The sequence below is a fragment of the Geotrypetes seraphini genome, chromosome 12 (assembly GCF_902459505.1).
Source record: "Geotrypetes seraphini chromosome 12, aGeoSer1.1, whole genome shotgun sequence".
In the NCBI taxonomy this organism is placed as follows: Eukaryota; Metazoa; Chordata; class Amphibia; order Gymnophiona; family Dermophiidae; genus Geotrypetes; species Geotrypetes seraphini.
The window spans coordinates 81,862,958-82,007,136 of record NC_047095.1 but is presented as its reverse complement, the minus strand read 5'-3'; the positions used below and the strand labels follow the sequence as shown (position 1 = coordinate 82,007,136).

The window sequence follows — 144,179 nt, the reverse complement described above, 5'->3', positions numbered from 1 at the left end:
GAAATACTTCCTGGTGTCGCCGTGAAATTTTCCGCCCCTGAGTTTGAGCGGGTGCCCTCTTGTGGTTGAGGGGCCTCTAAGAAGGAAGATGTCATCTTCCACTTCTATACGTCCGGTGACGTATTTAAACGTCTCAATCATGTCTCCCCTCTCCCTGCGCTCCTCTAGAGTGTAGAGCTGCAAATTGTCTAGTCTTGCTTCGTACGGGAGACCTTTAAGCCCTGAGACCATTCTGGTGGCCATTCTTTGGACCGACTCGACCCTCTGCACGTCTTTGCGGTAGTGTGGCTTCCAGAATTGCACGCAATATTCCAGATGAGGTCTCACCATGGCCCTGTACAATGGCATAATGACAGCAGGCTTTCTGCTGACAAAACTTCTACGGATGCAACCCAGAATCTGCCTTGCCTTTGAGGAAGCCTTCTCCACCTGATTGGCAGATTTCATGTCTGCACTAATGATTACTCCCAAATCTCGTTCCGCTGAAGTCCTGGTCAAGGTCTCCCCGTTCAAGGTATAAGTTCTGCACGGGTTTCTGTTACCTAGGTGCATGACCTTACATTTTCCAGCATTGAAGCCCAGCTGCCAGGTTGAGGACCAGCATTCCAATGTGCGCAGGTCCTGCGCCATACTATCTTGTAAATTGTCCTCGCTTACCATATTACATAGTTTGGCGTCGTCGGCGAATAATGTTACTTTACCTTGAAGCCCTTGAGTCAGATCTCCTATGAATATGTTGAAGAGGAGCGGACCCAAGACCGAGCCCTGAGGCACCCCGCTGGTCACCTCCGATGTCCCAGAGAAAGTACCGTTAACCATCACCCTTTGATGTCTGCCACTCAGCCAATCTCTGACCCATGCCGTCAGAGTCTCTCCCAACCCCATTGATTTCATCTTGTTTAACAGTCTGCGGTGTGGGACGCTGTCAAAAGCTTTACTGAAGTCCAGGTACACTATGTCCAGTGAATCTCCTTCATCCAGTCTTTTTGTTACCCAGTCAAAGAAGCTGATGAGGTTTGATTGGCAGGACCTACCCTTGGTGAATCCATGTTGATTGGGGTCCCGTAGATTCCCTTCGTTCAAGACCGTGTCCAACTGGCGTTTGATCAGTGTTTCCATGATTTTGCATATATATATATATATATATATATATATATTTTCCCCCTATATCCCATTTAAGAGATCAATCTACCTGCTTTAAATATCAGCAGCAGTAGAAAAACAACTGCTTTTACATACAAGCAGCAGCGAGACCTACCGCAACCACCAAGAGCCCACAGACCCGATCCTGCCAGGAGTGTGAACTCCTCCCCCTGCAGTCCATTGGAGAGATCAATCTGCCTGCTTTTAAATATCAGCAGCAGTGGAGATCAACTGCTTTTACACCTAAGCAGCAACGAGACCAGCCACAACCACCGAGAGCACACAGACCCGATCCTACCAAGAGTGTGAACTCTTCCCCCCATGCAATCCGCTAAGAAGATCGACTGTCGGCTCCGGGTGGCTTTCCCGCAGAGGAGAGAATCCTGCATTCACCGTGGGCCTCATCTGGGGCAGCCTCCTTGGAGCAGCTGGGGCACGGGCAGTGTGTTTGGGAGGGAATGCATGGATGGGAGAACATCGCAGGGGAGGAGACATAGGCATCCTGGGACTGTCTGCCAAGTCTCTTCCCTGAAGAAGCCCTTTCTGGAAACGTCAATCGCTCCTCCTAAACTTACTTTCTCCACTTCATCACTGACGCTGAAACCGTGGATTGAAGACAAAGTTTTATTTTATTTTTCTTTCCAGCTTATGATTTATCTTTAATCTTATCTATTGTTTTGCCTTTTGTCATTGTTTTGTTCTATTTCTATCATTTAAATTTCTCCAGAATTCTACTGTTCAACGGCTCCCCCTTCTGCTTCTATTCCTTTCTCTCCTCTCTTCTACCTTCCAAAGTATTTAGATCAATGCTGTCTTGTTAAAATGTTTATTTTATTTTTATTTTTCCTCTAACTCTACTTTTCACTTCTCTATTACCCTCCAGGTACTTTAGTTAGATTGTGAGCCTTCGGGACAGTAAGGGAATTTTTCAAGTACCTTTCTTATTTCTAATCTTAATGTATATTTTCTGTAAACCGCTTAGAACCTAACGGATGTAGCAGTATATAAGAAATAAATTACATAAATTACATTACATATTGATGTCAGACTCACTGGTCTGTAATTTGCAGCCTCTGTCTTGCAACCCTTTTTGTGTAGAGGAACGACGTTAGCTGTTTTCCAGTCCAAGGGGACTGTCCCTGTACTCAGTGAGAGATTGAATAGTACGGCTAACGGTTCTGCCAGGACATCACCTAACTCCCTAAGCACTCTGGGGTGCAGATTGTCCGGTCCCATGGCTTTGTCCACCTTGAGTTTTGTTAGCTCAAAGTAAACCTCGCTGGGTGTGAATTTAAAATTCCGAAACGGGTCTTTTGTGTTTGACTGTGGTTTCAATTGAGGGCCGGACCCTGGCGCCTCGCAGGTGAAGACCGAGCTGAAGTATTTATTTAGTATTTCTGCTTTTTCGGGATCTGATTCTGCGTAATTCCCGTCTGTTTTTTTCAGGCGTACTATCCCGTCTGTGTTTTTTTTCCTGTCACTGATATACCGGAAGAAGGATTTGTCCCCTTTCTTAATGTTGTTTGCTAGAGTTTCTTCCACTCGAAGTTTGGCCTCCCTGACTGCCGTTTTGACCTCTGTGGACTTGATCCTGTGTAGCAGTTGATCTTCGCTTTTCCCGGTGCGTTTGAAGGAAGCAAATGCGTTTTTCTTCTCCTTAACGAGACGTGAGATCTCTGCGGTGAACCACTGGGGTTTGTCCTTTCTTCGCTGTTTATGTGATGATTTTATGTAACGGCAGGTTGCCTTGTGTATGACAAATTTCAGGGATGACCACATATCCTCCACATTCTCTGTCTCCGTTTGGTCCTGGAGTGCCTGATGGACGAAAACTCCCATACGTGCAAAGTCTGTTCCTCGGAAGTTGAGTACCTTTGTTTTAGTGTTTGATCTATGGAAACCTTTCCTCAGATGGAACCATATCATGTTGTGATCGCTGGAGGCTAGCTTATCTCCCACGAAGATTTCTGAGACGCTTTCTCCATTGGTGAGTACTAGGTCAAGGATCGTTTGGGCCCTAGTGGGTTCCATTACCATTTGATTGAGGCGTGCTCCTCTTATGGAGGCTAATAGCCTCTTGCTTCCGCTGGTTGTTGCTGAAGGTGTGCTCCAGTCTACATCCGGCATATTGAAGTCTCCCATTAGTACAACGTCCCCCCTTAGCGCGATATTTTCTGTCTTCGATTAGTTCCGTGTCCTTGTCTTCCGGTTGTCTCAGAGGTCTATATACCACACCAAGATACAGGCATTTTTCTCTCCCTCTGGCCAGGTTCACCCAGAGGGATTCCCCGCTGTACTTGACTTCCGAGATTCTGGTGGTTTTGATTCCTTCTTTAATGTATAGCACTACCCCTCCGCCTAATCTGCCCTCTCTGTCTCGACGAAGTAAACTGTAACCCGGTATAGCCATATCCCACCCATGAGAGTCCGTGAACCAGGTCTCGGATATTGCCACCACATCTAGGTTGGCATTCACTATCTCGGTTTCCAATTGCAGAATTTTATTGCCTAAACTGTGTGCATTGACATACATGGCCCTCCATCCCTTGTGTTTGTTAGAGCTGTCATGCGTGCTATGGGTGCTTACCTTGGGCTCAAAAGGGCGGTTGTGTCTCGCCTCCACTGGATGATTCCTTACTGCTGTGGAATGTGAGTGGATACCCTCCCCCAACTTACCTAGTTTAAAGCCCTGCGAAGTAGGCGGGCTAGACGGTGTCCTGCTCTGCACCCAGCTCCCTTCCCTCCATCACTCCCCTGTCAGGCACTGCACCTAGAACCCTTCCTTCCTCCCCTCCCCTCTCCAGTCAGGCTCTGCACCCAGCCCCTTCCATCCTCCCCTCCCCTGTTAGGCTCTGCACCCTTCCTTCCTTCCCCTATCAGACTCTGCCCCCTCCCTCCCAGGCTCTGCCCTCTGTCGTCGTCCCCCTGACCTATCTTCATACCTCTGCCGATCTGGTGGAGGCGTAGCAGGTCCTCTGCTGATCGCTGGTGGAGGTGCAGTGAGCAGGAGCAAGCTTTCCAAACTCCTGAATTTGCGGAAGCCAGTAAGGAAGCTGCTCAGCCCCAAATCGTGCTGCTGCTTGTGCAGCTAAGATGGTGAAATTGGATCGCACAGCCGGTTAGCAGCGGGCAAGAGCAAGTTTAGAAAGCTTGCTCCTGCCCGCTGCACCTCCACCAGCGATCAGCAGAGGTATGAAGGTAGAGCAGGGAGGAGGAGGGGGGCAGAGCCTGGTGGAGGCCTTACAAATTCAGGGAGGGGACATTGACCCAAATATAAACTGGGACCCCATTCTTGGGTCAATTTTTGGGCCCAAAAATTCTGGTTTATGTTCGAGTATATATGGTATACATATTTTGGGGTTTTTGATTACAGCAAACCTTGATTTGCGAGTAACGCAAACTTTGACTCGCAAACCGAGTGTTGACTAGATATGTGAGCCCCCCCCCTCTCCCTCTCCGTGGCCCAAACCCTTACTTCAAGCAGACAGAACCCAGCACGGACCACCAACCCACAGGATGTGCTGATGCCAAAAGAACCTGCTGGGCTGCTGTGGGGCCTTGAGCATCTGCGCATGCTCAAGGCCTTCTGTTTCCACTTTCTCTGAGATTCTCGATTTCTCTGAGAATCTTATGAGAATCTGGGAGAGAGTGGGAGCCAGGCCTTCAGCATGCACAGATGCTCAAGGCCCCACAGCAGCCCAGCAGAGATCAGCAGCAGGCTCTTTCAGTACCGGCACATCCTGTGGGTTGGTGCTGCATGCCACTGTCCTATCCGCTCACGGTAAGGGTTTGGGCTGCGGGGGGGGGGGGGGAGCCGGATCCTGACATGTGAGATTATACCTTGTATGAGAGCAAATAGGAAGCTGTAAAGGTACTGGAGCAGGGTGGGGTGGATTTTAATTCATAACCTTTGGAAGATGGAAGTAGTGCCTTTAACCACTGAGCTAGAGGACCTTTTGTTCAAGCAGAGTTTCCCATTATTTTGTAGTGACATTCTGCCATCTAGGTAAATGTTGATGATGTCACAATAATATCAAGATTGGGCAAAAGACATCCACTAGCTCTGAATTACTGCAGACCTTGTGTGAGTAGTGTATTTCCTTTTTATGTTCTTAACCTTTTGGAAATGAGGTTTAGTATGCAATATATATATATATATATTTTTTTTTTCATGTGCTTTGCTTGAGCAATGCATTATTAAACATATTTTGAGCTTAATATTAACCTGGAGTCCTCTATATCCCAAAAATAAAAGCTCCGTTCACCTATAAACGGATGCCTATGGCACACCTAACTCACGTCCACCTAGCACCCAGCTGAAGCTCAAAAGTAGACCTGGTTTTGCAACACCTATATTTTAGGCTATAGGTAGATGCATTCGGGTGCTGAGCAGCATGTGATTCTGTAACTGGATGTTCAAATCAAAGCCACACCCATGCCTATTTTTATAGGCGTGACTTTTTCCACTAGGTGTCTATGAAATTGTGGATATTTGTAGAATTGCATCCAGCATTTAGATGTCTAAGTTCCAATTAATGCTTGTTAAAGTCATTATTGGACTTTTTTATTTGGACGCCTAAGTCGATGGTACGTCCACATTGTGGATGCCTAAAGTTAAACGTCCTTTACAGAATCTGGCCCTTTGTTTTTCCATCATTTTGGTCCCAGTTTCTCTTTCTGCTTTTTGTCTATCTTCTGCTAATTCTCTTTCCAGCATCTGCTGTTCATTTTTTTCTCTTCTCTCTTATTCCATTCCCTTCTTATGCCTGTCTCCAACATATTGATTTTTCCCTTTCAGCTTTCCTACTTCTGTCCACTCAAATCTTGCCCTCTTTCTCACCCTTCTTCTTTTTAAATTTTTAGCTACCTCTCAATTTTCCATCTCCTCCTTTCCCAGCCTCCGATTTCCTTCTATCTATTCCACATTACCACATTCCTACCACTGTACTCACTGTTTTCTCACTCATCTTGTCATCTCCCTTTTGACCTCATCCAAATGCCGCCCCCCCCCCTCCACTGGTCAGGCTATATCTTCCTGTCCTTTTCTCTCCATCCCCTAGCATCTTCTTATCCCAGCTCTCTTCTCTCCTGCCCTTCCCTGGGTTCATCTCTCCTCCTCTCTCCCCTGTGGTTCAACAATTTGCTCCCTCTGTTTTCTGTTGTTCTTCTTCCCTTCCCCCTTGATGCTAAACAATGAGATGGAAGGGAAAAAAAAAAGAGATGCTGCATCTCTCCCTCCCACCCCCAGGCCTAACATTTCTCCCTCCCTCCAGCCCTAGGTCCAACTTCTCTCCCTTTCTCTTCCCTTCAAGCATCTCTTTCCCTAGGTCTAACTTCAGACCACTGCCCACCATCTCTCTCTCTCCTCTGTTTCCAGCCCCTTAAGCTCTCCCCCCATACTCAGGCTGGAACTTCTTTTAGTACCCTCCCCCTTTGTACTCGCTGAAAAATCTGCCAGCCTCGGCAGAGATTCAGAAACATTGCCTGCAGCTCTCCTCCCTTCTTTCCAATTGTCGCAGTCAGTTTCCCAATGACGCAACTTCCTGTTTTGGCCTGGGTGGACCACAGTAGACAGGCCGTGGGCAATGTTTCTGAATTGCTGCCGAGGCCAGCTGATTTTTCAATGAGACTGAAGGTGAGGGCAACATCGGATAAGCACGGAGAGAAGGGGGAAGACATTCTGGTCCATGGGGGGCCCAGGGCAGCTGCCCTGTTTGTTCCTCCCTAACAGCAGCCCAGGCTATAGTTTTTTTACAATGGTGACTTTGTGTCACATTTAGAGTGACAGCTGATGTCATATTTCCATAGAGAGGCTAATTTCTAAGGAGCTTACCCAAACTCTACAAACTTAAATTCCTGCTAAACTTTTATATTAAAAGCACTTATTTGGAGCACTCCATCATCTAAATTCCTATGCAAGAGTCCTGCATAACCTGCATTACATGAAGAAAGAATATAAAGAGTAGCTCTCTCCCCATGCCCACTACCTTACATCACTAGACCACAAGGAATTGTCCTTAAGGCAGGAATGATACCCAGGCATTCTTGCCCATGTCAGCTCTACTATAAAAATAGCAGTCTTGATCTCTTGCAGCAGTATCATGAGATTGCCACTAGAGGTCATAGTAGTCATCTGTCCTGTCCCCTGCTCTAGAACAGGGGTGGGCAACTTCGGTCCTCAAGGGCCGGAATCCAGTCGGGTTTTCAGGATTTCCCCAATGAATATGCATGAGATCTATTTACATACACTACTTTCAATGCATATTCATTGGGGAAATTGTAGGGATAGAACACAGCGAACACACACACAGGATACGAGTCGGGAAGGAGGCATTGCCAGTGGCTAGCTCCGAACCCCTTTTATTAAGCTTCTATGCTATTGACATCATAGTAACTCCCTCGATTACATGTCTAATGATTGGTGGAAACAAGCCTGATTAACACGTTGACAAGCCCTGAGTCTCTGCACGTATCCAAGGCCTGTCAGCTGATGTCCTTTCCAAATAAGGACTAGTTAAATTAAGATAAGGGTTAATTTGTGGCAGGTAAAGGGGGGGAGAGGGAATGATTCAGCATTTCTTTCACAGGGACCAGGAAATCAGTGTGCTGATCTCGCCCTGTTTCATGTGTCATGTGACAGCATGAGTTATTCAGATAGCATCCATGACAGTTCTCTAATTTGTGACACTGTTCCGAGCTTGGCTGCTCTGAAATGTTTAGGGAATAGCAAAGGAGCAGCTATGCAAATCATTAGCTACATCAACCTGAAAATGATATACAGTATTATATTAGATCAGAGGTGTCTACACTTTTTGGGCTTGTGAGCTACTTTTAAAATGACCAAGTCAAAATGATCTACCAACAATAAAAAAATTTTTAAAAACCCCACAAAGCACACTGAAAGGCAGAGAAAATGTTAATTATCATTCATATTACGGGTTTTTTTTTTTCAAAGAGGTCAAAGCAGATGACTCTATGCAATGTCTCCTCAGTAAAAACCATACAAAAATAGACAAATATACCCCCTCCGTTTTTATTAAACCGCGATAGCAGTTTTTGGCGCAGGGAGTACGCTGAATGCTCTTTGCTGCTCTCAACGCTCATAGGCTCCCTACGCTAAAAACCGCTATTGCGGTTTAGTAAAAGGGAGCCATAGTGCAAAATATAGACAGCAGATGTAAATTCTCAAAACGGGCACATTTTGTTCACTAAATTGAAAATAAAATTATTTTTCCTACTTTTGTTGTCTGGTAATTTCATGAGTCTCTGGTTGCACTTTCTTCTTCCGACTGTGCATCCAATATTTCTTCCCTTCTTTCAGCCTCCTGTAAGCTTCCTTTCCTCCAGACCTCATTTTCTCTCCCAACTTTTTCTTTCTTTCTCCCTGCCCCTTCTTTCTTTATGTCTCCCAGTTCCCCCTTTCTTTCTGTTTCCCTTCTTTCTTTGTCTCCTTGCCCCCCCCCCCTTCTTTCTGTCTCCCTGCCCTCCCCCAAGCCACTAGGTTTGCTGCCGACACCATTGGGGAACAGGCCCCCAAGCCATTAGGTTTGCCGCAGCCATCGAGGAACAGGCCACCAAGCCACCGCTGCTCCAAGCTCTCCCTGTAGAAGTGTCACGCTGACCAGCATTCCGCTCCCTGACATCAATTTTGACGTCGGAGAGGAAGTTCCGGGCCAGCCAGGCAGCAATTGGCTGGCCCAGAACTTCCTCTCCGACTTTAGAATTGACGTTGGGGAGAGGAAGGCTGATCGGCCCGGTAGATTGGGATGGGCTCTGCGATTGACTCGTGTTGCATTCCCGATCTACCGGGATATAGATGTTTATGTGGTAAATATTCACTTTTGTGGATACATTTTATTTTATATAAAGTGCTGAGGTTAGATGTTAGGTAGTCTTATTTAGAAAAATAAAACTTTGTAGAACCTGAATAAAAAATATATCTTTTTAAATCTATTATTTATTTCCTCTAGAATTTCTCAAGTTTATTTATTTTCAAATTTATTTTAATTTGATAAATCGCTTATTTAGATTTACTAAGCGAGATACAACATTAATAAAAAATATAAATATATATTTAGACATACCATTTAAAATTTAAAAATGATGGGTTAGACCAACAGACTTACAGACTAATCAAAACACAAGGTAAGAACTACAATTCAATGCTTTAAAGTACAGTGGAGAACCATAGATGGAAAGAACATTAGGGAGGGAGAAGTAGAAACCTAGGACACTAATATAAAATTTGAACATAATCTAAAAATTAAAAACATCTTTAAAAAGGAAACTCTTTAAGTTACTTTTAAAACGACTCAGATCATTTTCCTCTCTTACATGCTGGGGTAAAGTGTTCCAGAGTTGCGGAGCCATCACTGAAAAAATATCATGTCATCAAGTTCCGATAACTTTCAAAGAGGGGACTACTATGAGCTTTTGATTAGTGGAACGGAGAGAACGCGATGTACTATAAGGGATAAGTAATTTATTAATAAATTGAGGTTCATTTGTGGAAAGGGTTTTAAATACTAACATTAAAATTTTAAAAGTAATATGGTGGTTAATTGGGAGCCAGTGAGATTTAATCGGAAAAGGAGTGACATGATCATATTTTTTTCTGTTATGATTGAGTTTAACAGCAGTATTCTGGATTATCTGAAAGCGCTTCTTTTCTTTTTGTGTGATATTTATTAATAAAGAATTACAGTAATCAAGTTTAGCAATAATTAAAGAGTGAATTAATATATTCAGCGATTTTGGCTCCAGAAACTTAAAAATCGAGCGAATCATTCGTAGCCCACAAAAACAAGATTTAACGATATTGCTTATATGTTCGTGATAAGAAAATTTATCATCGATGATGACACCCAGTATTTTTAAAGATGTTACTAAATCCAGGTGAATGTTATCAAGGGTGAAAGGAGCACTCAAGCTTATTCCTTTTTTCCATGGGAAAAGTAAAGCTTTTGTTTTCTGTATGTTTAGAGCTAACCTATTGAAATTAAGCCATTGTTTAATCATCTCAAGCTTTTTGTTAATCTCAAGTATTTCCTCTTTATTTTCTGGATTTAGAGGGTAAGAAAGTTGAATATCATCGGCGTATGTAAAGGTGGTGAAGCCTATAGACTGACTTAGACTTAGTAGAGGTGACAGAAAAATATTGAACAATAATAGAGATAGGATGGATCCTTGAGGAATACTATAATTAAGAGTATAAGGTTTTGAGACAGTGTCCTTAAAGGTAACTATGGATGATCGATTAGAAAAAAAAAAAAAAGAATTGATCCAATCAAGTATTTGGTCACAGATGCCTATAGATTTCAGTTTGTCAAGAAGTAAGACATGATCAATAGTGTCAAATGCTGCTGACAAATCTAAGGAAAAGAAAATGCCAGAGTTATGGTGGTCTAGGTCAGGGTCTCAAAGTCCCTCCTTGAGGGCCGCAATCCAGTTGGGTTTTCAGAATTTCCCCAATGAATATGCATGAGATCTATGTGCATGCACTGCTTTCAATGCATAGTCATTGGGGAAATCCTGAAAACCCGACTGGATTGCAGCCTTCAAGGAGGGACTTTGAGATCCCTGGTCTAGGTGATAAAGTATATTTGTCGTCAGACCGATCAGCGAGTACTCTGTAGAGTGGTTTTTCCTAAACCCTGTCTGATTTGGATGTAAAGCATTAGTTGATTCAACAAAGTCTGATAATTGATCAAATACTATTCTTTCTGTTAGTTTAGCTAAAAACAGAATATTAGCAATGGGGCGATAATTTGAGACATCCTCAAGGCTAGATTTATAATCCTTTATTATTGGGAAAATTGTGACAGTTTTCCATGATAATGGTAATGAACCGGAGTTAAGGCTATTTAGAATAAGAGAATGTATAAATGGACCGAAACAAGAATTTTTTTTTTTTAAGATGGATGGAGGAATGATCTCTGATCAAGAGCCCTTTAAACTGACTCTTTGAAAAAGACGTTCAATGTCAGCTAATGAAGGAAGATTAAAAATGGAACATTTAGCGAGAGGTAAGTGGCAGTCATTTGGATTATTAGTGGGATCGCTAGATGAAGTACGGTCAAATTTTTTCCATATATCACAAATCTTTTTGCAAAAATAGTCAGCAAGATCTTGGGCTGTTAGGCCGGTCTTAGGGCTAATGTCTTGTTTCTGAGAGATAGGGGCAATAGATTTCAAAATAGAATAGAGAATGGAAGGATTTTTTGCTTTTAAGATTTTAGTAGAATAGTAATTTCTTTTAGCACAATTAATTTTCATCTTGTAGCAGGAAGCGTGTTCTTTATACAATTTTAAATTTGTAAGTGATTTATTTTGATACCATTTCCTCTCAAGAGATCTCAATTGTCTTTTGAGCAAGAAAAGCTCCTCTGAAAACCAGGGATTTTGTATTTTACGTGAAGCAATAGTTTTGGTGATTATAGGTTCTTCTTTATCTAATAGAGATTGGATTGCTGAGTTCCAGATGATGAGCTAGTCCTCTAATGTGTCAGCATTTAAGTTTAGTATTTTGGGGTTGAATGAAGAAAGGATATTTGATAATTCTAATTTTGCATAGTCACGATATGAAATATTTTTGGGCTGTGGATCTTTTATTTTTTGCTTAGAGTGGATCTTGATTGAAATAAAGTGATGATCTGACCAGGGAACTGGTGTAACATGAATATCAGAGTAAATAATGGTTTGTGATTTTGGAATTAAAATCATGTCTAGGGTATGTCCTGCAGAGTGTGTTAGGCCTTGAACTAATGATTGAAGATTAAGAGTATTGGTATGTGTTAATATTTCATTGGTGATAGGATTAGTTAGTTCATCGAAATAGATATTAAAGTCGCCAAGAATCCAAGGATGATTTGAGGAAGAACAGAAATCGAAAATTAAGTTTTGAAGGAGAGTTAGGTTATTTTGGCCAATAGGTTTAATATTGAGCCTAACTTGGAGGAATTCAATGGCCACATTCCCAGAAGAGTAGTCTATGGTGCTAACTAAATTATTACGATAGATGATGGCTAAACCACCATCTTTACGTTTGTGACGATGATTAAATAAATAAGAGTAACCTGGAGGACAACAGAAAGAGAGATAAGCTTCTTCACCCTCTGTTAGCCAGGATTCAGTAATACAAAGGAGTTGTAAATCCTGAGAGTGAATGGCTTCTTTTATGAGATGGTATTTACCTTTAAGGGACCTTACATTAATGAGACCTAATTTTATGGATGTATTATTTGAGGTATGGTTAGAAAGAGAATAAGAAACGACAGGAACTTCGGTAATTACAGGTTGACGAGAAGCGGATGTTCTTTGACTAATGGGGCGGTGGCTCCAAAGAACCGGGATGTTAGAGGACTGAGAAGACATGATATGGGTTTTTAGGAGATTGACTGGAGATCGAGAGACTATTGTAACAGAGTACACGAAACTAAATAATAGTAAAAAAGCAAAAAGTAGGCTTCTAAAGGTTTGTTGCTTGCCAACTTTACAGATGGGATCAAAATCAGTGTACTGGGTGAAGTCGCCCTCAGTCCACGCACGAAGTACTGCAGCAGCCATTGAGTGTTATGCTATAAGAGAAAAATGATCTTTATATTTTCTTCACATTTTAAGGAAAAGTTAGACTCACAAACATATTTGGTTGTTGATCAATTAGGAATAAGAATGTCTCTAAATCTGTGTTAGAAGTTGCCTCATACTTTAAGTTATTGAGCAATAATTTCAGCAACACTAACCCCTGGATTCTATATATGATGCCCAAATTGGGCGCACTGCTGGGATATGTGCAACTTTAATTGCTTGAAAAGTGAGTACGGTAACTCAATAATTGGATACTAACAACCAATTGACATTAATTAGCACCTATAATTTGCAGACGTATCTGGCTTAGCACTATTCTAAATCATAGCACACAGCTCAAAAAGGGGTGTGGCTATGAAAGGGGCATGGGTGTTCCAAACAGCTGCATGCAGTATTATAGAATAATGGGTATCCGTGTCCAACATCAGTGCCAAAATTTACACGAGGTTTCAACAGGCATAAGTCTGGTGCCCAGAGATTGGTGTACAAACTGGTACTAAGTATTATTCTATGAAGATTTGCACTTAAGTGCCAATCTTTTCCGGTACTTATTTTAAGGCACAATTTATACATTTCCTCCTCAAATGCTTTTTAGCACCAAGCATTACACAGGTGACACACAAAAAAGATACTACTCTAAAAATCTCTTATATTTTAGTTACTTTTTAAAAATTATTATTTACCTTTTTTTTATTAGCTACACCTCTATAATAACACTGTTCCATTGCAAAAATCCATGGGATACCTCTAAGGCAGGGTGTGTCCAACTTTGACCTTGCCATATTGGGTTTTCAGGATTTGCCAAATGAATATGCATGAGATCTATTTGCATACAATGAAAGCAGTGCATTCAAACAGATCTCATGCAAATTCATTGGGGAAATCCTGAAAACCCAACTAGATTGCGACCCTCGAGGACTGACAGTGGACAACCCTGCTCTATGGGAAGATTAGGTTCTTACTTTGATAACCTTTCTAGTAGAAAGGCATATGAGTCTTGAACCTGTGAGTTATTCATTTCTCCTTAAGAGTTGTATAGAAGGCATAATTCACATTCTTTTCGGCTCTGCTTTCTATATCAGAGGGCTGTACTCACTTCATACCAAAACACTAAAAGAGGAGAAATAAAAAAGGAGGAGCACAGGGAACTCCCCAACAAAGCTAAATCTGCTTTGCTCTTGAACAACAATTAAAGAAACATCAAACAAGGTGGACCCAAACAAGCCACCTATATGAGTGCAATCGGCACCAACACTTATTTAGTTCTCATATATGATTCTTTGCAAAAGCAAGAATCTCTTCACTCTTCAAATCTATGTGACAGGAAAAAGACAAGTATTTGGAAATACATACTTGTCTGAGACAGCAAGCAGCCTAATCTGACAGGACAGGCCATCAAAACTCATATGCTTTTCTACTAGAAAGAAGATTATCAAGGTAAGAACCTAATCTTCCCTTTAAATGCAAAAGGCATACGAATCTTGAACCAGTGGGACATACTAAAACAGTCCCCTGTGTCTAAGATAGAGCAGATGAGCCTACTGTTAGTACTGAGGACACAAAAGTGGTGTCCAGTCATGCCATTACATTCACTCTGTAAAATTCTGTAAAAGTATGAAGGGTGGACCATGTATGCCACCCTACAAATCTCCTCAGGTGGAACTGCCCGGGACACTGCCCATGAAGAAGCCACACTCCTCAGAATGTGCTCTCAAAGAAATCTGTGTGTTTGTATTTATTTATTTACTAGTTTTTTAGCCAGTTACATTAACGGGTGCTAGCAGCCCTTCTCCCTTACTTTTACCTCCCCCCTGTCCAGCAGCACCCCTTCCCTTTTCCCCCACTCCCCCCGTCTAACAGTAGCCCTTCTCCCTTCCTTTTACCTCCCCTCTGTCCAGCAGCACCCCTTCCCTGCTCCCCCCATCCAGCAGCACCCCTTCCCTGCTCCCCTTTTACTTCTCCCTGCCCAGTAGTACCCCTTCTCCCTTAACTGCTCCCCCTGTCCAGCATCCACTAGCCCAGGCAGCCTCGGGGCTTTTGCTAGGCCGGTCCGCCTCACATTATTGAAGTGGGCCGGCCTAGCAAATGGCCCGCGGCTGCTTGTGCTGCTGGTCTGGCCTCGGGCTGGGGAAATGCCACTAGTCCCTGTCTGTGCGCCATTCATCGAGGCGCAGGCTGGCTGGGGTGTGGGAGGGGGGAAGCCATAGGTATGTATCTACATGAGAATGGAGGCCTATAGAGAAACCGCCACAGGGTCCTAATGCGCATGTGGCACCATGGAAGCATGGATCATAGAGGCAAGGATCACAGCATTTGAAGTGCGCATGTGCTTTTAGGGTTTTATTATGACAGATACCCCGCCTTTCCCAAGGCGGGTCACAACAGAGTATATACACAAACAGAATCACATACAGTGCAACAAATCAAACATGGTTAAGGGCTGGAGAAGTTGCCGTACAGCGAAAGAGTAGAGAAACTGGGCCTCTTCTCCCTCAAACAGAGGAGACTGAGATTGAGAGGGGACATGATCGAAACATTCAAGGTACTGACTTAGTAGATAAGGACAGGTTATTCACCCTTTCCAAGGTTAGATAAATGAGAGGGCACTCTCTAAAATTGAAAGGGAATAGATTCCGTACGAACATAAGGAAGTTCTTCTTCACCCAGAGAGTGGTAGAAAACTGGAACGCTCTTCCGGAGTCTATCATAGGGGAAAACACCCTCCGGGGATTCAAGACAAAGTTAGACAAGTTCCTGCTGAACTGGAATGTGCGCAGGTAGGGCTAGTCTCAGTTGGGGCGCTGGTCTTTGACCAGAGGGCTGCCACGTGAGCGGACTGCTGGGCACGATGGACCACTGGTCTGACGCAGCAGCGGCAATTCTTATGTTCTAAAACATAATAGTGATAATGTAAAGCCTCCTAAAATTACAAAGAAGCTATCACATCAAAAAAACTATAAATCAAGTCCTATATTTCATCTTTCAGCAGAGGTATTTATTTCTTCAACATTTTCTTAAAACTACTCAAACTTGTTTGCTGTCATAAATATCTTGGAAGCTTATTCCACTCCTGAGGATCCACACACAAAAATATGCTAGCTCTAGACACAGCTAGCCACAGTTGTTTCACTGTCGAAATATGTAGGTCATCGTGAGTCACCGAGTGCAACATGAGCTGTGGTTCATATGGCAGAATGATATCCATCAAATGTTTCGGTGCCTTATTGTGTATATAAAGATGCACTATGACCAGTAATTTTTTTTTTTTTTCATTAAATCTTTATTGATTTTCAATTTAAATCCAAGTATTAACTTTTACAGAAAGCAATAATAGTGAAAGTATTAAATACTTTAAAGTTATAATTCAAAATCATAATTAAAAAATAACAATATTTAACTATTTATGCTCAAGTCCTCATCTTTAGATCCAAGATTACTAAAAATATAGCAAAACATAAAAGAAAATGATAATATTTAACAAGATGCTGAAAGCTATAGCACTGAGACAAGGTCCCCCTAATTGAACAAATTATAGGCTCAATGGTCTCTTACATCCAGACGAGACATTGCCACAAAGGTTGTCAATTGAAATGGTTCAAAGAACACATATTTAACAGTACGATAACACACAATACATTTACACGGGTGTCTCAAATAGAAAGTCGCCCCCAAAGATATAACCCCAGGTTTCAAAAGAAGAAATTCACGATGGCGCTTCTGCGTCTCTTGTGAAAGATCTGGGAACATTTGTATTTTATTTCCAAGAAAAATGTTTTGTCTATTTTTAAAGTAAAGTTTTAACAACCATGTTTTATCAATTGGTAATGCTAGAGTTATAATCAAAGTGGCTGAGAATGCTAAATCCTTATCAGATGTCTCTAATATTTCTGAAATATTTAAAGGTTCTTGATCTAAGGACTTTTCTTTTTGTTGTTGATTATGTCCTTTATCTGGAAGATAATAGACCCGTGAAAATGGTGGTAACATCTCTTCAGATATCTCTAAAATTTCTGTCAAGTATCTCTTAAGCATATCTCTAGGTGTTACCATTTCAAGCCTAGGAAAATTAATTAACTTTCAATTATTACTACGCGAGTTATTCTCATGAGTTTCAATTTTTCTCCTTAAATTAATGTTATCTTTAATTAAGGACTCTTAAAGTTGTTTAGATGAAATAATTTATTTTTCAATTTTCTGTATAGATGTATTTGAAGCGGTCATTTCCTTTTTCAAGTCCAGCAATTCTTTATTGTGTTCCTTAATTTTCCCCTCAATTTGTTGAAAGGTGGGAGTAATAATCTTTACAAAGTCAGCCATTAAGTCCCATAGTGAATCCAAAGTCACTTCAGCGGGATTAGTTAATATTGGAATTTGTATCAATGTAGAGTGCTCACCATTCTGTAGATTTTCTTCGGAGCATGTCTTCTGAGTTCCACCCTCCTGCAGAGATGATTCTGCCCCAGGGATCTCCATTGGGGCCCTTTGAGATCGAGCCCCAACTTCCAAGCTCTCCTGCAGGTCCAAACTTGCCTCTGGATTCGATGTTCTAATTTTAACCAATACAAAGATATATAGCATATATATGCTTACCATACCCAATATGTTTGAAGAATTAGTCATGCAAATCCATCTTTAAATGGGAGCATTAGAAGCCGGTTTCCTCAGTCACCTAGGACTTGTTAGTACAAAGAGATGATCTGAGAGACGAAATCATTTGTAACCTCGAGGTAACAGAGAAGAACTCTCCTGACGTCCAGCAATGCCAAAAACTTGTTCTCTCTTTTTAAACCTGTAGTATGGAACACAGGTAGCCAGACTTCCTGATTTATGTGGAAGGGCTAAACCACCTTTGGCAGAAAGGAAGGAACCGTGCACAGCGAGACCCCAGCCTCTGTAAGTTTCAGGAAAGGTTCTGTACGACAGTCTGCAGCTCCAAGATCTTTCTCATTGAGGCGATAGCTACTAGGAAAACTGTCTTAATGGTAAGATCACTTGTAAGGCCACTTGTAAGGCCCTCTTATTTAGGGAAAGCAAAACAATGTTAAGATTCCATGTCAGGAATGAATGTCGCACAGGAGAATGCAGGGACAACTCTCCCTTCAAAAAACCATAAAGCAAGAAAAGCCTGTCACCTGCACTTGAGGGATTCAACCTCCAGGCCCTTCTCGAGTCCATCTTGAGAAATGCCAGAATTACTGACATCAGAGCCTTAAAAGGCTCCACTTTCAGCTTAGCACACCAGTGCTGAAATATTTTTCAAGTCTTAGCAAAGGCTACGACAGTCGCTGGTTTCTTAGGAGAGCAATTATGACCACCTCCAATAGCACTTCCGCCATGCCATAAGCCCAAAGCATTACAGAGATTCTTCAGGGCAATAGACCCTGCAAGAGAAGATTCGGATAAAGTGGTAGTTTGAAACACCTGCCCCTCTGTAACTGAACCAGATAAATGTACTACAACCAATCCAGACCAACCAGGATTACCAACTCCAGGTGGGTCGCTATTTTGTGAATGACCTGGCCTATCATGGAAACATGTACAACAGCCCTTCCTCTGTCTAAGGTTGTACTAAAGCATCCATGCTGGCACTTCTAGGCTTGAATCTTTGGCTGAAAAACTGAGAGCCCTTCTTTTGTTATTGGCTGCCAATGCCATTAGATCAATTGGACGATGCCTCCAATGACTTACAATGATGTTAAAGGCTTTTCAGGACCAAGACCAATCCCCTGGGTCCAAGGTCTGCTGGCTGAGAGAGTCGGCCTGCACACTGTCCACATCTTCTACCTGTGCTGCTTATACAGCCTGCAGGTGGACTTCTGTCCAGCAAAACAGCACTCTTGGTGTCTCCTTATCTGCTGGTATTCTCAGTGAAAACCCTGACTGTTTTGCCTTCCGGGGTGTTCTCCAAAGTCTCCAGCACTAGACTAACAGCTCGCAGTTCCAATCTGTTGGTGGACTATTTTCTCTGAGAGGGTAACTATCAGTCCTGAACTGGATGACCTTTGCAATGACCTCTCCCCACCAACTGTAGACTGGTATCTGTTGTCAGGATCATCCAAGAGGATATGTGGACAATGACTTCGGCTAGAGTCAACAATAGAAATTTTGATGTGCCTCTGCCTTCCAGGCCAGTGGCATCTGAAGAGAATCAGTCTGCAGAGACCAGCGGGACAATAGCGTGTCCTGGAGAGGCAGGTGATCAGATGAGCTTTCGCCCATGGAGCAACCACTATGGTCACTACAGTCTATCCCAGCACCTGTAAATAGTGCCAAGCCATAGGAGCAGGCGTTGCCTGGATCTCCAAACTCAGGCATCTTAACTTCAGTTTGCGTGGCTCTGGAAGAAAAACATGGCCTTCTACTATGTTGAAGTGGATCCCCAAGTACTCAAGGGATTGTGTCGGTTCCAGGTGAATCTTCTAAAAATGATGATTTAAACCAGGTCCTGCAAGTTAGACAACTTGCATCACTGCTGTTCCGTTGCTGGCCTTGGCAAGGGCTCAAATCAGCCAATTGGCCAACTATGGATGTGTCTGAATCTCTAACTTGCACAGATGTGCTGCTGCAATGACCATCACCTTGAAAACAAATTAGTTCCTTATTCCGCAGGACATCACATGAAAGCAAACACCACTCCTCCCCCCCCACACACACACATACACACAGCATGCACCCCTAACTATCCTTCCCCCTCCCCCCCCTGAGATGCAACAATGAGCAGTAATCACCTAACCAAAACCTAAAGCCAAGCTATGGGCTTTGGGAGGCAAAGAATGCTCATATGTACTTAAGAAACTTCTCTCACCGAACAGGAGCACCACAAAATGGAAATGTCTCTCCAACACATGGAACCTCAGAAACTTCCTGCGAACTGGAAATATGGAAATATGCAAGTAAGCCTCTGTCAAAACCCAGCCAGGCTTAAAGTCCTCCTGGCACCACTGAGGTGGTCTCCGCCCAGGTGGAGCACTTTCAGTGCAGCATTGACCAACTTCAGATCCAGGACTGGCCTTCAATTGTTTGAATCTTTCTTGGTACAATAAAGTATATACAGTATCTGCCCCAAACCTGATTCTTTGGGCGATACAGGTTCTACAGCTTGAATATCCATGAGTCGTTTTACGGTTGCTCAGACCTTGATTGCTTTCTTGGCCATCCGGCCAGAGTCCACTAAGAGGTCCAAGTAGAGGATGAAAGAATTTTGAACTTGTAGGTTTCTTGAATCATGTCCAGTAGGGAATGACATGGGGTCAAATTTTTCCCTGTCCCCGCGAGAATTCATTTTCCCATCCCAGCAAGATCTTTATCTGTCCCTGCCCCTTTCCTGAAAGCTCTGTCCTCATCTGCACAAGGCTCAAACACTTTAAAATCATAAGTGTTCGAGGCTTATGCAGTTAAGGCAGAGCTTACAAGAATGGGGCAAGGAAGGGGAAATTGAGTTCCTGCGGGGATGGGGAAAAATTTGTACCAGTGTCATTCTCTAATATCCAGTACCTAGTGGTCCAAGCAAATCCTCACCCAGGCCTTCCAGTACACTGACAACAATCGGTAACTGGCCTGACTTTATAGGGACTTTCTGGAGGCAGCTTCAGGTTGAGAACATGAGGGTTGAGCTCGCCTGGATCCTCCAAACTGCAGCCAAGAGTCATAAGATGATTTCTGAGCAAAGAACCCCACAACAGCTGACAAAATCATCAAGAACCATAAAAAGTACCATGACCCCTCTCCTCCCCCCCCCCTCCGAGGTATGGGTCCACTGTCTGGCAAAGACCTAGGGCAATGAACCGCCACACTGGCCATAAGATCATCCAACCCCTTGCCAAAGAGCATTTGGCCCTTGAAAGGTAGCCTGGGAAAAAGACTCTCCCACCCATTGCCTATACCAGCGATGGCGAACCTATGGCACGCGTGCCAACTGTGGCACGCGAAGGCCTTGCAGCTGGCACGCGCAGGGCCGCCATCAGGGCAGTACTACCAGGGGGTGCACAGGAGAGAGAGCTGAACGGGGACGATGGGGGACCCGCGGGGTTAAATATAACTCGAGCCGCGAGGCTCGTCTTCTATTCCGACTGCCCTGCCGGCACACATAGCCGATCGGAAATCTTCCCCGACTTCAGCGCTGACGTCGGAGGGCGGGCTTTGCTTAAGCCCTCCCTCCGACGTCAGCGCCGACGTCAGGGAAGATTTCCGATCGACTGTGTGAGCTGCAGGGCAGTCGGAGTAGAAGACGAGCCTCGTGGCTCGAGTTATATTTAACCCCGCTGGTCCCCCATCGTCCCCGTTCAGCTTTCTCTCCTGTGCACCCCCTGGTAGTACTGCCCTGATGGCGGCCCTGCGCGTGCCAGCTGCAAGGCCTTCCTAAGGCAAGAAATAGAAGACAAGCCTACGCGGCTCAACCACAAGGGGGCACCCGCTCAAACTCAAGGGCGGAAAATTTCACGGCGACACCAGGAAGTATTTCTTCACGGAGCGAGTGATTGATCAATGGAACAAGCTTCCAGTACAGGTAATCGAGGCCAGCAGCGTGCCAGATTTTAAGAATAAATGAGACGCCCATGTGGGATCCCTAAGTGGGTCAGGGTAAAACATTGTATAGTATTAAGGGGAGGGTCTATAGAGTGGGCAGACTTGATGGGCCTTGGCCCTTTTCTGCCGTCATCTTTCTATGTTTCTACATTTTGCTGAGAAAGTTGCTAAGATGGGCTGGGAGACAAACGGGGAACACAAAAGGGGGAGGGAGTGCGTTTTTGGACACAGAAGGCATGAACTTGGGAGAGAGGAAGGGAGGGAAATAGATGCTGAGGTGGGGGAGGGAATGGGTTTTTGGACACAAGGCATGAACTTGGGAGAGAGGAAGGGAGGGAAAGAGATGCTGAGGTGGGGGAGGGAATGGGTTTTTGGACACAAGGCATGGACTTGGGAGAGAGGAAGGGAGGGAAATAGATGCTGAGGTGGGGGAGGGAATGTGTTTTTGGACACAAGGCATGGACTTGGGAGAGAGGAAGGGAGGGAAATAGATGCTGAGGTGGGGGAGGGAATGTGTTTTTGGACACAGAAGGCATGGACTTGGGAGAGAGGAAGGGAGGGAAATAGATGCTGAGGTGGGGGAGGGAATGTGTTTTTGGACACAGAAGGCATGGACTTGGGAGAGAGAAAGGGAGGGAAAGAGATGCTGAGGTGGGGGAGGGAATGTGTTTTTGGACACAGAAGGCAAGGACTTGGGAGAGAGGAAGGGAGGGAAAGAGATGGTTGTGTACACGGGGAATAGAAGAAAGGAGAATTTTTGGTCATAGGGAGGGAGTGAGGTACAGACAGTGGCATATCAAGGTGGGGGTGGGGGCGGTCTGCCCCGGTTTTATGCCCCAAGGGGGTGCACAGCTGGCCACCCTCCAGTGTTCTCCCTAGGCTGGCAAACTGCGTCTCTTTAGGCACTTGAGTGCCACCGCCGCCATTGGGAACAGGCCGGTTCCAAGTTCTTCCTGCTTTTCCCTGTGGGGCCGACCAACTCTCGCCACCCGCGTCAATTCTGATGTCTGAGAGGACGTTCTGGGCCAGCCAATCGCTGCCTGGCTGGCCCAGAACGTCCTCTCCGATGTTAGAATTGACGTCAAGTGGCGAGAGTTGGTCGGCCCCGTGGGGAAGAGAAGCAGGGCGAACTCGGCGCTGGCCTGTTCCCGATAGCGGCAGTGGCAGCCTATTCCCCAGTGGCGGTGGCAGCATTTTCCCAATGGTGGTGGCATAGGGGAGGGCAAGGAGAAAGAAAGAAAGGGGGGACAGGGAGCCAAAAAAAAAAAAAGAAAGAGGGCTGGGTGAAACAAAGAAAAATGGGGCACGGAGAGAGAGAGAAAGACAGACATACAGAATGAAAGGGGGTATGGAGAGAGAGAAAAAGAAAGAAGGGGGCAGGGTGAAACAAAGAAAAAGTTTGGGGAGGGAATCAGGTCTGGAGGAGAGAAAGCATACAGGAGGCTGAAAAAAGGGAAGAAATATTGGATGCACAGTCAGAAGAATAAAGTGCAACCAGAGACTGATGAAATTACCAAAGGTAGGAAAATGATTTTATTTTCAATTTAGTGATCAAAATGTGTCCGTTTTGAGAATTTATATATGCTGTCTATATTTTGCACTATGGCCCCCTTTTACTAAACCGCAATAGCGTTTTTTAGCGCAGGAAGCCTATGAGCTTCAAGAGCAGCGTGGGGCATTCAGCGCAGGTCCCTGCGCTAAAAACCGCTATCGCGGTTTAGTAAAAAGGGAGGGGGAATATTTGTCTATTTTTGTATAGTTGTTACTGAGGTGACATTGCATAAAGTCATCTGCCTTGACCTCTTTGAAAACCCGCGGAATATAAATGATAATTAACATTTTCTCTGCGTACAGCGTGCTTTGTGTTTTTAAAATTTTATTGTTGGTAGATCATTTTGACTTGGCCACAAAGGTAAGGGGGAGGGAGGGGAGCTGCTGAAAGAGTCTACCTTGACGTGGTTGCAGGCTTACAAATCTTTTGGTCAAAGAGTGCGGCGACAGAGAAAAGTATGTGTGTATTCGGCCCATGAATGAAATCATTAAAACATTATAAATTGCCAATAAATTGAAATGAAAACCAAAGGATTGTGAATCAAATTGATTCTCTATCAATACAAAGATTCCAATCTTTAAAAATGATGTTACATAGTTCAGGCAACTTTATAAAGAGTTTTTAGATACTAAAATCTTGTTATTAAGGTTTAATTGACGTGCTGGCACTTTGAGGAAATTCTTTGGTTTTGTGCGGCAGTTTGGGCACTCGGGCTCAAAAAGGTTAGCCATCACTGGCCTATACCATAGCATTCTACAGGCAGAGCTAGAATAAGCAGACACTGCTCATGATCCTGAACACATCATATAGCGCATCTGCCACATAATTCACCCCAAAATTAACAATTGGGGGAAAGCGTGCCACTACCTCCATCTTCAGTCCCAAAGTCAAGGCCTCAAACTGTCTTTTGAGGACTAAATCCACCCTGCAGCCTTGCACATCCTTCAAAAACCCTCCACCTTCGCTAGGCAGAGAAGTTTGCTTGGTAACCTGAGCTCCAAGTGAATCCACTTTAGGTGGGACAAAGCTGTTGAAAATCCAGAACCAGGGGATACAGCTTTGTCAAAGTCCTGGCAACCCACAAGGGACTCTGGAGCCTCCCAATGTTCCGTTAACATCATTGTAATGTCAGGATGCAAAGGGAAAAAGGTGATTTCTGTCATGAGGTGCTCATAACAGAATGCTGAACAGCAGAACTCTGGAGGGTTTCAAATTTCAATACCTGCAAAAATTCTGTGATGACTTCCAACAAAGCTGACGGCTTAAAAAGGAAGCATACCGTTGGGTCATCTCCTTGGTCCAGGGCTGTCACAGACTCCTGTTAGCCCCAGCCTGAGGGAGTAAAGGAATTGATTCTGATCCCCAGTCATCCCAGTCTTTCTCCAACTGGACCTCCGGTTCCTACAGGTGAACTTTCAGAGGTGGCAAGCGCTCCGAGAGGGAAAAATCCTCTAGGCAACAGCTGGCAGGATCCCAGACAGTGCAGAACAACCCCAATAAGCCAAATATGCTTCAAAAGACAGACAAAAAAAATGGGAATAAGGCCCTGACCAGTATGCTCTAAATGACATCTGCAAGAACTCTTCTTGCCTCTTCAGGGACCCAGAGGCGTCTGTGCTTTGCTGCATCGCTATCCAGGGGCTTTGGAAGGAATTTTTGCCCCAAACAAGCTACCTGCGACTACCCTGCCCTAGAGGAGCCAGATGGGGCTAAGCCCAGCACTCCCGACCCCTCACATGCCCCGTGAAACATGGACATTCCTCAGCCAGCCAGCCAGTGCAAATCTGGCAGAATCAGGGGTAAAACAACCTGAGCAGTCCATCTCTAATGATTTTAAACAAAATCAAGGTGTTTTTGAGGCAGGTAGAGGCTTTTACAATCAGATTGAGAAATCCAAGATGGCCATCATAGTAGCATTTTGGAGCCAAAAAACATCCTGGGAGAGCTAAACAAAGTTTTAAAAATTCAGCCCAAATCCTAGCCACAGAAACCTCCAAAACTGCAATTAAAGAATCCTCTCCCCCTGATGTCTCCCATAGACTACAATGGACTGTACTCACATTTCAGTTAGTGCTGTGCCTGCTTTAGCTTAAACAGCAGCTGGAAAGTGGAAATTACTGCCTCAGACAAGAATATAAAGAAGATCCAAATGCTTGTTTCTTTGGGCTGCCAATCAGATCATCAAATTGATGAGACCCAAGACCCCCCAACAGCTCTAGTAACATAGTCGGAGAGGGTAACACAACCGGTACCCGATAAAATCCTCAGGACAAACACAGGGCAATAGAACCTGTACTCAAGCTCCGGTAATAACCAGGAAAGAGCCTTGCTACTAGGGGAGCAGTCCCCAAGTCTTCCAAAAGTGTCAATGCTAGCTAGCTAGGTAGGTGCCCTGTAAAAGGGTGGCCCTCTCAGCTATAGACTTCCGACAGCACAGTCTGTGTCTTTTCCTAGGCAGAGCTACCCCAGTAAAACTGGGGACCTCTGAAGCACCAAGAAGCCTCAAATTCAGGATAAAAACTTTAAAATAATAAAATGAAATCAGAGCAGATCAGACACCTTCAACTCACATGTATAAAGTAAAACTGAGGAGCTGTAGCACAGCGCATTGATACAGGAGAGATTCAAAAAAGAACGTGAACAATGCCTTCTACACAACTTGCGAGTCGAGGCGAATAACCCACTGATTCAAGACTCGTATGCCTTTTGCACTAGAATAGTAAGAAGTGAAGATCCAGATTTGCAAACCTTTAAAACTGCTCATTTTACTGAGGACCATTCCCATCCATGACCAGATGAAAGAGGATCACTAAGAATAGAATTATAGAATTACATATGCTGGTACCAAATCTCTTCTGCATAATGAAACTTCCTCTATAGGGAAGTGACTAGCAAAGTATTAAGCTACAGATACTGGAGTAAATCAAGTAAACATATGAAGGACGTTTCAAGTCTACTCCAATGTATGTTGTCAATTACTACAACTCCGGTGAATACATCTGAAGGTCCTTAAAGAAGGCCAAGGCTCTTCATTAGTACTATAATCTGAGTTAAATACTCATTGGAGGTCTCTTGTAGAGGTAAACGTGGTGGACCCATTGGGATATTCGAGGCAACAGACATGATGGCTTTGGTCTCACCTACCATGAAACCTAGAGAAAAGAAAAAAAATAGTTAATATACTGCCACTTTTTTTGTTGTTGTTGTTAGGACAGTGGTACTAGTCTTGAAAAGATTCAAGTTACACTCTTAGGAAGGACTGTAATCCGAGACTTCTTTGAACAAAACTGGAAAGCTTCACAAATATATTCCTTATTGTATAGATTGATGCCTCAACTCTTCCCATTCCTTAAAAGCCTGGTTTTAGATTCTGTCCCTGCAACTTGTACTTATTTAGAAAATAAGGCAGAATAAATTCACCACAGGTTTATACAAAATGCACGTGTTTACAGCTGATCCCAAGTTATCTGTGGCTATTTTGATTCTAGTGCAAAATGTTTCCTGCCCATCAAGCTTTGTCAGTCATTCTGCACACACTGATGGATTGAATCACTCTTTTCTTTCAATGAAAAGGCTAATAAATCTTCCCAACACATTAAGTTTAACAGTTTTTATGATGACATCACAACAACCCAACTAAGAAAATACAATATTACAGCAATTGTCACACAATTTTATATAATTACCACCCTCCCCTCTCCCCCTATAGAAGTTATAGTAAAAAAAGCAAAATAAAAGTTCCAAAAGACCATACAATCTCCACCATACACCTTTGACTCTACAAATGGAGCTCACTAAGACTTCATATTATACCCCACCCCTAACCCCCATTCCAATGAAAATGAATTGGTTCCTTATTCCGCAGGACATCACATGAAAGCAAACACCACTCCCCCCCTCCACACACACACCCATACACACAGCATCCCCCCCTAACTATCCTCCCCCCTCCCCCCCTGAGATTCAACAATGAGCAGTAATCACCTAACCAAAACCTAAGGCCAAGCTATGGGCTTTGGGAGGCAAAGAATGCTCATATGTACTTAAGAAACTTCTCTCTGGCCTTCAATTTGTTTGGTCTAGAGCAGGGGTAGGGAACTCCGGTCCTCGAGAGCTGTATTCCAGTCGGGTTTTCAGGATTTCCCCAATGAATATGCATGAGATCTATTTGCATGCACAACTTTCAATGCATATTCATTGGGGAAATCCTGAAAACTCGACTGGAATACAGCTCTCGAGGACCGGAGTTCCCTACCCCTGGTCTAGAGAATTGCAATGTACTGTTTCATCTGAAAGCTGGAATAAGATATGGTCTGAAAGGATACCATGTATGGCTTCAGCATCTCTGCTACAAACTATTTTGTGCTTCACAAAACACCATGGGTGTTCCCGCTAAGCTGCGCTGGCGTGCGCTTGCGCACAAAATATTAGGTCGCAGCGCACAAGTTTCTCGTCACAGCGCAGGACCGGCAAGATTGACTCATTTGAACTTCTGCAAGATCAGCATCGGAAGCGTGCGCTGGGCCGGAGAGATCTTGGGGAGCCTCCGACAGTGGCTTTCTCCCCTCTCTGCAGCTCTCCTTTACTTCCCAGCGCAGCGATTCACGAAGGCAGCCTCGGGGCTTTTGCTGAGTCGCGGCTGCCTCTGATGATGCAACTTCCTCTTTCCTCAGAGGCGGCGCGACACAACAAAGGACCCGAGGCTGCCTTCGTGAATCGCTGCGCTGGGAAGTAAGAAGAGCTGCTGGGAGGGGAGAAAACCACTATCAGTCTGGGAAGCTGCTGGGCAGGGGAAAAAAGGGACAGCTGCTACTGGAAAGGGAGAAGGAGAGATGCTTCTGGGAGGGGAGGAGGGAAAGGAATCTGGGAAGCTGCTGGGCCAGGAAAAAAAAGGACAGCTGCTACTGGAGAGGGAGAAGAAGGAGAGATGCTTCTGGGAGGGGAGGAGGGAAAGGAATCTGGGAAGCTGCTGGGCAAGGAAAAAAAGGGACAGCTGCTACTGGATAAGGAGAAGAAGGAGAGATGCTTCTGGGAGGGGAGGAGGGAAAGGAATCTGGGAAGCTGCTGGGCCAGGAAAAAAAAGGACAGCTGCTACTGGAGAGGGAGAAGGAGAAGGAGAGATGCATCTGGGAGGGGAGGAGGGAAAGGAATCTGGGAAGCTGCTGGGCTAGGAAAAAAAGGGACAGCTGCTACTGGAGAGGGAGAAGGAGACGGAGAGATGCTTCTGGGAGGGGAGGAGGGAAAGGAATCTGGGAAGCTGCTGGGCAAGGAAAAAAAAGGGACAGCTGCTACTGGAGAGGGAGACGGAGAGATGCTGCTGGGAGGGGAGGAAGGGAAGAGAGTTACTGCTGGACAGGAGGCTGGGAGAAAGAAAGAAAGGGGGCAGGCAGGGAAACAGAAGGAAAGAAGAGAAACAGAAAAAAAGAAAGAAAGGTCAGGGAGAGAGGAAGAAAAAGTTGGGGGAGGGAATGAGGTGTGGAGGAGAGAAAGCATACAGGCTGATAGAAGGGAAGAAAGATTGGATGCACAGTCAGAAGAAGAAAGTGCAACCAGAAATCACCAGACAAGGTAGGAAAAATGATTTTATTTTAAATTTAGCAAAGTGGAGGCAGTATTACCACAGTTTTCAAAGGAATTTGCCCAAATAACTTAATAGTTAACTGGGTAAATTCCCAGAGATGAAAACTTCCCTTCACTTACTATGCACAGTTCTGAATTTATATCTGCTGTCTATATTTTACAATATGGTCCCCTTTTACTAAACCGCAATAGTGGTTTTTAGCGCAGGGAGCCTATGAGCGTCAAGAGCAGTGCTGGGCATTCAGCGCAGCTCCCTGCGCTAAAAACTGCTATTGTGGTTTAATAAAAAGGATGGAGGGTATATTTGTCTATTTTTGTATGCTATAAAAACCAAATACAGAGAGAGACTGAGAGCTGTTGACGAAGAGCTACGTGTGTGTCTTTCTTCCATTCCAGCCAGAATATCAGCTTTGTGTTCAGCCAAACAGGCCCAGGTTTCGCACTGAATAAAGTATTTTATAATTTTTATAATTTTTATTTCATAATAAAGTAATTATAAAATACTTTCTTTGTGTTTATTTGATTCCTATTCAAGAGAATTACTTTATATATAGTCAATATAGGCAGAGAGTTAAATTTTTTAACATTTTCTAATGGTGGTGTGCCTCGTGATTTTTTTCATGAAACAAGTGTGCCTTTGCCCAAAAAAGGTTGAAAAACACTGGTCTAGAAATTGAAAGCATCAAACGTATTGTCTTCTGGACTGTTTTTAATTTACAGTTTACACATATGGATGTAACAGACATAACTACATTTGTTGTAAAACATTTATTAAGATATCATTTCATCCCTACAATTTCTGTGTTCTTAAAAATATTATTTAACGTTATTTAATTTAGCGTGTAGGCCTAAAATTCCTTTGAATACCTCGTCCTCATGTATCAGCAACTTTGACAACATATTTATTTGGCTCATAACTTGCTGGCGCCCGATATTTTTAGCTCACAGTGAAAAAAGTTTGCTCACAACACCTGCCCGCTTAGAGGGAACACTGATGGACACCAGTCAAATCAGGGGTCTCAAAGTCCCTCCTTGAGGGCCGCAATCCAGTTGGGTTTTCAGGATTTCCTTGATGAATATATATGAGATCTATGTGCATGCACTGCTTTCAATGCATATTCATTGGGGAAATCCTAAAAACCCGACTGGATTGCGGCCCTCAAGGTGGGACTTTGAGATCCCCAAGTTAAATTACAAAAATTGGATGCTACCAAATCTAATGCATGTTGGATTTGTAAGGAGGTGGGTACACTGGACCATTTTTTTGTTTTATTGCCTGCTAGTTCAAACATTTTGGCAAGAAAGTATATTGGAGGTTTGTATACCTTTCTCATATGGCATGGTGATGTATAGAACACACGTTGCTTCAGTAACCTTATTGATGGGAAACCCCCCCCCCCCCCCCCCAACTATTCCTGATATTGTCAGGAGTGGTGTTACAGTTAGTCAAAAACTGGAAAGATTTCACTCTTTTGAACTTTCATTTTTGGTGGAAAGCAGTATGCCTTTATTATCGATATGAAGCTAGTTTAACTGAAAGATCTGAGGATATGGCCCCCTTTGTAAAAGTATGGGGCCCTTTAGAGGGTTTTGTTAAGCAATGTGTGTGACTGTATAAATGACCTACCAGACAAATGGGAGGGAGAGATGGGTAGTGGGAGAGTGTGGCGCAGTGGTTAAAGCTATAGCCTCCGCACCCTGGGGCACGCTGCTCCTTGTGACTCTGGGCAAGTTACTTAGGGCTAGAATTACTAAGCCCACTGATCGTGTTTCACTAACCTCTGTGCTGATCATCCTCTGTGCTGAAATATAGCTCCCACCTGTGTAGGTTGTGTTTCAGAAGGAGGTACCGCAACAAGAAGGAAATTAGGTTTAGGCCTAAACATCCTTCTCGAGTATTGGTTTGACCTGTGTGTTCTTGCAGTGGATCTATTGCTAAATTCAGTAATTTTAATTGATTGGACATCTCTTTTTTGGTCATAGTCAAATAGTGTGGTGTATAGGTGCATCCAAGGTGTGTCATTAGCTGTAACAGGTTGGTTCCAGCAGTTATGTGTAGGTATAATTTCAAAAGACCACCCTGTAATTCTGTATTGATCCATGTAAAGTATTGGGTGGACCCTCCCAGGGTCCCGTAAGGGGACACGACATCTTCAGGGGTATGTAAATTTTGGTAAAAGGAGGGAAAGTCTGTTAAATTTTAAAAGATGCATTCCTAGAGCTCACCTTGAGAAAGCCATGGGTTCCGATCAGCAGAATAAGAAGTATTGCAGCAAAACCGGCACCTTTTTAGAGTCAGGAAGTATATCCAATCAGGGACAAAGATCAGAGCTGCAGCAAGCAGTTGACCTACTCCAGGAGACATCCGGGGATCTTCTGGCTGTTGCTAAACAACATCCAGGTGTATTTATAAGGTATGGGAGGGGCTTGAGGGATTATAACTATATACGTAGGCTTTGTAAGTCACGTGACTGGAAGACCACGGTAATAGTGATAGTGGGATTTGCAGGATGTGGCAAGTCTAGACTTGCAAAGGAGACAGCTGACAAATTGGGGGTGGTGTTTATTATAAACCTAGGGGGGAGTGGTGGGATGAGGGGAAACAGCATGCAAAGTAGGAAGGACGCGATTCACTAAACTAAAGAAGGTACACCAACTGGGCTGGCCGATCCAAAAACAAGCGACTGGTGACGACCAGTCACCTGAGCAAAAACCTTGCTCCCTGCCCCAACTCTTATGCTGGCCTCCCGCTCTCTGCCCAATGCTTGCCGCACTGCTCTCTGCCCCACTCTCTGCCGACTTCAGTAAAACATCTCCTGCTCTCTGCTGCGATTCTCCTGCCCTGATTTTCCTGCTTGCCGCCTCGCTTACTGCAGCACGAGCCCATGGTTTAACCCGCTTTAAACCCGTGGGCTAAAACCACAGGCTTGCGAGTAAAAAAGTACAAAAAAAAAAAAAGAAAAGAGCACGGACAGCAAACACATGCGCAGACCATCTCCAGCGATCCGTGTTGTCGGTGAGGGGCGTGCCTCTGATTGCCCCCATTTACATGAGGTTGCGTTGTGGCTCAGTCGGCCTGCCTCGGATCTCCTCAGGTAGATCGGTGGGCTTAGTGAATCTAGTCACCCCCCATTAACCCAAGTACATTAGATAGATTGTGAGCCCATCGGGACAGGGAAAAATGCTTGAGTACCTGGGAAAACGGTATAGAAAATTGAATAAATAAATAAAGCTGTTGATGGGGCGTGGCTTGGACACGCATTCCGATGGTCGGGTAAACGAATAGCTCCATGCTCAAAAGCTATAATTTTGAAATTACTACAAAAAAAAAATCAAATTTCAAAAGAAAAATATCTAAATATTGAAAGACAATGACGTCTAGCAAACAGAACAAAAGCGATTTAGGAGCAGGAGGATCCGGTACAGGAAGTAATAAACGATCAAAACCGGAGCCAAGCATCACTCCTTCAAAAGCTCCACTGCCATCAGATGACAACCTCGATGTAATGGAAGAATTAAGACAAATTAAAGAAATTGTTCTGGACAGCAACAAAAAACTACAAAAAGATATTGAAGATGCAGCAGCAGCAGTGGAAGTGACGGAAAACAGAATAAACCTAATAGAGGATAACTTTGAACAACTTAATCTGAACGCAAGACAAAACAAAATCATATGGAAAGAGGTAGAAGAAATTAAAAAAGACCTTGAAGACAGCCGGAACCGTGAAAGAAGAAATAATTTAAGAATAATAGGAATACCGGAAGGGGTAGAAAAAAATAATCCTATTACTTTTTTGGAACACTTTCTACCTAAAGTGCTACCATTAAAATTTAAAACACCACTGGAAATCGAAAGGGCACACCGGATACCAACACAAAGGAAAACTTCACAAACTGGACCAAGGATATTAATATTCAAACTACTGAGACATCAACAAGCGCTGGAAATTTGTCAATTAGCTAAAGAAAATAAAAATCTCAAATGTCAAGATTCAAAAATACATATTGTCCCTGATTTTGCGAGGGAAACCGCATTAAAAAGGAAAAAATTTTTAGATATGAGACCACAACTGAAATCTTTAGGGGCTAGATATGGGCTCCTTTATCCAGCAATAATGAAGATCACTATTGCAAATAAAACTCAGAATTTTACAGATCCAACAAAACTACAAGAATTTCTGGACCAATATGAACAACCCATGACATCCTAAACATCTTAATGGAAAACCTAATGAGGAAAATGAGTATGTATAGATCTGTTAATACTTTACTAAAATATTCACCATATAAGAATTGATTTTATTAATAATATGACTTACAGTTAAAATTTAGAACTACATGTGCTACAGCACACACATGGAATTATACAAAACCAACATTCTATGAAGGAAATAAAAGAAACAAAACAAACTTTATAAAAGTACATAAACTTATACTTTTTAAAGGAAAGTTTTATAAACATTTTGAAGAAAATGTACTTACAGAAGAAAACGTGGATTAAATGGAGATCCGAATGAAAAATTTACAGAGAAGTAAATATGGTAACTAAATATGGGAGTGGTTATATACAAACAGGAAATGTGGTTGATGGACAGGAAAAATCTCCAATCACGCTGCTGGGGAGTTACAAAATACAAAACAAAAAGAGATTGGTCGACAGAGAGAATATCCTGTAAAAGGAAGTGCTTCCGTTTTGATTCTATCTCTTAAAAATCTCTCTGCTGATTGTATTTCAAACTTTAATTAATTCCTACACCCCACCTCCTCCTTATATGTAAGAAACAGTGAATTATATATATCGAGTGATGCTTACTATTGAGGCAGACCGCTTACTCTCTTTAGATAGATTTGGAGAACATAGAGGTGGCAGGGGACATTGTACTTCTGTAAATTAAAAGAGTCCCAGGGAGAAAGCGTCGCCTTCCACGAACAACCTTTTCACGACGAGCTAAATATGTAATGATAGGAGTTCATGAAAACTAATTAATAACTCCTCTCCAATTCTAAAAGGTTGCTAAGTTTGTTATGAAAGAGAGGAGATTCAGTCTGGAATAACACAGAATAAATCCAAAAAGACTGTGCTGTATGTAAGGTGTAACTGATTTTCTCCTTCTCGAATACTGAACTAGCTTCGAAGTTATTCAGCGCTTTTATTTCTCTGGCACTTTGACTGACGGGCTGTCCTCGATACAGACAAAAATAAAATCAAGTCCCTAGTCAGGAAACATCTTCATTACTTGCTCTCTTAAGGGAATGATGAATGTCTTGGACTATTTAGCAGAAACAATGAGAGAGGAATACTGAATCCTACAAAGTTGAATTGAATAGGCAACACAAAAACGTTTTTGGAGACAGAAATTGGGGGAAAGAAAAGAATCTAGGAGTCTTACAACTGGGAATTTTACCTAAATCTCTTCCTCACAACACAAATTGGAGTAAAGGTTGAAAAATAGACTGATTGCAACAAACATACCTATATAAAGACATTTTAAGACACACAGACTCCACTTCATGATCCACATAGTACTATTAAAATAATAATAATATTAGATATCAGTATAATAAATGTAAAGTTGATTCTTGATAAATATATCCAAGATTGTAAATCTCATTGATTATTCTTATATAGATTTATCAAAAGATAAGATAATATTTTCTTATATGGATTTAAATACATTAACTTTTTATATAAAATTCAAATAAGAAAAATATTTATTTGCTAGATATATAGGAAATATTAGATAAAGGGAGATAAATTATTAGTAGTAAATAAAGAATATTTTAATTTAGCTTGGGGGAGTTATTTTAACCTAACCTCATCTTGCGTACCCAAGTAATCGTATTTAATAAGAGGGGAGGGGGGAGGGAGGGAAATAAGGATACGGGAAGGAATGGGAAAGAAAGATATAAAGGAGATATAGAAATAATAAAAGGAAACTATAATTTATTAAGTATATTGGGAAAACATATTAATAAAAAACATTATATATCATTATATAGAAAATATATTATAAAAATTATAATTATAAATGTCTCTTAAAATAATATCTTTGAATGTTAATGGTCTAAATCATGTTATAAAAAGGAAAAAAGCATTACTGTTCTTAAAAAGGCAAAATGCAGATATATGTTGCATACAAGAGACCCACCTTTCAAACATTGAATCTAACAAGTTGACAGGTGGTTGGATAAAGCATTGTTTTTATTCACCAGCCATAGGGAAAAAAGCAGGTGTTGCTATTCTAGTGAATAAAAAATGCTCAGCTTTATTTAAATTAAAAGAATCAGATGTTCATGGCAGATGGGTAAAAGTGGAAATATGCATGGGAAATACAACCATGACGTTGTTTAATATATATGCCCCTAATTCAAAACAAAATGAATTTTTTAAGACTCTTCAACAACTGATCTTACCACTGGCTACTTCAAATCTAATAGTAGCTGGGGATTTTAATGCTGTTATGGATCCTTTATTAGACAAAAACCCAAGTAGATATATGAAATCAATGGGACTAGATAATTTGGTACAAACTTGTAATTTGACAGATATTTGGCGAATACTTCATTTTAATGGACGGGAATTTTCTTTCTGTTCTCATGTTCATAATTCTTTTTCAAGAATAGATTATATATTTATATCAAAACACCTAGCACATCAAGTAACACAAGCTGCCATTGATCCAATCATATTATCTGATCATGGTGGAGTGTGGATTGAAATTAAAATCACAGATAAAAATACAAATAGACCATATGGAAATTTGATAATACATTGCTTGCTGACCCAATATTCTGTGAGAATTTTCAAACAAAAATGAAAGAGTATTTTCAAATAAATGATAAAGATGAAATCTCTAGGGAAATATTATGGGATGCTTTTAAGGTATCAATAAGAGGACAAATTATTTCTTATTCGGCTTATCTTAATAAACAAAATAGAAAACAATTTTCTAATTTGGAAACAGAAATAAAAATTTTAGAATCAATATTAATAGAAAAATGGGAATATTCTATACAACAAGAATTATTAAAACTTAAAGTAAAATACAATGAATTCTCATCAAAGATGATAAGAAAAGATTTATTCTCCCAGCAGGCATTGTATTATGGAAACTCAAATAAGTAGGGAAGAATATTGGCAAATTATCTCAAAGCGAAAAAAAAGAAATCAAAAATAGTTGCTATAAAAGATGAAAAAGGTGACACATTAACACAAATTGAACCTATCTTAAAACAATTTCTAAAATTTTATAAATCTCTTTATACTTCCGAGACTTATTTAAATAAAGAAAAAGATGGTTTAGAATTTCTGAAAATGTTAGAGGGTCCAAAAGTTCCTGAACATATAAAACGAAGTTTGGAAAAGCCAATATCATTAAAAGAATTAGAAACAGTTTTGAAATCCCTTAGAGTTGGATCCGCTCCAGGTGGTGATGGATATACAGTGGAATTTTATAAAACATTTCAAAATTTATTATTACCCTATTTATTAAATCTTTTTCAATATCAACTTAATAAAGGAAGTATAAATGGCACTATAGCAGAATCTTTAATTATTGTTTTACCAAAGCCAAATAAAGATTCCACATTGGTTTCAAACTATAGGCCAATATCTTTAATAAATGTAGATGGAAAAATATTAACAAAAATACTTGCATTAAGATTGGCTAATGCTCTTCCCCATATTATAGGTATGCCTCAAACAGGATTCGTTGCTCAAAGACATTCATCTCATAATACCAGATTAGCATTCCATATGTTATACTTAACAAAGAAAATGAATGAGCCTACTTTTGCTGTTTCTTTAGATGCAGAAAAGGCTTTTGATAGAATAGAATGGACATTTATGTATCAGGCTATGGAATGGTTTGGTATAAGTCCTGGATTCATACAAATGATACAAACATTATATAGCTCCCCCTCTGCTAGATTATATATAAATAATACATTTTCAGAAAAATTTAATCTACAGAGAGGAGTTAGACAAGGATGTCCCTTGTCTCCTTTACTGTTTGATATAGTTTTAGAACCCTTAATATTAGCAATCCAACAAGTAAAGGAAATACAAGGTATACCTCATTCAGATAGAGAATACAAAATATCAGCTTATGCTGATGATTTATTATTATATTTGAGGAATCCAGAATCCACCATTCCACAATTGCTTGAACTAATTGATAAATTCGGAAAGTTTTCAGGATATAAGATAAATTGGAATAAATCAGAAATACTTCCATTAAATGTACACTGTACAAAAGGTTTATTTAATACATTCTCTTTTGTTTGGAAGGAGGATACTATTAAATATCTTGGAATTTGGATTTCAAAAGATTTAGAAGACACAATGAAAATTAATGAAAAATGTTTATTACAAAAAGTGACAGAGATGTGTGAACAATGGAATCCTTTACATTTATCTTGGTGGGGAAGAGTACAAACAGTTAAAATGATGATCTTACCTGTAGTTTGTTACCAAATGGGAATGATACCAGTTTTCTTTCAAGATTCTTTTTATACAAAGTTAAATAAGGTATTGACAAAATTTATTTGGCTTGGGAAAAATCCCAGAATTGCTTTAGTGACATTACAAAGACCAATTGCGGAGGGAGGGGTAAATTTTGCCAACTTCTATAGGTATCATCAAGCCTATATTTTACGTCAAGGTATGTATTGGATCCTCCCAGAGCCCACTGATAATATTCCAGATTGGTTCTGGCTTGAATGGAGACTCATGTTTCCTTTACGTCTCAGTCATGTAGTTAGTATCAAAATGCCAAGGCTATACAAAGAACATAAAATATTCATGGATACATGGAAAACTTTAAGATATATAAGTAATCTAACTCCTATTCCAATTAGTAAATCAACAACTCAAACGATTTGGTTAAACCCCAAGATCAAAATAGGCGGTTTCAAAATAATCTGGAAAAACTGGATGACAGCAGGTATCCGTATTTTAGATGATATAATAAAAAATGGAAAGTTGCTGGAGTTTTCACAATTGCAACATAAATTTGATCTTAAAAAAACACAATATTTTAAATGGTTGCAATTGAAGCAATCCATTCAGGTAGGGTTCCCTGAATGGAAAAATCTTACTAATTATCACAGTTTGGAATTCCTGTGTTTCCAGATTAATTCAACAGGTCATGAAGCTGCACAGTTGTATAAATTAATATCCGAATATATAAATAAAAAACCAAAAAATGGTCTTAGAGACATTTGGAGCATTGAGATAAAGCACCAAATTAGTGCATCTCAATGGCCACGACTTTGGTCTTGGAGGATAAAATGTACGGTATCAGCATCTATGAGACAAACTTGGTTTTTTCTTTTACATAGAGCTTTCTGGACCCCTGTTCGATTACAAAAAATAGATAGCTCTAGGTCAAATAGATGTTGGCACTGTCATGTTGAAATTGGGACATTAGATCATCTTTTATTCTATTGTCCATTCATCTTAACATTCTGGAAATCAATCTGGCCCCAAATAAATAGGATGTTAGAAAATCCGGTAGCCTTGACATATGATACCATATTATTTGGAACAACTATGAGAGCAAGAAGTCAAATATCATCAAGTAATAACAAACTTCTTTTTATTTTAACTGGAATAGCAATACAACAAATCACATTCAATTGGAAAAAACATGACAGATTAAATTATACATTCTGGTGGAATTCTGTATGTCATATATACAAAATGGAGCTCACTATAGCAACACAAAAAGGACATATAGATAAATTTCAAAAAATATGGAGACCATTAACTGAATATTGTAAAGAATGATTAATTTTCCCATGTATAGAATTTGATTAGAAGAAAAAGGGATTATATCTCTAAATATTATATAATATATTAATACTTGATTTATAATATGAAATATGGAAAGAATAGCATTTAAAAATTTTATTCATGTATTACTGAATAGAAGGGAGGGGGGAGGGGATGGGATATTATTATATTAACTAAGAATTATATAAATTTAGTTTTCTGAAATATTAGTATGAATTTATATTGTTGATGTAACATATGAAAATGAATAAAGATTTCTCATTCAGTATTGATAGGGAGGGAGGGAGGGGAGATTATTATATTCAATAATAATTATATTAATTTAAATTTCTTACATAATATTATAACTTTATAAAATATTGATTTTCTAAAGAAATTTTAAATTTGATATTAATCTGTAAGTTAATCAAGTGTGATTATTCAAGTTTATAATGAATTTATTTAAAACACTTGTTGTAACATAAGAAAATGAATAAAGATTTATAAAACAAAAAAAATAAATAAAGCTGTTGATGTTTTTGCTAAGATTCTCTTAATGTATGTATAACACAGTTACTTACCGTAACGAGTGTTATCCAGGGACAGCAGGAGCTATTCTCACATATGGGTGACGTCATCCACGGAGCCCGGATGCGGATAGCTTCGCAAGCAGACTTGCTTGTAGAACTTTAGAAAGTTTGCAACTGCTGCACTGCGCATGCGCAAGTGCCTTCCCGCCCAGCACAGAGCGCATCTCTTCAGTTCAGATAGCTAGCAGGGAAGCCAACCAGGGAAGGTGAGTGGGTTGTGAGAATAGCTGCCTGCTGTCCCTGGATAATACCCATTACGGTAAGTAACTGTGCTTTATCCCAAGACATCTTCCTATATTCCTAATATGTGTAGAGAAAAATCTCACACTTCTTTACAAAAAGTCAAACCAAAACAGTTCAAACAATACAATAGTGCTGGATGTGTCATCAATGTTATTTTTACTCTTTCTCAATCCAATTCACCATAGAGAGTACTTCTTGGGAGTTCAGATTTCCACCCTTATCAAACAGATGCAGGTGGTGGGGTTCTTCATAATTCCCAGTACTTCATATACTATCTACTTATTAATATTTCTTTTTTATATATATTATTTTTTCATTTCCTAATCTTATTGATAAATATATAAATAATATAAATAGTATAACAGCCTTTGTTAAAGGTCCATTCCCCTTCCTGACGCATTTCGCCTAGCTTTCTCAAGGTCGGGGGAACTGAACATTACAGCATAGCTTCTCCATCTGCGGTTATCCCAGGACAAGCAGGCAGCCTATTCTCACATATGGGTGACCTCCATACTAACCAAAATGGGATGGTGGGACAGTTGGCAACTTAAGAGAATAAATTTTGTAAAACTGCCTAGCCGAAATGGCCATCCCGTCTGGAAAAAGTATCCAGACAATAATGAGAAGTGAATGTATGAACCAAGGAGCAAGTGGCAGCTTTGCAGATTTCCTCAATAGTAGTAGATCTAAGTAAAGTCACTGATGCCGCCATGGCTCTGACTTTGTTGGCTGTAAGTCGACTCTGTAGATGCAATCCAGCTTGAGCATAGCAGAAAGAGATGCAAGCAGTTAACAAGTTGGAGATGGTGCGCTTGGAAATCTGATGTCCCAACTTGTTTGGATTGAAGGATACAAAAAGTTGAGGTGCAGATCTATATGGTTGAGTGTATTGCATGTAGAAAACCAAAGCACACTTACAATCCAGGGTATGAAGAGCTGTTTCTCCAGGATGAGAATAAGGCTTTGGAAAAAACACTGGAAGTACAATGGATTGATTGAGATGAAATTCTGAAACCACTTTAGGTAAGAATTTAGGATGAGTACGGAGGACACCTTGTCATGATGGAATACTGTGAAAGGTGGGTCTGCAACTAAACCTTGTAGCTTGCTGATCCTGCGAGCTGAAGTGAGAGCAATGAGAAAAACCACTTTCCAAGTGAGATATTTAAGATGAGCCGAATCCACTGGTTCGAAAGGAGGCTTCATCAATTGAGCAAGAACAACATTGAGATCCCAAACCACTGGAGGAGGTTTGACATTGAAAAGTCCTTTCATAAATCTGGAAACCACTGGATGAGCAGAAAGGGGTTTCCCTTCGATAGGTTGATGGAAAGCAGCAATTGCACTGAGATGGACTTGAATGGATGTGGATCTGAGGCCTGATTGAGACAAATGGAACAGGTAATCCAAAACTGAAGGTAAGGATGTAGATTGAGGCTCCTTGGGATGAATGGTGCACCAAGCAGAAAATCTAGTCCATTTCTGATTGTAGCACTGTCTAGTGGTAGGCTTCTAGAAGCATCTAAAACATCCTGTACAGATTGAGAAAACTGTAGAGTGGCAGTTAAGTTGAGAGGTACCAAGCTGTCAGATGTAGAGACTGCAGGTTGGGATGAAGTAGAGACCCCTGACTCTGTGTAAGCAGAGAGGGAAAAACTGGTAGAAGCAGTGGCTCCCTGCTGCTGAGTTGAAATAGAAGTGAGTAATAAGGTTGTCTGGGCCACCGAGGAGCTATCAGAATCATGGTGGCATGTTCCTGTTTGAGTTTGACAAGTGTCTTGAGAATGAGAGGGAATGGAGGGAACGCATAGAGAAACTAATTCGTCCATTCCAGTGAGGAAAGTATATCCTGGAGCAGAACTGAGGCAGTTTGTTGTTGTGGGGAGACACAAAGAGATCTATCTGAGGAGTCCCCCACTGAGAAAAAATGTGATGAAGAGGTAAGGAACCAGCAGGAACGCCCATGCACCTAAATGTACCCTAGACCCCCTACCCTGCACGGCAGGAAAATGGCAGTGGCAGAACACCAAGCCCTTAAGAAGTATCAGATCTACCAAGAGCAGTCTATTAGCCCAGGAAAACCCCTCCCTCCACCTCCAGAAACCGTACCCAAAGATCCTCAAACTGTTGCCAACGGCGTGGTAATATAGCAGAAAGTCTAAATTTCTCACACACCCAGCCCAATTTCTCCCGCATCATCACCACTGTGGGACTCTTCAGCACCAACATGGCTGCCGTAAAAGCCAGGCACACTAATCTATCCTGAGTGTCCTCCACACCCCCTGGGATCACCCCCAGTAATGCAGTTTCTGCTCTATGGTCCACCCGGCAGTGAAGAGGTCACCCCACATAGCTAAACAGCTGATTCCAGTACTCCCACCACATATGGAGGAACGTACCCCGATTGTACAGCTCTCTTCACTGTGAACCGCCTAGAAGTCGCAAGATTATGGCGGTATAGAAAAATAAAGTTATTATTATTATTGAAGGCCGCACCCTCTACAACACTCACCTGTACATGAAGTATACATTTTGCTAAGCACTACATGTGTGATATATCAGCGCACTAGGAGCTTAATAGCATTCTCCACCAACTGTGGGGCCACCGCCACCTGGTGGATGCATAGAGCAATCTGTTCCCATTCCACTCCCATATAAATGAGCCCCAAATCCTTCTCCCAAGCCTGCATATAAGAAGTCTTCTGAGTCAGAGCAGAATGCAATAGGTGATATAATATCGATATACACCCCCTGTGCACCAGATCCCCCAACAACGACTTAAACCTCGAGCACTGGACAGCATTAGAGTCCCCCACTTTAGTACGCATAACATAATCTTTCACCTGTAAGTATGGGAATAAATCCCACTGCTCCAATTGAAATTGAGCTTGGACCTCAGGAAACCCCTTAATTCGCTCCCCCTCTAACAGCTGGCCAAAACAATGCAGTCCCCTGCACTCCCAATATCGAAAGATGCCCTCCTCACTACCCGGTTGGAAGTCCTCTGCAAACAGAAGAAGAAAATGAAGCCCCCGCACTTTATCCACAAACTTCCGAAATGTCCCCTTCTACACCCGCATCATCCACCTAAAAGGATTAGAAAGGGCAGTCACCTCCATGTCCTGCAATCCCACCCACAGAAGATATTGTAAAGCTCCAATAATCCTAGGACCCCACATCAAGCCCTGTTCCACCCGAACCCACAATATGACTGGAGTGGCATGCTAGTCAACCACTGCCCTAAGCTGTGCAGCCCGATAATACTGTTCCAAATTGGGTAGCTCCAGTCCCCCCTCCTTAAATTTGAACATAGCATATCTCGTGACTCTGGGGTGCCTCCCCCACACCAAATGAATCCCAAAATGCTCCAATGCCAAAGCATAAAGTATACTCTAGGAATTTCAACACGTAAAACTTGAAATAAACACAGAAATTTAGGGAGTACCATCATTCGCACTACTTCCATTCTACCCATCCAAGAAAGGTACAAGTTATCCCATTTTGCAAGGTCCTGCTGCAGAGCCGCAACCAAGGGTATATAATTAAGTCGGAACAAGGAGGACCAATCAACCTCCAGATGAATCCCCAAATACCTAATGGGACCCTGCACCCAACGAAAGGGAACCCTATGCTTCATCTCCTGGACCTCCAAAGCATTTCACTTTCTGTTGCAATGTTAAGAAGGGAGTTGCTGATATTGTTTACGTTGCAATCTTTACTACCATCACATCTTGCTTTTGCCGGGGGTGGTCTCTATAATTGTCCTTCATATATACACCTTCTAGTTCCAATGCCTAGAAACATATTGTTTAAACTTCTCCGCAAGGATTCTTTTTCCTGCTGTAGTAATATGTAGCCCATCAGTACAATATAGTTTCTTGTCCTTCTATGTATTACCCCATCCTCCTATGTACCTGAAGCCTTCTTGATGACACCAGGCTTTGAGCCATTTATTAAAGTCCCCCTTCTCCCTTCCCTGTTCCCCCTGTCCATCAGTACCCCTTCTCCCCTGTCCAGCATACCTCTCCTCTATATAGGCTAGTGGCAGCTCACTGTGTGGTTTTAACTTTGGCATACAGCTGCCACTAGCAGTAGTTTAGCCACAGTTTCATCAGGCAGCCTTGGGCCCTTTGCTAGGCCAGCCCAATTCAGGCCTAGCAAAGGCCCCGAGGCTGCCTGATGAAACTGTGGCTAAACTACTGCAAGCAGCAGCTATATGCCAAAGTTAAAACCACACAGAGCTGCCACTGCTGGTCCGGGGGTGTGGAGAGAAGTCAAAGGCAGGAGGCAGGAGTCCCGGTAGGCACACATGAGAAGGCAGGAGTCCTGGTAGAAGTCAGCTGACACAGGCACCAAAGCCGCGGCACACTTAAAATCTCAGAAGGCACAGTAGTGTGTCGCGGCACACAGTTTGCGATACGCTGCTCTAAAGAGTCAAGGTGGGTCTCTTGAAGAAATGCAATAGATGCCCTATGGTGCTTCAGAGCCTGGAGAATTTTTGATCTCCTTATAGGAGATGATATCCCTCCCACATTTAAAGAAAATACTGAATTGTACTGAAATTTTGGATAATTAAATATTGTTTAAACATTTTTACATTTGCATAATTTGCAAATTGTGTGTGCAGAATTTGGATTTTTTTTAGCAGAATTTTGCCGGGAGTAAGAAATGGTAAGTAATAGTAGTAGCCCTATATGATATGGGTGAATAAGCAAGATTTAAGTGATGGGTAAAGGACTTAAGACTCAGTCTAATTGCTTCCATATGTTTGACTCTTTAACATGGGGGATGGAAGCAGGAATATATTATGATGACTATCCATAGTAGGTGTTCCATGCTTTGGTTTACCACTACTACTACTACTATTTATTTTTACAGCTCTATCAGACATACGATGCGCTATATGAGGGTGGTTTTTAAAGTTCGGTAAAAAAGCAAGTTAAACAAATATTTTTGAAACTTTGACAAAACCATATTTTTCTGACGGGATGGAAAAACTGGAAACTCACTGGATTGTGTATAGCCCTCGATGAAGACTCTGGCCCTTATTCTGTATAGGATGCCGGGAGGGGTGTCCTATACAGAATCAGGCCTACAGTAACCCCGATTCTGTAAACGGCGTCCATGTCACAGACGCCAGTTAGAGAATTGGGTTAGAGTAGACGCGGTCACTACACTTATCGCGGCAAGGGATCTCCCTGCCGCAATAAGTATAGCGGCTGCCTATCCGATCGCCGGAAGTCTGCCCCCCCCCAACACTCCCGATCGCTGGCAGGAGGGTGCCCAACCCCTCCTACTGGAACGCCGCCCCCCAAAACTCCCAATCAGGCCATAGGCATAGCGGGCTCGCCCATCCCCACTAACCCTAAGGCCTGATTGGCCCAGGCTTCTAGAGCCTGGGCCAATCAGGCCTTAGACTTAGTGGGGATGGGCCTGGAAGGGGCGAGCCTGCCTCATTTCGACTAGGCGGGCCTGCCGGCTGGACGGCAGCAAGACCCGGCTGGCCGGCTAACACTTTAGAGGTGAGTTGTGGGGGAGGTTATTTGTGGGTTGGGCACCCTCCTGCTGTCGATCGGGAGTTTAGGAGAGGCGGCGTTCCGGCATGAAGAGTTGGGCACCCGACTGCCGTCGATCGGGAGTTTTGGGGGGGTAGCCTTCCGGCAGGAGGGGTTGGGCACCTTACTGTCAGCAATTGGGAGTTTCAGGGGGTGTTTTGGCAGGAGGGGTTGGGCACCCTCCTGCTGGCAATCGGGAGTGTCGGGGGGTGGCCTTCTGGCAGGAAGGGTTGGGTACCCTCCTGCCGGTGATCAGGAGTGTCGGGGGGGCGACCTTCCGGCAGGATGGGTTGGGTACCCTACTGCCAGCAATCGGGAGTTTCGGGGGATGTTTTGGCAGGAGGGGTTGGGCACCCTCCTGTTGGCAATCGGGAGTGTCGGGGGGGGGTCGCCTTCCAGCAGGAGGGGTTGGGCACCCTCCTGCCGGTGATCAGGAGTGTCGGGGGGGGGGCAGCCTTCCGGCAGGAGGGGTTGGGCACCCTACTGCCAGCAATCGGGAGTTTCGGGGGGTGTTTTGGCAGGAGGGGTTGGGCACCCTACTGCCGGCAATCGGGAGTGTCGGGGGGGGGGGGGTGGCCTTCCGGCAGGAGGGGTTGGGCACCCTCCTGCTGGTGATCAGGAGAGTCGGGGGGGGCAGCCTTCTGGCAGGAGGGGTTGGTCACCCTCCTGCTGGCAATCAGACAGGTGGCCACTATACTTATTGCGACAGGGAGATCTCTTGCCGCAATAAATATGGCGGCCGCGTCTACTTACAATGTACATTGTAAGCGTCTCTTCCTCTACTAGGGAGATGCGTAGGGCCGCCTATGTTCGCCTAAGGCTCTTAGGCGAGCTTAGGCGTCTTGTAGGCCTCCCTAGTCTCCCAGAGGCACCTTCAATATAGGCAGCCTGCCTGGGGGAGCATTTTTTTTAAAAACATGCATCCCGATTGGCTGATTAGACAGCTGTAGGATGCCTACAGCTGCCTAAAATTGGGACGCACTTTGCAGAATCAGAGTCTCTATGTTGAGAAATAAAAAACTTAAAAAAAAATAATTAACTTGCTTTTTTATCAAACTTTTCAAACCACCATCGTACGTTAAACATGCAAGAGACAGTCCCTGTTCAAAAGAGCTTACAATCTAATTATGACAAAACAGGACAAAAAGGTGAATCTATATATGCTTTTTAGCACAATTAAAGTTATCTTAGAAATATTACACATACCATGACTGATTACATAGCTGAAAAACTCTTGCATCAGACACTAGGGAAGGGGAAAAAAAGGTTAATTAGCATGTTAATGTCCTAACAGAGAATGCATCACATAGAAAAAAAAAAAAAGTCATCCAATCAGTGTTCTGAAATCTGAACCTTCTAAGTTTGTTTAATATAGCTGTAGCAGAATTCAGTTTACCTTCACCCTTTCCCTTTTCTAATACAATTAAGCAAGTTGGTATATTCATAAGTCCTGAGTGCTTAAAACCTTTGTAATTAGTGCTGCTTTCCCTCACATGTGTATTCAGTTGACTTTTAGAAGGACTTAGTTGAGATGAGAGTTATGCCCAGCTTCTCTTGAAGCTATGTGATGTATGAAAGTGTATGGGCTCCTCTTACTAAGGTGCGCTAGCGTTTTTAGCGCACGCACAAAATTACCACGCGCTACGCTTCTAGAATAACACCAGCTCAATGCTGGCATTAAGGTCTAGCGCACATGGCAATTTAGCGCGCACTATTCCGCGCGTTAAGGCCCTAATGCACCTTAGTAAAAGGAGCCTTAATGTTAAGAAATTTGATTATAAAGTTCTTAAAATCAATTAAAATATACAAACTGCCTTGACTGACTTTGGCCTCTAGGATGGTACACAAACGTTCATATATACCAAAATACTTAAGAGATATCCTACAATGATACATGTTACCTTTTCTCATGTTGATGTGTTCTTCAAAGCCGTTATTTTCAAATGTTAGCTACTGTTGAAATGTTTTATACAGTGCATGCAAGAAACAACAACGATGGTGACCTTTGTATTTAATTCTGTATGGCAGTAACGCCAATGATGCAACCGCTAAACTATGAACTTTATAAAAAATCTAGTATAAACGTCATTTTATAATGACATTTACATCTGGACAATATTCGCATAACCAAAACCAACAGAAAATCCTTTCAACTTATTGGTTTAACCCACTATATGGAACGTGTGATAATTGCAAGAAGTGCTTGCTGATATCTGAAAAGCGACCTTTCTACATCATATTAGAATTGTTGAACATGGTTTTTGTTATTTTTTATGATCTTCATGTTTTTATAGCTTACATTGTATGCCAAATGTTTTTACAATCAGCTATATCACATTGGTTTTAATGTTTATTTATTAAATTATGTCTCAGTTTCTCTTGATGGTTTACACCTGCAAGCATGTTGATGCATTCACAATGTTTGTATAATCATGTTATTTCTATACTGCATGTGTTTGTCTAGACTCCTAAGAACCACAATTGTGTTGAGTCTTATTGCACAATAAAGCGATGGAGCACCAAAGGTCATCTTCATTGTTGTTTCTTGCTTTCCAAGAAGGCGGTATCTCCTGTTTCTCTGTGGCTATTCAGTGCATGGTCAAACAATCCTTATCACTGAGCAGTACAAATGGAACACAAAAATGGCATAATCCAATGTTACCTGGATCTTCCGGGCTTTCTCAAAGTCTTTACTTTTAAATGCAGCTAGCATATCATTGGTTGTTTTGCCAATATAGTTGTACGTGCTTTAGAATAGAAAATAAACCCAAAAAGCAAAATAAATGACAGTATCTTTGTAAAAATTCAGTTTTAGGACTTACTAATATGGTACCCCTAGTTGAAAATGAATATTATACATTTGTTTCACTTACCCCCTTTTCTACAAAACCGCGCTAGTGGTTTTTAGCGCAGAGAGCCGCGCTGAATGGCCCACGCTGCTCCCGACGCTCATAGGAACTCAATGAGCATTGGGAGCAGCACAGCTCTCTGCACTAAAAACCGCTAGCGCGGTTTCGTAGAAGTGGGGGTTTGTCTCTTCAGGGAAAGAAAAAAAATTGTTCTTATCTGCTAAAATTTCTTTCCCCCAAGTCTAAACAGACCAGTCCAGAACTGACATATATTCATCAGACAGCATAAGGAGATAAGGGAGACTGAAGATCTGCAAATTCTGTACTTGTATATAAGGTGCTGCAAATGCACAGTTCATCAGCAGTTCTGTTAAAAGCACTATACCCCCTCTTTTACTAAGGTACATTTGCCAATTTAGCACACGCTAAATGCTAACGCGTCCATTATATTCTATGGACATGCTAAATCGGCTAGTGTGCCTTAGTAAAAGGACCCCTATATTAAAAAAAGAACTTCTGTCAAAAATATCATAGGAAATATAGAAAAAAAAATCCCTTTAAAACATTTGCTACTTTATGAACTCTTTAGATTTGGAAGAAAAAATTAATCTTGATTTTAGAGGAAGAAAACTCTAGTCCAGGCTATAGGGACTGGTCTGGATGAACTGAAGGAAAGAAAATTAGCAGGCAAGAACAAATTTTTTCTCATTTTCATTCTACTAGTCCAGTCCAGAATTGATGGGATGAAACAAAGCAATTTTCACATCAGGCGGGATGAAGACCTCTGCCAAACCCCCCCCCTTCCCTGAAAATGATTAAGTAGATAATAAATCCAATTAATGGCTTTAACAAGCATTAATTGGAACTTGGACGTCCAAACACTTGACACGATTCTCAAAATAGACGTCCACAATTTTGTGGACACCTATAGGAAAATGCCACGCCTAGCAGGAAAGGTATGGGCGTGGCTTCAAAATAGATGTCCATTTACAGAATCAAATGCCACTGAGTGTGCTAACGCGTCTACCTAACGTCTAAAATGTAAGCGTTGCAAAATGTTGCAGATCTACTTTTGAGTGTGAGCTGGGCGCTAGGTACACATGAGTTAGGTGGACGTGATTTAGGCGTCAGGCATCCACATATAGATGAATAGGTTTAGTTTTTGGGCAAAAGAGGACTCCATTGCATTGATTAGCGATTCTATTTTATCTACTTTAGTTGTACCATTGTTACAATTACCCATACATAGCTTAAAGAACTTTAAATAACTCTGAAATTTAATTTTTTGTTGGTTTTGCAATTTTATAATTTCAATTAAAATGTGCGGCAAAACACATTTACTCCATTTAGTGTGCCAGAGCTAAAAATGTTTGAGATACACTGCCCTAGATCTTGCTCTTGTGCCCAAGTTTATGCATGGCCTTTTTTGTTCTCTCTTGGTATGTTGGTCCCCTCAACATCAGTCTTACAATGTGCATCCTCCTTAGCAGAAGGACACCATACTATCTACCTTGGTGGAAGAAAACTTAAAATTTAGTTGTAAGAACATTTTGAGGACCCTGGATTAGACAAGTATCACAACAAACGCCATTGTGGATTGAGATTAGTAGCTTAGGTATGTTAAATGTCAATTGAAGCTCAATGATCCATTAGTCTTCTGGTTCTCAGGCAATGACAGTGGCACAGCTGTGCCTTATATCAGCTGATATGGAAAACTATTTTTGTGGGTAAAGCCTCACCTTCATTATCAGCTGCCACATAGCTTAGACCCAAAGGGCCGGATTCTGTAAAGGACGTCTATAAATTAGGCATTGTTTAGATGAACAGCAGCAGAATGCTGAGCATGATTCCATAATACATAGATGCACTATAGAGAATTGCGCTCAGCGGTGCTGAGCAAATCTAAGCGCATCTTTATTGTTAAACGTCTTTTAACAGAATCACCTTTTAGGCATGGCATAGATCAGTGTTTCTCAACTCGGTCCTGGGGTATCCCCTTGCCAATCAGGTTTTCAGGATATCCACGATGAATATGATCAGAAGAAATTTGCATATAATAGAGGCAATGTATGCAAATCAAGTTTATGCATATTCATTGTGGATATCCTGAAAACCTGACTGGCAAGGGGGTACTCCAGGACCGAGTTGAGAAACACTGGCATAGCCGTCATAATAACGACTATAACGTTATTGTGTGTTAGCGTTATGAGATCTTTAGATTGGCGATTTTATGTTGTATTTTTTTACATTAAAATTGTATGCAAAGACTGGCACCACTATTATATTTTATTTATCTTTTAATTATTTATATACCACATATCCTATGTGGTATTTACATTTGGCTCCTTTTATCATATTTCTCTTCTGTTCCAGTTGCCCAGGGTCACAAAGAACAGTGGGGGATTTGAACTAACAACATTAGGATACTAAGGCTGTAGCTCTAACCATTGTACCACAAACACTCAGATAGCAAACTGCTTGTCAATTCCAAAGCCAAGCTTATATTCTCTTGATTTACAAGCAGTCATTTGTCTAGGATAAAAATCAAACATGTATCTTCAACATATGTGCAATTCCTCTTTTGGCCTCTATGTTTCTCAATCAAAGCACATGAAAAAAAAATATTTATATTGCATACTAAATCCTCTATTTTTTTGGTCAAAAGAGGACTCCTTGCAAAAGCAGGTCTACCTTTGACTAGAGCGCATACTGGAGGCTTTCGTATATAGGTGGTCGGGGCTTCTATTTTTTGGAGTATAGAGGACTAGTCTTTGATAATAATGGACAAAGATGTTTAATAAATGCATCACTCAAGCAAAGCACATCAAAAATATATAGCATACTAAACCTCATTCCCAAAATGAGGAGAATCCCTACTCACAATGGCTGTGGTTCAAAGCAAGTGGTCGTGTCTGATGCACAATCTTGACATCATTGTGACATCAATATGCACCTAGATGGCAGAATGTCACTAAAAAATTAGGAATATGTGCTGTGGCACCTAACCCTATTTCAGTTTCCTATGGGTTTAAACCCATGACCTGTGGAAGATGGAAGCAGTGCCTTTAACCACTGAGCCATAGGCGGTTCCTGCCATGCAAGATGATACCTTAGGAAATCATAACCATCTCAGGGTACAAATTAAAAAAAAAGTTTCCCTCTGCATCCTGGAAAGGGCAGAGTGCTAATGTAAATGGCAAAGTCTACAATACATACTCTTTTATGAGACCAAAACGAAGCTGTTAAGGTATTAGGGAAGTTGTGTGGATTTGAACCCATGACCTTTGGAAAATGGAAGCAATGCCTTTAACCACAGAGCCGCTTCATTTTAGGTATGGGCTCCTATTATTTTTTATTGACATTCTGCCATCTAGGTGTATATTGATGATATTACAATGATGTAAAGACTGTGCATCAGACATGACCATTTGCTCTAAAGCACAGCCATTGTGAGTAGTGTATCTCTTTTTATTATTTTTTAAAATTATACTCTTATTATTTTAACCTTTTGAAAATGAGGTTTAGTATGCAATATACATATATTTCATATGCTTCATTTGAGTAATGCATTATTAAATATATTTTTCTATTATTATCAGAGGAGTACTCTATCACAAAAAATAGAATGTTTATAATACAATATATATACTATATATATATATATATATATTTTTTTTTTTTTTCTCATGTGATTTGCTTAAGTAATGCATTATTATTATTATTAAACATCTTTTGACCTTAATATCAAACTGGAATCCTCTATACCCCCAAATAGAAGCCCCATTCACCTATATACGGAAGCCTCAAGCATGCCTAGGTGACACCTATCTTGGAATGGAATGAGGTCTGGAGAAGAGGAAGCAGAAAGAAAGAAATATTGGATGCACAGTCAGAAGGAAGTGCAACCAGAGACTCATGAAATCACCAGATAGCAAAGGTAGGAAAAATAATTTTATTTTCAAATTTAGTGATTGAAATGTGTCAGTTTTGAGAATTTATATCTGCTATCTATATTTTATACTATATTTGTCCATTTTTCAATAGCTGTTACTGAGGTGAGATTGCATATTTTAAAGTCATCTGCCTTGACCTCTTTGGAAAAAAACCCCTGAATATAAATGATATTTTCTCTGCATATAGTGTGCTTTGTGTTTTTTTTAAATTTTGTGGTTGCCATTATGTATTAAGATTATATTGTACATATATGAAAAATGGATGTAAGAAATTGCATTACAATTACTACTATTATGGAGGTGGAGTCTGGGGCAGAGCCTGGGCGAGGGTATTCAGTTGATATTTATTAGATTTAAGGGGTACTTTGTCTAAACAAGGAATTTTTTTTGTCCCTTATGTGTTCAATCCTCATAATACTCCACTGCAATAAACTATGTACCCATTTTTAAAACTCGAAAAGGAAAATAAAGAAATAAAAAAATGTATTCATAGGATCATACTAAGCACAAAGGTGGAACAATGCCAAGCATAGTAGGTTAATCTACTTCAGACTGTGAACACCAAACAAGATTAAGAGAAAAAAAGCCAATGCAAAATGTTTTCTCTGGATTTTCAATATAAAAATAGAAATCTCACCTGCCAATAGCTCCATGTGCACCCATAGCCAGAGCACCCAGCAGTTGCTAATCAAGAGTACAGAAAAAATGAGCATAATTTACTACACATGATCAACAAGTTCTTTGTGTACTTTTTTTTCAATCCATGATCTACAACTTCAGATTTTATCAGGCAATCCAATTAAAGCTACGAGATCCAAGAGGCATGGGACTTTTGAGTGCCCATGACTTGAGCACTACCTTTTTGATACCCAAATGGATAGCATTAAAGAAGTCCTCTTCTCCATCCCTCACATTGACCAAGATCTAAGCCAGAGGTTACCTGTTCAATCCTCTCTCACTGGCACCACCTGGGACAGCTATGATCTCCTTTAGGATCCCAGGACTGTCTCAATTGGCACACTGTGCCTCTGCTGACCCAGACAGCCCCTGACTCAGATCCTGGTCAGTGCAGGGGGTAGAGAAGACTTTTAAAAGCTTCCTACTTGGGTATCCAAAAGTCCAGCACCAATGTGTATAGGCATCCAAAGGCCCTGCTTCGAAATCCAGGAACATGAACATGGCTTGCTAGCAGTACAGAGAATAAAGTATTTTTTAGCTGCGTTTCATATCAGGCAATATCACCTATTATTCAGGGTCAGTCCATATATATTCTGAAGTCTATTTGCATATGCACATACATTTGCCTATACATATGGACACAGGATGAGAATAGGATTCAGTAGTGCCAGCAGCAGAAGGGGCCAGGCTCAACTACAAAAGGTTCGAGGGGAGATCCAGGAAACTACAGACCGGCGAGTCTGACCTCGGTACCGGGAAAGATGGTAGAGGCACTGATAAAGGATCAACTTGACAGACACGGTCTGATGAGAACCAGCCAGCACGGTTTCAGCAAAGGCAGATCTTGTTTGATGAACTTGCTGCACTTCTTTGAGGGAATAAACAGGTAGATAGACAAGGGCAACCCGCTCAACATTGTATATCTGGATTTTCAGAAGGCGTTCGACAAGGTTCAACATGAACAACTACTTCCGAAAATTGCGAGCCACGGAATCGAGGGTGAAATACCCACATGGATTAAAAACTGGCTGGAGCATAGGAAACAGAGAGTGGGGGTAAATGGACAATACTCAGACTGGAAGAGCATCACCAGTGGGGTGCCGCAGGGCTCAGTGCTTGGACTCATGCTCTTCAACATCTTTATAAATGATCTGGACATTGGTACAACGAGTGAGGTGATTAAATTTGCAGAGATACGAAGTTATTCAGAGTAGTAAAGACACAGGGGGATTGCGAAGATCTGCAACATGACATAATCAAGCTTAAGAAATGGGAATCGACATGGCAAATGAGGTTCAACGTGGATAAGTGTAAAGTGATGCACGTCGGTAACAAAAATCTCGTGCACGAATACAGAATGTACGGGGCAGTACTTGGGAGAGACCTCCCAGGAAAGAAACTTGGGAGTTCTGATCGACAATTCAATGAAGTCATCCATGTAATGCGCGGTGGCAGCAAAAAGGGCGAATAGAATGCTAGGAATAATAAAGAAGGGGGATCACGAACAGTTCGGAGAAGGTTATCATGCTGCTGTACCGGGCCATGGTGTGCTCTCACCTGGAGTACTGCGCCCAGCACTGGTCGCCATACATGAAGAAGGACACATTACTACTCGAAAGGGTCCAGAGAAGAGCGACTAAAATGGTTAAGGGGCTGGAGGAGTTGCCGTACAGTGAGAGATTGGAGAAACTGGGCCTCTTCTCCCTTGAAAAGAGGAGATAGAGGGAACATGATCGAAACATTCAAAATACTGAAGGGAATAGAATTAGCAGATAAAAACAGATTGTTCACCCTCTCCAAGGTAGGGAGAACGAGATGGCACGCACTAAAGTTGAAAGGGGATAGGTTCCATACAATCGTAAGGAAGTTCTTCACCTAGAGAGTGGTAGAAAACTGGAACGTTCTTCCGGAGCATGTTATAGGGGAAAACACCCTCCAGGGATTCAAGACAAAGTTGGATAAGTTCCTGCTAAACTGGAACGTATGCAGGTAGGGCTAGTCTCAGTTAGAGTGCTGGTCTTTGACCAGCAGGCCGCCACGTGAGCGGACTACTGGGCACGATGGACCACTGGTCTGACCCAGCAGCGGCAATTCTTATGTTCTTATAAAAATTTTCATATCTTAATATGCTATTTTACACATGTTCAAGGCCTCTTAGAAAAATTAGGTCACACTTGTATTTGAGTGGGCATGTTCAAAGGAGAAGTTTTGTTAGAGTGTGGGCAATCATGAGTTACAAAAAGTATTTTATAAAAATAACATGCTAACCTTAAAGCCTGCTCCTGAATAGGTGTGAATGTCAGCTCTCCCAAAACAGGCCCTATTTCTGCAGGTTATATGCTAGTATAAAGGCACAGACAGCTACGTGTCTTTACAAAATAAACTAAAAGTGTCTTCCTGCCCTATTAATATGGGTGCTTCATTACATCACCCTCAAATACTGCAGCAAAGAGTGGTGTGGCAGATAGGAAACTGGAGCCCCACATGCTGAACAAGAGGAGTGTGGAAGATGCAAGTGGTGTGGTAAGTGAGGAATCGAGCCCCTCTTGCTGAACAATGGAGGAGTTACCAACAGAGAAAAAAGGATAGTGTTTTGGAAAATTCCCCCAAAGAACTCAAACCTTCCCCCCCCAGTCATCTCAACATATGCCTCCATTCAGACACTTACTCTGCAGCGTAGTTTCCCTTGTACCCACTTACCACCCCCTCACCCCCAACAACTGTACGTCTCATCCACTCACTCAGCCACATTACTCAGCTCTCCCACCTCCTCACTCAGCCAAGGGGAGGGGAGAATCAGCTTGGGCCTGATTCTGGAAACGGCACCTGCAGTGGTCCATAGGCATGCCTAAATGCCTCTGTATGCACGCAAAGATGCCTACATTGTAGGCATCATTCGCCACATCAATATTTTTTTAAAAAAACATGTGTTCTGATTGATCCGTAAGATGGCAGTAGGATGCCTACTGCTGCCTACAATCAGGATGCCATTTTGAGAATCTGCCTTAAGCTTGGGATTTGGAAAAGGCAAGTAAATTCAAAACAACATACTGCCAGTAGTAATCCTCTTACTAACCTGCTCAAAGACACATACCTCAATCACATACCCTCATCCAAATACAGCTTTATAAAATGTTTAAAGCAGGGGTGTCCAACCCGCGGCCCCAAGAGGTATTTCATGCAGCCCGCTTAAGGGCGATGCGTTGTTTTACTCTGTTGCCGCTGGGTGTTTACCGTCTTGTCGGCTCCCTCCTCCACCTTGCTGCAGCATTCGCTCAAAGCCGCGGGTAGCAGTGCCTAAGTGCCTCCTGCGGCTGACCCGGAAATGTTCCCTCTGACGTCGTGACGTCAGAGGAACGCTTTCAGATCAGTCGCGGGAGGCGCGTGGAAGCTTCTGCCCGTGGCTTTGAGCGAACACTGCAGCAAGACAGAGGAGGGAGCAGGCAAGAAGGTAAACACCCGCAGCACAGAAGGGAGGGAGGGAGAATGGCGTGTTGGGACTTGAGAGGGAGGGAGCACAAACTTAGGAAAAATGATGGAAGGAAGGATGGTGGGGCATGAACTTAGAACACAGAATGAAGGAAAAGAGGAAAAGAGATGCTGAGGTGAGGGAGATAATAGAAACGGAGAATTGGGTGTCTGAGAGAGGGAAAGAGATGGTGCAATTGGGGAGATAAAGAAAGAGGATAACTGTTGGGCAGAGAGAGGAGGGATGGAGACAGAGAGAGAATTACTGGACATGGTGGTGGGAGAGGAGTGAGGTAGAGATGTATGGGCACAGAGAGAAGGGGGAGAACATTCTGGGACGAGGAAGCATCCTGGACTTTTTTTTTTTGGGGGGGGGGGGAGGGTATTAAAAGAAGAAAATGGAACAACAGAAGAGGAGAAAAAAATGGACAACAGACACTGGAAAGAGAATTAGTTGAAGATAGATAAAATGTTTCCAATACAGCAGGGACAATGTATCAAGGGAGGCAGAAAAGAGGCTTGGCTGTAAATGAGAGACTGACTCAGTGAATTACACCACCCACGAGAGAGACCCACTATACAGTAACTCAGCTCAGAGACATAAAACTCTGAAGAGGGGGAGGTAACCCCCTCTTGGAGCAAGAGTTTACCATCCAATCATAGCTTAATCAATGATAAAAGCAGGTCCATCTCTAAGGTGTAAAATTGGTTTGTAACTGTATGTATATCTTAATTGAAATAAAGTATTCAATAATTTCAAGAAATTTTGCACTCAGGTTGACACTGGAAACTTAAAAAAGCCTCACTTAACTTAATTTCAGGGGAAGCTCATCAGGGTCCCAACACGGCCCCGTTTCGGTGTCTGCTTCAGGAGACCCCGCCAACTAAAGTTCAATTCTGCTTAGGAGTCACACCATGTTTAAGTTCAAAAACAGTGATCGGTCAAAAAGTTGCACGGAACTTTTTCAACTTTTTGACCGATCACTGTTTTTGAACTTAAACATGGTGTGACTCCTTAGCAGAATTGAACTTTAGTTGGCGGGGTCTCCTGAAGCAGACACCGAAACGGGGCCGCGTTGGCATCCTGATGAGCTTCCCCTGAAATTAAGTTAAGTGAGGCTTTTTTAAGTTTCCAGTGTCAACCTGAGTGCAAAATTTCTTGAAATTATTGAATACTTTACTTCAATTAAGATATACATACAGTTACAAACCATTTTACACCTTAGAGTTGGACCTGCTTTTATCATTGATTAAGCTATGATTGGATGGTAAACTCTTGCCCCAAGAAGGGGTTACCTCCCCCTCTTCAGAGTTTTATGTCTCTGAGCTGAGTTACTGTATAGCGGGTCTCTCTCGTGGGTGGTGTAATTCACTGATTCAGTCTCTCATTTACAGAAGATAGATAAAAAGCAGAAAGAGAAACTGGGAACAAGATGATGGAAAAAAAAAATATCCAGACCACAAGGTAGAAAAAGTTGTTTTATTTTTAATTTATTAACTGGAATATGTTAGCTTTGGGTATATGTGCATCACAATTATTTTTGTATTCAGTGGAGTAGTCATATACAGCTGATTTGGGAGGAGGGACTGGCGCCCAAAATTAGTGGATGGGCACCAAAGTTTCTCCCCCGCCTGAGTTGGGGAGTCCCTGGACATCGTGTACCTGGACTTTAGCAAAGCATTCGATAGCGTACCACACCGCAGGTTGCTGAGCAAGATGAGTTCTATAGGATTAGGTGACACATTGACGAAATGGGTTAGGAACTGGCTTGGTGGTAGGCTTCAAATGGTAGTGGTGAACGGCACCCCCTCAGAAATGATGGAGGTGATCAGTGGAGTGCCACAGGGCTCGGTCTTGGGACCGACCCTATTCAACATCTTTATAAGAGACTTGGCAGAAGGGCTTCGAGGTAAAATAGCATTATTCGCCGATGACGCCAAACTAAGTAATGTAGTGGGCAAATGCACAACGGACGAAGATTCAATGCCCGACAACATGATGCACGACCTACTCCTACTGGAGCGCTGGTCTAGGACCTGGCAACTTAGCTTCAATGTCAAAAAATGCAAAGTCATGCACCTAGGCAACCATAATCCATACAAGTCTTATACCCTTAATGGTGAGATCCTAACAAGAACGGTAGCAGAACGGGACTTGGGGGTGATCGTCAGTGAGGACATGAAGGCTGCCAGTCAGGTAGAGCAGGCCTCATCCAAGGCAAGACAGATCCTAGGTTGCATACGCAGGGGTTTCGTCAGCCGGAAGCCGGAAGTCATTGTGCCATTGTATAGATACATGGTGAGGCCCCACCTGGAATACTGTGTGCAATTCTGGAGACCACATTATCGCAAAGATGTGCTGAGATTGGAGTCAGTTCAGAGAATGGCCACCCGGATGGTCTCGGGACTCAAAGATCTCCCGTACGAAGAACGGTTAGACAAACTGGAGCTATACTCGCTCGAGGAGCGCAGAGAGAGGGGGGGACATGATCGAGACGTTCAAGTATCTCACGGGCCACATCGAAGCGGAAGACGATATCTTCTTTTTCAAGGGACCCACGGCAACAAGAGGGCATCCGTGGAAAATCAGAGGCGGGAAACTACGAGGTGACACCAGGAAATTCTTTTTCACTGAAAGGGTGGTTGATCGCTGGAATAGTCTTCCACTTCAGGTTATTGAGGCCAGCAGCGTGCCTGATTTTAAGGCCAAATGGGATCGACACGTGGGTTCTATTCACTAGGCAAAGGTAGGGGAGGGTCATTAGGGTGGGCAGACTAGATGGGCCGTGGCCCTTATCTGCCGTCTATTTCTATGTTTCTATGAGTGCAATTTATAAATACTTGAGCTAATGGGGATTCCCAAACCTTGCCCATGCATGCATGAAAGCCAAGTGGGGGGGGAAGGCAGCCGCTGCAGAACTTGGGAAGTTGGAGCGGGGGGAGATGGTCATCAGTTGGTAAGGCTTGGGGATCCCTACTAGCTATAGCAGGGGAGATATTCATTTTGAGGGAGCCTAAGCTCAAAGTGGGAGGCCCAAAAAAGCAGTAATATTTACCCTGACTGAACGATCCTCCACGTGTGCTGCTGATAGCTGATTCAGCATCCCCGCTCTGATGAGGCTCACTGTAGCTGTAACAGAAGTGAATGGGAGAACCAGGAGCGCGCATCCCTGCTCATCAGAGTGGGGATGCAGAAGCCTGTGGCTGCTCGCACTGTCAGCGGTGTACGTGGAGGATCACTCAGTCAGGGTAAGTATTACTGCTTTTTTGGGTTCCTCTCCACAGTGTCCCTTAAATGAAGGTTTATTATTATAGATACGTACATCTTCTATTTTTGTGATTGCAAATTTGGGACCTACTCAACCTTTTTTTGCTCATCAGCTAGTGTTAGTGTTTGTGCGGCCCCAGAAAAAATTTTTTTTCGGCCAATAGAAACATAGAAATAGACGGCAGATAAGGCCACGGCCCATCTAGTCTGCCCACCCTAATGTCCCTCCCCTACCTTGCCCTGTGAATAGATCCCATGTGCCGATCCCATTTGGCCTTAAAATCAGGCACGCTGCTGGCCTCAATCACCTGTAGTGGAAGACTATTCCAGCGATCAACCACTCTTTCAGTGAAAAAGAATTTCCTGGTGTCACCTCGTAGTTTCCCGCCCCTGATTTTCTACGGATGCCCTCTTGTTGTCGTGGGACCCTTGAAAAAGAAGATATCTTCCTCCGCCTCGATGCGGCCCATAAGATACTTGAACGTCTCGATCATGTCTCCCCTCTCTCTGCGCTCCTCGAGCGAGTAAAGCTGTAATTTGTCAAGCCGTTCTTCGTATGGAAGATCCTTGAGTCCCGAGACCATCCGGGTGGCCATTCTCTGCACCGACTCCAGTCTCAGCACATCCTTGCGATAATGCGGCCTCCAGAATTGCACACAGTATTCCAGGTGGGGCCTCACCATGGATCTATACAATGGCATAATGACTTCCGCCTTATGACTGACGAAACCCCTTCGTATGCAGCCCATGATTTGTCTTGCCTTGGACGAAGCCTGTTCCACTTGATTGGCAGACTTCATGTCCTCACTGACAATTACCCCCAAGTCTCGTTCTGCTACCGTTTTTGCTAGGATCTCGCCATTAAGGGTATAAGACTTGCATGGATTTTGGCTGCCCAGGTGCATAACTTTGCATTTTTTGTCATTGAAGTTGAGTTGCCATGTCCTAGACCATCGCTCCAGTAGGAGTAGGTCGTGCATCATGTTGTCGGGCATTGAATCTTCGTCTGTTGTGCATTTGCCCACTACATTACTTAGTTTGGCGTCATCGGCGAATAATGTTATTTTACCTCAAAGCCCTTCTGCCAAGTCTCTTATAAAGATGTTGAATAGGACTGGGCCCAAGACTGAGCCCTGTGGCACTCCACTGATCACCTCCGTCATTTCGGAGGGGGTGCCGTTCACCACCACCCTTTGAAGCCTACCTCCAAGCCAGTTCCCAACCCATTGCGTCAATGTGTCACCTAATCCTATAGAACTCATCTTGCTCAGCAACCTGCGGTGTGGTAAGCTATCGAATGCTTTGCTAAAGTCCAAGTATACGATGTCCAGGGACTCCCCAATATCCAGCTTCCCCGTCACCCAATCAAAGAAGCTGATCAGGTTGGATTGGCATGATCTCCTCTTAGTAAATCCATGTTGTCGGGGATCCCATAGATTCTCCTCATTCAGGATCTTATCCAATTGGTGTTTGATTAGAGTTTCCATTAGTTTGCTCACTATCGATGTTAGACTCACTGGTCTGTAGTTTGCTGTCTCCATCTTTGAGCCTTTCTTGTGGAGTGGAATGACGTTAGCCGTCCTCCAGTCCAACGGGACGCTGCCTGTACTAAGGGAGAGGTTGAAGAGCACGGACAGTGGCTCCGCCGAGACATCACTCAGCTCCCTAAGCACCCTGGGGTGCAGGTTGTCTGGCCCCATTGCTTTGTTAACCTTGAGCTTTGACCCCTGGTTTAGAGCATGCAATTTATTTTCAACCTATTTTTCCTATGCAATGAAAAATCTTGACAAGTTACAGATAAATTTCAATGGAAGGTTCCTATACATATTTCAGACAATTAACTTCTCAGTCTTTTTATAACAGTGTGCATTTCTAAAAAAAGCCTCTTCCATAGGTCTTTTCAAGTTATGGAAAAATTGCAAGTTTTGTTGTTGCAACAGGAAAGAATACAAATAAGGCAAGGAGAAAGGGAAAAATAATAAAGGGGTTAAGAAGCTGTTGGCAGCACAATCTGTTACGACATGGGATTCTAGGTTTGGGAGTGAAAAGTGAAGAATAAACCATCTTACCTCATCCACCCCATACAGGAAAGTAAACTTTTCACTCTCATATTTGTGCACACACTGTCCAAAATCCAAAAGGTCAGTGTCACTGAACTTCACACCCTGAAATGTTGGAATCTTGCTCTTGATCCCAACCAACAGATCCTCCATGCGAATTGCTAAAGAAGGCAAACAAGCATATTCAATCTTCTAACCTAAGAGTTCATATTTAAGAACCACCCTTATTTTGCCAGTGCTCAGTCCATTACCTAGCCACAAAAGCAGAAATTACAAAGTCACTAGAATGGTCCAACTGGGCTCGGTTTCAGGGCAATATGCCCCTTCATCACAAATTTCAGCTGACAACAGCTGATACTCGCAAAGAACGCTGCCACTAACTGCCGGGATACAGAGAGGGGGAGGAGCCAGAACGGCAGCGTGAATGTTAAGCTCAAGGAGAAATGTAAAATGTGCACGCAGCTGGGGAAACAAATTACAACATTACTAACTCTAGCACTCAAAAAATAAAAAATAATGAAAAAAAGAAACCAAGTCCAGAAAAGGAAGAATGCAAAAATAAACTGTACACTGAAAGGACTGCAAAAATAGCAAATGCAAAATAAAAAATGCAGAAAGAAAAAATAAAATTGAAAAACCAAAACAAGAGGAAGAACCTGGGAGTTCATAGAAGTTCACATCAGTATCACCATACCCAGAGCATGATGAAGCGGTTCCTGATGAAAGAGAGTACTGCTTCAAACTGAACCCGGTTGGACCAGTCTAATGACTTTATAATTTCTGCTTGAGAACTCAGGACAATACTTGAGTGGAATGTCGATTATTCCCGGATTCCACAATTGATTCAGCTAAGTACTTCACCTAGCGATTCTCTCATAGATTTTTTATTTGTCCTTTTGAGATTGCTGCTGTTTGTCTTTCCGTCGGGTCTACAGGTGGGGATAGAAATTTCCTTTTGATATATTGATATTATTATTATCATCATACTATTTTGCTTGATTATATCACTAAATTATTACATGGCAGAGCACACAAGCAGGGCTCCCATGATAGTTTGCAGGCTGAAAACATTGGGTTACAGCCTTTGAGGGGCATAATTAAAAAAAAAAGTTTAAATCCCCTTTTGGCCTAAGGCCTTAAACATTGTAAATAGAAGCAGGGAAAATGTCCATTATCAAAAAAAAAAGTCAAAAAGGAGGTTTTTTTGATAATGGCCTGCCTCTACGTTCAGCTGTTTAACCGCCCAGACCACCACTACGTCTACACTAACACCATATAATCAACCTAAAAAAAGCCTAACTCCAAAACGTCCAAGACAAGAGCTTTTAGGCGAAGGAGGAGCCAGTCCTTCGCCTAAAAGCTGGATTCTGTAACCAGTGTCTGTCAAAAACAACACCGGTTACAGAATCCCCCCTACAACGATCGGGGCAAGAGGGAGCCCAAGCCCTCTTGCCCTGGCAATTCCCCAACCCCCGCCGAAGATAGGGGCAAGAGGGAGCCCAAGCCCTCTTGCCCTGGCGATTTCCCAACCCCCGACGAAGATCGGGGCAGGAGGGAGCCCAAGCCCTCCTGCCCAGGCGAACCTCCCCACCCCCACTAAGATACAGGCAGGAGGGATCCCAGGCCCTCCTGCCCTCGATGCAAGGGCCCCCCCGAATCCCCCCCCGCTGACCCCACCCCCACCCCGTACCTTCAAAATCGTTGGTCGGACGAACGGGTGCCAAGCCCATCCGTCCGACAGGCCAGCCATCCCTTGAATAGCTGGCCTTAGGGCCTGATTGGCCCAGGCGGCTCAAATCCCGCCCACAGGTGGGGCCTGAGACGCCTGGGCCAACCGGAATAGGCCCAGTAGGCTTAGGCTCCTCCTGTGTGCGGGGCCTTAGGCACATGGCCCCAACCCGGCGGGGGGTTCAGGGGGGGCCCTTGCATCGAAGGCAGGAGGGCCTGGGATCTCTTCTGCCCGTATCTTAGTTGGGGTGGGGGGGTTCGCCTGGGCAGGAGGGCTTGGGCTCCCTCCTGCCTGATCATGTCGGGGGTTCGGGGGTGCCACGGGGCAGGAGGGCTTGGGCTCCCTCCTGCCCCAATCGTTGTCGGGGAGAGGGGGAGGGTGGATCGTGGCAGGGGAGATGAGCCATCTCTCCTGCCGCGATCATTGCTGTAGGGTAGGCAGGTTGCTGGGGCCGCTGAGCTGATCGCAGCAGCCACGATCAGCTCAGCGGCCCCTTTTTGGCACTTATACCTGTTTTGACTTGGTCTAAGTCAAAACGTATAAGTGCCGACTAGGAAACCTGCCTAACGTCTTGGTTATACCTGCTGCATGTCTAGGTCTAGGTCGGCCCACCTACCGCCCTTTCCCCTCCTCTAAAAACGCTTCTTTTGGCTCTATGCATTTAGAGGCAGGGGAAAGACCCAAGCTGGTTTTAGATACCGTCTAAAACCAGCTTTGATTATGGGTACTTGGACAATCAGGTTTTTTGATCGTCCCAAGTACCCATTTAGGCCATTTTTATACTTTTTTAAAAAAAATTATTATGAGCACCTTTATGTTTAAGCCTCTGGGCAAGACATTGACTTGCTCCATAAAGCTTATCACCTCACACTGAGGGCCCTGCATTCACCATTTAAATTTCATTTAAATTTTATTTGTATTTAGTTGTGTACTTAATATTGTATTGCTAGGAAATTTTTGCCCCATCCTGTGTTCCTTTATAGTCTTTTGAAGTACCAGTGTGCTATAGCTGGGGTTACTGACTTGTCTAATACCCAGTCTGAACAAGCAGGTCAAAACGGTTTACAAAATAGTAGTATGTGTAAGTTTGAAATCTTTTGGATGTTCTTGTATTCAATGTGCTTCTCATGAAGGATCTGAACTTGGAAATTGCTGAGTGGCTTTGACTCATTCTTAAAATTTTCTCTGACTGGAAATAGTCCGTGCTCCAGTCTAGAGAAAATATATCAAGTAGCAAAACCTAATTATGAATTAAGTTTTAAACTGTGCTGAGAGTTTTTCTAGACTGCAGCACTGACTTATTTAATTATTGGGGTTTAATCTGTGCTGATTTATCTGTTTATCTATAGTTTGGTGTAACTGCTGTTTTTCTAACCTAGACCCCCTGTTCCCCTGGGAAAACAAACTCCTCCCTAAAACCTTTCCCTCCTTTTTTTGCCTAGCTCTTACCCATTTATTAGAGGAGATAGTCTTTTCAAACTGACTCTTGTCCAGGGCGGTACTTGGAGAGACCTCCCAGGAAAGAGACTTGGGAGTTCTGATCGATAAGTCGATCCAATGTGCGGCAGGCGAAAAGGGCGAACAGAATGCTAGGAATGATAAAGAAGGGGGATCACGAAACATCTGTACTTTACAACCAAGAAAAACTTTTTGTCTATTTTTAAAGTAAAGTCTTAATAACCATTTTTTATCTAGCGGAAGCACCACAGTTATAATTTTTCTTGGTTGTAAAGTACAGATGTTTCCTGATCTTACAAGGGAGACACAGAAGCGTCGCCGTGAATTTCTTCTTCTGAAATCTGGGGTTACATCTTTGGGGGCTACCTTTTATTTGAGACATCCATGTAAATGTATAGTGTGTTACCGCTCTGTCAAGTATGTATTCTTTGAACCATCTCAATTGACAACTTTTGTGGCAATGTCTCATCTGGATAGAGGAATATCTTGAACCCTATATATAATTATGAGATCTCATTTTCAGTGTTATAGCTTTTAGCATCTTGCTATAAATTCTATTTTTTCTTTTATTTTTTCGCTATTTCTAAAACTTGGATCTAGAATGAGGACTTGAGCACAAATAGTTAAATAATGTTTTCTTTATTGGATGTAAAATTAATTTTATGATTTTATGTTATTATGACTATTGCTTTCTGTACAAGTGTTATGCTTGAATTTAAATTGAAAATCAATAAAGATTTATTATTAATAAGAAGGGGATCATGAACAGATCGGAGAAGGTTATCATGCTGCTGTACCAGGCCATGGTGCACTCTCACCTGGAGTACTGTGTCCAGCACTGGTCACCGTACATGAAGAAGGACACAGTACTACTCGAAAGGGTCCAGAGAAGAGCGACTAAGATGGTTAAGGGGCTGGAGGAGTTGCCGTATAGCGAAAGATTAGAGAAACTGGGCCTCTTCTCTCTTGAAAAGAGGAGACTGAGAGGGGACATGATCAAAACATTCAAGGTACTGAAGGGAATAGACTTAGTAGATAAAGACAGGTTGTTCACCTTCTCCAAGGTAGCGAGAACTCTCTAAAATTGAAAGGGGATAGATTCCGTACGAACATAAGAAAGTTCTTCTTCACCCAGAGAGTGTCAGAAAACTGGAACACTCTTCTGGAGTCTGTCATAGGGGAAAACACCTTCTTATGTTCATTCTAACACCTTTCGTACTACTGTCAATGTTTATTTTATATTGCCAGACCTAGATTAGAAAGTAACTATAAGGTTTAATGTGCCGTTGAGATTATATCACAGAAACTGCTAGCTAGATTTATTGGGGACATTTGGAATTTAAAAAGGGAGAAAAGGTAGATTCCAGCACAATTTGTATTTGTACCACAATATCTCAATTGCTAGCCCCTCCTATAGAACTGTTGATAGGGAACTTAGTAACCCATTGATACTTATAGTCCCACCTATCCTCCTCACATTCCACCCATCTCAGGGTTTGCAACTCATATACAGACAGCCCAATAATTAAGAAAGCTCAGTTAATCCCCATTCCAACCAAGCAAGATGACTTTTACTCAGTGCAATCATTGTGGCGCTTTAGTTCCAAGGCACACAATCCGGAGGCTTAAGACTTGTCTCATCTGTCTTCAGCTTGCTAGTATTAAAGTGGAGCTCTGTAAACTTAAGCAGGAATTGGATGCAAGTAAAGCAACTACCATCACCCCACAGAATCATACCAATTTACCACCACTGCCTCAAAGAATGAAACAACCTAGGGATAAATGGGTCACAGTAGACTCGGGTAGACTGCGACATGAGACAAAGAAGCATCCACCCTCACAATAATTGTGCCTACAGAATTCCTTTCCTCCATTAGAGCATTGTGATGCTAAAGAAAAAAAAAAGAACCGAGGTGGAACTAGAACCAGTGAAGGCAACTCATTAGAGAGGCACCCCCCCAAAGCACAAATAAAGCTCAAACCAGAAAATTATTGCTTCTAGGATATTCCATCATCAAAGGGATTAACCTGGAAACATAAGACAAGGAGTCCAAAGTAGTGAAATGCCTGCCAGGATCCTTGGCTGCCAGAACACCAGAAAAATACCGACTATAATTAGGGAAGAAAAAGTATTTGAACCCCGATATTATCCACCTCAGAACAAACGACCTAGCCAACAACATCCCACTTGTAGCACAGAAAGCATTTCAGGAGCTGGGGGAGGGGATTAAAACCTTTTGTAAAGACTGTAGCTTTTTCAGAAGTATTGCATATCTATGGAAAGGGAGAGGAAAGTACAAAATACAAAGCCGGGTGTCATTAAGAAGGCTTTAGGTACATAGGAGGATGAGGTAATACATGGAAAAACAAGAGACTATAGTACAATGATGGGCTGCACCTTACTATGACAGGAAAAAGAATCCCGAGAAATTCAGGCAATATGTTTCTAGGCATTTAAACTAGAAGGGGGGAGGTGGCGTATGTATGCAGGTCATTTCTGGTGGCCAGCCCTAGAAAAACCCAAGATATGAGGTATTAAAGACAGCAGTGAAAACAATATTATCAATTCACTTTATAACATTGCAACAGGAAATGAGACGAAATTAAAACTTATACTAAAATGAGATTGCCATGGAATGGTAACCGGAAAGCAATGACCACAAACAAACTCACAGTTTAAGCAACAAAAATTGGGATCTGCAAGCCCTGATGTTAAAGGCAGACTTGGATATTGTTGCTATCAAAGAGAAATGGTTCAGTGATTACCATGGATGGAGCACAAACATACCAGGGAGACTTGAGAAGTAGCAATCATCAAAAGATTTGGTTTGATATAACAGCTAAAGTGGAGGGCGGCCACACAAAACTCAAAGTCCTGGATTTCAAACATGCAGACTTTAGTAGCATGGAGGGGGGGGGAGTGTCTGAAGAAAGAGATGATAGGATAGGAAGACATAAAAGAAGTGGAAAAACAATGGTCCAAGCTGAAAGGAGCAATAAAAATGACTACTGACCTTTAAGTGAGGAAAATAAATAAAAACATGGGCCATACTTGGAGCCGCATTTCCATTCATTCCAGGGTATCGCCGATCTGCTGACCTCCATTCATTGGTCCGACCACCCCGGGAGCCACTGACCTGCATACACTCCCAGGTGCTGTGTGCTGCCGCCGCTCCACATGGGGCTGCCAATCCCCCACCCCCAGATTTGCTGTCCTACCCTCCATGCGTGAGCCTGCTGAACACCATACACTCCCGGTACTGCCTGGCACTGCTGCCAATCCACATGAAGCCGCCGATGCCGCCGCTTCACAGGGGGCCGCCAAACACCCACCCATCACCGTTAATGCCGCCGCTTCACATGGGACCGCCAAAAAAATCCCCCCGCCGCACATGGCGCCAATCCCCCTGACCTTCATACTGCTGCTGGCAAAGGACCTTGCGCATCTCTCATGCTCAGCGTCTGCCGGCACACAACCCCTCCAAGATTCTCGGAGAAGGCTGGGAGCTGCTAGGCCTTGAGCATGCGCAGATGCTCAAGGCCCCGCACCAGATCAATGTAAGGAATCGGCAGTAGCAGCTGTCTTCTGAGCTGAAAGGTATAGTAAAAGTATTTTAGGTTTTCTTGTTTGTTGTATTTTGTTTCCTTATTTCTTTCGTTGGTTATTAAATGCTGGTAAATAAATGAAGACTTAAAAAAAAAAAAAAAAGTGTGTCATGTGTTAGGCCCAATATCTTCAACTCAAAGTGGACCAAATGATTACAAAGGGAGGGAGTGGGTTATTTTTGTGTGCTCAAATACCGTACCATTTTGACCAAAAAAGCAACTGGAAACTCCCACTCATTCACGCCCTCCCACTGTAAAGGCAAAATCCCCTCCCAGACCCATCATAGGCTTTTCTCTGGGTCTCTACCTTACAGCCTTGGTGGTCCATTGGTGAGCTGGGGCAGGAGCGATCCTTATACGCTCCTGCCCAGGCAGAAAAAACATCCAAGACTGAGAAGAGAATGTTGCACACTGGTTAAAGCTCCCTTGGGAGAACAGTATAGAAAATTGAATGAATGAATAAATGGGGTAGTGTTGGGGGTCATTTTTCAGTATACATACAGTACAATCAGGCACCAACCAGTTAAAACTTGGGGAAGTGGGCAAGGGGAGTAGGGAACAGGGGAATTATGTGGGAGGGATTGTTTATCTAAACAGATCTTGTTTAAACTGCTGTTATTGTAAGCGTTGTTTGGTAAAAATATTTAATGTTAATAAAAAATTGTGTTAACAAGGATGCGCAGTCTTTGTATACTGGTTTACCAGGATAACCCAAGTTTCTAATCTCGGTTTATATGCGAGTCAACCTTTTTTCCTCCTTTTTAAGGGGAAAGGGTCAGCTCGGTTTATATTTGAGTATATACGGTATATTAGTGAAAGGAGAAAGACAAAAAATGGAATTGCGAGACTGAAAGAAGCAATGTAACTGCTATGATGAGAAAAAAGCAAATGCGCTAAACAAATACTTCTATTCTTTATTCACAGAAGAAAATCCTGGAGAAGGACCACAATTGGCTGGCACAGTTACATGTGAGAACAGAGTAGATACTGTGCCGTTCATGCAGGAGGTGTTTATGAAGAGCAGATGTGGTCCCTCTTCACATATGTGATCACAGAGTTGAAGTGGGAAACTACAGGCCAGTAAGACTCACTTCGGTTATTGGAAAAATAATAGAAGCACTGCTGAAGGAAAGGAGAGTGAATTTCTTAGAATCTAATGAATTCCAGATCCTAAGTAGCATGGCTTTCCTATAAGGTAAAATCATGTTAAACTAATCTGATTGAACTCTTTGACTGGGCGACCAGAGAATTGGCTCAAGGATGTGCACTAGATGTAATTTACTTAGATGTCAGCAAAGCCTTTGACATGGTTCCTCATAGGAGGCTCTTGAATAAACTTGATGGGCTGAAGTTAGGGCCCAAAGTGGTGAACTGGATTAGAAACTGGTTGATGGATAGATGTCAGAGGGTGGTGATTAATGAAATTCACTCGGAGGAGGGAAAAATGAGTAATGGAATGCTTCAAGGATTGATGCAAGGACCGATTCTGTTCAGCATGTTTGTAAGTGACTTTGCCAAAGGGCTAGAAGGTAAAGTTTACCTTTTTGTGGATACCACCAAGATTTGTAACAGAGTGCAAACCCCAGATGGAGTGAAAAACATGAAAAAGGATCTGCAAAAGTTAGAAGAATGGTCTAACATCTGGCAACAAAATTTTAATGCAAAGAAGTGCAGAGTGATGCATTCAGGGAGTAAAAATCAAATAAATTGTTTGTTAGAGAACCATGTAGCATTGTCATATGACACAATTTTATTTGGCATATCTATGAGAGCTAAATGTCAAATATCTGCTAAAAATAACAAGCTTTTATTGATATTAACAGGAGTTGCCATCCAACAAATAACACATAATTGGAAGGACTGCAGAAGACTGAATTATTGTTTTTGGTGGTCTTCAGTTTGTCATGTGTATTATGGAAAGAGCGTTGACTGTTCAAAAAGGTTATTATAATAAATTTAAGGATGTGTGGGGACCTTTATTAAATTATAGTAATGAATAAGTTACACTTTTCCCAATCTTAATACACATGTGGATTTGGGGGGGGGATTTCTTGTTTTTCCATTAAGAATATATAGATGATTGTCGTAAGATATTATTTTCATGTGGTATATATTAGTTGTATATGAATTTGGGAGGGGGGTGGAGGTTAAATCTTCTTGGTGTATGATATTGAAAATTTTTCAAGTGATGTTGTATTATATTTGGTTGATATTTACTGTACACTTGATGTAAGTTTAAAAATGAATAAAGAAATTATAAAAAAAAAAAAAAGAATATATATTTATAAATTAGTAAAAGTGCTCAGACCACCTAACCCTATGTTTAGTGATGACACTAAACTGCAGGTAGAATCGGGACTATCATAGCATTTTTACTGTCCCTGACCCAACCTTTAACTTTAATTATATTCACTTTATTCAAAAATATATATAGTCACTTATCTGTATATCAGCAGGTTGGGTACTCTATTCTCCGCAGTATTATCGTGCAAACGTGCAAATATGGAAACTGTGCATTAAAGTGATGAAGAGCCAAAACTCAAGTCGGGGGGTCATGGAGTTTTACTAGAGCTGACACAGTAGTAGAAAAGCACTTTAATGCACCAGATCCACCCAAAAATTAAAACTATCCTTCCCCTCATTAAAAGGCATATCCCATGCAGGAAAACTAGGAACATCCCTCCCCTTCAGAATCATTGAGCTCTGGAATAACCTTACCTCCCCACTTCGGAATCTGAGCTCCCTCCAACTTTTCCGTAAACAACTGAAAACTTGGCTATTCTCAAAAATGTAATACTTCCTCCCTCTCTGGTATACTAAGCCCCTTTAAACATTCTTTATACTAAGTCCTATAACCCTCCATTGGAGTTCCTTTTCCATCCCAGCTCCTGTAAACCGTGCTGAGTTTTACGATTGTGGAGAGGTTAATGAGACTAAACTAAACTAAACTTAAGGTTTAGTTTAGTTTAGTCTCATTGGAACATATGGCGCCAGACTATCACTTAAATACCTAGGTGCCATATGATCAAAACTCAAATAAACCATCAGCAATAATTTGTATTTTACTCGAAACTGCATGGTCAATCAGTACATTGCAATATAATGTCTTGTGACATGCTCAAATTTTCCAATCCCACACATCTGTATTTAATCATGAATTTATAATGTATGTAATTAATAGGCAGGCTGGATGGACCATTCAGGTCTTTACCTACTGTTATTTACTATGTTACTGCGGCCCTTTATATAAAAAAGGTTGGAGACCACTGGTTTATAGCTCTGCTTATAGCTGTAAATTTGTATACGCATCACAGGTGCTGATCTCAAAGCACTAGTCAGATATTAGTACAATAACTTGACTAGAATGTCCATTTTCTCTTTTTCAAACAGTTTTATATACTTTGAAATTCCACTATACTCACTTGTAATTCCAGTTAGCTTTGGGATATGGTAATAATAAAATGGAACACTGGGTGCAGCTGCTGCCACTTCACGTAAGAAAGAGATTAGTGCATCTGCAAGAGAAAATGCTCATTTCAGGGGACCACAGACAGTGAGAGTTCATTTTAACATCCAAGCATCATTTACAGGTTCATGTAACTATACAGATACAGTACAATGCTTACTGCTCTATATAAATATCTCCGACAGTACCTAAAAAAGTCTCCATTCTTCTAAAACCCTCATCACTACATCCCTTTCCCCACTAAATGCTGCATTTATCAAGCAAAGTGAGTCTTGGTGTGAGAGCAAGGCCAAGTGATAACCACTGAGTAGTTTATTCAGTTCCCCCCAGGAATAATCTCTCAAATATTTAGGATAGCTGCAACTATCCCCATGAGATCATATCTGCTGCTGCTGCCATATTCAATATTTTTGCCACCTGATTTTCACCTCCTTCAGTGGAAGTTATGAATAAATATGTGGATAAAAGGCGAGCCAGCTAATATAACATATCTTGACTTTCAGAAAACTTTTGGCAAAGTCCATCATCAGAAGCCATGGGATAAGAGAACAAATGTTTTGTGGTGGATTGGAAACTAGTTAAAACACAGAAAACAGAGTAGGGTTAAATGGCAATTCTCTCATAACAGAAAGTTGAATTGTGGATTGTGACAAAGGATCTATACTGTGACTGGTGCTTTCTCACTTTTATAAATGATCTGGAAATGTGAATAATGAACGAGGTGACCAAATTTACAGACGAGACAAAACTATTCAAAGTTGTTAAATCACATGCAGACTAAGAAATTGCAAAAGGACCTTAAACTGAAGAGACTAAATTTTTTCTGCCACTTGGATGTTCAGTGTGGAAATTTGTTTGTTTATTTATCGCCCACCCTTATCCAAGGCGAGTTACATAATAACATACAAAATAAGACATAACATTTATCACACAAATCAAAAACACAATGTAAAACAAATTACACACTTACATATAAAAATCAAATTGCATATGACATACACATCGCATCAACGACTAACAACATTTAAGGCCAAACAACTGGCCAAACCCTAAATATATCAAAATATAAAATTGCATATAGCGTACAGGACACTTCAATGACAAACATCATTATGCCAAATAGAACAGACCAGACCATCGTCCCTCAGCCAAACTCAGAACAGGTATCTTTTCAGCATTTTCCTGAAGTTGTGTTAATTTTGCTGTTGGCGAATATATCCTGGAAGGTTGTTCCACTCCCTGGGGCCGATACAGTGAAAGACACTGTTCCTGGAAGAAGAAAGTCTTAAGTCCCACACAGATGGAACAGATCGCAATGCTCAATTGAGCGAAGCAATCGAGCCGGCTCACGTAGCAAGATGCTCTGGACCAGGTGTTTGGGAGCCAACTTATGTAAGCACATAAAAAAATTTACCAGTAGCTTGTAACATATCTTGTCCCTTATAAATATTCATCACATGCTCACGTCTATCCAATCTAAATAGAGCATGTAGCACTGAATTCTAGGCCACCTGAAACGCGCCCAAAACTGAATCTGGCAATCCCAACACCACCAGATTGCGGTAGTTGAAAACGGATAATACTATCGACTGCAACACCATCCTAAACAATGGAGCCGCCATATAAGGTCTAAGTCCATTGACTATCTGAAGATGAAAGTACATCTTCTGAACTAATAAGATCGGCTGCAGATCTTATCATCAGCCAATAATAAGACCTTGTGACAGTTCCAATAAGATAGGTTTATTAGCAATAAGCAAAAGGCAGCTCACATGGAATAGCAAAGTACAGCATATTGGCTATAAGGATAACATACATACGAAATAGCAATCTGATGTTCTTTTGGGTCTGACTCCTCTCTTTTCTCTTATGTCATCTGGCATGTTACTTACATACTTTTTTTCAGTAACCTAGGGTACCTCCTAGTTATTAACTTCTCATTGATTTGTCACATATGTCATTTTTATTGGCTGAATGGTCTATACACTTATCATGGAGCCGTGCTGAAACGTGACGTCATCTGGTGCCAAAACTGACCTTTCTAATTCCCATGACACTGCATTCCTAATACTAAGGCAATAATTCTGAGAGCAGAACACCCCTCATTTCCTGAGCCAAATCGTAGTTCTGTTTGTTCTTTGTCAGTACGTTCTTTATCCCAGGACAAGCAGGCAGCCTATTCTCACATGTGGGTGGGTGACGTCATCCGACGGAGCCCTGATGTGGACGCCTCACAAGCAGACCTGCTTGAAGAAACTAGAAGTTTTGAGTCGCCCGCACCGCACATGCGCGAGTGCCTTCCAGCCCAGCACAGGGCACGTCTCTTCAGTTCTTAGTTTTCCGCGGAGCCGAGAAGTCCGTCTGACTCTCTGCGTTCAATTTCGTTCACTTTTTGCCTTCTCTCGACCACGGTTGGTGTATTTTCTTTCACGAATCGCTGTTTTATTTTGTTTTATTTCTTTTAGTTAAAAAAAAAATAAAAATTTTGTCTTCTTCCATCCATTCTCCGGGACGGAACGCTCGGCTGCAGCCCGCGAGTTTCGACTTTGCGGCGGCTATTTTTCGGCCTATGTCCCAGCCCACTACAGGCTTTAAGAAGTATAGCAAGTGTTGGTGCGCGATCTCCCTCACGGACCCTCACAGACGCTGCCTCAAGTACCTTGGGCCGAAACATCATCCAACGTCGTGCCTGCCTTGCCAAACACTTCAGCCTCGTGCTTTCAAGCGTCGTTGCATTTTGGTGGATAAGCTCTTTGACATTGAGTCTCCAACTGATCCCTCGACTTCGAAGGCATCTTCGACCTCGACTTCCATCGAGGCTCCTTCTGCACCTCCTGCTTCCACCTCGAGCCTCATCAAACCTTCATCGTTTACAGCGGCTCTTGCTTCGACGTCACCTGATGTATCTTCCCCTGTTTCCTCAGGTCAGATAGCTCAGCAGTCGGTTCCATCGGTGGTGATTAAAGTGTCTAAGACTACTAAGTCGAAGCACACTCACACTGCCTCGAAGGAACCTCCAGCCAAGGCAGGTGGACCAGTTTCAGACGCGGATCCGCCCTTGCCGGCTTCTTTCCAGACCATATTAGAGAAGCAGTTTCTTCAGTACCTTACTATTATGGGTCCTAAACTGCTTCCTATTATCCTGCCTGGGCATTCAGCAGACTCCCGCGAGGTCAAGCTGCTTCCTATGTCCCAGTCGGAGCTTTCACACTCTTTGCAGGGAGCAGAGTCTCTGCGAATGTCTGGTCTGCCATCCAAGCACGAAAAGCAAGAAGTAGATTCTTTGCGAGTGCATCGACGGGAATTCTCACACTCTCAGCAAGGAGCAGAGTCTTTGCGAGTGCATCGAGGTTCCTCCTCCAAGCCGCTAGAGCTTCGATCTACAGCCTCTAGCCCTATTCACACGTTGGCATCGGCTGCTTGTGTCTCCGAGGCGAAATCTCCTCGATCCTCAAGATCTGGTTCTAGACACAGCTCTCACCATTGTTCGAGGCCTTCATCGATGCATTCTTCCAGGCATCATTCTTCACAGGATATTCCCTCTTCCTCGAAGCTCATTCTACTCCAACCTCAACCAGACCACCGACTCCTCGTTCGAGGTCTCAGTTGCCTCGTCCAAGTCACCAGGTTCTTTCGATGCTTTTTTCCTTGCCAAAGCTTCTTCTTCAACACAAGCTGCCTCGACATCCTCGAGTCCTTCTCGAGACCAAGCCTTACCAGATCAGCTATCTTTTTCGTCTTTCCTGTGACAGATGGCTCTGGACTTGGATGTAAAATTGGATACTGGCTCCAAATATTCTAAGGAATTTCTAGAAGTCATGCGTCTCCCTCAGCCTCCGGCTGACAGTCTCAAGCTTCCACTTCATAAGCTTTTGAGTCAGACTTTTGCTCGGTGCATGGAGACTCCTTTTTCCATACCAGCAGTTCCAGGAAAATTGGACTCGAGGTATAAAACTATGCATCACAAGGGCTTTGACAACTCACAGCTTTCTCATCAATCCCTGCTTGTTGAATCCTCCTTGAAGAGATCCCATCCTTCCAAGGTCTATGCCACAGTTCCTACTGGGAGAGAGGGGAAAACTATGGACAAATTTGGACGTCGCATCTACCAGAATGCTATGATGTCCTTTAAAGTCCTTAACTATAATTTTTATTTCATTACTTATTTTGAATTTCTTCTTTCCCTTCTGCCAAAATTTTTGGCTTATATGGACAACCAAATGCATTTTGAGTTTCAAGAACTGATTGCTTCTTTCTCTCAATTACGTCTCTATCTCCTTCAATCATCTTATGATGCTTTTGAGTTATCTGCCAGAGCAGCTGCTTGCTCAGTGGCTCTTCGTCGTCTTGCCTGGCTTCGAACCATTGGCATGGACTTTAACCTTCAAGACCTCTTAGCTAATTTTCCTTGTCAAGGCAACGACCTCTTTGATGAATCCATCGAGGCAGCCACCAAGAAATTATCTGACCATGCGAAATCGTTTGCTTCCATCGTCAGACCCAAACCAAAGCCGGCTCCGACCAAGCCTACACACCCTGCTGTCATCTATCAAAGGCGTTTTCCTCCAAAGCCGGCTCCTTATACTTGCCCTCCTCTGAAAACGCAGCAACCTCAGAAGCAACAGAAACCCCAACCTTCTGCTGCACCTAAGGCTTCTCAGCTTTTTTGACTGTTTCCAACAGAGCATAACCTACATTGTTCTATCTCTGTCTCCATTTCCCCTTATAGGAGGTCGTCTCCATCATTTTTACAATCGATGGACACTAATTACATCTGACCTCTGGGTACTTACCATCGTCAGGGAAGGATACTCTCTCCATTTCAATCAGGTTCCACCAGAGCTTCCTCCAAGAGAGTATCCTTCCAATCCATCCCAGACCACCCTTCTTCTTCAGGAAGCTCAAGCACTGCTTCATTTCCATGCCATCGAACCAGCTCCCTTGGAACAGCAGAACAGGGGTTTTTACTCCCGTTACTTCCTTGTTCTGAAGAAGACGGGCGATCTGCGACCCATTCCGGATCTCAGGGCTCTCAATAAATTTTTAGTAAAAGAAAAATTTTGAATGTTGTCCCTGGCGTTCTTTTATCCCCTTCTCGAGCAGAATGACTGGTTATGCTCTCTGGATCTCAAGGAGGCCTATACTCATATTCCCATCCATCCGACCTCCTGTCAATACCTCAGATTTTGGGTGGGGAATCTGCATTACCAATACAGAGTTCTACCCTTCGGCCTGGCCTCGTCTCCCAGAGTGTTCACCAAGTGCCTGGTAGTGGTAGCAGCAGCTCTACGGAATCATGGTCTTCAGATAATTCCCTACCTAGACGACTGGCTCATCAAAGATTCCACATCTCAAGGGGTTATTCTAGCGACCCAACGGACTATCTGGTTCCTACAAAGTTTGGGATTCGAAATCAACTTTCCCAAATCTCAACTTCAACCCTCTCAGAATCTACAATTCATTGGAGTTGTTCTGGACACTGTCCAACTCAGAGCATTCCTTCCTCAACAACGTCTGGAAGCTCTTCTACAACTTTGTCACACAGTGTCTTCCCACTCTTCCATCTCAGCGAGACACATGATGGTACTTCTGGGTCACATGGCCTCCACAGTACATGTGACTCCTTTTGCCAGACTTCACCTCAGAATTCCTCAGTGGACCCTGGCATCTCAATGGACACAAGTTTGCAATCCTCCTTCCTGACACATTTCAGTCACTCCTTCTTTCAAGAAGGCTCTCCGTTGGTGGATGCTCTCTTTCAATCTTTCCAGAGGCTTGCTTTTTCAAACACCCATCAGAAGGTCCTCACGACAGACTCTTCGACCTACGCTTGGGGCGCTCATATCGATGGTCTCCGTACTCAAGGCCTCTGGACCAGTACGGATCGTCAGTGTCATATCAATCAGTTGGAACTCAGAGTGATCTTCAAAGCTCTCCATGCTTTTCAACATCTCCTTCACGACACAGTAGTCCTCATTCGCACGGACAACCAAGTTGCCATGTATTATGTCAACAAACAGGGAGGGACAGGGTCTGCCTCCCTTTGTCAAGAAGCTCTGGAAGTTTGGGACTGGGCAATCCGTCACAACACCTTCCTCAAGGCTGTCTACATTCAAGGGGCGAAGAATTGCTTGGCGGACAACTTGAGTCGTCTCCTGCAACCTCACGAATGGACACTCCATTCCTCGCCTCTTCATCACATTTTTTCACAGTGGGTTACGCCTCAGATAGACCTCTTTGCGGCTTCCCACAACTAAAACTGCCTCAGTTCTGCTCCAGGATATACTCTCCTCACTGCCTCGAGACAGATGCTTTTCTTCTGGAATGGACGAGTCTTTTCCTCTACGCATTCCCTCCTTTTCCTCTCATTCTCAAGACTCTGGTCAAGTTGAAGAACGATCATGCCACTATGATATCGCTCCTTGATGGCCGAGGCAACCCTGGTACTCCCTTCTACTTCAACTCAGCAGCAGGGAGCCTTACCTTCTACCAGTTTTTCTTTCTCTGCTTACACAGTCAAGGATCTTTGCTTCATCCCAACCTACAGTCTCTACACCTGACAGCTTGGTTCCTCTCAACATAACCCTCTTCAATTTTCTCAATCTGTAGAAGCTTCTAGAAAGCTTACCACTAGACAATGCTATCACCAAAAATGGACTAGATTTTCTACATGGTGTTTTTCTCATCATAAGGAGCCTCAGCATTCCCCCTTATCTTTTGTTTTGGACTATCTTCTGCACTTATCCAATTCTGGTCTCAAGTCATAGAAACATAGAAACATAGAAATAGACGGCAGATAAGGGCCACAGCCCATCTAGTCTGCCCACCCTAATGACCCTCCCCTACCTTTCTCTGTGAATAGATCCCACGTGTCTATCCCATTTGGCCTTAAAATCAGGCACGCTGCTGGCCTCAATCACCTGTAGTGGAAGACTGTTCCAGCGATCAACCACTCTTTCAGTGAAAAAGAATTTCCTGGTGTCACCTCGTAGTTTCCCGCCCCTGATTTTCCACGGATGCCCTCTTGTTGTCGTGGGACCCTTGAAAAAGAAGATATCTTCCTCCGCCTCGATGCGGCCCGTAAGATACTTGAACGTCTCGATCATGTCTCCCCTCTCTCTGCGCTCCTCGAGCGAGTATAGCTGTAATTTGTCAAGCCGTTCTTCATATGGAAGATCCTTGAGACCCGAGACCATCCGGGTGGCCATTCTCTGCACCGACTCCAGTCTCAGCACATCCTTGCGATAATGTGGCCTCCAAAATTGCACACAGTATTCCAGGTGGGGCCTCACCATGGATCTATACAATGGCATAATGACTTCCTCCTTACGGCTGACGAAACCCCTTCGTATGCAACCCATTATTTGTCTTGCCTTGGATGAAGCCTGCTCCACTTGATTGGCAGACTTCATGTCCTCACTGACGATCACCCCCAAGTCTCGTTCTACTACCGTTTTTGCTAGGATCTCGCCATTAAGGGTATAAGACTTGCATGGATTTTGGCTGCCCAGGTGCATAATTTTGCATTTTTTGGCATTGAAGTTGAGTTGCCATGTCCTAGACCAGCGCTCCAGCAGGAGTAGGTCGTGCATCATGTTGTCGGGTATTGAATCTTTGTCTGTTGTGCATTTGCCCACTACATTACTTAGTTTGGCGTCATCGGCGAATAATGTTATTTTACCTCGAAGCCCTTCTGCCAAGTCCCTTATAAAGATGTTGAATAGGATTGGGCCCAAGACTGAGCCCTGTGGCACTCCACTGATCACCTCCGTCATTTCGGAGGGGGTGCCATTCACCACCACCCTTTGAAGCCTACCTCCAAGCCAGTTCCCAACCCATTGCGTCAATGTGTCACCTAATCCTATAGAACTCATCTTGCCCAGCAACCTGCGGTGTGGTACGCTATCGAATGCTTTGCTAAAGTCCAGGTACACGATGTCCAGGGACTCCCCAATATCCAGCTTCTCTGTCACCCAATCAAAGAAGCTGATCAGGTTGGATTGGCATGATCTCCCCTTAGTAAATCCATGTTGTCGGGGATCCCGTAGATTCTTTTCATCCAGGATTTTATCCAATTGGTGTTTGATTAGAGTTTCCATTAGTTTGCTCACTATCGATGTTAGACTCACTGGTCTGTAGTTTTCTGTCTCCATCTTTGAGCCTTTCTTGTGGAGTGGAATGACGTTAGCCGTCCTCCAGTCCAACGGGACGCTGCCTGTACTAAGGGAGAGGTTGAAGAGCGTGGACAGTGGCTCCGCCAAGACATCACTCAGTTCCCTAAGCACCCTGGGGTGCAGGTTGTCCGGCCCCATTGCTTTGTTAACCTTGAGCTTTGACAGCTCACCGTAGACACTGCTGGGCGTAAACTCAAAGTTACTAAAAGGGTCCATCTTAGTGCAATTGCGGCTTTTCATCAGCCTATTGAAGGGAAACCCTTCTCTGCTCATCCAGTGGTTTCCAGATTCATGAAAGGACTTTTCAATGTCAAACCTCCTCTCAAACCGCCTCCTGTAGTTTGGGACCTCAATGTTGTCCTTTCTCAACTCATGAAGCCTCCATTTGAACCAACTGATAAGGCTCATCTGAAGTATCTCACTTGGAAAGTGGTGTTTCTCTTTACCCTCACTTCTGCTCGACGAGTCAGTGAGCTACAAGCTTTAGTTACTGACCCACCTTTCACTGTGTTCCATCATGATAAGGTGGTTCTTCGTACTCATCCAAAATTCCTACTTAAAGAGGTCTCAGAATTTCATCTCAACCAATCCATCGTATTTCCAGTGTTTTTTCCAAAGCCGCATTCTCATCCTGGAGAATCAGCTCTTCATACTCTGGACTGTAAACATGCTTTGGCCTTCTACTTGGAACGCACCAAACCACACAGAACTGCTCCTCAACTTTTTGTCTCCTTTGATCCAAATAAATTGGGACATCCTATTTCTAAGCGTACCATCTCCAACTGGATGGCGGCTTGTATCTCATTCTGCTATGCCCAGGCTGGTTTACCCCTTCACAGTAAAGTCACATAAAGTCAGGGCAATGGCAGCTTCTGTAGCTTTCCTCAGATCTACACCTATTGAGGAAATTTGCAAGGCTGCTACTTGGTCCTCGGTTTATACCTTCACTTCTCACTATTGTCTGGATACTTTCTCCAGACGAGATGGACAGTTTGGCCAAACAGTATTACAAAATTTATTTTCCTAAGTTGCCAACACTCCCACCATCCCATTCTGGTTAGCTTGGAGGTCACCCACATGTGAGAGAATAGGCTGCCTGCTTATCCTGGGATAAAGCATAGTTACTTACCGTAACAGGTGTTATCCAGGGACAGCAGGCAGCTATTCTCACAACCCACCCACCTCCCCTGCTAGCTATCTGAACTGAGGAGATGCGCCCTGTGCTGGGCGGGAAGGCACTCGCGCATGCAAGGTGCGGGCGACTCGAAACTTCTAGTTTCTTCAAGCAGGTCTGCTTGTGGGGCGTCCGCATCAGGGCTCCGTCGGATGACGTCACCCACCCACATGTGAGAATTGCTGCCTGCTGTCCCTGGATAACACCTGTTATGGTAAGTAACTGTGCTATCTTGGTGCTTGAGTTTATCAATGATTTCACAGTCAGCAGACCTCTGCCAGTCACTAGAGCAAAAGTGAATCTCTCATACAGCAGATTGTCTCTTGCTGACAAAGAGAAATATGAATGTCCAGAAGCATGAATTCATAAGTACAATGTCTCTCTTAGAAGTATAACTTTTTGGGGTCTCATGCAGTTCTTAGTCTGGATTCTCCCCCAGGTCTCGGGGGTCTCTTTGCTTACATTTTCTTGCAGGTCTTATCTGGATTCTCCTAAGAACTACAGCAAGCAACTGCCCTCTCATGGTAAGTCCTGAGTCCAAAAGCACACTGAGATACTTCACTTCACACATCACCAATACTCTCTCCCCCAACAAGTAATGCTTATGGTGAAGAATAACCCAAAATTACAGCCACATGACTCTAGGGTCTCTGTTAAGAGCCACCACTCAAGATAATACACAAAATTTTTTTGCTCAGTGTGTGGAATTGACTAATAAAACCAAACAGAATTTTAGGACTTGTTAGGTAAGAAAGAATAAAAACAAATGTGAATACCTATCACATAGTGCAACCGTACCCTGGATGCTGTGTGCAATTCTGGTTGCCACATCTCAAACAAAACAAAAAAAATTAGAAAAGATACGAAGGGTGATCAAAATGATTAAAGGAATGGAACAACTCTCATATGAGGAAAAGCTAAAAGGAGGTTAAGGCTCTTCAGGCTGGAGAAGAGACAACTGAGGATGGATATGAGCATGGTCTACAAAAAGGTGAATTGTTTACACTCTCAAAAAGAAAAAAAGCCTAAGAGACATGACATGAAGTTACATATTTAAGCTCTGGAACTTGCCAGGGCATGTGGTAAAAACAGCATAGCTGGGTTTAAAAAAGTATTTGGATAAATTCCTGGAGGTAGAGAGCCTAACCTGTTAAAGATAGATCCTGGGAAAGTCACTGCTGATCCCTAAGGGGTAGATAGCATGGAATCTTACTACTCTTTGAGACTCTTTCAGGTACTTGCGACTTGGATTGGCCAATATATGAAGCAAGACAATAGGCTAGATGGACCTTTGTTCAGACTCAATGTCAAGTTTCCTTATATCTTTTTAATCTTCATATTTCCTCTGTTATATCCATATACCTTATCTATGTGAGAAACATGGATTTCTACTTTGCATGATGCCCTGCTAGCTCCTCCTTCTGCCAAATACATATTATAGATATGAATTAACACAACACAAATGTGCAAAAAAGGAGTTAAAAGGAACCACTGGTGGGGTTTATAAGACCATCACTTGCTGAAGAAACGGAGAAGCTTAATGACTCAATTAACACTAGAATGCAGCGGTAGAAGCAGGAGTCAGAGAAGAGGCTGTGGCTTTTTTTTTTTTTAGCTCCAGTTAGAAATGTAGGTGGTAGGTAGCACAGGTGTTGGTGAATGAGAATTGGGTAGGGTGGGTGTAAAACCATTCAGCTGTGTGAAGAACAATGCTGATAATTTCTTGTATATCAAGCAGGTTTTCTTTTCTTTTTTTTTAGAAGACCATATCCTTTGCTTGTTTAACACACAGAAATGAATACAGCAGCATATCAAAACTGTGATGCACTGTGAAGGGGAAAGCCCGCCACTCTAAAGATGTAAACTTGCCAGCACAAAGAAGGAGTGAGCATCCCTCCTACTGATCTTCAATTTAGCAAGAGGGAATGGGCTTGACTTTTTTTTTTTTAATGGGGACAGATACTGTGCGAATTTGTAAAACATGCACATCTGTGTCCAGCAGCTTTTTTTTTTTTTTTTTAACACTATCAGCATCTCCAGACCTGTTGGAGATTTTGGAGCATTAAAAAAACAGTGCTTCATTTTGTGCATCATATGGGCATTGATCGGAGTGCTCATTGTAATCTTCTATTTACATATGATTATCGGAGGCTGCTATAAACCATGGAAAAGCCTATGATTAGCCATTTTGGACATCGATAGTTGAAATACTTCAACAGTGAACAGATTAAAACTGTTTAGCATCACTGTTAAAGGCATGGTGAGTTTTGAGCATATGGGTTTTAGGGCTAGATTCACGAAGCGTACCGACCGTGTACCGATCAGTTTGTGACCCCTTTGCAACCCCGACATGATTCACTAACCTCGTGGCCGATCTGATTCCGATCCATGCATGCAATGAGGGGAAATGGCATGCAAAGTAAGGAGGACGCGATTCACTAAACTTTTTCTGAACACTGACTGGGTTGGCCGATTAAAAAAGAAGTGACTGGTAGGGACTAGTCGCTCACGACCTTTCCTGCTCTCTGCTGACTTCTCTTGCCTTGCCGCCCTACTCTTTGCCCCGACTCACCGCTCTGCTCTCTGCCCCAAATCTTGTCTTGCCGCCCCGACTCTCTTGTCCTTCAAGCCCGTGGTTTTAACCCGTAGGTTTAAAGCGGATTAAAACCACAGGCTCGCGAAGTATAAAAAAAGGTTGTTTTTTTTTCAAAAAAAAAAGCAAGCAGCTCGCAGCTCTGTAAGAATGCGCAGACCATCTACAGACAAAGAAGATGGTCTGCGCATGCTTCAGGATCGCTCACTAGCGAACCGTGTGGTCAGTAGGGGGCATTCCTCCGATCACCCCCATTTGCATGCTGACCCTTTGTAAATTTGTCAGCCTGCTGTAGATTGGTTAGGGATCAGGCAGGTTAGTGAATCTAACCCTTAGTATCTGAACATCTCAGGCTCATGCCTAAAAGAGGCGTTAATCAAGCATCTGATTACTGGTAATCCATTCCCCTGTGCACCCTAACATTCTTCTAGTTGTGGTCACTGCTTTGGCCTTAATCTTCTGAACAGAGACCTATAATAAAAGGTAAGTTAGGAATCAAGAATTGGCAAAAGGAAATAAGTTAAGACTTCTGGCCAGAAGTCCTAACTCTGATCACCTATTTCTAGAAAAGGGTTCCTAAATTGAGGCACTCAGGGTTTGTTTGTTGGGTTGTTGTTTCTTTGTTGTGTTGTTTTTTTTGGGGGGGGGGTTATAAATTGGCCTCAAAAACTCTACTTAAGTGTACTTATTAACTTTATAAATATCAGTGCAATATCTGCACAGGGGTTCTGACATGTGGTCACTAATATTCAAATGTTTAATTTAGAAGCATACCTTTGTTGGGCGGTTTCAGAAATGAAGGAGCCACAACAGATATGGCACCCGCTTTAATTTCAGCAGCATGTGCAGCCTGAAAAGCAAGTAAGAAGCACACTAAGCGTCATAGCCCTCTTGTGTATAGAATAGCCAGTATAAATTAATTCACAACTCAAAGAGCTGGAGGAATTGAGAAACAAGAATGGAAAAATACAAGCAAAACAAACAAAAAACCACGCACCAGTTCCTGAGCCTCTTTCAGACATAACGAGCCCACATGAACGATGACCTGATCCAACCTGCACAGCATAAAGAAGACAGCACATTTCATCTGTATTTCTGTGTCAATGATTTCAAGAATAGAAAAAAAGACCAAAAAAACGACAAGAGAAAAAAAAATAGTTAAGCGGAGAACAATGTAAAGTAGGCAGCTAAGTATAAAGAATGTAACATACAGTATAGACAGTGCACGGAGCATTAATATGGTGGACTCAGCATAAGAAGCATAAGCTGTGCAATTGAGACAAATAGCAAAGTTACTTACCTGAACCAGGTGTTGTCCGAGGACAGCAGGTATATATTCTCACATGTGGCTGACGTCATCCACAGAACCCAGTATGGACACTTCCAAGTACACTATCACTTAAAAGTTTTTAGGCACTTCCCAAACTGCACATACTGGTGCCTTCCTGCCTGACATCAGCTCGTAGAACCATCAGTTCAGTGAAAAAAAAAAAAAAGTAAAAAGCCAATTAGGGAGGTGGATGGGTTGTGAGAATGTATACCTGTTGTCCTCAGAGAACACCTGATACAGGTAAGTAACTTTGTTTTGTCCAAAGACAAACAGTTATGATATTCTTACATGTCGGACTCCCAAGTTGCCAGGATCACGAGTCTGGAGAAGAAGATTTATACATATATCAAGAGCCTAGCGAAGGAGTTGGCATCAAGAAGTAAATGGATTTTGCAGAACTGCTTGCTCAAACCGACTGTCTCTTTTGGAGTTTTGATCTAAACCAGGATGTCAAAAAATTTTTAAGCTGCTGGGGTTAATCTCAGGGTTGCTGATAGAGGGCACCCAGAAATACGCAGATATCCTCCAGCCATGGCCTCAGCCTCCTAATACCACTAAGGAGGGGGGGGCTGCAGAAGGAGAGGTGAGAAGGAGCAGAGGCATCGGCGAGAGGCACGTCCTGTACGCAGTCAGCTGGCGCCGACGCCTCTCCTCCTCACCGGCATCTCGGGGCACACAGTTTGTGATACACTGATCTAAACAGTAGTGAGAGGTGAACGAGGACCAAGTGGCTGCTTCACAGATGTCTTCAATAACTGAATCGTACTCAGTCCACTATTTGGCTAAACTTCATCTGGGACTACTCAAATATTCATAGATCACCAAATCTTCCCAGCATATCAAGACATAAATGTTCATAATACTATGTTGTAGAAAACTGAATATTTTTCTAAAGTGTGTAGAATCCTTAGAGGGCTCACTTTCCTCTATTTAAAGTTCATAGAAGGATAATATGAGCCAATATCTTCAATGGATCCTTTTTTTTGTAAATTTTTAAACTTTTTCTTCTTATATATAAAGTGCAAATACAGCAGTTTTTTGTGCAAACTTAGCAGTAATAAATAGAAGATGCATAAGAACTTATCTTATTCTTAAAGTGCATTGCGAGAGCGCCTCCACCAACATGACATGTTTCAAAATTTTCTTCACGGTCGAGGCCAACATTAGCAGGCAGGTCTCATGTCACGCTCCAGTGAATTTCATTCAGAGTATCCTCACTGGAGCGCGACATGAGAACTGCCTGCTAATACAATTGTCTACAACATAGTATTATGAACGTTTATGTCTTGATATGCTGGGAAGATTTGATGATCTATGAATCTTCAATAACTGAATAGCAGAAATGAACTACTGAGGCAGCCATAGCTTGGACATTGTGGGCTGTTACACAGCCATGCAGCATCAGCCCAGCCTGAGTATATTTGAAGGAAATACAATCCAGACAGGAGGAATCCCTTCTGCCTCCTGTGCTTGCCGAAACCGACAACCACACCTCCTTCCACCTCCTCCATGGGTCCCTGGCATCTTTTGGGTCCCTGGTAGCCAGCCAGTGCTTGGAGCAGGAGTGATCTTCCTGCCCTCTTGCTCGTTCAAGGCTGGCAATCAGCAGCCTCGAGGCCAGTACGTTATTCTGAGGTGCAAACAGAGTGTACTGTGGAGGCTATGTGGCCTAGAAGATGTAGTATTTGTTGTGCCATTATGTGTGCCAGGGTAGAGGCATGCTGGCACAAGTGAATGAGATGTCAACTCTGCTGTGGTAGAAAAGCTCAATCTCGGAGTTTTAACCAAGAGAACTCCAGCATCTGAGACAGATGCAGATGGGATTTTTGGTAGTTTATGGCAAATCCCAATAGCTCTAGACAACGAACTGTGAAGCTGATGACATTCTGAGCGAGAAGCGATGAAGCCTTGATCAACTCTTGGCCACTGCCTCTAGCAATCCAAATGGTGGTACGCCTAGTGGTAGTTTCATGGTACTGAAATTACTACTAGGGGCATTACTATTTTGATTGCTGGAGCTGATGGGACATGAGTTGAAAAGGGACTGTTCCAGATCCATTTCTTCAAGGTAAGTTCTCATGATGGGGGAGGTTGTGGTGAATTTTGGGTTGTGTGCAGGTCTTAAAATTTGATAAAAGGATGACAAGTTCAAATCCATGGGTGTTTCCAGGATCAGGGGAGTGGCTGAGATAAGGGTTGGGAAGACTGAAACCTGAATGGAAGGACAATCCATTGCAGGGATAGGGATGATGACGATGATATCATCATCATCAGGAAATGCAGTTTGGCAGTTGTAGAACAATAGGGGGATTGGGATTTGATATACTGCTTGGACAAGGTGTATTAAGTGGTTTACAATCAGGTACTCAAGCATTTTCTCTATCTGTTCCAGAAGGCTCACAATCTATCTAATGTACCTGGGACAGTAGAGTATTAAGTGACATGCCCAAGGTTGAAGCCCATAACCTCAGGGTGATGAGGCTGTAGCTCTAATCACTACATCACACTCTCCTGTGAACTTGTGACATAGGGAGTTTTAAAAAAATGCTCATTCACCTCCATGAGAACTACAAACTACATGAGACATGCAGGCACCTCTGGAAATGGCCAGGGACTTAGGAAATGGATTTCAGCAGTTTCCAGAAGCCTAAGAAAACCTATAGAGAAGCCAAGCCAGTTCTTGGTCTTCCTGGAAGGTGGTTTCAAGTGGTGTGACTTCACTCCAGAACAGATTTAAGATCTGAATCTGGGAAAGAAATTTGTCTTTTGGTCCAACCCTACCAATCTGACCAGTGTGAAATCTGATTAAGAGGTTTGGCTTCTCTTAGCCAGAGCCCACCATCTGGTCATTGTAACTGGAGTTTGGAAATTAAAACTAACATCTTGGAGTGAATTCTGGTATTGTAGGCCGCTTAAATATAACTTGATTAGTGGGATATCAAATAATAAACAAACAATCTTGAAATTTGAACTGAGCCTTAGAGCTGCTCATAACTGAACACTGAACCTCAAGAGGTCTGCGGGGCTAAAGCTTTAATTCCCACAAGGATTCTGCATTTACCTCTAGCAATGCTGCCAGCTTATAAAAATGGCACACCATCGGATCTTCTCCTTGATCCAGGGCTGCCACAGACTCCTGGCTGGTGGCTCCTGTCTGAGCCCCTGCATCCTCCAAAACTGAAGATTCAGTCTGGGGAATTAAGGTCATTGACTCTGCTCTCCATTCACAGTTCTTCACTAACTGGGCCTCTGGGTCCTGTGAATGACACTTAGGCAGGGAAACCACACTTTGAGAAGGGCGAACTCCCATATGCAGTCACAGGTGTGACCCCAAATGATGCCTGCAGCACCCAATTATTCAAATAGGCTTTGAACAGAACATTAAACTCACAAAATCTGGAGTAAACCCCTGAACAGGAAGCCCAGAAGACTCCTGCAGAAACTCACTTTGTCTCCTCATAGTCTCAGAATCCTCATAGTCGCCAAATCCACTGAGTCGCTGAGGGCTGTGGGGGGGGGGGGGGAAGAATTTATGACCCCCAAACTGAGTCATTTGAGACAGGGAAACCCTAGAGAAGTGGTCTCAAACTCAAACCCTTTGCTGGGTCACATTTTGGATTTGTAGGTACTTGGAGGTCCTCAGAAAAAATAGTTAATGTCTTATTAAAGAAATGACAATTTTGCATGAAGTAAAGCGCTTTATAATTTATAAATCTTTTCTTTTGGCTAAGTCTTAATAATAATATTGTAATTTATAGCTAAAGAGACATATGATCAAGAAACTGTTTTATTTTACTTTTATGATTATGATAAACATGCCGAGGGCCTCAAAATTGTACCTGGCGGGCCGCATGTGGTCGCCAGGCCGCGAGTTTGAGACCACTGCCCTAGAGGGACAAGAGGGGATTAAGTCCAGTGCTCCAACCCACCCTTACATTCTCCGTGACTCGTGGAACATGGATGCTCCTTAGCTGGCCATCCAGTACAAATATGGCTTGAATCCACATGAAAATAGCCTGAGGAGTCCATCTAGAAAGATTTTAAGCAAACTAGAGGTGTTTTGAGACAGATAGAGGTTTTTAAAGTAAAGTTGGAAAATCAAAGATGGCTACCGCAGCAGTGTTTAGTGCCAAATAACGGCCCACGAACTAAATAAAAAAACATAGAAAATTCAAAGGGGTTTTTGAAGGGGGGGGACCCTAATACCAGCCCCAGAAACCTCTTAAATTCCAATTTGCGAACCACCCTGATAAACTACAATAGAATGTACTCATATTTATTAATAATAATAACTTTATTTTTCAATACCGCTTTAATAATATGGACCTTTCATTTACTTGCAACGTTTCTTCCAAAGTTTTCTGTATCCAAATACCTAAATATTTTATACCTCCTTCTTTCCAAAGGAAAGGGAATGTGTAAAATAAACCCTTGGAACAATTAACATTTAAAGGAAGAACCTCTGATTTACTCCAATTTATCTTATAACCTGAATTAAAAAAATATTCTTCTATACCACCATAGTCAGATGATTTCTAGGCAGTTCACATCGAAAAGGGCTGGACAATCAGCAAATTACAGAAAGTAAATGGTAAAGGAACAACATATTACACAAGGAATAGACAGAAGAAAAATATAAATTTGTACTGGTGCTGTGCCCTCTTCAGCTGAAATTGCAGCTGGACAATGGAGAAGACTGCTGCCTCAGACAAGCATGAAATTTCACTCCAAATGCATGTTTCTTCGGGCAGCCAGTCAGACTCTGAATGAGACTAATACTCCTACAACTCCTCAAACATCTTTGGGGGTGTAGGAGGTGCAGGTGGCACTAGCTAAAACCTTCAGGACTGGCACGGGGCCACACAGCCTATGCTCAAGCTCTGGTAAAAACCAGGAGTGAGCCTTGCTCCCAGGGGAACAGTTCTCAAGCCATCAAAGATTTTTGGGCAGGCTGGCCAAGCAGGTTCCCTATAAAAAGGTTGCCCTCCTGGCTAGAGACTTCTGACTAGAGAATCTGTGTTTTCTCTCAAGCAGAGCTGCCTCATTCGCACTGGGGAACTCTGGAACGCTTGCAAGACTCATAGTTCCAATAAAACTCCAAAAATAAAAAATTCAAAATTGGAGTAGAACAGAAAAACTGAGGAACTGGGGCACAGCCCAAAGATGCAGGAGGCTGAGCTGAGAGAAAAAGGTAGATGGCCTTCTACAGACTTGCGAGTAGAGGCAATTAACCCACTGGTTCAAGACTCATATGCCTCTTGCACTAGAAACTCTTCTGTTTGATTCTCTCATCTGAATGTATTTAATCTTGTCCCTGAAGATAAAAATAAACTCTGACAACATAATACAAGAGCAACTAATAAAGTCTGCAAGTTCAGCCATTCATGTTCCTTCATCCCTCAAGTGCCACTTACTTGCCTACTGCTTGCTTTACCCATTCTTCTGCCAGCTGCTTCCTCTCCTCTGTGGTCAGGGATAAGCCCTCTGCTGTTGTGCCATTCACTATTTCAGAGGAAAAAAAATAAAAGACATTCAACTCACTACACTAAGAAAACCAAAGTATGCAAAAGGTGCACAGTGCTGGAGCATCACGAGAACATAAGATTTAAGCTGACAACAGGGCAAAAGGCCAATTCAGGACATGTCCCCTAGCTCAAGCTCTGTACATTCAGATCCTTTTTAAAAATTTTTGTAAACTGCTTTGATGTTGTTATAGCAAAGAGCGATCTATAAATACCAATAAACATAAACGTTAGGTTTAAACACATATCAGAGAGAAGGGAGGGAAAAAAAAAAAGATGTTTGCTCTTTCTGTCCATCAAATGGCAGCAAAAGAATTGGTTTTAGATTTCTCCAAATTACTTATTTTGTTTGTTCAGCTTTTGTACATAAAGTGAGGACAAATCAATTAACAGGGATTTCTAAACCCTTACTGGAGATTCCCACAGCCAATGGAGTTTAATATTTCTATACTGTATATCACTAACTGATTGTAAACCACTAGAGCAGAGGTGTCCAAATGGTCAATCGCGATCGACCAGTAGATCGCAAAGGCAACGCGAGTCGATCGCGTTGCCTTTGCGATCTTTTTCTCCCTGCTGCTTCCCCAAGCCAGGCCTGGCGCGTGCAAGCGCCGGACTTACAAAACTTCACCTCCCCGACTTTAGAATTGACGTCGGAAGTGAAGTCTTGTGGGCCCAGCACTTGTACATGCCAGGCCTGGTTCGGGGAAGCAGCAGGGAGAAATCGCTTTGGTGGCTTGGGGGTGGGGGTAGGGAAAGAATCGGGGAAGTGGAGAAATCGGCACAATGGCTTGGGGGGGGCAGGGGGGAGAGAGAAAGAAAGATAGAAAGAAAGAAATATTGGCTTTACAGAAGAAGGAAGTGCAACCAGAGACTCATGAAATCACCAGACAAAAAGGTAGGAAAAATGATTTTTTCAATTTAGTGATCAAAATGTGTCCGTTTTGAGAATTTATATCTGCTGTCTATAGTTTGCACTATGGCCCTCTTTTACTAAACTGCAATAGCGGTTTTTAGTGCAGGGAGCTTATGAGCCTATGAGCACAGGGCATTCAGCGCAACTTCCTGCGCTAAAAAACGCTATTGCGGTTTAGTAAAAGGGGATGGGGTATATTTGTCTTTTTTTGTATAGTTCTTACTGAGGCAACACTGCATATTTTAAAGTCATCTGCCTTGACCTCAGATAAAACCCCCGAATACAAATGATAATTAACATTTGCTCTGCGTTCAGTGTGCTTTGTGTTTTAAAAATTTTATTGTTGGTAGATCATTTTGACTTGGTCATTTTAAAAGTAGCTCGCAAGCCAAAAAAGTGTGGGCACCCCTGCACTAGAGTATATCAGTAAAGCTGAAACTTGAAACTAAATGATAAACACAGAGGTACTGGAGGCTTAGTATAAGCAAACTGGTCACTTGCATTTTCATTGTAGCTAACTTGAAAACCCAGAGGTCACTAGGATAGGTTTGGGAAGCCCTGGTCTCTCTCTCCTCTCAAAAATGTGAAAACAAGCCAATCAGAACCTTTACGTGCAAGGTATACATAAAAGTCACATTAAAAAGTTAAGACAGATTATGACTCACCAAAAACAATCCGAACACCCTGGACGTTCAATAGGTAATCCACATATTTGCCTATGACAGAAAGATTAATTTCCCTGGAACAAAAACAAGGTAAAATGTTGCTGGACTGATTAATCAAAAGATTGCTGCACTTCCAATCAACACACCAAACTTCATAAAAAGATGTAGAATTCCTAGAAGCCCGGACACACACCCAAGGCTCAAGATCCCCCCCACCAAAAAAAAAAAAAAGTGAGTGTGTGGGCACCTACTTTCTGCTAAATAGCCCTATTAATAGAATAGTGCAAAAAACAATCAAGTAACAATCAGCTGGCAGACACGAGATGCTTTGATAGATATGCAGCACCTCAACCCTGATGGAAATAGGTGAAAAGTGATTTTACATTAGGAGAGGTGTTGCTGCAGATAAAGATTGTTATAATACACAAAGAAGAGAGTATGTAAATAATGTTTTGAATGCAAGAGGAAGAAAAACTATTAAAAATACCAGGATCAATGACAATTGCAGCTGTGTTGAGTTATTGACCCACACAGCTTTCTGAAGATCCTGACAAACAATTATACACAGTGGCGTACCATGGGGGGGAGCAGGGGGGGGGGGGGAGTCCACCCCGGGTGTACGCTCCAAGGGGTGGACAGCTGGCCGGGTCTGAAGCTCCCACGCTGCTGAAAATGGCACCTCAGCGCGGCTGCTGTGTTTATTCCAGAGCAGAGTCGGCAGCTGCGCTGAAGTGCACGAAGGTCTCGCGATGACTACTTCTGCTGCCGCTGCTTCAGAAAAGGTAACTGACATCGGAGGGGGGTGGACTGGCAGCCGCAGTCATCGCGGGACCTTGCCGCAACTCCCTGCATCTGTCGGCCCAGCCCCCCTCCGACGTCACTTACCTCTTCCAAAGCAGTGGCAGCAGAAATAGTCATTGCGGGACCTTGCTGATTTCGATGGCGAGAGAAAGAAGCATAGCAGGGTGGTGGAAGGAGAAAAAGGGAGTCAGGGTAGTATGGAAAGCGTGGTGAAGGGTGAGAAAGGGGGGTCAGGGTAGTATAGAAGCATGGTGAAGGGTGAGAAAGGGGGTCAGGATGGTATGGAAGCGTGGTGAAGGGTGAGAAAGGGGGTCAGGGTGGTATGGAAGCATGGTGAAGAGTGAGAAAGGGGGTCAGGGTGGTATGGAAGCATGGTGAAAGGTGAGAAAGGGGGTCAGGGTAGTATGGAAGCATGGTGAAGGGTGAGAAAGGGGGTCAGGGTGGTATGGAAGCATGGTGAAGGGTGAGAAAGGGGGTCAGGGTGGTATGGAAGCATGGTGAAGAGTGAGAAAGGGGGTCAGGGTAGTATGGAAGCATGGTGAAGGGTGAGAAATGGGGGTCAGGGAGGTATGGAAGCATGGTGAAGAGAAAGGGGGTCAGGGTAGTATGGAAGCATGGTGAAGAATGAGAAAGGGGGTCAGGGTAGTATGGAAGCATGGTGAAGAATGAGAAAGGGAGTCAGGGTAGTATGGAAGCATGGTGAAGGGTGAGAAAGGGGGAAGATGCTGATGTAAGTGGGGGGGGGAAGGGAGAGGAGAGAGTGAAATGCCAGACCATGGGGGTGTGGGAGAGATGGAAGAGGGAGGCATAAAGTTTCTGGAAAGTGAATAGAAGAGAAGATGCCATATAGAAGGGGAAGAGAGAGGGTAGACAGTGGATGAAAGGAAGAGAGTGACAAGAAGATAAGGAAAGCAGAAACCAGAGAAGACAAGGTAGGAAAAAATTCTAATTTTTTTTTTTTTTTGCTTTAGGGGAGATGCATTGCTGTTTCTGTGGTATTGCATTGTATACAGAGTCCAGCTTCTTGGTGCTTCAGTTTAATCTTTGTCTACGTATTTTTATTCTATCTCCCCATTTACAAAACTGTAGTGCGTTTTTTAGCGTTGGCATCTGAGCTGTTACAATCCCTCTACTATAATTGGTTTCCCACGACGCAATCACTGGTCGCGTCGTGGGAAACCAATTCTATTAGAGGGATTGTAGCCCTGATGAAACCCTTCCAGGGTGAAACATGTCGGTGACAGATCCCTTTGAATGGACCACTTTAGCTAAGTATTAGCTTTATATTTATAAAATTTGAAAGTTTGATACATTCACAATATCTTAAATTTTAGTTCAAGTGACTCGGTGAGGAATTAGTGTATAAATCCAACCACTATGAAATTTATTTGAGTGGCTGGTGGCATTTCTGAGGGTCTGAAAAAAGCAACAAAATTGGAGTGGATAATTACGAGGGGGCCCTTAATAGGCCAACCTTTTGAGATTTGGTTTGACATCTATCCTCCCATTTAATAGACATTTTGAAACAACAATTACTAACTGATTATACAAGAACATATATAGGTTTTCATGGGCTTCACTAATCAAGAGGAGTTTTGATATGTGATTATTTGATTTGCCTTAATATCTACAGGGGATTACCCATTCTCCTTCATTGGAGTGACTGTTGCTGCCACAAGACCTCTGATCTTTGAAGATTCCATTGAACTGCTGGGGGAAATACAACAGATTTACTTCAGTTCTCAATGCAAAGGGTTTGATTTAAAAAAAAAAACAACAAACAAAAAACAAGCAACTGTACAACAGATATAGAATGGAACAGCAAACATACACCCCACTACACATTATGCAAAACAAATGATCACAAATACAAAAAAAAACCAAAAAAAAAAAGAAAATACAAGACTGAGAAATACAAAGCCTGCAAAAAAGACAGAATTTAGTTAACATAACTGAAAAATAAGAGTCATTCTATTTCCTTCAAGCAGCTAAACAGAAAGATTAAAGATAAACTTCTTAGAGAAGTTATACAAGAGCTGCATCCCCTGCCCAACCACTCCAGAAACCATTCTCTAAATCCATCTAAAGTAAAGACAGTTTCTCTAGTAATACTCATCCTACTTCAGGATACAAAAATTTAGATAATGAGGTACTGTGCAAATATATATATATATATAAAAAAAAAAGATCTGAATTTGAAATTTGATCCTAATGAATGTTCCCCCAATACACTAAAGGAGCAACCAGGGTTTCTGATATCTATCTGTAATGTTAGATGGAATATGTGCATCCTCCAATTATGATCTAATAAAATGAGGAAGTTGCATCCAATTTTTGAAAGTACTTAGGAGAGGGAGGCATACAGCTTTTAATTCATGAAGTGTCCGATGGTCATAACACATTATGGGGTTAATTCATAATGGAAGATTAGGTTCTTACCTCGGTAATCTTTTCTGTTAGAAAACATAGGATTCTGTACTGAAGCTGTTATCTTCCTATAGTTGCAAACTTTGCAGAAGGATGTCACTCAAATCTCTCAATGCCTCCCCTTCACCAGTGGAGAATAGCTTCCTCGTCAGTTAGTACCAAAGGAATCGAACTTCACTAAAAACAGAAGGAGGGGAACAGGGAACTTCCGAGACAACATACATTTCTGTTCTCATCTGTAAAACATGACAAAAAAAACAAATATTAACAATAATTAATAGTTAACTTGAACGTAAGCCAGGAACCAATATGCTATGTGCAACAAGAACTACTATCCTTTAAGACCCTGAAGGACAAAAAAAAAATTTTTTTACACTCATCCAATTGAGAGGAAAAGAAAACCTGTGACAGATACCAGCAATGTTCAAGGCAGTAGCAGGCAAATCAGAAGAATGCACAGAGAGGGCCATACAGAATTCTATAGTTTCTAACAGAAAGAAGATTACCAAGGTAAGAAATTAATCTTCCATTCTGTTGCTCTTACTGGCCGGCCACTGCCGCTTCTGCTTTAGAGGGCAAAGGGGGAGGGTTAGTCAGGAAGTGCTGGTGTCTGACTTCCCCCCTGGCCTTCCGGTGGTGTCCGGCTTCCCCCCTGGCCTCCCGCTGGTGTCCAGCTTCGCCCTGGTCTTCAACGCATCCATTTACTTAATTTCACCAGCCTGTAGAGAGGATTGCCAGTGCTAGCGATCTTTGCAAGCTGACATAGGTCTTTGGAGCCGACTTCACTCTGCCGCGGTCCCGCCCCCTCCTCTGACATCAGGTCATCCAAGTACCGATTTAGGTGGGTTTTTAGATGTATTTCCGTTTTGATTATGAACCCCTGAGCCTTTAACAAAACTTTAAATTTAGGGAAAGCCAATTCAGAATGAAAGTATGGCAGGAGATTATGCCAAAGGGAAGGGGACATGAAAAAATAGGTCGCAGAACAGGTAGATTCATAACGAGCCATGTAGAGAGCCTATCACTGAGCTGCTGGGTGGCCCGATTTAACAAGTCATTTAATAATAGAACATTTGTTCGATGTTGTAAGTTGTTGTTTTTTTAAAATGGCTCTTTTATCCCTATTTTTATAAAGGCAACATAAGAGTCCAAAACCAGATCCAACTCCCATGATGTACAATTTACACCTGCTTCAAAAATAGTAGAAATATGTGCATAAACTCCATGTGTTCACCTATGTATTTTATAAAATAAATGTATACAGTATATTAAACTCTACCTTCATTACACCCCCAGAACACCTACACATAATTCACATGATCTATCATGATAGGAATACATACAGCAATGGAAGAGCCGGCTGATTCAGCCTCCACTGACAGACCACTTGATTCTCTTTATGCTGGTTAGAGTAATATCAATTTAATAATAAATCAGCAATAACTTACATGAATGAATCATACAGTATACAGAGTAATAGAAAATACACCAGGCTGATGGAGAACTTCCGATGATTTCTGAAACCATGGTTCAAGAAGCTTTCTTTTATACGATTGACAGCTCTGGCCCATGTTGGTGCATGTTACATTTCCCATTTTCATTGGTTAATCATATTCATTATTTCACTTATTAATCTATTGATTGGTTAACATTTCTGAGTGATACTGTGTGTCACGCCCTTTCCTCTAAGTCTATCCTGTTTTCCCGTAAATGTCCTGTTAATATACCAAAGTTCCTTTTTTGAACATCTGGGCCTAACAGCTTTTAGCTCTGTGGTCAGATTTCTTAAGTTTCACCTCCCTTTTCTTGTGGTTTTTTAAACCACTGTCCATCCTGGCTTAGGTGGAGGGTAGCTTTTCACAAGAATTTCCAGCTTTGTCATCTGTTTGACCTCGCTCTTCTCAGAAAAAGCAGAAGTGTGCTTTCCGGAACTGACAGCCTTTGCAGAGCTGACAGCTTCTAGTCAAAGTGTGTTTTTCAACCATTTTAGTCTCTCAGCATCCATTTTAAATCTTTAACTGTGTTGGCCTGTTTCTGCTATATTGGGGATTCTAAGGGGTCTTCACCTGCCCTTCCTGCCCAGGGCTTCTCTTCCCCTTCCTTCCTCATAGCGTCAACAAGCTTGTTAAAAAGCTGGATGTCCTGAATGCAGAGGATAATGATAGTATACAACCACAAAAAATAGGGAGGAATGGAGGGAAGTATAATACAAAAAATTCAAAAATATCACTCCAAAACAAAAGAAAGCTAGCTTATTACTTAAGCGAAAAAAAAAGCCTCAGACAAACGGAGAGGTGTACCCACACTCTTCCACCAAAGCATCATAGGCAAAAAACTTTCGCACAAGTTTAAAGTTAAGAGGTGGGAGCAAAAAATAGCCGAGAATATTAATGGTAAAAACTACCGAACACAAACAGGCCAGGCCGACGACCTTAGCGCCAAATCCAGGCTATCCTATAACACAAAACACAAACCCAAAAGGGATATGAAATTGCTCACCTGCTAAAAGTTGAAAAAGAGCAAAAGCTCATTCAGCTACTTACAGTACGCAGATCCTAACTTCTGCTTTCAACCACAACTTTCAAAGCACTGTTCTGGGGGCTTATAACCATGTCCAGCCCTGTCAGGAGAACGATCACGAGACAGGTCAGCTGAACATGAACCAGCCAATCCGGGCAGACCATGTCAGCTCATTCACAAAGCAGAATGATTGAAATCTGAGGTACTCTCCAACAGGCTGAAAACACCGAAGAACCAGTGACGTGCAGTCACTGACGCGTGTCCAAAGGGGCTTGTCTTAGGGGGCATGATTTGCCCCTTGAGAGCCCCTTTGGAGACACGTGAAGAACAGTGGAGAGTAGAGTCTACTGGTTTTGGTAACTATCATTTATGGGTGTTATTTTCCTCGCCTTTTTTTTTCTTTTTTTCTTTAATAATTTGGTTACTTAGATAGATAATTTGGTTACTTAACCATGCGGAAAAGAAAAGGGAAAAGAGTTTCACACTTGTAATGATAGGTCCCATGGATCGTCATCTTATAGAACCCCCACAAACAGCAGAAAAATTAGAACAGGTCTCAGGAATTTCTCTTAGTTCTCCCGAACGAACTCTTCCTCTACCCCCTAAATCCTCTGAGGAAACAGGACCCAAAGTTGATCCTGGAGCTTCTGCCGAAGCCACTGATCCTTCAGCCAAAATAGGTATAGTTTTTTCAAAAATGCCAAAAAGTTTCACTACCTCAATTGAGGGGCTGTTAGACTCAGATGAAACTCCGGAAGAGGTTTTCTTGAAAGACATTTGGATGCTTAACACGAGGATGGAGAGATTATTGAAAACGGTTGTACCTCAATCACAAGAATTTTCTAGAGAAGTTGTAGAAAAACTGGAGAATGTAGATTCCAATATTAAGGTTTTAGACTCCACTATGGCAACTATGGAAAAAAAGGTTGTTAACCTACAATCATTCTCCATGTCTGCATTGAAAGATTCACATAAAGATGGAAGCAATGGAGAATGCTGCTAGGTCAAAAAACCTAAGAATAATACATTTTCCTAAAACTCATTTAATCTCACCTGCGATCCTTTTTCAGAAGGATCTTGGTGAGATTTTGGGTATGCCGAATTCTGAGACAGTGCCTATCTCTACTCTCTATTATATACCAGTTAAACAAAGAGTATCAAGGCAGCAAGGAACAGATCAGTTAGAATCTATTGATATAGATCTGACAGATTTTTTAGAAAACTCCCAAGATGTAATACAGATGAGAGCTACCTTACTTGTAACTTTCTTGACTGAGAGCAATAAGGCATTGATGATGAAACTTTATTTTAAAAACAAAAATGCTTTATTTTGTGGAGCTAAAGTTCAGATGTTTCCCAATGTGGCAAGATCGACCCAACTCAGAAGGAAGGGATTTTTAGTCTTGAAACCTCGAGTTGAGGAAATGGGTGCCACATTTTTTATGAATTCCCTTGCAAGTGTTTGGTGACTTTCAAAATACAGATTATACTTTTTGGGATCCGGCTCAGTTGATACAATTTCTTGATAAAAAATAATAGGGGAATTATATATTTTGTTGGTTGAGATAGCTATTTTCAAATTGAGGAGCCTGATTTGAAAAAGATGCTTATATAGAAGGAAGATGTTTTCTTCCTTTAATTTTCCTTTGAAATAGATTTTTGTTATTAAATAGTGCACCTCTTCTTTTAATGAGGACTAGATGGAATTTCTGATTTTGTAATGATAATAATTATGTAAAATGATTTGTCATGTTTCTATATCCTGTTATGTTTCTTTGTGAACATTATTTGAAATTTCAAAATAAAAAAAAAGAATGATTGAAATCACGAGTTAAAAACAGCTGATACACAAGAGAGTATACTAGAGAAATACTGCAGACAAGTTATCTTGTCAGTATTTCTCTAGTATGCTCTCTTTTGCAGTGATATTTTTGAATTTGAAGATAATGATATGAAGTAAAAGGCTGCTTTACCTTACCGGAGGCCCGATGTGATAATAAAAAAAATAATAAAAACCAACAAGATTACATTGTATATTCCAAAGCAAATAACTTTTTATTCTAGTAATAAGTATTATAGCAGCATTTGTCAAATCAGAAATAAATCAGTTTGGACATATACAATGGAGAGAAAAAACATCATACGAACAGTGCCAGCATCTTTCTGTAAGCATGGCGCAGTTTCTCTAAAGAAACTGCCAGAGCATGAGGATTTTATACAGAAAGTATCTTTTATCTCAGATTCTTCCCCTGGCCGGGAATATGTATCACCCTATTGGATAAACTAAATGCCTATCTAACTCCATCTCCTAGTCCATGCCTCCATTCTTCCATGTGGGACCTTGGACAGGCATAGCTTCTAGAACTTTCTTCTTCTTGAAGTTTCCATTCTTTACACAGGTACAGCAGTGCCTGAGCGCATTAGCCTGGCATCACTTTATCAATTCTTAGGTTCCCGGATGGAGTGTTCTGCTGACTGGCATTTTTTTTCTTTCAGCACTGTTAATTGTCTTTCCATCACTGGCTTATGTCCTTGAGCAAGAAATCCACACTCACATGCCACAGATTAGCATCTCAGCATCTGAACTGAAACCAGTTTGCACAAGTCCGTGACTAACAACTTCAGCAAAACGTAAGAATAGATCTCACAACCTGTAAAAGTCTCCCATAGGTTCCTGACATCTATCTTAGGCCTCTCTTGGCGGCTCAAAGAACTGTAAGCTGAGGGCTGCCACACAAAGGGTGGCAAAGAGAAGAAGAAAAGCGTGGAGAAGGGGATACCCACCCAAAGACTAGCTACACTGAACTGAGGTACACATCACAGCCAGAGGAGGTAGGCACAAAAGACATACAGTAGAACAATAAAAAAAAAAACCACCGGGCAAATGCAGATTCACAGTATATAACAGGCATATAACTCAGAACTTTGATTCATCATACACAGCATGAAAATTGGGATGGCAGTCTCAGCAGCATGCCATAGCATCTTAAAGAAAAAGTAAAAGCGAATAAAGTAAAAAATCACAAGTACAGCATTTAATACAGCACATGGGTCATTGTTAATTAAAAAGCAGCAGTGAGAATCATTAATAATATGAGAACCAGACCCATAGGAACCTATGAAAGCAATAAACACATATTTGAAATGTGTTTCGTTCAATACAAGAGGCAAGCAATCAAAATAAAAATAAAGCATTAAAAGTAACTAATGACATGGCAATAAATAATAAAAACAAAAGCACTGGCAAACTTGACAGGTCCATAACCTATCCTAGGCATCACAGGTTAAAAACTATAACGGGGTAACTTAAAAAGAATATACAGGATAAAACAATGAGTCCTTCACAGAAATAATGTCCTGAGCCAAAACTGAAGAAAATATAATAATAATAATTTTATTTCTTATATACCGCCAATAAAGTCCAACAAAATGTCAGAAGGTGCATAAACAAAACATTGAAGAAAAAGTGTCCAAGAAATTAAAAGTTCAGGATGTGGTGTTTCAAGTCTATCAGTATCTTTATACTAGTAAGGTGCATACTCGGAATGAAAGGTGTCTGCACATACAGGGAGGGACACACCGGCTTGAAAGGAGTCCAGGTATCATCATCCAGGCTGAAGCCCAGTGAGGTTATTCAAAGGAGAGAGAGAAGGAGAGAGAGACAGAGATAGAAAGAGAAAGAGAGAAAGAAAGAGAGAGAGAGAATATTGCCCGTACTGAGTGTGGCAACAAGGGACAATAATAATTCATTTACTTGGTATAAGTACGGCAAGAGAGAGACAATATTCAGGTACACAATGTTCATGGTGGACATGGTGATATGTTTTTGTGTGTGTGTGTATTGTGCACAACTAGTAAGGCATGCAAGAGAGACCATAAGTATATACTCAGTGTAGTGCACAAAAAAAACAACCATTATGTCTGAAATGTGTGAATTGAGCATATCCAGTGGGCACCATGGACTAAACACTGTATAGAACCTTTGTCTTAATAAGATAACCCCTAACTAAGCAGCGCTCAGGCCATGAAAACAAGAACTAAAAATATATTGTGCAATTTAGATAGGAAAAAAACAAAAATGCAAAAAAGGGGATTAAAAAAACTCCAAAAATGGCCAATGGTATATTTTTTTTTCCCAGGGTACCCCACAAACCAAACAAACAACACAGAGATTACATGGCACAAACAAGCATAGAGCTCCAGTAGGCCTTAAACTTTCTTTCATCCACCAAGGAGTCAGGGCTGAACTTAAATCTGCAAATAAACACAGTTATACAAAAGGAAGAAGGAAAACAACATCATAGAACCAGACATATTTGTGTGCACACATTAGCAAAGTAAATTTCTATGTAACACATGGCACAATAATCAATAATCAGAAAAGGCATAATCAAATGGTCTGGAGTCTAAATGTCTGCTTGAACTTCTGAAAGAGAAAAAAAAATTTAGTCAATTGGCTCCATTGTTCTGCCTATTTCATTCATAGGGTATGTCTTCTGTCAAGTCACACAGTCATAAGAGATAATGCAATCAGGGACACAACTGGCTAGTCTGTGCTTTAATCTACAGAAATAAGCAGATCTTACTAAAAAAAAAAATACCTATATTCCCCGCAACACTAATAAAATAATCCTTCCTGCTATCCAGAACTCCTTTGATTTAAACCTCAAAGACTTCTCTTCCCTCTCTATCGACGAACAATTCTCTCTCTGGGAAACTTCCACAAAATCCTTATTAGACTCTCTGGCATCTCAACAAGGAAAAAAAAAAACTCACCTCAAGTCAGACTCAAAAAAAAACAACAACCCTGGTATAATGAAAAACTTGCTCTTCTTCGCAGACAACTTCGTTCCGTAGAGCATAAATGGCGTAAAACACGCCTCAATAATTTCCTTATCCTGTTCAAGGAAAAAGCCTCTCATTATAAAAATGCCATTCAACAAACCAAGAAAGAATACTACTCTAAACTTGTCACTTCCACCCGTAATTCTTCCGCCCTTTTCAATCTTGCTCAGTCGCTCTCAAAATATTCTAAAAAAACACATCTACCCCCAACTACCCAGCCATCTGCCGATGAACACTTTTCTTTGATACAAAAATCAAGGACATTAGATTCCATCTTGGACCTTCCCCTCTCGCTTCTCCTCCTCACATTCTCAATGATTCTATTCATCTATCATTCAGCTCTTGTTCAAACTTCAAAATGCCCTCACTAACAAATCTCCTTCTCATCTTACATTCTTTAAATACCTCCAACAATCTTATGGAGAGTATTCCCCCTTCGCTCCTTAAAAAATTATTCTCCTTTTTCGGCCCATACATCTGGGAAATGATATCCAAGTTTCTTTCTGATAGACTAGTACTTACTGCTTGGAAAACAGCTCTTGTTTTTCCAAAACTTAAACAACACAACTTAGATTCCTCTCTGCCGGCAAATTACCGCCCTATCGCTAATCTACCCTTAATCTCTAAACTAACTGAAAAAATCATTCATACCCAACTCACAGAATTTATCGAAAAAACCCATGCTTTACATCCATGTCAAACTGGCTTTCATTCTTCACATTCAACAGAACTGTCACTGCTAGGCCTCATCTCAACTATACATTACTACCATGATCACCAAAAATCTGTTTTTCTTATTTCCCTTGACCTGTCTGCAGCCTTTGACACTATTGACCACTCTCTCCTCATTAACAGACTCAAAGACTGCGGTATTACAGATCCAGCTCTTTCATGGTTCACCTCTTACTTTAACGAACGTAGCTTTAAAGTCCATGTAAAGAATGAAACTTCTTCATCTATATCACAAACTTATGGTGTCCCGCAAGGTTCGATTCTATCCCCATTGTTATTCAATATCTTTCTGTCTCCTCTTCTTACGTTAGCACAATCTATTGGATTCACGATCTTTGCCTATGCAGATGACATACAACTTCTTCACCCAGTCAACACTTCAAACATTTCAGATATAAAAGACATAAACAATAAACTGGACACCATAAATGACTGGCTCTACTCAAATAAACTCTCCCTCAATATTGATAAATCCTGTGGCCTCCTACTTCCAATCAAAAACAGCGAATCCCTATCAGGAAAAATTTCTATCAAATCCACTCCTATACAAATGGAAACAAAAATAAAACTATTAGGAGTCATTATCGATAAGGATCTTACTTTCCATGATCACATTAGTTCGGTTGTAAAAATCTGTTTCTTCAAACTTCGCCTCATTCGTTCACTAATTTCAATTCTAGAGGCCGATTCAATCAATATTCTGGTTCATTCTTTAGTCATTTCCCACTTAGATTACTGCAACTCCCTTCTCAATGGTCTTCCCCCCCAAAAAATCCAACGCCTACAATTAATACAAAATACAGCAATAAAACTAATTTATAAAACAGGCAAATATGATCATGTTACCTCGCTTCTGAAAGAGGCACATTGGCTCCCTATCACTCATCGTATCACTTTTAAAATCATCCTGCTGACCTTCAAAATAAAACTCTCTCACCAGCCTTCATATCTTGATAAGCTTCTCATTCCTCAATGTTCTTCACGTACTCTAAGGTCAATAGATCAAAAACTCCTGCTAATTCCTTCCATAAAAGATTTCTATTACACCCGGAAAATAAATTTTGCAGTAGCCGCCCCAACGTTGTGGAATGCTCTGCCACAGCAACTCCGAGATGAACAACATCTAGACAAATTCAAGATAAGCCTGAAGACTTTTTTATTTCGTGACGCATTCGCTTGTGTTTAGACTTATCTTCTCTTTTCCTTTTTTTATTTTTTATTTTTTTTATTTTTGTTCTCTTCTTTCTCATTTTCTTTTTCTCTCTTAAGAAACCAACCGCTTTAAAAAAGCGACCCTACCCAATATGTTTTATCCTATTCCCACTTTCTCCTTTTCTTCTCAAATATATAACTTTTCCCTTCCATTCCCTTTTACTCTCACTTTCAAGTCTGTCCATTTAATGTCTTTGATGTTCACTCTATTTATTTCTAAATATTTATAATTTTATTTTCTTCTTTCTTACCCTTTTAAAATTTTATTGTTAACCGGCCAGATATTTGTTGATGGTCGGTATATTAAAAAGCTAATAAACTTGAAACTTAAAGCAAGAGACCGTGTACATGGTTAGGTACAGAGGTAGTATGAAGTATTGTAGTGTCAATGCTAAGAGGAAAAAGAAACATTTTAAATCTTAAAGTGCAAGGTAATTTCAAGGTTACTTGAAGCACAACTTTTTCTTCCTTTTTATTTCGGTTTGGTTCAGCAAAAGATTCTTTGTGCTAAAACTGGTCCAAGATAGCTATGTATGTATACCAACTGACTGCTAAGAGAAAAGAAGAAACATTTCAAATCAGCATCATAAGGAAATACATACTCATTGTAAAGAAGAAAAAAAAAAAGTGATAGGGGAAACACCCCTTGCCAGATACCGGTGGTAAATCAGCTGCCAACAATCTGTATCTCCCAGATCTGTAAAAGAGACTTGTACAGTGTACTGTAAAACAAAAAAAAGTGGAACACTACAACAATGCTAATGCAGATCCACTGGTTTTAACAGATTAAATGATTAAATTACACTCTCCACTAGAACATATGAATTAGTGTCAATTCATAGTTGCTTTATACAGTTCCTACTCCAAAGAGCTTACCTAAACAAAAATAACTTAGAACTTTGCTCACACCTACCTATTCCCTGTTTATCAACATACACTATCCTGTCTGCAACTTTCGGCAACCATCATGCATCCTTGGTTCACCAAATTCACATCAGCCACAAGGCAAACCTGAATCTGCAACCTTTCCCATGTTTCCAACCCAAATTATTTTCCTTCTCCCCTAGTAATTTCTTAACATCACCAATTATTCTTTCTCTGTTTCTTGTCTTGTTTCCCCAGTTCTTTCTTTTACCAAGTTTCTAAGTTTGTTAAAAATTTGATTAAATTCCAAAATACTAAGCCTTTGACAACAATAAAAATAAGGGTGAAGACAAATGAAAACAATAAAAATTAAAAATTACAAAAACAAATACAAACACAGAATTAAACATATGAGAAACAAGGAGAGAAGGAAGAACTACAAGGAGTAAAGGAAAGAGACCATAGATGGAAGGAAAACAATAGGGCAAAGAGAGACAATGGAAAACTAAAAAGAGAAGTTTTTTTTTCCCTATCATTGTATAGATACATTAACAAGATTCACTCTTGAAACAGAAATATGAATAAAAAAACCCAAAACATTCAGGAAACTTTCCATCAATGAATATAACATACACAGTGGCGTACCAAGGAGGGGGCAGGGGGGGGGTCCGCCCCAGGTACACGCCCCAAAGGGGTGCACAGCTGGCCACCCACCGGGGAATAGGTTGCCGCCATCAGGAACAGGCCAGCGCCGAGTTCTCCATCCCTGCTTCTCTTCCCCGTGGGCAGACCAACTCTCACCGCCCGACATCAATTCTGACGTTGGAAAGGACGTTCTGGGCCAGCCAATCGCTGCCTGGCTGGCCCAGAACATCCTCTCCGACGTTAGAATTGACGTCGGGCGACGAGAGTTGGTCAGCCCCGCAGGGAAGAGAAGCAAGGCGAATTCGGCACCAGCCTGTTCCCGATAGCCAGTGGCAGCCTTTCCCCAGCGGCGGTGGCAGCAGCATGTTTCCCAAAGGCGGTGGCATGGGGGAGGGCATAGAGAAAGAAAGAAAGGGGGAGCCAGAAAGAAAGAAGGGGGGGACAGGGAGCTAGAAAGAAAGAAAGGGGGCAGGGTGAAACAAAGAAAGAAAAAAAAATGGGGCATGGGGAGAGAGAGAGAGAGAAAGACAAACAGAGAAAGAAAGGGGGCATGGGAAGAGAGAAAGAAAGAAGGGGGCAGGGTGAAAGAAAAAAAGAAATGGGGCACAGAGAGAGAAAGACAAACAGAGAAAAAAGGGGGCATGGGGAGAGAGAAAGAAAGAAGGGGGCAGAGTGAAAGAAAGAAATCACGGAAAGAGAGAGAGAGAGAGGAAGACAGACATACAGAAAGAAAGGGGGCATGGAGAGAGAAAGAAAGAAGAGGGCAGGATGAAACAAAGAAAAAGTTGGGGGAGGGAATGAGGTCTGGAGGAGAGGAAGCATACAGGAGGCTGAAAGAAGGGAAGAAATATTGGATGCACAGTCAGAAGAATAAAGTGCAACCAGAGACTGATGAAATTACCAAACAAAGGTAGGAAAAATGATTTTATTTTCAATTTAGTGATCAAAATGTGTCTGTTTTGAGAATTTATATATGCTGTCTATATTTTGCACTATGGGCCCCTTTTACTAAACTGCAATAGCAGTTTTTAGTGCAGGGAGCCTATGAGCGTTGAGAGCAGCGTGGGGCATTCAGCACAGCTCCCTGCGCTAAAAAACGCTATTGCGGTTTAGTAAAAAGGGAGGGGGTATATTTGTCTATTTTTGTATAGTTGTTACTAAGGTGACATTGTGTAAAGTCATCTGCCTTGACCTCTTTGAAAACCCGCAGAATATAAATGATAATTAATATTTTCTCTGGTACAGTGTGCTTTGTGTTTTTAAAATTTTATTGTTGGAAGATCATTTTGACTTGGCCACGAAGGTAAGGGGAGGAAGGAGAGCTGCTGAAAGACATCTAGTAATCCTTGCAGGCTTGACTTTGCCTGGAATTATTTTTGTAAAATCATGTTTTGGTATGTGATTGGCATTATTTAGACTTTAATTTCTATGAATGAATAGAATGTAAATGATATAAAATTATTTGCTTGTTTTTATGTGCGTGTGCTGAAGAAAAGTGGAGAGAGAGTGGGCTGAGGACGCTGAAGGGAAATGGGGAAGAGAGAGTGGGGAGAAGACGCTGATTTATAAATTGACAATTGTACAGAATATTGTTTCTTTTTATACTTTAATATAATAAGTTCAATATAAAACAATTCAAGGCTTGTGTGGATGGAATCAGGTGGTTTGTGGGGATGGGGACCGAGCTTACGGGGATTAGTCCAATAAAATGGTATTTTCTTATTTCTCATTATTTGTTTTATTTTTATTTGTTAATTTGTAAAGTGGTGATTGTTATGTATCAGTTTTTTCAAATTTACATCTACTGTCTTTATATTTTGCACAGTATTAGAGAACATGTATTACTGTTTTTGTGGTGTTGTGGTGTTGCATTGTATGCAGAGTCTGGTTTCTTGGCAGTTCAGTTTAACTTTTGTCTACATACTTCTATTTTTAGTTTGTGATTATTCCATATTGGGCGAGGGTGTATCTGTACAGGATCAATTGACTGTGCAGGATCTGGCTTGTTTAGTTTTACAATGTATGTGTTGGTGTTCTAGTGCTCACTGCAGTGTTTAAGATGCTGCCTTTTCCTAGGTACACTCTTGTTGTGCAATATGTGGATTGTTACTAAAAATCATATTTTTCCATATAGATAGGGGGGGGGGGGTCAAAAATGATGGGCCCCGGGTGTCACATATGCTAGGTACGCCATTGAACATACAATCCTCCTGAGACTACAACAAATCAAGAGAGAGAAAAGAAAACATAAGAGAATTTTAATAGCCAAATGCATCTGTAAATAGGAAACTCTGTGGGTTTTTTTAAGCTCCTTTGAATTTATATAAATGTCGCTAAACCATAAGATTAAGAGTTAATCCAGTCCAAGCATGACTGTGTAAAGCTTGAATCAATTCATAACTAATTAGCATACCTTATTTTTATTTATTTTAGGCAAAATATATTGCAATCCCTAAAATCATAAACTAAGAACAATGTGCTCAGCTCCTATTCTCCAAACTTCAAAAATGTGCACACTGCTGTAACTTTTGGCAAAAATCCTATTCTTATTTTTTTTTTTATTCAGGCGATAGTGTTTGTTTTTCCTGTCACATCAAAATCTAATCGAAATAAAAATATATATTACGGTGCACAGTATTTCTTATAACCAATGCAGAAAGGTCTGCCCTCTTAAACTGGTGCTAGCAAAAATCACACACCCAAAGAATTCTAATGTCTCCTAAAGCCAAAAGATATCCTAAAACTATTAATTCATAAATTGTTTATGTAAATCAGAAAACTAGTTCTTGGCTCCTACAACCACAGGTCTATCTAGCTAAGTTATCACACAAATTGTTGGGTTTTGGAGTTTTTTTTTAATTCAAACTCATTTAACATTGATTCTCCATAATTACCACAAAAAAGATTGCATTTTATTGTCTTCTGCAAGTCTGCCATAACTGGCAGGGTTGAGATGTTACATCTCATGATTAAAAGCAGTACTATGTACGTTATATATTGCCACCGCCCCCCCCTCCCCCCCCCCGCCTTGTAAGAAGAAAAAGACGGACAGCCAGAAATGCTGGCCATAGGGGTAGAGGGAAAACAGAAAATCCCCTACAAATATGGTATGCATACCACAGTTAGAATAAAGGAACATAAGAACAGTTCCTCTAAATATAAAATTGTTAAGAGAACGACTTGCAAATTTCTGACACGGGATGGGCATTGTGCCACTGCATCAAAGCAGCGTTTGCTAATAACTCCCTGTTCCTTTTTGCTAAGCACAACACAAACCAAAAATTGACAATCTCCTTTCAAATATGCAAAATGGGTCCTAAGCACTTGGTAAAAATTATTGAATTCCAAAGCAAACACTTTCTTCCTTGCTTTTTGGAAATTCTGTTCGTATTAGCTCAACTACTAAAGCTCTTCCTGAATCTTATCTATTTCAGCTTGCTACTCCCCCTTCCTATTCTGAATTTGAGAAAGTGTAATAAGTTTCAACTCTAGTCAGAAGTGCTGTATAGATTCTGACTTTTAACATCTAAACGAGGAAATGGTTTCTCCCCCCTGGTTCTCGTAGAGGAGAATCTGTTCAGCTCCTCTCATCTCTGTTTAAGGCACTGTCTCAAATTATTTTCCTATGTAAATAAGAATGCATGCCTTCCTTCTGTCAAGACACTCTCCTGCTATTTTTTCAATAACACCCCCTCTCCCCCGAGGGTTCTACAGGTAGGGGATAAATATTAATTCTCCTACTAATTTAGAATTTGATATAGCCAAATTTCCTCCGCACTAAACTTTGGCCAGAAGCTAGGTGGAGTCTCAATACTTATCATTTGCTTCTTATATTTTCTCTTAATACTGGACACACTGTCAATATCACTGCAGGATCCTAAGGGGCTTTTCCAGAGGATTGCTGTCCGGGGAGGTCTCTACCACCCCCCCCCCCACCCCCCTCCCCCCTCATCACTTCTGCTAGCTTTTTACTCCCCATTCTGTCCCTTAGAGCCACCCAGCATTCAACAGAAATCTTTTGCTTCGTCCGTCTCTGGCCACTCCCTTCGCACGACAATGGAAATGCAAATAAGGACTCCCCTGCACATCTCACACACACAATTGCAGGGTGCTCACAAAAAAAAACTCAATCCAGATCTTGGCTCAACCCTATTCTTTCCCCCAATATATCATATATACAGTACATATACGAATGCACAATGTCTACTGTCTTTCCCTATCACTAAAACTGGCACCTAATATATAAAAATTAAAATGAAAGGTTGTTCTTAGTTTGTACAGTATTATTTCCGTAAGGTCTCTATGTGAATAGAATTATGCATTTTGTGGTGTTTTGGCGTCCAATTATGGCATAAAAATTGCACCATGATGTGGTCCCCTAATTATGCCCTAATTGGCGTCCTAACTAGCTCACAAATTCACATAGGAGCACCTTCTGCTCAGTGCCGTTAAGCTTTCACGTCCCCTGAGAGTGTTTCTCTGATCTACCCAGCACCAAGATGCTCTCACGTCCCCCTGAGTAGATTTTAACTGAAAAATAAATAAGCGACCACTAGAGGGCGCTATTGCTTCATGTCCGGGTCACCACTGAAGTAAAAGGCTGCTTTACCCTACCGGAGGCCCGATGTGATAATGTAAAAAAAGCAAAAAAAATAAAAACCAACAAGATTACATTGTATATTCCAAAGCAAATAACTTTTTATTCTAGTAATAAATATTATAGCAGGATTTGTCAAATCAGAAATAAATCAGTTTGGACATATACAATGGAGAGAACCTCATACGAGCAGTGCCGGCATCTTTCTGTAAGCATGACAGTTTCTCTAAAGAAACTGCCAGAGCATGGAGATTTTATACAGAAAGTATCTTTTTCTCAGATTCTTCCCCTGGCTGGGAATATGTATCAACCTATTGGATAAACCAAATGCCTATCTAACTCCCTCTCCTAGTCCACGCCTCCATTCTTCCCTGGGGGGCCCTGGACAGGCATAGCTTCTAGAACTTTTTTCTTCTTGAAGTTTCCATTCTTCACACAGGTACAGCAGTGCCTGAGCGCATTAGCCTGGTATCACTTTTTCAGTTCTTAGGTTCCCAGATGGAGTGTTCTGCTGACTGGCATTTTTTTTTTCTTTCAGCACTGTTCATTATCTTTCCAGCACTGATTCGTGTCCTTGAGCAAGAAATCCACACACTCACATGCCACACATTAGCATCTCAGCATCTGAACTAAAACTAGTTTGCACAAGCCGGTGACTAACAACTTCAGCAAAATGTAGAAATAGGTCTCAAGTTTAGTCAGCAGTCGCCTCTCACAACTACTATTTTTAAAAATGTTGCAAAACAATTAGAACAAGATGCTTGAGTCAAATATGCTGATGAGGAGAAATCTTGTTTTTCCTCTACATTCCTGCACTGGGAGTTTCCAATACTCCAAATTAGAACCTCACTACTCATTAGAGACATTGTATATGTTGTACGTAATATACAACTACTTTATGTCAAGAAATGGAGGGTGTATACATCATTTTCATTATGGGCCTGATTTACCAAGGTTCCACCACTTTTCAGTGAATGTGTGTAAAGTTAGCAAATGGTCCCTGAATTTAGGTAAAAGGCACCAATATTTATTACTGTTTGAAAAGAGAGGCAGGATTCAGATAAAACAGAGATGTCAAGTCAAGATGTATGGAATTCCAATACTATTTTACCAGACACTCTGCCAAACATCAAGCACCTGGCAAAATAGGCGTAGGACTGCAAGTCCCAGGCCCTCCACCTCAAGGGAGTAGTGGATTTTAGAAAGCTGTGCATGGCAAATAAAACCATAAACACCACCCTCCAAAGATATGGGGAACAGCTTTCTAAAAATCACCAATCCTTCAGATAAGGCCCCAATGCCAGCACCTCCTCCCTGCCCTGAAAAGCAATAACCTGTACCACTCTCCAGTTAATGATCAAGTTTTTCATACTACTGTATAACCAAACATGTAAACAGCTCTACAAGGCAACACACAGGTAACGCAAGATGGGCCTCATCTGTGGGGCTCACAATCTACATTAGTCCAAAGAGGTCAGTTTAGGTAGAATAAATAAAGCTTTTGGAATGGATATACTCATGTAAATAGGAATTTGCCAGTAGAAAAATAATTCTTAACCTCCCCTTACTTATAGCACAGGAGGGTGGATTGTAGATTCTTCAGAATGGCTCCATATGTAAGGTGACCATATGTTCCATTTTGAACAGGACTGTCCCATTTTCCCCACACACAGCTTTGGGATGCCGAAATGTCCCGTCTTCGGGGACAATGTCCTGAAACTGTACGCAGGGACAACGGGACAGGCGATCGGTTCCTCTTCCTCCCTGCCACCCAAAAAGAAAAAGCCGCCCTCCAGAGCCCAATTCACCCCCCCCGGTCCACCACCACTCTCTTTACCTCCCTCCAGCGCTGATTCAACAGCCCCCCCCCCCCGCTGCTGCCGCCCAGATGCCTTCTTCCCGACGTCAATTCTAATGTCGGAGAGGACGTTCCGGGCCAGCCAATCGCTGCCTGGCTGGCCCGGAACGTCCTCTCCGATGTCAGATTTGATGTCGGGAAGAAGGCTTCTGGGCGGCATTTAGCAGAAGCGGCAGCGGGTTTGAACCAGAGCTGGAGGGAGGTAAGGAGAGAGACTGGCAATCAGCAGTGGCAGCAGACCGGGAGGGGGGAGTGAATCGGGCGCTGGAGGGAGGGAAGGGGGGAGGCTTTATTTTTGTGCAGCAGGGAGGGAAGGAGGGAGGCAGACAGGCTAGCTGGCTTCGAGGGAGGGGGTGGGACAAAGGCTGGAAGGCAGTGAGGGAGACATAGGAAAGAGGCACTGAGGGCACTAAGAACATGGGAAGGGGCACTAGGGTATAGGAAGGAGGCAATGGGGGCACTAAGGACACAGGAAGGGGCACTAAGGACATAGGAAGGAGGCACTGGGGGCACTAAGTATATAGGAAGGGGCACTAAGGATATAGGAAGGGGCACTAAGGATATAGGAAGGGGCACTGACATGGGAAGGAGGCACTGGGGGCAGTAAGGACAAAGGAAAAGGACATAGGAAGGAGCCACTGAGGGCACTAAGGACATAAGAAGGAGGCACTAACATGGGAAGGAGGCACTGGAGGCAGTAAGGACACAGGAAGGAGCACTGGGGGCACTAAGGACACAGGAAGGGGCACTAAGGGCAAAGGAAGGAGGCACTGCGGGCACTAAGGACATAGGAAGGAAGGAAGGAGGGAGGGAATAGAAAGGGACAATTGTTGGGCCTGAGTGTAGAAAGAAGAAAGAAAGGAAGCACAGTCAGAAGGAAACACAACCAGAGACTCATGAAATCACCAGACAGCAAAGGTAGGAAAAATGATTTTATTTTCAATTTAGTGATCAAAATGTTTCAGTTTGAGCATTTATATCTGATGTCTATATTTTGCACTATATTTGTCTATTTTTCTATAATTACTGAGGTGACATTGCATATTTTAAAGTCATCTGCCTTGACATCTTTGAACCCCCCCAAATATAAATCATTAACATTTTCTCTGCATATAGTGTGCTTTGTGGGGGGGGGGTAATTTTATGGTTACCATTACAAATTAATAAGATATTATGTGTACATGAAAAATTAATGGAAAATTGAGGGTGGGATTGGGGCGGGGCTAGGGTGGGATTGGGGGCGGGGCTGACAATTAATAGATGTCCCTTTATGATGAAAAAAATAAATGGTCATTATCCATAGGTGAGTTTTCACTTTAAAACAGAGTGCAACGTAAAAGCCACTAAAGATCACAAAGTCTTACTTTTTTTTTTTTTTTTTGCACTTTTATTCAGGTCTCTTGCGTTGGCTATATAATTCTGTCAGATTCCAACATAATCGCAAATCACTCACTTGAACCTTTAAACTTGATCAGAAGCATAGATACACATGTTAAGTTGCAATGCCATGAAATCCTGGCGATCCGTTTATACCCGTCTTCTTGTTCCCTGAAAATGCTCAATTCTATACTGCACCAACTACCTGGAAGACCATAATCTACTTCACCCCTCATAATCAGGATTTCGAACCAACCACAGCACAGAAACACTACTTGTAACACTACTAGACACAGCTCGACAGCAAATTAGCAAAGGCAAAAAGATGATGCTAATCCAACTTGACCTCTCCGCAGCATTTGACCTGGTCGACCACTCCATACTGCTACAGATACTTGACGCCATTGGGATCTCAGGCAAGGTCTACAATTGGTTCCAAGGATTCCTCAAATCAAGAACCTACAGGGTAAAGTCCAATAATATCAAATCAGAACCATGGTCCAACCCATGCGGAGTTCCACAAGGATCACCTCTATCACCTACGCTCTTCAACCTCTTTATTTCCTCCCTTGGAGCCACTTTAGATAACTTAAATGTTACATCCTTCAGCTACGCAGACGACATCACCATACTCCTCCCCTTCGACCCATCAGAGCCCACCACTACAGCAAAACTGGAAATAACCCTAGATGCAGTGGAAAAATGGATGGTAGACCACAAACTGAAACTAAACTCAGATAAAACAAAATTACTTCTGCTCGAAAAGGCCAAAACTCCCACCATTACAGAACTGAAAATTAAAAACACCAAATACCCAATACAGCCCGAACTCAAACTCCTAGGAGTAATGATAGACAGATGCTGCACAATGCAGTCCCAAATCAATAAAACATCCCAGAAAGCTTTTTAATTATGAGAAATCTACGTAAAATAAGAAAATTCTTCGACCCAGCACAATTCAGGCTAATTGTCCAATCCCTAGTCTTAGGTCTACTGGACTATTGCAACGCCCTCTATCTACCTTGTCCTGCCAATATGATAAAACAACTTCAGACTATACAAAACACTGCCCTCAGACTGATCTACTCCCTGAGAAAATATGATCATATTACAACTGCCTTCCTAGACTCTCACTGGCTACCTATGCAAGCACAAATTCAATTCAAATTCTACTGTCTATTATTCAAAGCATTAAATGGCTCCGCCCCCCCTATCTAAACAACCGCCTAAACCAGATCCTCGCCTCAAGACAAAGAAGAACTCCAAACCCTTTTGCCTTTCCTCCACTCAAGGGAAAAAGATGTTTGATAACCTTCTGGCGACACAAGCAGCAAAACTTAACCACTCCATCTCCAACCTGTTGACGGCAACGGGCGACTTCAAAACTTTTCGAAAAGAAATCAAAACCCTACTTTTCAAAAAATTTATCCAGATATCTTAACCCAACCCTTCCCCCTCCTCCTAGATAAGTTCTCCCCCAAAACCTCCACTTAAATAATCTCTTCCTCCCCAAAACACCAACCAAGTATTCAGATCCCTGAAATGTAACATAATCTTATTTGTACTCTAACTGTAATCTATAGAAACACAGAAATAGACGGCAGATAAGAGCCACGGCCTATCTAGTCTGCCCACCCCAATGACCCTCCCCTACCTTTCTCTGTGAATAGATCCCACGTGTCTATCCCATTTGGCCTTAAAATCAGGCACGCTGCTGGCCTCAATAACCTGAAGTGGAAGACTATTCCAGCGATCAACCACCCTTTCAGTGAAAAAGAATTTCCTGGTGTCCCCGTACAGTTTATTTGTTATATCACACAGTAAGGTATAGTCAATTTAATATCCAATTTGCAAGTTCTTCCAGAATTAATCCAGGTACCTCTCCTCCCTTGTAACAAAAAACAAACAAACAAACAAACCCAAAACTGTTGTAACTTCACTGGAAATGTCCAGTTAGCTCTTTTGTAATCCGCCTTGAACTGCAAGGTATAGGCGGAATAGAAGTCCTTAATGTAATGTAATTTCCCACCCAAACGTTCCAGGCTCTCCCCACCTTTTCCTCTTCCATAACCCCACCCCCACCCCATCCTATTTGTCACCTGAAAAAGCAGAACCCTCTTCCTCCTTGCTTATCACTTGAAGAAAACGGGCTCTCTTCTCCCTCCTTGCCACCTGAAAACACCGGGCTCTCTCACCTCAATAATCTCTCTGCTAAAGCATAGAGGCTAAGCAACCGTGATCCCGACTCAACCAACTCCCCCCCCTCCCCCCACGGGCGCCGCAGAGATACCTGCGATCAAACTGGCAATTTATCTGCAAGACTAAAACTACCAAATCAGCCCGAGCATACAACAGCATTGCCGAGCGGGCACTTCCCCCCATCAGAGTTTCACTTATATCTTTCTTTCTTTCTTACCTTATTGCTAAAGACAACGCACCACCGTTTACCCTCCTCTCCCTCCTAGTTCCCGTGCTCAACGACCGGAAGGGAGAACGTGAAACCAAAAGAACCCTGTCAGCCCTTTAAAGCCCAGCGCCGTCGCTTCCGGCTCACCACCCCTAGCTATCACTCCGAAGGCTGCAGACGTCTTTTGGAAAAGGCGCGGGGCGGCAGACGAGCTCGCGCTTCGAAGCAGACCACAAGGGACAAAGCTCGAGGGGCGCGCGCACTTTGGGAAGACCTTTTCTAGCTCCCGCCTTCCGTAACCGCGCCTGCGATCCCGCCCCCACCATGACGTCATCAACAGCCGCTGGTAGACCCGCCGTGGCCCGTGAGCGTGCTGTCTTCTCTTTTTTAACGCTGCTGGTGGTTAAAGAAAGAGGATGGATGCTGAGTGGCGAAGGGTCAAGAAAGAGGGCGGATGCTGGAGAATGGATGAGGAAAGGCAAGAGCAAATACAGGAAGGAAGAGAGAAGAAAGAAGGCAGATGCTAGATAGAAGGGGGAAGAGGATAGAGTAAGTGAAACACTAGGGAATAAGAGAATAGGGGAGCCAAGATGGGGGAAAGAGATGAAAAGCTGTAGATAGACACAGTAAAAAAGAAAAATTGAAGACTGTGGAAGAAATTATTCTGGGATTTGTGAGTCTACTATGCCTACAAAGGTGCAAAGTGACTTACAGTGCAGTTTATGGAGAACAGTTTAGTACATTGGACAAATCAGCAATATAACATAACCCTGCCTCCAAGACTTAGCCCCACCCTACTTTTAAAAATGTTATGTAGACATTTTTAAAGCTGTAACCTCAGTTGAACCCCCTCCTAGAAGGCAAGGCACATAGAAATAGGGGTATTTTGGGGAAGGGGTAATCAATTTTTACCCTCTGGCAAGAAATTTAGCACTTTGTGATCAGTAAATTTTCACGAATAATCATTAAAACAATAAATTGTAAAATACTTTTTTATATTTTTCTTTCAGAAGCCCTACCAGATCCAGTTACCAAACTAAGCCCTCCACCCCCCCCCCCCCCCACCCCTTTATCAAGCTGCGCTAGAGGTTTTTAGTGTGGGCCGGCAAGATAAGTGCTCCAACCCTCAGGAATTCGATGAGCATCGGAGCATTTACTGTGCCGGCCTGCACTAAAAACCTCTAGCGCAGTGTGATAAAAAGGGGGGGGGGGCAGTAAATTGAACAGATTTAACATCTGATAAGTAAAGATAATTTATTTAACACTGGTAACTTATTTTCTAAGAAAATATTAACTCAAACTTTCTGTGGCTGATACTTTGTGATTTTGTTTTCCCTCTTCTCCTGTCCAACAGATAAAGAAGCAACACACCCCATGTAAGTATACTTTTCTTTCTCTGTCCTTTCACAGATTTTATGTTATTTCAGGTTGTTAGCTCACTAATATTTCTTGAACTTTTTGTTCTCCTTTCTTGCATGATGGAGCTCTCTTCTATGATCTTCTCTTTGAGTACCTACTGCCTAAGCTTTAATAGTACAAAGATAAAAATCTAACTTTCTCAGAGACACAGTTCCCTTTCTAATTAAAATGATTGGGGGTGCTCAAAAGCCCTGTCCTAGCGCCTGCCCAAGCTCAACCCCCATACTAATAGTACTAATTGTAAGGCCATTATTTCCACTCATTTTTTTCATATATACTCACAATATAATCTTATTAACAATACATAATGTTTAATCACAAAATTAAACTACACTGTCCAAAGGGATACAAACTTGAAGTAGTGATAGTAGTAAAGGCTGCAACATAAGCAATATCAGCAACTCATTTCTTAGTATTGCAACGGAAAGTGAAACGATACAAAAATCCATACGAAAAAGGAGATTATCGCTGAAAAATAGCTGGAAAGCGATGACCACAAATGCTCGCAGTCTAAGCAACAAAGTTCATGATCTGCAAGCCCTGATATTAGAGGCAGATCTAGATATTGTTGCTATCACAGAGACATGGTTTAGTGAATCACATGGATGGGATGCAAACATACCGGGATATAATCTTTTTAGGAAGGACAGAGATGGTCATAAAGGTGGAGGAGTAGCTCTCTATGTAAAGATCAATATCCAAGCGACCGAAATGCAAGGGACCTGGGGAGAGGAAGAAGCGATATGGATTGCTCTGAAAAGAGAAGATGGAACTTCTATCTACGTGGGTGTAGTCTACAGACCTCCGACTCAATCGCAGCAAATTGATAAGGATCTGATTGTGGATATCCAAAAGTTTGGAAGGAAAGAGGAGGTTCTGCTGTTGGGAGATTTCAACCTGCCGGATGTGGACTGGAATGTTCCGTCTGCGGAATCGGAAAGAAGTAGGGAGATTGTGGATGCCTTTCAAGAGGCTCTGCTCAGACAAATGGTGACGGAGCCCACAAGGGAAAAAGCGATATTGGATCTGGTCCTCACAAATGGAGAGAGTATCTCTAATGTTCGAGTGGGTGCTCACCTGGGTAGTAGCGATCATCAAACGGTTTGGTTTGATATAACGGCTAAAGTGGAGAGCGGCCGCACGATACTTAAAGTCCTAGATTTCAAACGTACAGACTTTAATGCAATGGGAAAGTACCTGAAGAAAGAGCTGTTAGAATGGGAGGACATAAGAGAAGTGGAAAGACAGTGGTCTAAGCTGAAAGGAGCGATAAAAATGGCTACGGACCTTTATGTGAAGAAAATCAATAAAAACAAGAGAAAAAAGAAGCCGATATGGTTCTCCAACCTAGTGGCTGAGAAAATAAAGGCGAAAGAGTTGGCGTTCATGAAATATAAAAAAACCCAAGAAGAGGAGAGCAGAAAGGACTACAGGGTGAAACTGAAAGAAGCCAAGAGAGAGATACGTTTGGCGAAGGCACAGGCGGAAGAACAAATGGCTAAAAATGTAAAAAAGGGAGATAAAAATTTTTTCAGATATATTAGTGAAAGGAGGAAGATAAAAAATGGAATTGCTAGGCTAAAAGATGCTGGGAACAAATATGTGGAGAGTGATGAGGAGAAAGCAAATGTGCTAAACAAATACTTCTGTTCTGTGTTCACAGAAGAAAATCCTGGAGAAGGACCGAGATTGTCTGGCAAAGTTACACGAGAAAATGGAGTAGATTCTGCGCCGTTCACGGAGGAGGGTGTTTATGAGCAACTTGAAAAACTGAAGGTGGACAAAGCGATGGGACCAGACGAGATCCATCCCAGGATACTAAGGGAGCTCAGAGAGGTTCTGGCGAGTCCTATTAAAGATTTGTTCAACAAATCTCTGGAGACGGGGGTGATTCCTGGGGATTGGAGGAGAGCGGATGTGGTCCCTATTCATAAAAGTGGTCACAGGGATGAAGCAGGAAACTACAGGCCGGTGAGCCTCACTTCAGTTGTTGGAAAAATAATGGAAGTGTTGCTGAAAGAAAGGATAGTGTACTTCCTTGAATCTAATGGGTTACAGGATCCGAGGCAACATGGCTTTACAAAAGGTAAATCGTGCCAAACGAACCTGATTGAATTTTTGGATTGGGTGACCAGAGAGCTGGATCGAGGACATATGCTAGATGTAATTTACTTGGATTTCAGCAAAGCCTTTGATACAGTTCCTCATAGGAGGCTGTTGAACAAACTTGAAGGGCTGAAGTTAGGACCCAAAGTGGTGAACTGGGTCAGAAACTGGCTGTCGGACAGACGCCAGAGGGTGGTGGTTAATGGAAGTCGCTCGAAGGAAGGAAAGGTGACTAGTGGAGTCCCTCAGGGTTCGGTGCTGGGGCCAATCCTGTTCAATATGTATGTGAGTGACATTGCTGAAGGGTTAGAAGGAAAAGTGTGCCTTTTTGCAGATGATACCAAGATTTGTAACAGAGTAGACATCGAAGAGGGAGTGGAAAATATGAAAAAGGATCTGCAAAAGTTAGAGGAATGGTCTAATGCCTGGCAACTAAAATTCAATGCAAAGAAATGCAGAGTAATGCATTTGGGAATTAATAATAGGAAGGAACCGTATATGCTGGGAGGAGAGAAGCTGATATGCACGGATGGGGAGAGGGACCTTGGGGTGATAGTGTCCGAAGATCTAAAGGCGAAAAAACAGTGTGACAAGGCAGTGGCTGCTGCCAGAAGGATGCTGGGCTGTATAAAGAGAGGCGTGGTCAGTAGAAGGAAGAAGGTGTTGATGCCCCTGTACAGGTCATTGGTGAGGCCCCACTTGGAGTATTGTGTTCAGTTTTGGAGACCGTATCTGGCGAAAGACGTAAGAAGACTTGAGGCGGTCCAGAGGAGGGCGACGAAAATGATAGGAGGCTTGCGCCAGAAGACGTATGAGGAGAGACTGGAAGCCCTAAATATGTATACCCTAGAGCAGTGTTCTTCAACCTTTTTACACCCGTGGACCGGCAGAAAAAAAAGAATTATTTTGTGGACCGGCAAACTACTAGGACTAAAATTTAAAAACCCCATTTCCGCCCCATCTCCGGGAGCTCGGTCCCCACAAATCATCTGATCCCATCCACACAAGCCTCAGTTATGATTTTATATTGAATGTATTTTATTAAAGTATAAAAAGAAACAATATTCTGTACAATTGTCATTTTATAAATACAAATAATTCAGAGCAGGATCAACAAAACCCCTATCTCCCCTCCTCTTCACATATATCCCCTCTACTATCAAGAAAACTGAACAAGCCAAATTATTACAGAATGCTACACAGAAATATCATGCTAACAGAATACTGCAGTCACACATGACAGGAATAGTTTTAGGGGAGTGCAACTAGGGCAACTGCCCCCTGGTCAGAGAGCGCCCTAAGCCAGCTGGAAGCTAAAGAAGCACTGCCTGGGTTTTGCAGTCCCCAGTTATGTCTAACACCAGCTCTAGCAGGATATATATTTCAAATCTGATATATTCTAATCACAAAATAGAAATAAAATTATTTTTTTCTACCTTTTGTCATCTCTGGTTTCTGCTTTCAATCTTCTTTTCACTCTCTTCCTTCCAGCGTCTGCCCTCTCTGTCTCTTCAATCCAGCATCTGCCCCTTCCATCCACTGTCTGTCCTCTCCCCCTTCCATATGGTATCTGTCTTCTTTCTATGCCCCTCTCCCCTTTCCATCCAGCTTGTGCCCCCTCTCTCCTTTTTACATGATTCATTCCAGCTTCACTGCTCTTCATTTTTATCTCTCCTACACCAGATCTATCATCGTTGTCCCTCTCTGCTTATTTTTCTGCTGACTCCTTCCTATCATCAATCTCTCTACTTTCTCATGCCTGTGTCTCCCCTTCCCCTCCTCTAATCTCTCTGCCAGCTGTTTCCTTCCTTTTTTCATTCTCCCTTCCCTCCTCCTCCTGTCCAGCAGTAACTCTCTTCCCTTCCTCCCCTCCCAGCAGCATCTCTCCTTCTCCCTCTCCAGTAGCAGCTGTCCTTTTTTTCCCTTGCTCAGGAGCTTCCCAGATTCCTTTCCCTCCTCCCCTCCCAGAAGCATCTCTCCTCCTTCTCCCTCTGCAGTAGCAGCTGTCCCTTTTTTTCCCTTGCCCAGCAGCTTCCCAGATTCCTTTCCCTCCTCCCCTCCCAGAAGCATCTCTCCTCCTCCCTCTCCAGTAGCAGCTGTTCCTTTTTTTCCCCCTGCCCAGCAGCTTCCCAGACTCTGATAGTGGTTTTCTCCCCTCCCAGCAGCTCTTCTTACTTCCCAGCGCAGCGATTCACGAAGGCAGCCTTGGGTCCTTTGTTGGGTCGCGCCGCCTCTGAGGAAAGAGGAAGTTGCATCATCAGAGGCAGCCGCGACTCAGCAAAAGCCCCGAGGCTGCCTTCATGAATCGCTGCGCTGGGAAGTAAAGGAGAGCTGCAGAGAGGGGAGAAAGCCACTGTCGGAGGGTCCCCAAGATCTCTCCGTCTCAGCGCAGACTTCGGATGTTGATCTTGCCGGCCCTGCGAGGACCGGCAGGAAGTTGAAGTCAGTCAGTCTTGCCGGCCCTGTGCGGACCGGCAAAAATTTCCTGCGGACCGGCGGTTGAAGAACTGTGCCCTAGAGGAAAGGAGAGACAGGGGAGATATGATTCAGACGTTCAAATACTTGAAGGGTATTAACGTAGAACAAAATCTTTTCCAGAGAAAGGAAAATGGTAAAACCAGAGGACATAATTTGAGGTTGAGGGGTGGTAGATTCAGGGGCAATGTTAGGAAATTCTACTTTACGGAGAGGGTAGTGGATGCCTGGAATGCGCTCCCGAGAGAGGTGGTGGAGTGTAAAACTGTGACTGAGTTCAAAGAAGCGTGGGATGAACACAGAAGATTTAGAATCAGAAAATAATATTAAATATTGAACTAGGCCAGTTACTGGGCAGACTTGCACGGTCTGTGTCGGTGTATGGCCGTTTGGTGGAGGATGGGCAGGGGAGGGCTTCAATGGCTGGGAGGGTGTAGATGGGCTGGAGTAAGTCTTAACAGAGATTTTGGCAGTTGGAACCCAAGCACAGTACCGGGTAAAGCTTTGGATTCTTGCCCAGAAATAGCTAAGAAGAAAAATAAAATAAAATTAAAAAAAAAAATTTTTTTAATTGAATCAGGTTGGGCAGACTGGATGGACCATTCGGGTCTTTATCTGCCGTCATCTACTATGTTACTATGTTAGTCTGCCGAGAAAAAAAGTGAGGAGGAGGTCTGGCCATCCTAGTAAAAAACAACCTAAATATAAAAGTCCTAGACAAACACTCCGCCCCCCACTTAGACCTGCTTGCCTGCCAACTCTCCAGCGACTCACTCAAAGGCACCATTACCTGCATCCTCTGCTACATAACTCCAGGAAAATGGACCGCCACAAAACACAAACTCGAAGATTTCATCTTCCAGAACTCTCTAACCTCCACACACAACCTACTCCTTGGCGACATAAACCTCCACCTAGAAGACCACACCTCCAAACAAGTTGATGGCATACTTTCATACCTCAATACACTATCTTACCAAATTCTTTACCCCCAACCCACACACGAAAAAGGCCACCAACTCGATATTGCTGCATATATGTCCCAACATTCCCACTCACCAGACATTCATATTACTAATGGGGCCTGGCACCCCTCCCTCTGGTCAGACCACTACAAATTTACTTTCATAATCAACTGGGCACAAAACACAAACAAACACGAACCCCACACAATCTCCTTCAAAACCAGACAAAAAAATTGAACCCACCACATTCTGGGCCAAAGCAGACCACACAATTACCTACTTAGACCCTAATGAATTCATATGCCAGTGGCGCACCCTGAGCGAAACAATCCTCAACGAGCTAGCCCCAGTAAAGATAAAACACAAATTCTGCAGACCTTCTGACAAATGGATTGACACAGAACTCCTTCAACTAAAAAGACATTGCAGACACCTCGAAAGAGCCTGGAGAAAAAAGAACCAAGAACACACCAAAATAGAATGGAGAACATCAATAAAACAATACAAGATCAAACTTAAAGAAAAACGAAAAGCTTATTACTCCAAACTAATCGGCACAGAAACCCTTGACACAAAAAAACTCTTCCAACTAGTAAAGAACCTCACTGACACCAAGCCATTCCTAGCCACACAAGGAACTTCCTCTCCAACAGCTACCCAACTAGCAGACTACTTCAAAAACAAGATTACCATAATCAGAACCTCCTTCAATAACTCACCAACCCACCTCGACGAGATAATAATAAACCCCACAACAGGAGATGCCACTGCAGCTGACAGATACTGGACCAACTTCCCAGTGGTACAATGGTCGGACATGAACCGACTCTACAAAAAATATAGCCAAGCGTCATGCGACCTGAACAACTGCCCCTCGTACCTGCTTACAAATGCCTCTCCCAAATTCAGAACCAACCTCATGCAATGGATTCAAACTACTCTCACAGAAGGCCAATACCCACAAGACCAAGGAGAAATCATAATCACCCCAATACTGAAAGATCACAAAGGCCCAATAGATAACCCTTCCAACTACAGACCCATCGCCTCAATTCCATTATATGCTAAACTAATAGAAGGTTTGGTAGCACAATACCTCACAAATTACCTAGAAGACCACAACATACTTCACCCCACACAATCAGGGTTCAGATCCAACCACAGTACAGAGACACTACTAGTTTCTCTACTAGATATAGCCCGACAGCATCTTAGCAAAGGAAGAAGGATGCTGATTATCCAACTCGACCTCTCTGCCGCATTTGACCTGGTAGATCACACCATACTTCTTCAAATCCTAGAAGCCATAGGGATCTCAGGAGGGGTATACAACTGGTTCCAAGGATTCCTCAAAACAAGAACATACAGAGTAAAAACAAAAGATCTTGTATCGGATTCCTGGTCTAACCCCTGTGGAGTACCTCAAGGGTCACCTCTGTCGCCCATACTCTTCAACCTATTCATCTCCTCCCTTGGTACTATTCTAGATAACCTAGAAGTAACTTCATTCAGCTACGCAGATGACATAACCATACTCCTCCCCTTCGACTCACAAGATTCCACTCCAATAGACAACCTGAAAAGAACACTAGAAGCAGTGGAAAACTGGATGCTAGACCACAAACTGAAGCTCAACCCGGACAAAACAAAGTTTCTATTGCTTGAAAAAGACAAAACCCCATCTATAACCGAGCTAGAAATAAAAGCCACCAAATACCCCATACAGCCCATTCTCAAACTCCTCGGAGTTACACTAGACAGATGCTGCACCTTGCAGGTCCAAATCAATAAAACAACACAAAAAGCATTCTTTACCATGCGCAACCTACGAAAAATAAGAAAGTTTTTCAACAAAGATAAATACAGACTCGTCCTGAGTCTAGTGGACTACTGCAATATCCTCTACCTACCATGCCCCACATATTTAATACAACAACTACAGACTGTACAGAACACAGCCCTCAGACTGATCTACTCACTTGGAAAATTTGATCACATCACCAATGCCTTCATAGACTCACACTGGCTACCTATACAAGCCCGCATTCAATTCAAACAATACTGCCTACTATACAAAGCAGTAAACGGAACTGCACCCACCTACCTAAATAACCGCCTAAATCGGAACCTCTCATCCAGGCAAAGGAGAACCCAATCTCCATTCACCTTCCCCCCTTTCAAGGGAACTCAGCGCAAAAAGATGTACGACCACCTACTAGCAACAAGGCAGCAAAATTGGACCCCTACATCTCCAACCTGCTCATAGCAACAACTGACTACAAAACGTTCCATAAAGAAATCAAAACCCAGCTATTCAAAAAATTTATCCAGCTAGCTTAACCCCCTTCTCCTTCCCTCTTGCAATCTCCCCCTCCCACCCTCTACTTGTATTATCCTCCAAAGACTCAACAATGTGACAGTTTCTACTCTTTAACATCCTCGTATTCTTCCAGCATCATCCGACACTTTTCCTATTCTCTCCATCTATCTGGTACCCTCTTCTCAAAACTTTATTATGAACCAGCTCCTTAATTGTAACTTTTTCCTGGAAATGTCCAGTTCTCTTAATTGTAACTTTTGTTCCTGGAAATGTCCAGCTATCTTCTGATGTAATCCGCTTAGAACTGCAAGGTACAGGCGGAATAGAAGTCAGTAATGTAATGTAATGCTTCTCAACATTCATTCCTACCAGAGCACCTGTCCTTGGTCACACATGCAGAACAGAGATAACTCCTACGCAAATACAGACCACAAACAAAAAGTACTAATATACATAAAGAAAACCCTAAGATGCCAGACCCTACATGCAGTACAACACCAGAGAAATAGAAATAAATTAATTTGTTCCTGAACAGTGCAAAATATAGATGGCAGATATAAATTCTCAAAATTGACACATTTCAATCAATAAACTGAAAATAAAATCATATTCCCTACTTTTGTTGTCTGGTGATTTTATTTTTCTAATCATATTTTCCCAGTCTCTGGCTGAATTTCCTTCTGTCTGTGCTTTTAACTGTGTTTCCTGGGTCTTCTTATCCATTTGTTGTTTTTCTCTCATTTACTTTCTGCCCTACATCCATCTTTAACTGACTCCTATCTAACGCTAAAGCTCTAGTCTCCAGAAACTATAGCTTTAGTATTAGATAGGAGTCAGTCTATATCTATATATATTTAGTACATTTTACTGATCTCCCATTTCTGAGTTGTAGTACCTGCTTGTTCCAATTGATTGGATCTACATCCATCTTTGGCATTAGCATTTAACATTCAACTTTCTTCCATTTTTCTGCTTCTCAAAATGAACTTTTCCATGTCTTCTCTTCCAGTCTATCCATGTGTGCCATCTCCTCCCTCTTCTCCCCCTCTTCCCATCTATCCATAAGAAGCATTTCTTCTATCTCTCCCCTTCACATCCCTCCCTGTGCACCATCTTCTCCCTCGCTCTCCCCTTCCCCTCCCTCCCTGTGCACCATCTCCCTCGCTCTCCCCTTCCTTCCTGTGCACCATCACCTCCCTCTCTTCCCCCCTTCCTGTGGTCTGATATCTCTGCATTCCTCCTTCCCCCCCCCATGGTCTGGCATCTTTCTCCTCTCCTTCCCAAAGCCTGGCATCTCTCTCCTTTCTCATGGTCAGGCATCTGGCATCTCTCTCTTCTTCCCTCCCCCCCTGGTCTGCATTTCCCCCTGCTTTCATCCCTCCTTGCCCCCCCCCCCCCGGCTAACTTAAAACAGCTCCAGGGGACCCCCCACGGTCCGGGCATCTCTAACCCTTCTGTCCCTCTCTTCCCGGTCTCCTTTCAAAGTCAAATGTTCTTTTTTTGGAAGAACCCTGGCGTGGCAGCCATTCTCACAAGCTGCTGATGCTGCCCCAAAGCTTTCCCTCTGCTGCAATCTGCCCATGTAGAAACAAGAATTTACATCTGGGGATGAGGGGATCATGGCAGAGGGAGAACTTCGGGTCAGCGCCAGCTGCTTGTGAGACTGGCTACCACACTGGGGCCCCTCTGAAAAAGAAGATTTGACTTTGAAAGGAGACCAGGAAGGGACAGAAAGGGAAGAGATGCCTGGATTGCATGCAGGCCCTGGTCACATGAGGCCCCCAAAATATTGGGGTGTTCGGGTACCCACAGCACCCACAGAACTGGCGCCAATGATTAAAACAACATATAATTAGTGTTCTTGCTAAACCACCCATAGGATCAACTTCCCTTTTCACACTCATTTTGTTTTTTTTTTTATAATTTCTTTATTCGTTTTTTCATATTACAACAAGTGTATCAGAAAAATACATATAATCTTATAAATACACACTTGATTTACTTTCATGTATATTTTAAATACAATATATGATTAATTTAATATGTATGACAAATATATATATAAAATAACCTTCCCCAATCCCTCCCTTCGTATTTCAGAAATTCTAACATAGTATTTGAAAATACATTAATTAATTCTTATATATTGTAAGATAAATGAGATAGTACCCACCCATATCCCCGCTTATCAAATCTCTTGTTATGGGAAAATGTTATTAATCATTACAAAAATCTATTAATGGTCTCCAAATCTTTAGAAATTTATCAAAATATCCTTTCTGTGTTGCTATTGTGCGCTCCATTTTATACATATGGCATACCGAATTCCACCAGAAGTTATAATTAAGTCTGTCATATTTTTTCCAGTTACATGTTATTTGTTGAATTGCTATTCCAGTTAATATGAATAAAAGTTTATTATTGTGTGATGAAATTTGACTTTTTGCTCTTATTGTTGTACCAAATAGAATAGTATCATAAGTCAAGGCTACTGGATTATCCATCATCCTATTTATTTGAGGCCAAATTGATTTCCAAAATAGTAATATATATGGACAATAGAATAAAAGATGATCTAATGTCCCTTTTTCAAGATGACAGTGCCAACATTTATTAGACTTAGAACTATCTATTTTTTGTAAACGAACGGGGGTCCAAAAAGCTCTATGCAAAAGAAAAAACCATGTTTGTCTCATAGATGCTGAAACTGTACATCTTATCCTCCAAGACCAAATTCGTGGCCATTGAGATGCATTAATTTGATGCTTAATCTCAATGCTCCAAATGTCTCTAAGACCATTTTTTGGTTTTTTATTTATATATCCAGATATTAATTTATACCACATTGCGGCCTGGTGTCCAGTAGAAGCCACCTGGAAGCATAAGAATTCTAGGCTATGATAATTGTTAAGATTTTTCCATTCAGGGAACCCCACCTGAATGGTCTGCTTCAATTGCAACCATCTGAAATATTGTGAATTGTTTAAGTCAAATTTATGTTGCAGTTGTGAAAATTCAAGCAGTTTACCATTAGTTATTACATCTTCTATAGTACGTATCCCTGCTAACATCCAATGCTTCCAAATGATTTTAAAACCGCCTATTTTGATCTTGGGGTTTAACCAAATTGTTTGAATTGTTGATTTATTTATCGGAATAGGAGTCAGATTACTTATATACCTTAAAGTCTTCCAGGTATCCATAAATATTTTATGATCTTTATATAACCTTGGCATTTTGATACTAACTATGTGACTAAGACGCAGTGGAAACATAAGTCTCCATTCTAACCAGAACCAATCTGGAATATTATCAATGGGCTCTGGGAGGATCCAATACATACCTTGTCGCAATATATAGGCTTGATGGTACCTATAAAAATTTGGAAAATTTACCCCACCCTCCACAATAGATCTTTGCAAAGACACTAAAGCAATTCTAGGAATTTTTCCCAGCCAAATAAAATTGGTTAAAATCCTATTTATTTTTTTATAAAAAGATCCCTGAAAAAAAATAGGTATCATACCCATTTGGTAACAAACTACAGGTAAAATCATCATTTTAACAGTTTGTACTCTTCCCCACCAAGATAAGTGTAAAGGATTCCATTGCTCACACATTTCTTTTACTTTTTGTAATAAATTTTTTTCATTAATTTTCATTGTATCATCTATTGTTTTTGCAATCCAAATTCCTAAGTATTTAATACCTTCTTCCTTCCAAATGAAAGAAAATGGATCAAATAGACCTTTTGTACAATGTACATTTAGTGGAAGAACTTCTGATTTATTCCAATTTATTTTGTAACCTGAAAATTTTCCAAATTTTTCAATTAATTCAAGCAAACATGGAATGGTATTTTCTGGATTTCTCAAATAAAGCAATATATCATCTGCATATGCTGATATTTTATATTCCCTATCTGAACGGGGAATACCTTGTATCTCCTTTACCTGTTGAATAGCTAACAGTAAGGGTTCCAAAACAATATCAAAAAGCAAAGGAGATAATGGACAACCTTGTCTAACTCCTCTCCGTAAATTAAAACGTTCTGAAAATGTATTATTGATATATAATCTAGCAGCAGGGGAGCTATACAACGTTTTAATTATTTGTATAAATCCTGAACCTATACCAAACCATTCCATTGCCTGATACATGAATGTCCATTCCACTCGATCAAAGGCCTTTTCTGCATCCAAAGAAACAGAAAAAGCCGGATCTTTCATGGCTTTTGTCAAATATAACATATGAAAAGCCAGTCTAGTATTATGAGAAGAAAGTCTTTGAGCAACAAATCCTGTTTGATGCATACCTATAATGAAAGGGAGAGTTTTAGCCAATCTTAAAGCTAATGTCTTAGCTAAAAGTTTATTATCTACATTGATTAAGGAAATAGGCCTATAATTTGAAACCAAAGTGGGATCTTTATTTGGCTTGGGCAAAACTATGATTAAAGATTCTGCCATAGTGCCTGTAATACAACCCTTAGTTAGTTGAGTCTGGTATAAATTTAATAAATAAGGTAATAGGGTATTTTGAAAAGATTTATAAAACTCTACTGTATATCCATCACCACCTGGAGCGGATCCTACTCTAAGGGATTTCAAAGCTATTCCTAATTCTTTTAGTGATATTGGTTCTTCTAAACTTCTTTTTATATGTTCGGGAACCTTAGGACCCTCTAATACTTTCAAAAACTCTAAGCCATCTTTTTCTTTATCTAAATAAGTCTCAGAAGAATAAAGAGATCTATAAAATTGTAAAAATTGTTTTAAAATTGAATTATTTTGATTGTGCATACCTCCAAGTTCATCTTTAATGGCAACTATTTTTGTTTTTCTTTTTTTTGCTTTTAAATAATTTGCCAATATTCTTCCCGACTTATTTGAGTTTCCATAATATAAAGCTTGCTGAGAAAATAAATCCTTTCTAATCAATTTAGATGAAATCTCATGAAATTTTCCTTTAAATTTTAAAAGTTCCTGTTGTGTAGAATAGTCCCATTTTTCTATTAGTTTTGATTCCAAAATTTTAATTTCTTTTTCTAAATCAGAAAACTGTTTCTTAATCTGTTTTTTAAGGTGAGCCGAATAGGAAATTATTTGACCTCTCATGGTTACCTTAAAGGCATCCCATAATGTTTCCATAGAGATCTCATCTGTTTCATTAAGTTGGAAGTAATCCTTTATTTTTTCTAACATAATTTCATAAAAATTTGGTTCAGCAAGCAATGTATTATCAAATCTCCATATAGGTCTGTTTATATCTTGTTCATTGCCTTTAAGTTCAATCCACACTCCACCATGATCTGATAAAATAATTGGATCTATGGCAGCCTGTGTAACTTGATGTACTAATTGATTTGAAACAAAAATATAATCTATTCTAGAAAAAGATTTATGAACATGAGAACAGAAAGAGAATTCCCGGCCATCAAAATGAAGTATACGCCAAATATCTTTCAAATCACAAGATTGTACAAAATTATCTAATCCCAAAGATTTTATAAATCTTTTAGGATTTTTATCCAAAAGAGGATCCATGACAGCATTGAAATCCCCAGCTACTATCAATTTGGATGTAGCCAGTGGAAGAATTAGTTGTTGTAGAGTCTTAAAATATTCTGGTTGATTCGAATTAGGGGCATATACATTAAAAAGCGACAAGGTAGTATCTCCCATGCTCATTTCCAGATGTATCCATCTTCCATGAGAATCCGATGCCTTAAATTTAAAGGAGGCAGAACATTTCTTATTTACCAATATAGCAACACCAGCCTTTTTCCCAACAGCCGATGAGAAAAAACAATGTTTAATCCATCCTCCTTCTAGCTTTTGAGATTCTATATTAGACAGGTGAGTCTCTTGTATGCAGTAAATATCCGCATTTTGCTGTTTTAAAAATAACATAGCTTTTTTCCTTTTTATCGGATGATTAAGACCATTAACATTTAAAGATAGTATCTTAATTTCCATTAGGTAATCTCATCACTTGTTCTATCAAAAGTTAAATTGTGAATATTGAATAATAATTTAATTTCCCAAACAATAATATTTAGATGATCCCCCCTTTTTATGCCCCACCCTTCATTATCCATCCCCCCCCTTTCCCTCCCATCCATCCCCAATTAAATACGAAAACTTGGAAACGCAAGTAAGATCAGGTATAAATAACTCCTCACAAGCTAATATCTCAAATTTAAATAGCTATCTTTAATTTTATATATGATGTAACTAAAATTTTATATATATTCTATCAAGAAATTAAATATCCACCCTTGTTTCTTTGTTATAATATAGATTATGGGAAAAATGTATATGATAAATAAAAGGATATCTCCAAATTGACAATTTCAATTAACTTAATATCTTAAATCCCAATTTATATAATTGTTCATAAGTTGTGGAAAGATTTTATCTAAATTTATCAAATTATAAAATATCTAAATCTAATCAAGTCAAAAAACCTCAAAGATCTATTCTCGTTTTTTATTAAAGCTGACTTTCATAAATCTAGAAACAATTTTATATCAATTAATTATTAAATATAATAAATGACATCCGATATATATTCTTAGTGAATGATTATATATTGTATAATCCTAAAAATAGAATAAATATAAAGAAAGTTTGTATGTGATTTTGTTTACTCTATAATATTATTGTGTTGTAGAGTTATATGGAATGAGAATTATAATATTATTTTTTTTATTATTTTTTTTTTTTTTTTTTTTTTTCTTCTTTTTCTTTCTCTTCATCTTTCTTTCCCTTTTCTTTATTCTTCCTTTTCCCATTTATTTCTTCTTTTAAACCAATAAAGATTTACCTGATAATCATATAGTATCAATTAGATATAGAACTTCTTCAGTACATTACATAAAAGATTTTAGTCTTTTGTTTTATTAGTAGGAACTTTTGAAGGAAGAAGTTGCTTAACCTATAATGAACTTTTATCTTCAAAAAATTAAGCTTATCTTTTATCATCCCACCATTTTATAGTTTCTCTTACTCCTTACTTATCCATATAACCATTTACTGACCAAAAGGAATTATGTAATTAACTGTGAGCTCTACTGTATACAGACCACTCCTTCACGCAGACATTAACTGAAAAGAAAGCTTTGTGTCACTATATCTTTAGAGATCTTTTCATTCATAGAAATCATGTTTTCTCTGTGTAGTAAATGTTATTAAACCTTAGTCCCAAAGTCTGTATGATGAATTACTTCATTCTCTGTCTTTCCGTTCTATAAAACATGTCGCTGTTCTTCATTTCTTCCTGTGTACTGCACGTCAGAAATAGCCAATCAAGTTCATCTCAGTGTGTTTTTATTGGTTGAGCATTGAGATCTCTCGCTTTTTTCTTTTTTTTTTCCCTTTTCTTTTAAAGATCTTATATCCTTTTAAGAATTGTGACATTTGTAAATAAATCTATCATGATGTTTCTTTCATCTTTGAGAGTATTATAGTTTGTTCCATCAACTTCAAAGGAGTCATGTAATTAATTGTGAGCTTTACTGTATACAGACCATTCCTTCGCGCAGATATTAATTGAAAAGAAGCTTCATGTGTTGTATTATCAAAGATCTTCTTATTTATAGAAATTATGTTCTTTTCTGTATAGTAGATGTTATTAAACTTTAGTCCCGAAATTCGTACGATGAATTACTTCGTTCTATGTCTTTCCGTTCTGTAAAACACGTCGCTGTTCTTCATTACATCAGAGATATCCAATCCAGTTCATCTTGGTGTGTTTTCATCAGAGATCTTCTTATTCATAGAAATCATGTTCTCTCTGTGTAAAGTCTGTACGATGAATTACTTCGTTCTCTGTCTTTCTGTTCTATAAAACCTGTCGCTGTTCTTCATTACTTTCTTCCTGTGTACTGCACGTCAGAGATAGCCAATCAAGTTCCTCTCGGTGTGTTTTTATTGGTTGAGCATTTAGATCTCTCGTTTTCATTCAAAAGATGTTATGTCCATTCAAGAATTGTGACAGTTGTAAACAAATCCATCATACCGTTTCCTCCATCTCTAACAGTAATATAGTTTGTTCCATCAGCTTCTGTTCTCGTGCCATTCATGGATCGTTAGAGTTACAGTTAAAAAAAAAAAAAACACACAAACAAACCATAAATAGATCCTGTTGTGAAAATATCCATTAGTAAATTTGGATTAATTTTTAAATAATAAATATAATTTTCTATGTCACAGGTATATATGTCCAGTAAATTATAAATAATATTTAGGAAGTCATTGGCTGTTCTAAATCTTCTAAGTATTCTTGCAGTTTTGAAGGGTCAGTGAAATTCTGGGTTTTATTTGCCAATGTAATCTTCATTACTGCCGGATATAACAGTCCATATCTTGCCCCTAATGCTCTTAATTTGGGACGCAAAGCCAAGAACTGTTTCCTTTTAAATGCAGTTTCTTTAGCAAAGTCAGGTACAATGTGTATTCTTGTATCCTGACATTTAAGGCTCCGGTTTTCTTTGGCAAGTTGACAAATTTCCACAACGTGTTGGTATCGTAGCAATTTAAATATTAATGTTCTTGGACCTTTTTGAGATAAAACTTTTTGGGTCGGTATCCTGTGCGCTCTTTCTATTTCAAGAGGGATTTTTGACTTAATTGGCAAGACTTTAGGTAGAAAATTTTCCAAGAAAGAGATAGGATCATTTTTTTCTACACCTTCAGGCATTCCAATGATCCTTAAATTACATCTTTTTTCGCGATTCAAGCAATCTTCAAGATCTTTTTTAACAACTTCCATTTCCTTCCATATCATTTTGTTCTTTTTCATTTCAGTTTGCATTTGTTCCGTTTTTTCTTCCAACAGATTTAATTTGTTATCAGATAAATCTGCTCTTTTAGTGAGGATTTCCACATCATCACTTACTTTTTGTAACTTTTTTGAGATTTCCATAACAATCTCTTTGATCTGTCTCAATTCAGTTATAATATCTTGATTTTCTTCTGCCGGCAACGGAACTTTAGAAGGAGTTGCTGGTTCCGGCTTTGACCGCTTGTTACTGCTCATCCCCGATCCTCCGGCACTCGTATCGCTCTTATTTTGCTTTCCTGAAGCCATTTCCGATGTAATTAAATGTTATATCTTGCCAATTTGCAATTTTTGATAGCTTATTTTTAGTAAAAATAGCCTGTTACCACGGAGCTAACGGACTACCCGACCATTCAGTTGCGTGTCCAAGCCACGCCCCCCCCACACTCATTTTGTTAAAGTTTAGCTCTCAGCCTTAAGAACAGTGATAAAAAAAATGGTTTCTTAAGAGCCAAACCAGATCTAACAGCAAAATAGAATCAATCAAGCAAAGTATACAGTGACCATCAGACACTCTGCTGCTACTACTACTATTTATTATTTCTAAAGCGCTGTACATTAAATGCACAAGAGATGGTCTCTGCTTGACAGCTTACAATCTAATTATGATGGACAAAGAGTACAAAGGTGAATTTATACATGAAACTTAGGTGGGAATTACAAGGATCTTAAGAGGTGGAGGGGATAGGGAAGTAAGAGGTGGAGGGGGTAGGGTAGTAAGAGGGAACGACAAGATATGAGTGCTTTACAAGACACTCCTGTAAGAAGTTGCTAATTTAGGCTTACAAACCTTTTTCAACAATACTGTATTAAATAGAATTCTTCTAAAGTAGGCAGATAAGCAGAGTGGTGATTTTCTTTCCAGTGTAACTCGACTTCTATTCAGCAGACAGCACTTTGCCCACAACCTTTGCTGTCATAGTTAATTCATAGCAGAACTGAAATTTTCTATTAAAAGTCAAATGAACAAAGATAGCGATTAACTCTGCTCACCAATGACCATTTTTTCCCTAGAGATCAGACCTGAAGTGAAAATAAAATCCTGTTCTTTTAAAACTTCAAAACTTGTTCCCAAATTATTCACAGAAGTAATTTACAGAGGAAGACGGTCTTCTAACATAGGTTCAGATTTAAAAGTATGAACGAAACCTTGCTTATTTTTAAGGTACCACTCATGTTCCTCACACATGCCTGGAACCCAAACACTATCACGGACTTCACAGAGTAACTGTAGCAGTTATACATCACTTATTCTCAACCAATAAACAAACCTCCACAGGCTTTTTTTTAACCAAAATAAGTAATTAGGCCAGCAACACACGTCTTTCTCACACACTAAAGTCCACCCAGCTGCCCAGCTCAGTAGTTTGGAACTCTCCAGGAGAGTTCCAACAGCGCTATATAGCTCATGTTGCAGAGTTGTTGCAGACACTCCTAATCTCCATCCGCAAAACTCCTGACCAAAAATCCACAATTAAAAAACAAACAAAAATCTCTTTCAATCCCTTGCCAGGCAGAGTTCTTACAGCTGCTTCTGTCCTATGGTGCTATATTAGAGCTCCAATTTCTGCTGCATGGCTCTGCCCAAGAGCTGGCAGCCACCCACACCAGGCACTCTCCTCTAGCATGTATGCATGCTCCACAAGTCTCCAGTTTGCACTGATCATGATTCTCTAAATCTTTGGGAGTCCTCTGGAGCTTCCCCAGCACTACTTCTGTCCTGCTCAACATTCACCTTCCTCTTTTTGACTCCAAATTCCCCCTTCACACTGGTGCAATTAGGCCTCAGGTCCCAGGCTATCCCTCCGTGCATTTACAGCCTGCTGATGTCACCACTATGCAAATGTGATGATGTAGTTGAACATAGGTGGCAAGAACGAGAACGCTGCCACAGGCCTCTGGCTCTCAACCTAGCTTTTTATTTTCTTTCACTGAGCCTTAAGCCGCATCAGCGTGTCAGCATCACCAGAGCCTCTTCCTGGACGAGGTTTTTTAAAAAAATTATTAACCCCTTAGGTTATATTCGAGCTACCCAATAAAAAAAAAAATGTTTGACTAACATTTTTAAAACAAAAACCCCTCTACTACACCTCACACATATATTCATCCATTCCAGCCTTAATCACTTACCCCCTCCCTCCCCTTTTATAAAACAGTAGCATGGTTTTTAGCGCTTGCCGCAGCAGTAACAGTAGAATTCCTATGAGCATTGGAGCTGTTACCGCCTCGGCCAGCACTAAAAACCACGCTACTGTTTTGTAAAAACAGGGGGGTGGGGTGGGGGGGGTTAAAGTTTTACCAATACTTTTGTCCTGCTCCAGATGTTAAATTACTTTTGTTTTAATCTAGAATATAATCTCTCTGTAAATAACTAGGAAATTTTTTTAAAATTCTTTTTTGAATGTTTAAGGCCTAGATTCACTAAATTCACCGGTCTGGATCGTTGTTGGGCGATTCAGGGCCGAGTTCTGCAGGCAACCGATTCACTACAGAGTCCTCATACAAATTATCTGATCGGACGCACGCCCCACCGCGATCCCATGGATCGCTGCAGAGTGATCGCGACACATGCGCAGACCATCCTGGTTGGCTGTAGATACAATCCGCACATGCGCTTGCTCTCCGCACAAGCAAGGTCAAAAGAAAGGGGGGAGGGGTGGCTGCAGTTTACTTGAATGGACATTTCAATTTAATGGAACAGAACACGCTTTAGCCAGATCATGGAACAGAACACGCTTTTAACCTGCGGGTTAAAACCATGGGCTCGCACTGCACTGTGCTTTTTTCAGAATATATGGGGAGTAATGTACAGCTTTACTTTTTATTTTGAGGGTTGTTTTGTAACCTCGATACTGGGATTTCAAGGCGGCAGAGAGCAGGAGAGTCGGCTAGGACAGTAAGCGACTGGTCCTTAGCAGTCACTTCACTTTGGATCGGCACACCCAATTGATGTTTCTTGTTCTGTTTAGTGAATCGATGACTTCCTATTTAGCATGCCATTTCCCCTCATTTGCATGGGCGGATCGGATCGGGTGGGAGAATGATCGGGCACAAGGTTAGTGAATTGGGTCAGGGATGATCGCAAACTGCTGTCCTTCTCTTATACAAGTAGGTACAGTAATTACAGGATTATTGTAATGATTTCATTAATCACAATGTACCATGAGGACGTATTTAGCTTCTTCTAGTTCAATAGGAAAGTCAGTCTTGAACCAGTAGGTTTAATATACACCTTCCCCCGCCGGGTGTGTGTAAAGAGCCTCATTTGCATTTTTACACTCCACCTCCCTTCTCCCTAAGTTGTCCTGTACTCCTCAGTTATTCTCTCCACACATGAGGTGGTAGGAGCCTTTCTGGTCTGCTCATGTTTAATTCTTTCTTTTTTGGATTTTTATCATCTGATCGAGAGGCTTTTTAGTGCTTCAGAGGCTTCCGGTCTTGGGACATCACCAGCTGTGGGAAAACAGAGACTTTCATTTCAGAAGTCTGTAGTCAAGACACATGCAGCCAGTTGGCCTGCCTGCACAAATAGTTCGGGAGCTCGAGGACCAGTCCCCTTGGGAGCAAGGCTCACCCCAGGTTCTGTCCGCAGTGAGCTAGAGCACAGGCTGAACAGCAATGTGGCAGTTCTTCAGAATTGGTCTGACTGTGTTTCCTTCCCCCAGCATGCGTGGTGAGGGGCTGAGGTCCACACGTCGCTCAACAAGAGTGTACCTAGAAAAAGATAGCATCTTACACACTGCAGTGAGCACTAGAACATTAATACACCCATTGTAAAACTAAACAAGCCAGATTAATGGAGATCGATCCTGCACAGTCATTGCTAACAGAAAGCCATATCTTTCACACACACATAAACACCCTCACCCAGTATGAAATAAGTAATCACAAACTAAAATTAGAAATATGTAGACAGTGTGACACGGACAAGAGGACATGGACTGAAGCTAAGGGGGGACAAGTTCAGGACAAATATCAGGCAGTTCTGCTTCATGCAACGAGTGATGGACACCTGGAATGCTCTCCCTGAAGAAGTAATTGCGGAATCCACCGTTCTAGGATTTAAGGGTAAGTCAGATGTACATCTCCTTATGAGTGGCATAAAGTGACATGGGTAAGCTTAGAGTGATATGGGGACTAAAACTATGTCAGGGTACACCTGGCGGGGCCTCTGCGTGTGCGGATCGCCGGACTTAATGGACCTAGGGTCTGTTCTGGAGATGGCACTTCTTATGTTCTTATGTAAAAGTTAAACTGAACCGCCAAGAAGCCAGACTCTGCATAAAATGCAACACTACAGAAACAGTGATGCAAGTTCCCTAATATTGTGTAAAATATAAAGGTAGCAGATGTAAATTTGAAAATATTGAGAAATAGCAATCATCACTTTACAAATTAATAAATATAAATAAAACAAAAAATGGAAATAAGATAATACCATTTTATTGCACTAATTTATTTTCCAATTAGCTTTGAGGCCAAAACCTCCTTAACACAGATATTATGAACCAATTAATAAACTGAGAGATGTAATGATGTTTGTAAGTAACCAATAAAAACTAACAATATGATATGTGCCAATATGATATGTGCCTCAGGCTGTCAAGAATTTTATAAGAGACAGCCTTTGTGATTATGAAAGGACAGACATCCAGGTATACTCATGCGCTTGAGGCATACTATCCATATGCTGTAAAGATTTGTTCTTGTAACCTGTTATTGATTGTTAATAAAATATCTATTAATTATAACAGCATATTGGGCTTCCGTGAAGTCAGTTATTGAAGGCCATAAACAGGCAGCTTTTCAGTGGTGACCTTCACAACTGTGAAATAGGGAATTATGCAAGCCTTAGGCTTCAAGGACAGTGGATTGCAGGCCTATGTCTGCTTGTCAGACAGCCTCTCCGTTTATTTTTGATCATTTAGAATTTATTTGGATTAAGGCTTTGTATAGAACTTGCGCTTGCGCTTATTAATTCACTTTTGTTCATCTTACTTGCAGCTGTGTCTCTTTGCTAATATTAACAGTTTTACTTCCTCTAACGATTTTTTTTTTCTCCTTATAACTTCTTATTTATATGCATTAACATTCTGTTTCAGTAGCCTGCGGTTACTAGTGGGATTCTGGCAACCGGAAGCTAGTTTTGACTAGTGTGGTTCCCAGAATTGGTAGCTAGCACCGACTAGTGTGATTCCAGATTCCAGGTGCTGGCTTTGACTAGTGAGGTCCCCAGAGCCGGTATCCAGCATTGATGGGTGTGGTTCCGGGTATCAGTAGCTGGCTCTGACTGGTGCAGTCCTTGGAATCAGCAACTAGCCCAGACTGGTGTGGTTCAGAGAACCGGTAGCTAGTTCTGACTAGTGTGGTTTGGTGAAGTAAGGTAAAATTGGTAGCCAACGCTAGCTGTGACTAGTGGGAAGTTCCAGGTTTAACCACCCTTTGATCACTTTCTTGATATAGAGGCAGATCCGATTGGTGGTTAAGTTGTTTCAGTGGCCCCGGGCCACGCCTGATCTATTGCTAAAAAGGTACCTGTTCGCTTGTGATCACATTGCATCATTTTGTAAGTATTCTTTTTTTCCTTTCATTTGTTAGTAAAGGCCTTATTAGTGTTATTTTTAGATTCATTATTTTGTTAATCGTAGGGTTTGTACTTTGATATATTATTTCTCCCCATATTGCCTGCTCCCACAGCTTCCCCCTCAGCCTCCGTTTCTGTGCCATCTGATTGCATTGAGCCCCCTGTAATGGACCCACCCCCTTATTCTCATGCTTCTCCACTTTTGCTGCTAGCATCTCAGTCCTCCTGTTTGTACCCCTCTTTGCCACTGTCTTAAGAACATAAGAAGTTGCCTCTGCTGGGGCAGACCAGAGGTCCATCCTGCCCAGCGGTCCGCTCCCGCGGCGGCCCATCAGGCCACTGCCTGGTCTCTGGATAATTTTGTAATTTACCTCTAATCCTGTCCCTATAACCTTACATCTACATCTATACCCTATAACCTACATCTGTACCCCTCAATCCCTTTGTCCTCCAGGTACCTGTCCAGACCTTCTTTGAAGCCCTGTAGCGTACTTCTGCCTATCACATCCTCCGGCAGCGCGTTCCATGTATCCACCACCCTCTGGGTGAAAAAGAACTTCCTGGTGTTTGTTCTAAACCTTTCCCCTTTCAATTTCTCCGAGTGCCCCCTTGTACCTGTGGTTCCCCTTAGTTTGAAAAATCTGTCCCTATCCACTTTTTCTATGCCCTTCATGATCTTGAAGGTTTCTATCATGTCTCCCCTGAGTCGTTGCTTTTCCAGGGAGGAAAGCCCCAGCTTTTTCAGTCTGTCAGTATATGAGAGGTCCCCCATACCTTTTATTAGCTTAGTTGCTCTTCTCTGGACTCTCTCAAGTACCGCCATGTCTTTCTTGAGGTACGGCGACCAGTACTGGACACAGTACTCCAGGTACAGGCGCACCATTGCACAATACAGTGGCAGAATGACTTCCTTCGTCCTGGTTGTGATACCTTTCTTAATGATACCCAACATTTTGTTCGCTTTCCTTTGCTCTCCCCAGCGCATGTTCCTGCTCCTCCTGTCTCTCTACCTCCCGTTACATGTCAAGTGCAATGGCAGGCAGATCACATAATGGTCGTTACTCTCCTGTCACATGGGCCACAATGTCTCAGGCATTAGATGATATCTATGAAACCATTCAACAGCATTGCGCCCCGTCCCCACCTTCCCCCACTTTACAGGAAACACTGGTTAGGCAGTGTTCCTGTCTCGGGAATCCACATCTTTAACAGGAATGCCCTCTAAGTTTGATTCCTCTCGCTACTCTTGCTGACATTATGAATCCCCTGCCTCATACTTCTCTGGCTGCTAGTGCTAGCCCTAATTATTTGTCCTGTGACCCTAGCCCTAGCCTCTCTTTGTCTTGCCTGTTCCCTCCTGATTCCATCTGCCTCCCATCCCTTTTTCCTCCTCCTACTCTTGTGTTTCAACCCTCGGTATTGCCCGCCCAAGGCCCACCCAAGGTCCACCCCTTGCTCTCCCTGTTGATACAATATCTTCACATCCAGATCTTGCACATGGATATTTTGTTCTTACTCACAAGAAACCACATCTCCGCCTATACCAGTTCCTTCTGGCCCTCCTGCTCAGTGGAGCCATAAATGACTGCATTTGGTGAGGGAACTTTTTCAATTTTCCTTCTTAAATAAGGATCGTCTAGCTGCCCTTTGGGGCATTCTGAAGGGCAATAGTAAACTGATGACTTACCCCAAATTGGCTTGTGCCCTGCGCTCCTATGGTGAGACAGGTGCTATGAAAAAGGTTAAGAGAAAGTTAACTTATCAGTTTAGTCCACAGTTTTGGCCACCTATGTTTTTAACATAGCCCTCCCTGTTTGCTTGCCATGCTCTGTTGATCTGTGCCAGCATTGCTATTCCCGGTTTTCCCTCCCTGCTATTTTTCCTACTACCTTCCATCACGCTCCATATGTTTTCCATAGGTCTTCTGTTAAGCCGCTGCATGGACAATTTTGTTTTACTGTTCCTCATTCTACCCCCATATTTCCTGCCATTGTTGAACGGAAAGTATATACTTCTCTGTACTGTGCCTTGTGCTACGTAGCCCCTAATGATGTCACAATAATGCTTGATTATGACGTTTTTTTGACTGACATACAGGCTAACCTTGCCCAGCTTTCTTTATTTACGCATGATATGTTGTCTTCCTGGATTTTATTGCTGTGAGTGGTATTTTCATGTGTAGCAAATATTTTGTATGGGTTTTTGCATATTAGTTCTGTTCTTATGGGTTTATTTTCTTCTATTCCGACAAGAGGAATTGTATGCCCTTGTTTGCACTGCTCTAAGTAACTGTTTTAGTGTTATATTTTCAGCTTGTCATGTTGCCTGACAGCTTCCTTTGTTTTTCCATTTATGCTGTTTGATATACATTTTAGCAGTCGGCTTGTGTACTGGCCTGTGTAATGTACGACATTTATATTAATCTTTATGGGAAAGCGAAAGCATTGTTATGTTTTTTGTCTCCTGTTCTCTTGTGGTTTCCCTCACAAACGAATGCCAAAGATAATAAAGTAAATCATGGAGGGTTGGGTGAGGGAGATGATGGAATGATAAGAAATGAGGAAGTTTCAATGTTCCATAAGCTTTCATTAAAAATTATTTAGCTCATATAAGTTTGTTGTGTTATGAGACTGCTATTAGTGACTTATTTGCACAACTATGGACTAATGCTAGTTACTAAAGATATTTGAGATATCATTGCTGAGGATTTTCCATCCGTATGAGATCCTGATGATGGATGAGCCCCATTGGAAGGATTTTGCTACCGGAGAAGGAATCTGATGAGTGCCTAGAAACCCTAAAGACTTACCAGCAAAGACTTATTGACTGTGGCTACTAATGACTGGACGATCTTTATGACCTTGAATTTCTACAGCTTCCTTTTTGCCTCCCCACAATCATGGACTTGTTGATTTGCACTTTTTTTTAAAAAATTTTATTTATTTATAGTTTTTACAACAGTTCTACATCCAGAACAGTAAGGAATGGAATTTTACAACATCAGTAAAATCTTTACATTTTGGTGGGCAAATTTATGTTTAATTTATAAATTAGAGAAAAGGAATGCTGATCTGTCAGGGAACACAAAAAATTTCAAATTAATATGGGGCCCATTGATGTCTTTTGTAGAATTATTATAGTTTGATTTTTATTGATGTATTAATTTGCATATCCAGGGAAAGGGGAGGGTGGGAATAAAGTTTTTACATGAATTTTTATCTTCCTTGTGAGATTGAGAGGGAGGGAAAGATTATGTAACCATTTCTTAAGGTTTATAAATGTTTAATATGTGGATAAGATATATTTGATATAGAGCACTTATCATAAACTCTGATAACTAATGGATAATTTGATGGATAATGTGGGGTAGGGGGAGGGTTAAAACTCTTTATAAGTCATGTAAGGATATTAAGTGTTGTTTTACATATAAAATGTATTCTGTACTGTTTTCACTTATTGAAAGTATAAAAATGAATAAAGAATTAAAAAAAATAAAATCAAACAAAGAAAAAATCTTTACATCATAAACTGCTTCCATCAAGCCCACATTAAGGGAGGGCTAAGTACTTTTTAAGAACAAAATTTTCATATAGGAAAACAAGAACAGTAATTCTCCTATACAGAAACAAAATTATATACTTTATAGTCAACCACAAACCTCAAGAAGGAGAAAAACTCTTCTAAACATTTAGGGGTATCCTTAACTATTTCTCCTCAAAAAGAATCAGATATTTAAATCTTATGTTGTTCTTTCATATTTAAAAAATTTTCCAATTGAATTGAATCCCAGAAAATATATTCTTTTCCCTGCAATTGCACTAGGCACTTGCAGGGAAATTTTAAATAAAATGTGGCACTAATAGCCAATACTCTAGATTTTAATGAAAGGAATAATTTTCTTTTCATCTGGATGGATCTGGCCACATCAGGAAATATTTATACTATTTCACCACAGAATTTTGTTTGCTTATTCTGGAAATATATTTTCATAATTATATTCTTATCCATCTCTTTAAAACTGGTAATTAATAGGGTGGACCAATTTTGTATGGTATCAAGTGAGTCTTCTAAGAATCTAGTAAGATTTAAATCCGTTGATACCAATTGACCCACTCCTTTCTCTAAGCCTATTTTTTTCTTTTGTGGGATATAATAACAATTTGAAATAGATAAAGAATCTGAGTTTGGAAGTCCAAAAATTTCCTTTAGATATTTTCAAAACAAAATTTCTGATGAAATAAGATGTGTTTTTGAGAAATTAACCAATCTCAGATTCTTTGAACGAAGTAAATTCTCCATATGTTCCATTTTAGAATACATTACTTGAGAATTTTTAATAGCAGAGGTGGATACCTTTTGCAATGTAGAGATTTGAGCCTCTGAAACCACCAGACGCTTATCTAAAATATTTAAATTAGAATTAACATTTTGAAACTTCTGAACAACCTCTCCAGAAAATTTTGCGTGTTGCTTTATAATTGATTGTAACATCCCCTCTACTCTAGTATTAATGAGCCAAATGTCCTTTAGGGAAACATCCTGTGGAGGCTTAGATGGCATCAGTCCAACAGCTTCTTCTTTATACGATAAAATCTGAGGTATAAACTTAAATGTAAGAGTTGAAGATTCCTGATGAACTGTGTCTTCATGAGTCCCATCTGAAACCACTTCGGTACCATTAGCACAGGATCTTTAGGTGGGGGTGGAGAAGTCCTCTCTAAG

The 144,179-nt window shown here is 41.7% G+C and overlaps 1 protein-coding gene and 1 long non-coding RNA gene across 6 annotated transcripts; one reads left to right on the top strand and one right to left on the bottom strand.

Moving 5' to 3' along the window:
* Positions 1-25,363: 25,363 nt before the first annotated feature.
* On the bottom strand, positions 25,364-116,002 carry NPL (N-acetylneuraminate pyruvate lyase). Of its 5 annotated transcripts, XM_033916088.1 has the most exons (13): positions 115,754-116,002; positions 94,700-94,923; positions 93,902-93,970; positions 91,460-91,533; positions 89,771-89,858; positions 84,024-84,081; positions 83,801-83,876; positions 71,042-71,134; positions 60,836-60,987; positions 51,990-52,036; positions 47,213-47,297; positions 45,757-45,796; positions 25,364-25,959 (listed from the first exon to the last, which is right to left on the bottom strand). In XM_033916088.1, exons 3-13 carry the CDS (start codon positions 93,961-93,963, stop codon positions 25,817-25,819), a joined length of 918 nt encoding a protein of 305 aa, XP_033771979.1. In that variant the 5' UTR covers positions 93,964-93,970; positions 94,700-94,923; positions 115,754-116,002; the 3' UTR covers positions 25,364-25,816. The 5 variants fall into 5 exon arrangements, with proteins under 5 accessions (XP_033771979.1, XP_033771978.1, XP_033771980.1 ...); XM_033916087.1 differs by lacking the exon at positions 94,700-94,923; XM_033916089.1 differs by lacking the exon at positions 94,700-94,923 and having other exon boundaries at positions 93,902-93,967.
* Positions 115,996-139,971, top strand: LOC117346472. Its single transcript, XR_004536599.1, has 3 exons — positions 115,996-116,293; positions 117,099-117,120; positions 139,337-139,971. It is a non-coding gene; the product is annotated as an uncharacterized LOC117346472 (long non-coding RNA).
* Positions 139,972-144,179: the final 4,208 nt, after the last annotated feature.

What these genes read in the sequence shown, in the direction of transcription:
- NPL (XM_033916085.1), bottom strand. Translation starts at nt 113,718, where the DNA reads ATGGAGTGGTCGACCAGGTCAAATGCTGCGGAGAG. An exon ending in AAAGCTAACTGGAATTACAA is followed by an intron (nt 60,988 to 71,041) that starts GTGAGTATAGTG and finishes TGCCTTCTTTAG; the next exon opens with CAATTCGCATGGAGGATCTG. An exon ending in TCCTGTATGGGGTGGATGAG is followed by an intron (nt 52,037 to 60,835) that starts GTAAGATGGTTT and finishes ACTCTTGATTAG; the next exon opens with CAACTGCTGGGTGCTCTGGC.